We start from the raw sequence: 143,314 nt of genomic DNA on the forward strand, positions 1-143,314 counted from the left end.
TGGGACTGGTTTTGCAGCTGGCAATCATTTTATGTACCCAGTAATTTCTGTAGGGCAGCCCTTATAGTTGAGGGGCTGGTTGCACATGTTCTTTTTTCTGGGACCTGCATTATGGTGTATCTCAAAGTCTGTCATTTCCCTTCTTGGAGTGTCTCTATGGATTACAGAAATACTTGATATCCTAGCTGGAGAAGTAATCACTCACAAAAGAGAATTTTAATAAGACTAGCCTGCAATGCTGAGATGGGTGTAGTTCTTCTAAGATATTTTAACTATGCGGAAGGGGTATATTGCAGTGTGGCTATGCTGTCAAGGAGAGCAGAAATAGTGGGGCTTAGCACTGTTTCTTGAGCACTCCAACAGTCTAGGGAGAAAAAGGAACTGAAGAGTATTATCACCTCTCTCTGATTCGGATTTGAAAACAAGTGAACGTGCCTCTGTCTTCAAATGAAGAGTATCTTTTTGAAGTCCTTTATCAGTTATAGCCACAAACAGCTTTGATTCCCTGGTTGTAAACAAATAAGCAGTGTATGTCGGCCAGGAAGTTGTATGTGATGGGGTTCTGTACTAAGTTCTGGCCTATTTTGTGGGGGTGTAACATCATTAAACTGGCATCCACTCACAACTAGGTGTCCTACAAGGTGCAAGGCCACCTGAAACCTGCCGGTATCTGGTACAGCTTCATTTCCTGTAGGGACATGTTGCTTTTGTGAAATGTATGTTGACATCTCTTGTGCTGTTTGGCTATCTAGTGGTCAGATCAAATGTCAGCTGCTCAGAAACCTTTAATTCTCATTTTCATAGACATCATACACTGTTGCTGGGAAGGTTTCTTAGCAGTGACCTGGGCCTGGGCTGTTATTTTTACCCCTTGCTCATGAGTTTGTCTTTGTCATCCAGACTGTGAAACACTAATCCGGCGGATGTTGGTTGTGGACCCAACCAAGCGAATAACCATTTCCCAAATAAAGCAGCACAAGTGGATGCAAGCTGACCCGTCTCTTCAACAACAGCAGTCTTTGTCCTTCTCCATGCAAAACTACAACTCCAACCTGGGTGACTACAATGAGCAGGTCCTTGGGATCATGCAAACGCTTGGCATCGACAGGCAGAGAACTGTTGAGGTGAGAAGTGCTTGCCAATTAGATACATCTTCAGTGACTACCAGAACGCAATGGTGCAGTCTCATATATACATTGTTCAGTGACTAGCCTTGATCCGGTGTCATAGTGCAGTGAAATCTTCACTGCCCTGCTGGATTTTTACTTAAATTTTGAGTACACTACTGTGAGGCCTTAGCAATGAGTTTTGGCTGCTTATATCCTGAGTTACCTGTAACTCAAAGGTCCTTTCAATGTCTTCTAGTCTCTGCAAAACAGCAGCTACAACCATTTTGCTGCAATTTATTACCTGCTCTTGGAGCGCCTCAAGGAGTACCGAAGCAGCCAGCTATCGAGCCGTCCAGCAACTGGCCGTCAGCAAAGGCCGAGGAGCTCCGAGATCAGCAGCGTTGAGGTAAGGAAGGGTATTACTTAGTAACAGCTGTGTCCGTCGGCCCTCTTTTTTCTGCCCCTTGCTACGGGAAAATACAAGATGGTAACTCTCAGGCTGCTGAAAACCAGTTCTAATATTGGTGCCGTCTGATAGGATACAGCCTACCGTTCTTCAGCAGGAGGCTGACTGAATACCAGTGGCCTGTTTCCTAAGAAGCGACTGTGGGTCATCGTCTAAAGAATAGTCTGCCTCTACTGCGGCCAGAAGATTAGGCTTCTTATGGAAATTTGCCCTCTTAGGCATGGATCAGTTACACTTCTTTGTTACATACCCTGTAGGATCCTTAGAAGTACTCCATGAGTCAGTTTGTCTGTTTTTCTGACATTCTTTTTCGTTTCCTCACCCCCACCCCCTTTGAAGTGTGCTCTGGGTGCCTTTTCAGATTGTACTTCCAGTTAAATTGCCTAGTTTAGGAGAAGGAGTTTTGTGTTTGTGTTGGCATTGAAAGACTAGCTTTGTTAATTTTTATAGAAAGTACATGGAGAAAGCTTGCACGGAAGGTGGCTCTGAAATTCCTTGAGCCTCCAGTGTCTGAAAAGTCGTGCGGAACTGCGGTGTGTGTGATGGCTTCTGTGCATCGCTGTCTCTCTCCAGATGCCTCAGGACAGTCTCACTAGTGAAACCCTGCGATCATCTCTGCTTTACCAGCAACCTCAGAGCCTGATTCAGCCATCCTTGCAGGCAGAAATGGACTGTGACATGAGCAATCCATTACAGGTTGGTATTGTCAGCTAAATTGTGTGTTACTTTTTTTTTTTTTCCCCCCATTGTACTGCCAATCCAAAACAACAGGGGTTGTGACTCTGCTGTTCTCTCCCTCCAATCTTTTGTTTGGCATTTGGGCATGGCGTCATAGCAGCCTCTCACACAGGACACCTACTGAAGACATGCCACAGGGCTGCGAAGAATGTTAAAAGGTAGCGCAGAAATAAGCGAAACGCCCTTCAGTCTGTGATCTGACATGTTTTGCAGCCTGTATTCTTTCCTGTGGATCCCAATTTCAACGGGCTCTTCCGGAACCGCTCCATCTCCCCCAACAGCCTGCTGGAGACCACCATTAGCGAAGAAGTAAGGCAAGAGAAGGAGCTGGAAGATGAAATTAAGGCGTACGACCACGCCATCCGCATCCCTAGCAACACCAGCAGGAGGCACACACTGGCTGAAGTGACCACTCATTTCTATCAGCATGCCCCTCCATGTAAGTAAGTCTGGGAGAGACAAAGGGCGTCTGTAGTTAGAGGAAGAGGACAGAGAAGGAGTGCCATAGCAGACAAACAGCTGGTTTTACCTTGACTGGGATAGGAAGGCCCGGAAACGAGGTCTGTACTCTGCCCTCTGCAGTTCTGTCTTCCCATAAATAAGTGTGGCCCTGAAGGAAGAGATGGCTTTAGAGGCAGGCATTCTCACAAGCAGGACGTAACCCTTCTCTGCTTCCACTGTTCTACGGGGGGAAGGTGGGGGCACCTGAATTTAGAAGAAAGGTTATCACTAGCTGTATGTGGTACACATCCAGACCCCGGGAACTAAATAAACAAGCAAAACTGTTCAGAAAACGGTAATCCTGTATCAGAGGTGCTGTGCTAAAGGAGTGCTGGAGGCCTGACCCAGCATAGCCCGGTGGTGCCAGAGTTGCTGGCAGAGCCCTGCCAGCTGAACGGGAGCCCAAACATAGGTTATTCGTTGATGACCCCTTGCGGGAGTCCAGCCCTGTGATAACACGAGTTGCTGGACACCTCTGCATCTTGCAGCTGCTTATTAGTGCCAGTGTAGGTGGGCAGAAGGCTCTGATGTCATGTTTGTTCCTTCCTGTACTCATCTCGGGAATGCTCTTTCTCTCCTTCCTTCCCCTCCGTAGGTATAGTCATTTCCTCTTCTGCAAGCCCGACAGAGGGAACTAGTTCAGACAGCTGCCTTACTTCATCTTCAAATGACAGCTCAGTGGCCCTGAGCAGCTGTTTGGCAGGTCAAGTAATGACGGGGAGCCCAGCCACAGCTAGGATGACATCGCCCTTCCTAGCTTCCCAGTCTGACGCTCCGGTGTTACAAGCCCAGGGCTGCATGGGAGGTGCTTCTCTCCTGCCTGTCAGCTTCCAAGAAGGAAGGCGAGCATCTGATACCTCATTAACTCAAGGTAACGTCTTCCTTGCTGTATTGCTGGGGGATTGCCCCTTCCAACTGCCGCTAGAGAAGGGTAGCATGCAGGGATACTTGTGTGCCCATGTTAGTATTACACTGAGACCAGCCACCTGGTTATTATGCCTCTCGTATTCACAGTCCCTGAGGGAGGGTTGAATGCCCTAAGAAAGGTCCCTAGGTGAGAGGCTCACTCACACTGGTTCAGCCTGGCCGTGAAGATGTTTCTGCTGCTGCGAGTGGGATGGCAGGCTCCGCCTTCCTCCTAAAATACTCGGTGCACAACATCATGACTTCTGTTAGCTTGCTCCTTTGCTGCGCACGTGTCCGTCTACACATGGGTGCAGCTGTCCCAAACCCTGTTCCATGACGTAAATGTTGCTCTGACCATCAGGCGGAGAGGTGGACGTGAACTGAGGAGTCACGGTCTCTTTGAGTGTGGTTCTCATGCAAATGAAGGCAGCTGCCCAGAAGGGCTGATCTGTAAAGTAGGCTCCTAGGCAAACGCTGAGGATTAAAGTGCATTTCTTTTCCTCATGTCCCACAGGCTTGAAGGCTTTTAGGCAGCAGCTGCGGAAGAACGCTCGAGCCAAGGGGTTTCTCGGCTTGAATAAAATCAAAGGCTTTGCTCGGCAGGTGTGTCAGTCCTCCTCATCTCGGGCAGCGAGGAGTGCCATGAGCCCTTTCCAACACACGCAGCCAAACACCTGCATGTACAGCAGCAGTGGGAGCAGCAGAGAGGGAAGAAGCCTCCTGGAGGAGGTGCTACAGCAGCAGAGGTAAGAAGCTGGCTGGGAGGAATTTTGCTGTTTCATTGGGGTTACTTTGGTTAGGGACAAGCGAGGAGGAGTAAACACAGCGAAAGAGGTTGGGGAGTTTGGTCACTGGGGAATCCTGTCCTCTCTCTTTGCTGTGTGGGAGCAGATAAACTGCTTGGCTTCCTTTGTGGCTTCCTGCGCTGGCATACGTAACGCAGGACGTGCAGTTCTACTGAAAAATCTCAACATCCAAAGATTTGGAGGTTGCTGAATCGAGAAGCAGTTTGGTAATGTCGCGGAAAACATTACTTCTCCCCATTGCAAGCTGTGTTTTTCTTTGTTAGTTTTGGGAATGATTTCTCTCGTCCTCTGCCTCCTCCTGTAATTTTCCCATGGCAAGGAAGTGAGCCCTTGTAATTTGGAAAAGTTACAGCCCACAAAGGAGGCGCAGTTCCAGTGGCCTCAAATGTCATGTGTGGTGGCACCTCTTCATTCCCATAGAAGCAAGATGGAAAAATGAGTTTCCGGTTTATCTGCGCACGTTGTCTCTAGAACATCTATTATTAGCAGGCCAAATGGTGACTAGATAACTTTCTGGTGGTAGTTGCCCTCTCCAACATGAGGAAAAGCCAAGTGAAAACACGTTGACCTGGCATGATCAGCGTGCTTTAATTGTACTGGCTGGGTAATGAGAGGTTTGATAGAGAGAAGGAAACAAAGGGGAAATTAGGTTGGGGTAGGGACAAGAAAGGAGGCGTTCAAGTTAACCTCTTCCATCCTTGGGTTTTGTTCAGAATGCTCCAGCTCCAGCATCACCAGCTACTCCAGACAGCTTGTCCCCAGACTTCTCAGACATCTACAACAAATGGCGTCCCCTCCTCTGATAGCGTAGGTACCTGCAAAGCATCCAATTCTCTTCTGTTGTCAGAGCTACAAAGAGAGAACTCATTTGAGCTGGCCTTTGCTGGCAACAGCCAACTGCTCCAACCTCATTTCTTTGGTGTCAGCGTGTCACCGGTGTCCTCAGCAGCTCACCTTCTAGACACGCACCTGTACATCAGCAGCAACGTCTCTCCAGTTGGCACCACCTTCTCTCAGCAGCAGAGTTTCTCTGCACAGTCTCCAAGCTATGACGCTGTCACTCTGCAGCACGGGGACTGTGAGATGGAGGACCTGACTTCCAACCAGCTAGGGAAGTTCGTCCTAGTCAAGTGAGAGCCCCGGCTGCTGTAGCTCACGCTGCTCTTGTTGTGAAGAACTTTCATCGCCGTTCCATGGCGCGTGCGGGTCCGTGGCTGGCTGGTGTCGTGTGGACAAGTGACTCCCAGAAGCAATAAATTTTGAAGTATGTGAAGAGGCTGTCTGGCTCAGAAAGCTGGCAACTTTATAGAACTGAAACAAGCAATATGTATGTCTTTTTGCTTCTACTATTCTTGCACTGAACAAATATGAATAGAAACTGAATTTTTTAAAGGAAAAATAATGATGGGGAAGATGGGTGGGGCATTTGTGGGGACAGGGAGGGATGTGGTTGGGGAAGAACTCTTCGGTACTGTACTCAAGTCAGACCAATACAGCTCTGCTGTTATGCAAGATTAGCAGCTGTCAGTAGTGGTGACACAGCAGGGAGAGGCTTTTCAAAGAAGGGACCAGAGCCTCCCTTTTTCACAATATTCATTTATGGGTTTGTGAAGATGATTACCTCTTTTAAAGAAAATAAACAGAAAACCAGTGGCATGCAGCATTATGCATTCATAGCAGACAAAAATGGAAGCATTGCCATTCGTTGTTGGGTTTTTTCTCCGGTTAACACTCATTTTACTTAGGGGAACCAACATGCCCATTCCACACCTCCCAGATACGTATACTTTAAATGAAAACTGTGAACTTCTTGCTTGATACATCAGCTGGAAAAGCTTAAAAAAACCCCTTCTGATTAGTACAGAAGCAGATACTCTATTGAACGTGTATCCCGTGATACCAGGATCCAAAGTGCATAATGTCTGGTCTTTTGCAGGGGTGTTTGTTTGGGGGTGGTGTGCGTATACATACATACACACACCTGCAGACATACATACATTTTGTCGGTCTGAATAATCTTTAGGAATCTTTTTATAAATGCCGAGTTTTTTCATGTTCTTGCCGAGGCACTGAGGAGGGAAGCGTTAGTACCGGTGGGGTGATGGGAAGTGTTTTCGTTTTAAAAAGCCCTCCTGGAGGTTGCCTACAAAGTTGCCTGAGGGGTGTTTCTTAGTGCTGCACATTGTTGTTTCCGCTGCTAATTATGTTTTTATGCATTTCATTATCAGGGTCCAAACAGAACTGACTCTTGGGGAAATGTGCAATATCGAGCTTATAATTACATACTGACAAAGACAAAAGGAATAGGCTAGAACAGATTTCTACTCTAACGGAGTACAGCTATTTCTGGACAAAACTGTATTAAAAATGAGTAAAACAGCACAATCTTTGGGTGTTTGTTTTTGGTTGGTTTGTTTTTTGCATATTAGCAAGATGAGGTTTTGGATTAGATAGGTGTTTTTTCGTATGGTTTTTAATGCTGTATATGTATATAAATAGGAAGCAGAAACTATATAACACTAGTTATTTTTTATATTTTGTAATATGCTTATATTGTGTTTCTGGTATAAACCCCACTCCCCTTCCAAGGCAGAGCACAACTTCTGTTGGTAGCAGCAGAAGTTATGCTGAGGTGTAAAGGGGAGAACAGACTGTGCTCCTACAGAAGCGCATCGGGTAGGGTGAGCAAACTTTGGAAGCAGGTGAGCAAACAGTGAGCCAGCTTGGCTGGGAGCTGCCATCCGAGCGTCGGAAAAGAGCTGCGTTCTGTCTAAATGCTTAAAGGACCCCTCTCCCTAGCGTGACACAGGGTGCCTTCAAGTTACCTTGGCTTCATGCAACCTGCAGTATTACGCATTTGCAAATAACATAGATACCTGTTTTTTGTTTGTTTTGTTTTATTTTTTTAAAAAAAAGAAAAAAGCCAAAGATCGACCAGGATAATTGGTGGGAGTAGGAAGGGTTGAAGATGTCATGTGGCTCTGTCTGTGGCTCTCCATAAGCGACCTCTTTATCCATGTGTTGTATCTATGTGTCTGTGTTGGTAGCTTGCTACTGCTGCTACGTGGTCTGGAAGCTTCAAAGTGAGAGAAAATTGCCTGAGTTGGATTTCTGTTAATGAGCGGTGCCTTGCAGCAGAGAAAACACCAAAGTCTCATGCTCATTTGTAGTGGTTTAAAAAAAAAAACACAAAAAAAAACACAACAAAAAAACCCAGCCCAAAAAAACAGATTGCGTGGAGAGCGCTGGAGAGGAGGGCAGGAAGAAGCCAGCTCATCACAAAGCAGCAACTTTGCCTTCAGTTTTGTACGGGGTAGCACACAAAAGGCAGAATTTCCTCTTCAATATTTGTTTTGTTTAACGCCATGGATCAAAAAGGCCACAGATTCTTTTGTTTCCTGTCCTGAGCAATGACAAGCACTTTACTTTCATAGTATTTTTTTTTTCTTTTCCAATTGCTGTATAACCTCTTTGGAATTATTGCTGGAGCAGAAAGAGGTCGTTTTAAAAGTTTGAGTTTTTTTTGTAGATATCTTGACAGTGCTGTTCTGCAGACTGCAATGCAATAGGGTATTTAAAAACACTACGTGATTGGTTTAATTAAGATATGTAGTTTTATTTTTTATCATGACTGAACAATCATTTTATTTCTTATGTTAAAATGAGAGGTGTACACCAAAATGATTAGTCAATGTGTTTTATTTAATATTTAAATAAAAAATGTTTTAAAAGTGTTGTCCTGCAGCTGATTCTGTGGAGTTTCACATCTGTGTGTGACTTGCGTAGTTAAGGCTCGTTTTAAAGCTGGAGTCCATAGGATGTTACTGACACTTTCTGTTACGTACGAAATGAAGAGGGACGGCGGGCCCGCAAATCTGATAATGGGATATTGAGCCTTTTGCTGGTAGGCAGTCTGTCTGAATCTAACCCAAGTCTGTAGTAATCCGGTTATAAAATCTGACAGGGAGGGAGGTCTGCGGAGCGAGCGTGGTCGAGCGTGGTTTAGTGGTGACCAGATGAGCACTCCGTCTGTGTCACCTTGGCCTGAAAGAGGCCCCAGCCAGATTAAGGCAGTGATGGAAACGGAGCGAAGGGGAAGAGAGGGGGAAGGAGAGATTCCAGGGGCGATGGCTTTTCTCCTTTAAAATGTAATTTGAGAATTAAAAACACTGGAAAGGTGCAGGCTTGGCTGGGCTGGGAGTGCGTGTGTGGTGCAGGCCGCCCTGCGCGGCGGGGATGCCTCGGCCAGCTTCCAGCACACGGAGGTTCCTGCTGCGCCCACGCTGCCCTCGCCGCAGGCGGGTGACAGCTGGGGTGACAGCACCTGGTGCCGCGCTGAAGCTGGTGGAGATGTCACCTACCAAGCATGGGACGGAGTGGGGATGGAGCAAAAGGAGGTGGAGGGGGCCCGTGGCAGGAGGCTGGAAGGGGAAGGGGCCATGCCGGGGGGGAGAGCGGAGAAGGGGTGGCCAGCCCGACCGTGCCGCTGAGAGCATGGAACCAGGTCCTCGGTCTCTTCCCCAGTTCGACTTCGCTTGCTCTGTGCTCGCCGTGCACCTTTGAGCGACGTGCGTGGCCCTGGGCTGTGGTCTGCGCAGCGTGCACGCAGGGCGTGAGCGGTAGAAAGCTTCGTGTTCTGCGCGTGCGGTTAGGATGAGGGCGAGGAGGGGTTTCATCTGCAAAGGGACCCCTAAATGTTTGCAGCCTCTAGTTTAACCTGGCAAACACTCAGCAGGAAAAAAAAAAAAGATCTTTTCTTCCCAACGAACAACGGTGGGTTTTTTGAAAAAAGTTTAGATCCTCATTCTGAAGTTTTTGTTTTCAAATCCACCTATCACGTTTTGAAGGAAGGGGAGAGTGGTGGAAAGGTAAATCCAAAAAGTTAAACAAAAGCTTGAGGACATCAGAGATAGTATTTCCTTATTTTGCTTTCTAAAGGAGGCATTTGCTGAGCTGGAATTTGTAGAGCTCTGCATGTATTTGCCATGACTCTCGAACTGCTAGAAAAGCGTCGTGCACAGGTTTTTCTAGGGTTGTGTTTTCAAGGTGACCATCAAAAGTTAGGAATTTTGCAACTATTAAAAAACAATGGAGGCATTCTTAATTATTTTAATCTAGCTTGTAGTATGACCTGATTTAAGAATAATCTCAACTGCTATTTTCAGCTGCATTCTCAGGGCATTATTTTAAACCCCAGTAATTGTGGGAAACCTCAGAAAGTTGCTTCTTAATGGACACAAATCAGCGCAGCTCCACCGACTTTCACTGACATCACTGACCCTTGGGTATAGAAGGATCTTGACAGCATCATGGTTTCTGTGAAATGGTAGGAAAAACAAGAACAAAGAAACCCTGGGACTCCGGACTCAGTTTCCATGTGTACGCACTCTTGGTGCTTTAGTCACTGTCTTCCTGCCTTTCCTCAAATCTGTCTCTGCTCCTGTTTACCCCATTTGTTTTTGTCTTTAATGCCTCTCGAGATGCTGTTGTTCTTGGCTTCGTTTCTCACATTGCAACTTGGTACCTAGTTCCTTTCCCTTTCTTTCCCAGTCTGGGGTCAATGTTTTTTCCCCCCTTTCAGATGGAACAGATGCTGGCAAGTTTAGCTAGCCCCAAAAATGAATGATCAAACCTTGTTTTATTTTTATTCAAAAAAAGGAAGTGCTTAATGCTGGCAGGAGATGCTGGACTGGTAGCAATGAAAAACACAGGCTGTTTTTGTAGGGAGCAAGCAGAGCGCAGACACCAAGCCCGGCACTCTGGTGCCAGTGTGGTCCAGCCGTGGTAGCGAGGGACTCTCAGCTGGAGACACAGAGCTCGTCCCCAGACCCACAACCCACCTTCTCCCTCGCTATGTCCGGAGCAGCAGTCGCACCTCGGTGAGGAGAGGGCTTCCTCCTGGCGAAAGGCATCATCGTATAATCTTGGCCTGTGTCAGCTGGAAAGGAGATGCGGCAGAAGGGAGGGCAGTTGAGCATACAAAATTATGGTGCAGGAGATAGAAACTGATCAGCACTTCCGTTTTACTCAGCCCACAAAGTGAGAATAAGGCACGCTCCATGCAATGGAGGAGAATTAATTGAAGAACTAATAAAACGAACTATGTGCCTCGGGAGGACATTGCCTCAAATACGGTTGCTGGCTTTTTTCATCACTGCTAACTACTTTTAATGGTGACAGTTAAATCAATGATAAAGGTAATCCACTGTCATGGTTTATGGATTTAGCAGAGCATCTGTGGGAGATCAGGAAAGCGCTGGTTGTTAGTACAGACTGCCAGGGGGATGACAGATAGATTTTTAGGACAGAAACGCCTTTCTCCCAAAGCATCAGGTATGAGTGCCTGCCAAAGGCAAGACACTCGTGTGAGGTGAACAAACTTGATCAGCACCCACAATAAATTCTGGTTTCTTAATATACATCTTATATCATGCATAATATCTTATGCAGCGATGGCGGCTCAGACCAAAGGTCCCGCTAATCAGGTAGCTCATTTCAGAAGCAGATGCTTAGAGAAAGGGTGTAAGGACAGGGCAGGCATAGCACAACCCCCTGAGGTGTCACCAGCCCAGCAGTGAGCAGACTGCGGTTAAGGGAATTTTTGACTGGCATCTGGGTCATTGTGTTTAACAGCTGCAGATGGGTCAGGCCTCCAAGAATGTGGCTAACCCCTTTGTGAATTCTTTTATAATTCTGGCCTTCACAGCATCCTGTGACAAGGAGTGCCATAATTCAATTTTACACCATGTGAAAGAAGTTCTTCCTTTTCTTTTTCTTGGATCTCCAGCCCAATACATTGGATTGTGCTCCCTTTCCCTTGTGACAGGAGACATGACAGTAATGCTTCCGTGTTCACACCTCCACACTGCTCATGAGTTGACAGGACCTCTCTCACATCCCTCCCCTGTAGCGGTGACCAAGCAGAAGAACGCTACTGTAGTTAGCCTGCCTGCCCATGGAAACCATTGCACGTTTCTGTGACATCTCTTCTGTCCCTTCACCAATTCTTCTACATCTACCTTGGTGTATGCAGAGCTGCACCCTGTGTTTGAGGCAGGGGTGCCCTAGAAGTGGTCACTTGTTCATTCTCTCTTCATTCTGTAGTCTTTCCTAAAGCTTTTCTTTTGCCTCGTTGACAACTGTTGAGCAGTGAGCTGGAGCTTTCAGCAAACTCGGTGACTCTGAGGTTTCCTTCCTGAGTTCCTCTGAGGCTTCCTTCCTTAATTTGGAGCCTCTGATGGTCTTTGTATGGCTAGGGTTGGTGTTCCTCATGCTCCTTGCTTTGTATTTGCTGCTGGTGTGTTTCATATGTCATTTCATCAACCTGTCATTCAGTTTTCTGAGTTCACTCCCCATTTGATTGCAGTTAGATCTTCTATGACTGTGGAGAGTTGCCCAGTTCTTGACTCAAATGGATTTGCGATGCCTGAGCTCTCACTCTACAAACTTTGCTCTTTACCATTCTATCACATATCTAGCTATTCTGCTCTTGGTTATACTTTCTGTTAATTCGCCTTGCCCAGCTTTCCAGCCCACAGGTCTCTGGATGGCCTCTAAAAGCCCTTTTTAAAAATGAATGTAACATTTGCCACCTTCCATTCCTGTGGTGCCTCGCCATTTCAACAGCTGCTGTGGTATTGTACTGAATAGGTCAGCAGTTTCAAGTCTGAGTTCCCTCTGAGCTCTTGAGTGAAACCGTCTGGTCCCAGCAATCTGCTAATATTACTTTTATTGTTTTATCCTAACATGTCTTCTACTGACGCTGGAGTTTTCCAGAGTTTCTGAGGTTTGTTCCCTGTGCAGCCAGCTACTGGAGTGGGGCTGAAGTGGGGCATGGAATGGAGCAGACCTGCCGTGAGTGGACAGATGGGTCTGCATAGCCGGTAGCTGAGCCACACAGGGCAGCTTGTCCCTTTTGCACCTTGCAGGTGGGTGACAAAGCAGTGACAGAGGGTTGGGCATCGGGGAACCCAACTGGAATTCTTTCATAATTCTCTCCTTCACAGCATCCTGTGACAAGGAGTGCCATAATTCATTTTTACATAGTGTGAAAGCAGTACTTCCTTTTCTTTGTGTTGGACCTCCAGCCCAATACATTGGATTGTGTTCCCTTTCCCCTGTGATAAGCAGACACGAGTAATGCTTCCCTGCTCGCACCTCCAGACTGCTTGTGAGTTGATGGGACCTCTCTTACGTCCCTCCCCTGTAGCGGTGACCAAGCAGAAGAACACCCCAGTGGGCCCCTCATTATGTCCTCCACAGATGACCAAGCCTTTCTCTCTTCACTGGATTTACAGAGATGCAGAGTTGAATTTATGGATCGCTTCCTCAGCTGATGTAAACTGGCATAGCTAATCAAAGCTAATGCAGCGACGCGGCTCTGTGATGTACACGCTATTAACAGCACATTAAGGCTCGGACCTCCGGAGCCAGAAAATCTCGTCCTTTGTTTCTTCAGCCACCGAGGCAGTGAATTTAGATTCATTATTTCTGACGGAGCTTTTCCTGTATCATGCTGGGGTGTTTTTTTAGTTCTCCTCTGTCTTACGTCCCTTTCCGCTACCCTGGGAGACTGTTTTTTTACGAGTCCTAGGTTTCTGCTGTGACAACAAAGACGTCTTAGCTAAAGGGCTGGAAGGGATTTCAGAAATTCTAGTGAAATGCTTTTTGCCTGTCCTTGCTGAACATTTCTTTCCCATTTCCTGGTAAGGTAACATCGTTATAATCTGGTGAGCTCTTCTACACATGCAATAGGTAGATGGGTATTTAGGGCCTCTCACACCCATTATCCCCAGCCACCAGCTGGATTTCCAAACAGATCTCCTACTGCAAGAAATGTCTTGCAAAAATTGAGCTTTAAACCCTTCTGTTTGTGCCACACACACACGCACAAAATAGCAAATAATTTTATTTTAGCTGGTTTGTCCTGCTTACTTAACAATATTACTCTTATATTTGCTGGGATATTTTCACACTTTCTGTTCTTTGGACCAAGTGAAGGTGATTGTGCAGTGGTCAGCTAAATGTCTTATTGTTTTTTTCTGCTCAACCCTTGTATGGTAGCAGATGCTTTTACTGAAAACATAAAATTAGATTTCCAGGAACACTTATGCACATGCCTTTGAAATCCGTTTTCCATGAACAGTTTTACTTTCTGTTCATGGAAAGTGAACACAACAGGAACAAGGACACAGAGCCACCAAACTAACTGCAAAGCTGGACAGATCAGGCAGTTATTTATATGACCCATGTCTGAGAAAAACTGGGGCATTGGTCTTCATTTTGGGATAACTCTCTGCAGTTAATAACTACCTGCAGAAGGAGACCTGAACAGTTTGAATTCAATTAAAAATGGGAGTGAAAGGGTGGATCTCTGTCCTGGAAGGAGGAAAGGCTTCTCTGTGGATTAGTTGAGGTAAGATGGTTTTAAAAGGGTACAGCAATGTCTGCATGACAGCTTTGACACAGAAAAGTAGCTTTAATTCTTAATTACTCACTTACTTTACTATTATAAATCAGCAAACAACAGACCAAATGAGTCATAGGGATAGAAACGATGTGGCCCAGTGGGTTGTGTTCCCACAAGAGCAGTGAGAAGCGGAGAGGAACAGGAGATCTGACGGGACTAGGTGACTTCAGGCCACTCAGCCCACTTCTATACACTCACTGTTGCTTGGAAGGAAGTCCTGTTTAGCAGGAGTCCGATGTGTGGTGGGAGGTGTCCTCTCCAGAGGGGTGGGAGGAGAAGCTGCTTTTCAGCCTGGGAAGACGAACATCAGAGATGCAAGGGAAAATGGGAGTCCCGGTCTCCTTCTCGTGCCCCTTGTCGGTGGAAGCAGCTCTCTGGATAGCTTTGGTGCATTTAACACCGGTGCCTCTTCTACCACCAGCTACCCATCATGAATGGCACAAGGGGTGGGAGATGCTGGGACGGTCCCAGGCAGCAGGAGGAGGACCCGTGGGTCCTGAGATGGAGGTCTCGGTGCAATCAGGCTGTGAGGTTGTGTGTTCTTCTTGACCTTGGGAGCGAGGGGAAATTGCCTGGGACTGCCAGGCTTTTGCCATAGCCTTACTGTTCATCCTCAAAAAGGAAGCGAATAGTTTTGCTGCTCAGAGGCCCTCCTTGGCACATTTTGGTGTTGGTCACAGGCTGTGAAATCTGCTTTCTCCCAGCTCCAGCCCACTGTCAGGTAGCAGGCACAGGGGCTGCGGGGTGCAGCAGTGCCCAGTTGTTCTTCAGCACACAGTTCATTTTGCAAGACCATAGACACCCTCCTGGTCTCAGGGCGGATCCATTTCTCTGCGCAGGACCCCAGGATCCCACAACCAGCCAACGGTCACTCATTGGATTCAATAGCTGGCTTAACCCTGTAAATGCAATCAAGTCACTGGCTGCGTTCACCCCTTGAGGGAGCAGGATTAACCAGTTCCTCAGGGCAGGATGTGCCCTCAAACATCGATTCTCCGCACAGCAGAGCGAGCAGGAGCCAGGCACCCCAGAAACACCCTTCTGGCTTTGCTGGCTGGTGAACCTGAGGTGCCATGGACGCCTTCTCTCCGTACCACAGCCGCCTGGGCAGGCCAGGGATTTATCTTTTGCTTGTTGTGTGTTTGCATTCAGCTTTTTCCTGGTATCCAGCACCATGTGGCCGGGACGTAGGCTGCTTTGGAGCTCACCGCAGAGAGGCTGATGTGCCAGCACGTGGCCTCTAACACCACCACCAAGCCTTGCCTGTGAACTCAGCTGGCTTTCACCTGGGTTTATGATCTCTGAGACCATACTTTGAGGTGTGTATTGTTTGTTGGAGGAATAAAATCTCAGTAAAAGAATAAAAGCTTCCAGTGTTACCTGTTTCCCCCCCCCCCCGTCACACGAGTCGTTACCAAAGTTGATGAGGAAATCACAACAGCTCCTAATTGCACTCTGCAGAAGACCTTGCATGTCGAGACTGTCCTAGTCACTCCCCTGCCTGCTCAAACCCAGTTGCATCATCGAAACAGGACTTGGCTGGAGCGTTAAAGAGAAACCTTCCCTCTGCAGAGATGAGCCCTGTTCCTCCTGCTGTGTTGTCCTCATGTGCCAGCATCAGGACCTCTGCTGGAGAAGAAGCCAGGGAGAGCTCCCCATCCTTGTCTTCCCGCACCTCGCCCCTGGGGCCAAGCTGGTGGCCAGTCTAGAAGGGACCACCTTTTGAAAGAACTGGAGCTCTTAACATTGCAGACAGGTGGGTTAACCCAGGCAGGTGAGAGGTGCATTTCCAAAGGGCTCCAGGCATTGCTAAATGTCCACCTCTGGTTTTTAAAAACTTGAAGAAAATGTAGCTATTTCCTCAGGCCCAGTGGGAAGGGCTGAGTTTTGAGATGCCTGAGCAAACTGGTGTTTGTGTCCTGGTGGCAGGAGGTGGCTGCGGCTGGGGGAAACGAGAGCTGCCACTGCAGCGTGCGGATCAGCGCTGGCATCTGGCAGGGCAAGACGAGGGATCAAATATGATTATGGCTGTAGACGTGCCCAGTCAAACTGGAGCAGTACAGACTGGCTCACCTCCGTTCCCCTGGCTGATAGGCATCAGGAGAGGGAATGCACATGCACACCCGTGCCTCTGTGAGTGAATACACATGTACACCGTGTGCTTTGAACTCCCTGCGTTGCTTTCAGAGGCTGAATCAGTGCAATTTCTCAGTACCACACAAAATTATGTTCCCAGAATTAATAATGACACTCTCAGGAGCTCTTTCTTTGCCTAAAAGGCTTGTCAATTATTACCTGTTGTCAGTCCTGCCCGGTAATGAGGGGCTAATAAGGCTTTTCAGGACTCGCTAACAGCAAGGGAAACTTTTCCTGGTGGACTCCACTGCTGATCTCTCCCCTCTCTGCAGGGGTGAGTGACAGGAGGGGGAACCGCAGGCAGGCTGGCTGCCCTTTGCTGGGCACGGTGGGCAGCAGTTGGCACCCAGTGGTTCCTGATGCTTTTGGATGGAAGGAGGGTAGGAGGGGTGCTGAGCTTTGGTGACACAGCAGAGAAAGACTTGAAGTGGGACACTCCATCCCTTTTTCTTGGAGAGACGGAGGAGAGCAGGGATGGGAGCTCAGAGAAGTTATCAGTGGGTTTGAACCCTCTTTTTTGTTGAGAGGATTGATTTTTGGCTGAGCCGTCAGAAGTGGTGTGCAGCCATGTACACCTCTCTGTAAAAGAGAGCTTTATTTTTAAGGAGATAAGGAAGGGAATGTCTAATGCTAACTGTCCCCTGTGCTGGGGAACAGGTCCCTGCTTCCCCATGTTAATATTGTACTGATGTGAGGGGAAGAGGGTGGTTTCTTCGAGAATTCAAGTCCTTGAAGGGATGACATTGGTACTAAGGGTATTAAAATCTAGCAGGTGGTTTGTGTGTATTGTTGTAAACCGAGATGATAACTGTTTTTTAAATCATTTCATCTTTGTTGTTTGTTTATTTACTTCTGTTGTATGATTTTTTTCTTTGTGGTACAGGGAGAAAGGCCTACATTTTGTTGTTCCTGGATTAAGATCAACAGACTTGTGGGCACTTTCTTCCCACAAAAATTTCCATATGGAGTCCCCCAAAAGTCAAACACTGCAAGAAAAAAAGAGAGAAGCTGGAAGGCCCCAGAAGCCAGTGAGCTGGTTCTAGACCAAGTATTTCAACTATGAAAAACAACTAAGAGGCACAGATGTCCCAGCTCTCTTCCCTTGCCCTGTAAATATGACGTGTACTGGGTGGTGAGGTGCACACACAAGTCAGATCCAGAATCTGTGGGTGATGGAAAGCAGTTTTCGTACTAAAATGTTCCAAAAATTTGAGTTGTCATTCACGTAACATGTAGGTCACTGTGGTCACTCCAAGCTCCAACGTACACAGTATGGGTGTATCTGTTTGTGATGTTGCCACAGCCCTCTTCTGGCTAAGGTCGTCACAGAATCCCAGATTTATGGATGGAAACAACCTGTTAGGTCATCCGAGACATCCCTCTGCTAATGCAGATTTATTCCCTCCTGTATATTTTCCAGCGCTTGGTCCAGTCTATTGTTCGAATGACTCAAGCGTCCGCTGCTTCCCTTGAGGGACCATTTCGGAGCCTAACAGACCTTGCTGTCAGGATTTCGTTTCCCGTCATATTCCTCCTAAAGGTTCTTCTGCTTAATTTAGTTACTTACTCTTTCTGCAGAACAGTGATGAGGAACAGAACTGTAGAAATAGGACATTTATTTCTTACTTATTCAGCTAATTCCTGTTATCCCATTCTTGATGGCCCTGCCCTGTCCTGTTGTCCCTGGTGTTCATCACCTCACACTCTCTCAGGAGTGTGGTCCATCTTCAACTGGGACGGGCCGGTAGGTGCCTATGGACTTTGGAGGGGGCAGAACGGAGGCATTAGCTGCACAGATACATTTCCCCACCTCATTTTCATTGTGATAAAATCCCTGAAGTTTTAGCATGAATGTGTTGTGTCTGCAATGATATTTGAGAGTGTGACTGTTAAACTTACGTGGAAACTGGAAAACAACAACTGTTGGTAAGGAATTTCAATGCTCTATTGAAATTTTCTTTAACATTTACCCCCTCCCCCATTCATTAGTTACAAATAAGTGATGGGAAAGAGAGAAGAGCATGCAAAGTTCAGATTGGAAGATGAGCCACCAGGAAGTCAGGAAATTAAAAAGGAGCATAATAATAATGGGGTTTCCCAAACAACGTGAACTTGGCAACCACTTCATGTTATAGTGATTACTACTATCTGGTGCTTGTTTGTGCAGAACTAGATCCCTCTGCAGACAAGGCATTCAATTTAAAGGGAACAGAAATGTCACTTATTCCCTCGAGGACATTTTACATTGTCAAAGTGGTGGAAAAGGCCTCCCTGTAGAGGAGAGCCACATCCCTGATGTGTAGAGGTTTAGTTTTACTAAGTGACAGATGAATAGGAATTTACACTATGATCCTTTTGCTGGTACCTCTGTCCTGTGTGGTCCCTCTCTTCCCCAGCAGCTCACCACCACTCCTGCTCCCAAAGGTAACTCCTACAGCCCTTGGGGCGCCAGCCCAACACTTTTGGTGAGCACGCTTGCAACAAGAGCTTCAAGTTCTCTTAGCATGCAAAAAACAACACCAGAATATAGACTTTTTTTTTAAATGTTTGTAAACCAGGTCATTTTCCAGAGTTAGCTTAGAGCAGAGGTAGTCAAACACAGAGATGGGGAGCTGTACGTACAGCAGCATATAGGAGGGCAGCAGGGCACCTTTTAAGCTAAATCTGCTTCCCAAGGAACTGTAATATGGAAATATAGCCAGAGTTAAAGTTTCCAGGTTGGTTTTAGCTTTGGGGATTTGTGTGGCTTGTAGGTATTTGCTATAATATGGGCATATTAACATTAGTCATTTCAACATACGAAGCGAATTGATATAGTTCAGTATTCATCCTTCACTTATTTTCTAGGCTTCAGGGTTGGAGAATGAAGGATGCTATTGCAAAGGCTTCAGGGATCTTGGTGAGGAGTGGGGATGAGGTTATACCATGCTGGGTCTGTCACAACTGACTGAACAGCCACAGTGCTATGTTCTTGATTACGCCAGTGGTGCTAAATACAGTAATTAAGGAAGAAGCTTGTGTGAAAAGCTTTAGTTATTTTCTTCATACGTCACCAGCCTTTTTTTGTGTTTTCTTTTGTTTCTTTTCTCTGCATGCACTGCAACTTTCTGTGTTTCTCCACCTCTGCTCCCTAGGTCTCTGCCATCTTGTAACTAAAGGGCCTGAGAAAGGTGAATGGAAAAAGCAAGCTATTGGGGAGGGGGCTTGAGGGAGCAGGGGGAGTTTTCACCACAGATTTGGGCCATTTCAGACCTGCAATACCACAGGCTTGTGTCCAGCTGGTCCTGTTCTGTGGGACCGCTTGACCTAATTATTTCTGTTCCAACCTCATTTTTATGTGACTCTGCAGACCTGGGTTTGCATGCTTTCCTCCCTACAAATCTTAGCGAAGATTTGTTGTCCCTTTTTTTATCTTATTCTCTCTTTGTCTTTCTTCCCTTTTCCTTTCATTTAAGAAAAAACAATGTTTAGCAAGAAGGAAAAAAAACAGTCTGAAAAATGTTCCTTTGGATTTTTCTGCTAAATATATCCTAGCAGATTTCCCCCAGAAGGTTTCAACAAGAAAAACTTTCGTTTTGTACGTATGTGTGCACATGCCCACAAAGAAACTAATCCTTTCTAACACACCGCACCAAAGCCATCAGCTAAACAATTTCAGCAGCACAGCCTGGTAAACAGGACTTGTAACCACCGATCTCCAGCACAGACTTGGGCGAAAAGAAAAAGATTATGCATGACCTGTCTTGGATCAGGCTATGAAGAATGAAGCGGATCTGATTGATGCAACCTCCACATGAGCAGCGGTGAATATGTATGAGTTCAGCGCATTTCCCTGTTCATGGTTTTGAGCTTCCCTTTGTCATTTCTGCATGCTTGAAGGTGGTTCGAGATTAGAGCTTTCGTTAGGCTCCTTGGAGATATTTACTAAACTACACATGCAAATAGCTTTCTCTCCAACTTTTCAAGGTCACCGGCACAAGCCTTCGCCTCACCTTTCCTAATCTGTTGCTGTCAGCTTTGTGTGGCAGCACTGTGGGTGAAGGGGAGGTGGCCAAAACCAGGAGTAGCAAAGAAATCGTGGGTGGTGCTGCAGGCATCAACCCACGGTGCTCCCCTCCTCCTCTCACCCCCCACCAAAATAGCCCCTTTGCTTCAGCACGTCTGCGCCGGGGCTGCTGGCACGCGGCTGCGATGGAGCGGTGCCCCAGCCACCCCTGCCCGCTGGCTCGGCTCGTGGGTGGGCACAGAAGGACGGCGGGAAGGGGCTCGCTGGGCAGCCCAGAGCCAGACGGCAGCATGTCCCCCAACTCCCCGGGGGTCCCAGGGAAGGCGGCGGGGTGCCAGGCAGGGGGAGCCTTCCCCAGCAAATCAGGCTGCTGGGGGAGAGGGATCCAGCCTTGCTGCCCTCCCTGCAGGTGCCGCAGCTGACGGGGCCAGCACTGGAGGGACGTCCGAGAAACCCCCTCCATGCAAGAAAAAAGTGAAGCCTCCTCCATAACCAGAACAGCAGATCTGGTGTGAGGCTCCTCTCTGGGGGATGCTCTGTGCCCTTCAGAAAGCCTTCACTAGCGGGGATGAAACATGCAGGGCGGTGCAGAAGCCAGCTCCTTTGCGGGTCGGCAGCAGGCCTCGGCAGCCGAGAGCCAGCGCACTCCCCGGGGCGGGCAGGCACAAGCACTGCTCCCCAAGGGCGGCTCACTCTCCGGCAGCGAGGAGGAGAAGACGTAAGCACCGCCATTCCTATCTGGGAGCTCCTTCCTCGGGCAGAGTGCCCTCTGCGGTCAGAGGGTCATTAGTCAGGCTTAGCAGGAATAGTACCCTGTCGAAAGAATGAATTTCTTGTTTCATTTCATTTGTTGCTGCACCTGCGCTGACAAAAGTTGGTGTACGGAGCACCTCGAATAACACACGTTTCTCCAGAACACATTGTCACTTCTGGGAAAACAATGATAAAAATTACATAAAAAAACATAAAAATTACAGAGACCTAGGGTGGCACAAAGACCCCTCCGTGCTGATCTCCTGGCCAGGGTCAGTGCCCAGCATCGCAAGGAGGGGAACAAGGCGGTACGGAGACCCTCGTGCTGCCTCCAGGGCCACGTCTGCAGCAGAGGGACTGCGGCCGTGAAGCAGGAGGTTTCTTCCCTGTTTGAATTCGGATCCTGGTAGCAGTACCCCTACCAGCAGTGCTGGCTCCAGGGCTCTGAGACGAGGAGAGGAACAGCAAAGAATGCAGCCTGCTGGTGACTTACAGACTTCCACCATGCTCTCCCCTTTCCCATCCTTCTCAGGGGAAGGGTGTCTCTGCCTAGCACTGTTTCTCCAGGACATGATAAGTCCACCATTAACTCTGTTTCCGCTGCCCCTGATCCACCCGTGGCAATCTGAGGGAGCTGCACTGCTCCTACCCTGCCGGCAGACTTTGCCTCACGGGCTTATGCTACATTTTTTTGCCTGCAGTGTCCTCCGTGTTGCTTCTTATGCCTTCAGATATTTGGGTTGCTTGATCTGACTGAGGCACTGGAGAGAAATGAGATGTTCCTCGTGATCTCTAAAGGTCTCTCTCCCGAGTTCATACAGTTACTTCAAGGACTCTGCTATCAGTTTGGTCCAGCCAAAAACTCAGGAGGCTTCTCTGTTTATTTTCCTGGGCTTCACCATGGGACCACTGAACGTGTATTATCCGTCTCCTTTCCTCGGGTTGTTTTTATTACTGAGGAATTTGCACAAATATTTTGTGGTGCATTAGTGCCAGACTAGTGGTCGTCTCTGAGGAAAGTCAATTTGATCTTATGAACTGATTTAACTGGGCAGGTCAGCCAAGCAAGGTGAGCAGGCTCTTGGTGAGCGTGTTTTTCATATTGCTTTGGCTCAGCTAGGAGATCTGAATACAATGACCCACAGAAAAGGAGGAAACAAATCCAACTTTGCGACTAGCTACTCTTTCAGCTTGGGGACTGTTTGGAGCTCAGCTGAGGGCTAAGAACGCTCTTTATTTTAATCTGCACTCGTTCACTCCACCATCATAAAAGCAGGGTCAGAGCAAAAAACAGGTCTTTTTTTTTCTTCCATCACTGCTTATTTCCTTCCTGAAGCGATAATCCTTGGAGCCATCACAACTGGTTGCTATGGAAGTGACTGAAAGCACAAAGAGAGGATTATGGTTTCAGGTGAGAAAACAGCAACGGGCACAGACGAACTCCTAAAATCCAGTTCAGCTGTGAGCAACAACACTGCAGAGAGGCATTAGAGGACTCTCCTTGTTTTATTTGCCTTATTTATGTGTTGGCTTCAGCTCCACAACAGCAAAGTGGTAGATTAAAGCTAAAGAAGTCACATGTAAATAAATGGGGAAGGCTCTGTGGGGTTGCTCCCAGCAATGTAAAAGCATCCTGGAAATCTGAGCTCCTTTCTCCTGTACTCAGATCTCACCAAAACAGGATGAGTCAGAAACTCCTTCAATCCAGGGGCCGAAGCTGGATCCGGGTTGTTCTGCAGAATTCCTGCAGTGACGCAGTGACAGACATCCAGAGATGTGTCCTTTTGTTGCTGAAAGAAGGATCTAAAAAATCACGAGATAAATCAAAAGGGTGTAGCTTTATAGAAGGAGTACAATTTATTCCACCAAGGGATGTGCCTGCACAAAGATGCCTGAAGGGTGTTTGTGTGAGGGCAGGGGGATGTGCTTACTGAGCCCAGAAGCAGAGCAGCAGCCCTGAAGCTCAGGGCCATCGCAGCCGAGGTGTTAGGGACTGAGACCGCAGGCGGCAAAGGCAAGCATGGCCAGCTGGCTAAATACAGAGCTCCATTTCTTTCCTTATAGCACACCCCCATCAAGCCCCGCCAGGCCACCCCTGGGAGTTAGGGCAGCTTGATGGAGGGGGGGGGCAGGCTCGACAAGCGTTTGTGCGGAGCCCTGCTCAGCGCACATCTCTCCCCACTACAGCTTTTGCTCACATCGTGCCAATGCCTGAGGGCATTTGCACGAGGACGGGTGCAGGCGGCAAGCCTGAAATGGCTGGAGCCGTGTCTGTGCTGGTTAAGCCCAGGTCTGGAGGGTAACGCTCCAGAGATCACAGCAAAGGTGCTTTAGAAGAATTCGGGTCGTCCTTCCTCCTCCCCGGGGCTTCGGCCAGGGTCTGTAACACTACACTCGTGTCTAGGTGGAGAATATAGAATGCTTTGGCTAGATAAGGCCTGAAAATATATTGGGGGAAAAAAAAAAAGTCTCTCTGCTGGCACAGCTCGGGGAAACTGTGCTAGAAATAACTGTGCTTGTGCAGAGCTGTCAAAAACAGGCTGTCGCCAGTGCCGCTTGGACGGGAGCGCAGCCAGCACCTCACTGCCCAGCGGGAGGAACTGGCCACGTCGGAGGTTTGCCTTTGTCTCTGGACTGAGGATACGTAGATCAAAAGCTGGGGAGGTGTTTTTGCTGCCCGTGCAGGACTTTCCTTGCTCGGCGTGCCAGGGGGATCGCGTGTCCCCGCTGGCTCCAGCCTCAGCCACTTACAGCGCTGAGGTGGGAGAAGGTCACCAAACCCCCGCTGCCTTGAACCACAGCAAAAGAGGGAGCCCCAGATGAGCCCTGAGAGGGACATTTGGCAGCAAACTCCTAAGTGGATTTTTCCACGTAGACAAACTGCTCTTAATTAGACCAGACAATTTTAGGAACTCTTGGAGGTTGGCTGGCAGTTTTCTTTGGCCAGGAGCTGTGGGGCTATCTAGTGAAATACCTGGTCAGAAAAAGCAGCTACAGGGTCTTGTGCAATAAGTTGAAAGGGAAAAAAAACAAAGCATACAATCATAGAATACTTTGGCTTGGAAGGGATCTTTAGAGGTCATCTAGCCCAAGGCCCCGCAGTGAGCAGGGACATCTTCAACCAGACCAGGTTGCTCAGAGCCCCGTCCAACCTGACCTGGAATGTTTCCAGGGATGGAGTCTCCACTACCTCTCTGACCAACCTGTGCCAGTGTTTCACCACCCTCATTGTAAAAAATTTCTTCCTTATATCCAGTCTAAATCTACCTTCCTTTAGTTTAAAAGCATTACTCCTTGTCCTGTCACAGCAGGCCTTGCTAAAAAGATTGCCCCCCCTTTCCTGCAGGCCCTGTTTAAGTACTGAAAGGCTGCATTAAGGTCTACTTGCAGCCTTCTCTTCTCCAGGCTGAACAGCCCCAATTCTCTCAGCCTGTCCTCACAGCAGAGGTGCTCCAGCCCTCGGATCATTTTTATGGCCCTCCTCTGGACCCACTCCAACAGGTCCATGTCTTTCCTGTGCTGAAGACTCCAGAGGTGGACGCAAGACTTGAGGTGGGGTCTGACCAGAGCGGAGCAGAGGGGCAGAATCCCCTTCCTTGCCCTGCTGGTCATGCTTCTCTTGGTGCAGCCCAGGATATGGCTGGCCTTCTGGGCTGTGAGTGCTCACTGCCGGGTCATGTCCAGCTTTTAGGCCAACGGTACCCCCAAGTCCTTCTTGGCAGGGCTGCTCTCAATCCCTTCATCCCCCAGCCTGTACTGAATTCCGAGGGTTGCCCCGACCCATGTGCAGGACCTTGCACTTCACCTTGTTGAACCTCATGAGCTTCACACAGGCCCACTTCTCCAGCTTGCCTGGGTCTCTTTGGATGCCATCCCGTCCTTGTGGTATGTCAGCTGCACCACTCAGCTTGGTGTCATCTGCAAACTTGCTGAGGGTGCACTTGATCCCACTGTCTAGGTCACTGATTAAAATATTAAACAGCACTGGTCCCAGTACAGACCCCTGAGGGACACCACTTGTCACCAATCTCCATTTGGACATCAAGCTGTTGACAACTACCCTCTGGATGCGACCATCCAACCAATTCCTTATCCACTGAACAGTCCACCCATCAAATCCATATCTCCCCAATTTAGAAAGAAGGATGTTGTGAGGGGTTGTGTCAAAGGCTTTACAGAAGTCCAGACAGACAACATCCGTTGCTCTTCCCTTGTGCACTGATGCAATCACTTCATCACAGAAGGCCACTAGGTTGGTTAGGCAGGATTTGCCCTTGGTGAAGCCATGCTGGCTGTCCCAAACCACCTCCCTGTCCTCCACATGCCTTAGCATAGATTCTAGGAGGCTCTGTTCCATGATCTTCCCAGGCACAGAGGTGAGGCTGACAGGTCAGTAACTCCCAGGGTCCTCCTTTCTACCCTTTTTAAAAATGGGTGCAATGTTTCCCTTCTTCCATTCACCAGGGACTTCACCTGACTGCCATGACCTTTCAAATACTATGAAGAGTGTCTTGGCAATGACATCAGCCAGTTCCCTCAGGACTCTGGGATGCATCTCGTCAGGTCACAGAGATTTATGTATGTTCAGGTTCCTCAGGTGGTCATGAATCTGATCTTCCCTTACAGTGGGAGGGGCTTCACCCCTCTGGTCCCCATCTCGCAGTCCTTTGACTTGGGAGGGGTGAGGAGAGAGGTTGCCAGTAGAAGACTGAGGCAAAATTGTTGTTGAGTACCTCAGCCTTCTCCTCATCTGTTGGTACGAGGTCACCATTCTTCTTCAAGGGGGGGTACGGTTTCTTTAAGCTTCCTTTTCTGCTTGACATACCTGTAGAAGCCTTTCTTATTATTCTTAGCATCCCTTGCCAAGTTCAGCTCCAGTGACGCCTCGGCCCTCCTGACCCCATTCCTACACAACTGGGCAGCATCCCTATACTCTTTCCAAGATACCTGTCCCTGGTTCCACTGCCTGTGCAGTTCCTTCTTGCTCTGTAGTTTGACCAACAAGTCTCAACTCAGCCATGCTGGTCTCCTGCCTTCTTTGCCTGAATTCTTACACCTGGGGACTGAGACCTTCTGCGCTCTGTGGAGAGTGTCCTTAAAGATCTGCCAGCTCTGTTCTACCTTCCTGTCCCTGAGGACCATTTCTCAGGGTGTCCTTCTGACTAATTGCTTGAAGAGCTGGAAGTTTGCTTTTCTAAAATTTAGGGTCCTGACTATACTCCTCGCCTTTCTCGTATCCCTCAGGGGTGTGAACTCCACCAATGTATGATCACTGCAGCCCAGGCTGCCTCCAGTCTTGATGAGCTCAGTTGCATTGGTGATCGTCAGGTCCAGTATTGCATCCCCTCAGGTAGGGGTGTCAATTATATGGCTTAAGAAGTTTTCCTCAATGCACTGTAAGAATCTCCTGGATTGCATACAGCTCACCATGCTACTTTTCCAGCAGACGTCGGGGTGGTTGAAGTCCCCCAGTAGGACAAGAGCCTGCAAAGCCTCCTGGAGCTGGAGGAAGACAGCTTCGCCAGTAGGCTCCCCATGATGAGGTGGCCTGGAGTAGACACCAACCACAAGGTTCCCTTTGTTACCTTGGTCTCTAATTCTTACCCATAGGCTTTTGACCTGCTCGTGGCTGTTCTTCAGGGACAGCTCTTCACACTATATCGATTTCTCGATATAGAGGGCAATACCTCCACCTCTTTTTCCCTGCCTGTCCCTTCTGAAGAGCCTGTAGCCATTGATAACCACACTCCAGTCATGGGATTCGTCCCACCAAGTTTCAGTAATGGCGATCAGGTCACAGCTTTGTAGTAGCACAATAGCTTCCAACTCCTCCTGTTTATTGCCCATACAGTGTGCGTTCGTGTAGAGGCATTTCATCTGGGCTGTTGGCCATGTCACCATCACAGAGGAACACCCCTTATTTCCCTTGAGGTGTTTCACGGAAGTTTCTTTGTTGGCTCCTTCTACCTAAGGAGCCCCCAGCTCAGCTCCACAAGATTTTGACTGTGCTGCAGTGTCCTCAGCACACCTCTGGGCAACAGGCTGAGGGCCCGTACTAGCACCCCGTCTCTCCAACCATCGTGTGCCATCCCACAGCTTGTCACAGGCGAGCCTGATATGTTCCCCCTTGTAGATACATGAGTTGTGACATGGTTAATTACACAGACTCAATAAAATAGTTAATTAACACCACAATTGTGAAATACATAATAAAATCAATAAGAATTGCTGTAATTGAAGGAAAGTGAAGGCTGTTAGACGATACCTGTTCACACATAAAGTTTCAAACTAAAAGGGAGACCTTTTTCATCTTCTGGGCCTTGTATAAAAACCTGCACCTCCCCAGAGAGAGCAAAGATGGCTGTGACTGAATCCCAGTGTACTAGCTGTTCCTTGTTTCCCAGCGCTGACACACAGTCGTGACAAGGAATTACATATTGCATTCATCACGCCTGCTCTCCAGGCATGATCCCCAAATAATTAATCCTTTTAGCTTGCAGGAGCTGCCATCTGGCCAGTTTCCAATCAACCTGGCTGATTTTACTACAGAGTTGCCAGTTGCCCGCACTCATGCGGGCATGTATGGCAGCTGCTTGCCTCAGGTGCTTCAGATTTCTTTGTATTTTAAGAACGGTAAGATTCAGATATGCCACGTGCTGCCCAAACACAGAGAACATACCAGCCTTTGCCTCAGAGAGCTTACTGTCTGGAGGGAGAAGGAGAGGGAGCCACATGTAATACATAGAGCAAGAGTCAGGCAGACTTCTTTGTTAGTTTTGTGTTGAAAAACTTACTCTGAATAAAAGGCCCAGAATAAAATCCAGCTGTTTTTTTTTCAGTCTTCTTGGTCCTGCAGCACAAACATGGCAATGAGATTAAAAAAGGGGAGAAAATTGTTTTGACACTACAAGTCTGGAGAAGGACCGTGAAATAAAATTCAGTTTAAAAGAAGCAAAGTTGTCTTTGCTCCAATGTTTCTGACCTACCTTCGGTGTAGTGGGCAACACTGCAGAAGAGAACTGATGGTCTGGAATAGCTGTCCCACAACAGGGACATCTGGAGCTTCTTGGAAGATGATCTCTGGGATCATCTTCAGACCCCACATGGGACAGAAACCTCTCAGGGCTTTTGCAGTGACCCGTGATGAAGCCAGTATACCCATAAAGAATGAACGTCTGTATGTTTTTGAAAATAATCTGATTTATGGAAAGTACTGGGGAGAAATCTTCATCGTTACCCTAAGATCCATACCCTCCCTCTTTGCTATGCCACTGGTCCTAGGTCAAGTAGACCTGACCTTGGATCTCAGGCTGGTCTCTACTGTGATCAGTGTGGAGCCACTTCTGCTTGGCTTGTTAGGAGAACACCTGCCAGATGAGGTCTAACAGGTGGAAGAACACTGACTCAGTGAATCTTTCCAGGTCTGAGCTATCAAACTGCTTGGATCCAAGGAAATTCAGGTGGCTGTGCATATGAATAGCTGCACAATGATGGCATTTACTGGACTTTAGCAATAGGATACTGAGGGAATGTGAAAGACAAGGAACTATGGAGAACTGTTTCTGAAAATCTCAGAACTGGATTCAAAACCAAAAAAAGGCAGCTAAATGCTGTATGAACGTACTCCCAAGTGAGTGTCCTCAATCTGTGGAAGTGACTTGAAAGCATGCTGTTGTTCTCAATGGTGCAGTTCTTTTCTGTAAAGAGGCTTTTGATATGAAAATTATGGTACTATAGAGACCATTTGGGTGGCAAATGAAAACAGACTTGTATCTTTGTAGCTTCTTTTCTGGCTCAGCCTAAAATGAGAACCTTTCTTCCATAGGCCACCTGGCCAGTGTTAAGAACCAAGGTGCTGCTAGTTAAATTTGGCTCCTGGTGACACCTGAAGAAGCCATTATCATCATCAGGGACTCTGAGAAGAGCTAGGACAGGACTGCTCTGAGGAGATTTGGGAGCAATATGCACTCGCAGCCCAGAAGGCCAACAGCATCCTGGGCTGCATCAAAAGCAGGGTGGCCAGCAGGGTGAGGGAGGGGATTCTGCCCCTCTGCTCTGCTCTGCTCTGGTTAGACCTGACCTGGAGTCCTGCGTCAGCTGTGGAGCCCTCAGCACAGGAAAGACATGGACCTGTTAGAGAGGGTCCAGAGAGGGGCCACAAAAATGATCGGGGGCTGGAGAGCCTCTGCTGTGAGGACAGGCTGAGAGGGCTGGGGCTGTTCAGCCTGGAGAAGAGAAGGCTGCAGGGGTACCTTATTGCAGCCTTCTAGTACCTGAAATGGGCCTACAAGAAAGCAGGAGAGGGACTTTTTACAAGGGCAGGTAGTGTTAGGACAAGGGGTGATGGCTTTAGACTGAAGAAAGGTAGATTTAGATTAGATGTAAGAAAACAATTCTTTCGTATGAGGGTGGTGAGGCACTGGAACTGGTTGCCCATTGCAGCTGTGGCTGCCCCCTCCATGGAAGTGTTCAAGGCCAGGTTGGACAGGGCTTTGAGCAACCTTGTCCAGTGGATGGCTGGAACTAGATGATCTATAAGGTCCCTTCCAACCCAAACCGTTCTATGATTTTAGTAGACAGTTCTGCTGTGATGCAAGTTGAAAGAGGAATCTCAGCCTACTGTCTCTGGGGTACTTTGCCTCTGCACGGAAAACAAAAAGAAATACCCAAGGCTTTGTTCTCCATTTCAGTCTTATGATTACAGTCACCTGACAGCATCAGTTCCCATGGGGAGGACATCAGCAAGCATCTTTTGATTTGAGTGAGTGGGACAGAGGAGCTTTATCAGAATTCAGATTAATGACTGCTCTGCCAAGGTAAGCCCCTATCTGAAGTTTGTTTATATTTTGAATAGTTGGGGTAGTTGGATAGTGTCTCCAGGTACAGTAAGATGGATTTTTTTTCATGAAACTTTTGTCTTTCCAATGAAAACCCTGAAACTCTGAACATTTTAAACTTCTCAAAGGCCGGCAGTCTCCTCTCTGAATCTGCAGCAAAGCTGCTCTACCTATACTGTCTCAGAAAACAACTTCTGCTGCTCATGAGCTTTGAGAAGAAACAATGAAAAATTACTTCCCTCACACACACGCATGCGCATATGGAATTCCTGGTTGCTAAATCCCAAACTACGTAGCAGCACTTTATTGGTATCAGATGAATTGTTATATAGCTGAATAACAACATTTCTCAGCTCATAAAATCCGTTGGAGTTGGGTGGATGCTAGATATGCTTGGTATGAGTTGGCTGCAACAGTCTTCTGTGAAAGAGATCCTTTATTTTTAAGGTTACAAAGGAATAGGAACTAAAAACTAACTATGAGCATGCTAACACCAGAAGAACAACATCTTCTTCCAAATGAAGATGTGAACTGGTCAGATCGGTACTGCCACAAACTCTTTTCTCCTTGTAACTTTCAGATTCATGCTTAGTCAGTCCAGGTGTGCTGTTGAGGGAGCAGGGGACATTTTGGAAAGCCACCTCAGGAGCCGGGGCTGCAGATAGCAGCTCACGGGCAGGGCAGGGCTGTGGAGATGCCGCCCGGTCCCTGGGGACAGCCAGGCTGCATACCAGCCCTCCTCTCCAGCTACCCGCCTTGCTCATCCCGCATCATCTGCTTCTCCCCTGTGGAAAACTTTAGTTGGTTACTTAAATGAGCCTCAAGGTCTGGTTCTTCCTTGTTTCCATGATTCCTCTCCCAAATGTGGGTGTGTTACCTTGTTTTCCCCCTGCGCTGCCTCCTTTTTTTCCTCGAGCAGAATTTTGCTGGCATTTCAGTCCCCTCGTCACAATTCTCACAGCATATTTGTTCACCTAAAATAAGTTCTCTGTTAGTAGGAGAAATCCTTTGGCAAGGTAACAAAAGAATGAAGGATTATAGATTTACAGAAATGAAAGTAAATGATATTTACATAAAGGACCTCACAAAAATGTGCTTCTTTGACAGGCCAGTAAACTTGCTGCCCAAGGCTTTTTAATTTTTATTTATTTTTTTTAAATTCATTGGAAGCAAATTTATTTTCTTAAAGCTTTAGCAAGTACCTTCAAACTTCTGAATGGCTTATCAGCCCACTTTGGTGTGACAGATTTCCTCAAAACAACTGATTTTTCTGGTAGCAAAAAGCGCTGCGACGTGCAAACCCAGTGCAGCCGTAGGAAGAGGAGTGGCTGAAAATACAGCTTTGGCAACAGCAGGCTTCTGAACACCTTGCTGCACGGCGAGTTGACTAAGGCTGTGATCACTTCTTGGCGAGGAGGCAGGGAGTCTCGGGGCGTACCGCTGTGTGCAGTGAGATCTCCCTCTCTGCCTGAAGGTAAATGGGTCACTGCTGGACGAGGAGTTTGGCTGGGTTTTCCCACTGGTCTGACAATTGGGTAACTGCTGCGTGCCGGCCCCCTCGCTTTCCCAGGCCTGCTCTTTCTGTAAAAATACATATACTAGTGTGAGGAGGGGAGGCTTTGAAAGCCGGTCCTTCTCCTTTTTTGGGCATACCCACAATCTCTCGCCGTAATCTCGAGCATCAGTTTGCTTCTCACCCGAGGAGTCCCATGGAAAGCGAAGCTTGCATGTGGCGCGGTGAAGGGGAGCTGGAAACTCAGTGCCAGATGAGCTGCTTTACATTTTACATTAAGTAATGAAGAAGCATAAACAAATTAGCGCCGTGTCGGAGGGTTTCGTGTGTTTTAGCTGAGGCTGGATTCTCCCCGTGAGGACAAGCACAGGCAAAATACCCGTGTAGCAGCAGGAACAGACAGTCGTCGCCAAATCTGTCTGAGGGTGTGTCGAGCAACGAGGCGATGGGAGCAGCAGGAAAAAGCAATAAGGAAACACTGAGGCTAGCATGCACAGATGGGATTAACTGGCCGGTAGCTGAATATATGCGTCTATGGCTACAACTGGACGTGGGCTGGTTGCAACAGTTAGCTGAATGAGTACCGAGTGATTAATGGAGAATGGTCTGCGCAACAGCTCGGGAATATTTATGTAACTGACAATTCCTTATAAATAACTCTCATTATCCTCGAATACTAAGCTACCTTCCTTCCAGCCTCATTGAACGGACATTTAGGATGTTTAATTTAGTGTTTTCCGCATATAACCACAGGATATTTTCACCCTCTCATTCTCTAGTGGGGGGAAACTGAATCAGCATCTTCTGCTTCTGCAAAGCGGTTTCTCTAGTTTATATAGTGTCTGGAGGCCATGAGGAGTTTTCCTGGTAAAAATAAAAGAGCTGTTGCTACAACAAACAACTTGTTCACTTTGCCTACTTATTCAGGTCCTTGGATATGCTTTAAACATGAAGGCATGCGGTGCTGATGATGCAAGAGGTCACTAATAATGCTCATACCCATTAATTACAAATGTATAAATAACATGTAAGTAATACGTCCTTGATCTGGTAGCTGAACAGCAATAAAGAAAAAACAAGAACAAGAACAAAAGCCTGGTGTGAAATGTTTTTGGGGCTGGTTTTATTTTCCTCCAGTGTGAGCCCTCCACACACACTACTTTGTTCTGAGTCAGCAAAAGTCAAGCTCAGACCAAAGGCTGCATTTCATCTTCTGGGCAAGGTTTTTTCCTGCACTTTTCCTATTTTACATGTATACAGTTTGAAACAAGAGCTGTATTTTAAAATTAACACATCGAGTAATTTTTAAAATATCAGTGCCTTTCCTGAAACTTTTTTCCCTCAATCACTCTTTTAAATCTATTTTGTCAAAGAACTTTAAGTGTGTAAATAAAGATTCAAATATGTAAATAATACTTGTCTCTCCCATTGCCACTTTTATTATTTACCATGTTCAAATAATATTTTCCTCAGCCATGATCCCCAGTTGCTCAAGTCGTTGTAAGTAGCTGGGACCACAGCGGTGGTGGTCTGCTCCCAGTGCTGGACTGAACGTGTACAGAGTGCTGTGCCTCTCGGTAGGAGACAAAATAGGAGGCCTGGCCTCTCCTTACCTGCAGCAAATAATTTCACCCTGAGACCTGACTTTATTATTGTGTTGTGACACTACGTGGAGCTCATCTGATGAGCAAAGGCAAGAATGAAAAATGTTTGGGTTTTTTTAATACGAAAAACTTTTAAAAATAATTTTTTTTTGATGCTTTGGATGTTTTCAGTCAAACACAGAAAATCAGCCCCTGAATGCTGACCTTTCAGGAAAGCACTGAAAATAACAAGCCCTTTTTGCACAATTGTGATAATTTGGTCAAAAAAAGTGAGGGTTTTCCATCCAATTCTAAAAAGCGTGGAGATTTGCTGACCAGTTATAATTATCACTGCTTTTTTATTCTGTCAAGGCAACAGCAACCAGATTGACACTTTGCAAGTGACAAAGCCCATCGCTGCTCCGAACCTCTGACCTTGGGACAACAGCTGTAAGTGGGAGTCCCTGAGGAAGGTGCTGACTCTGTTGCAGGCAGGGTAGTGGGTCCCAGGCTCAGAGAGCAATCGAGCGGTGGGCTCGCCCTCGCCAGGCACTGGGTTGATTGCAGTGCCTTGAATTAAGGGGTTATGTAAAGAGATCGGGAGGTCTCTGAGGCTGGGGAAACAGAGGTCAGTGCAAAAGGCCGGCTCTTCAGCTTTGGAACTATGCAGGCATTGGGCTGCCTCCATCTTGCAGCTGAATTTCCCCATTTGCACGAGAGTAAGATTGTGAAAAGGAGTAGGAGAAACACATGTGGGCAGTAAAGATGAGGGGGTGGAAGCAAATATATTTTAGCCTGAAGAAGAGAAGGCTGAGAGGGGACCTTATAAATGCCTATAAGTATCTCAAGGGTGGGTGTCAAGAGGACGGGGCCAGACTCTGTTCAGTGGTGCCCAGCGACAGGACAAGGGGCAATGGGCACAAACTGAAGCCTAGGAAGTTCCATCTGAACATGAGGAAGAACTTCTTCCCTCTGAGGGTGATGGAGCACTGGAATAAGTTGCCCAAAGAGGATACGGATTCTGCTTCTCTGGAGATGTTCAAAACCCGCCTGCACGAGGTCCTGTGCAGCCTGCTCTAGGTGACCCTGCTTTGGCAGGAGGGGCTGGACCAGACGATCCACAGAGATCCCTTCCAACCCCGATCATTCTGTGATTTTGTGATCTGTGTTAGACTTGCAGGAGCAAGGCGAGACGTGGTAAGAAGCGAGTGGGTGCTTCGTAAATTCCCTGCACATATGTTTTGGGTGGTTTAATAGCTTGACTCAGCATAGAGGAAAGACAGATTTCCTTCTCAAGCACAGCTTATGAGCTCAGACCAAGCTTTTGATTCACACTTTGAGTGGGTTAGTTTCACAAGTCTTCTAGTGAATCTTTGAAATTGGATAAGAGCAAAACCACAGTAAAAAAGGCTTCTTGCATTTCTGAGCACATAACCACTGCAGTTTCGTTATGATCTAATGTTTCCTTGGCCAAACCTCAGCTTGGGAAACAGCAGAGAGACATGATAAAATACAATCCCTGAAAAACTGATATGTTGAAAAACAATAAGCTAGAACTGTGAAGCGAAAAATGGGTGGTCTGATAATTGCAGTGCGCCTTTTTTCCTTCAAATTTATTACCACTCTGAACCTGAAACTAGCAGACGTCCTCAAAAGGCAAGACTAAACAGTGTCAAGCATGATGCCTGCGTGTCCCAGAAATGGAAATGCAATACCGAATCCCGAACCTCTGGCTGACGTGGTCCAGGCTATAAATCACAGCCTTTTCATGGGTAGGGGCCACCCGCTAGCTGCCAGTGAGATGCTGGCCACCTCCCAGGCAGCCCTCGCAGATGCTGAGAACAGAGCGGATGTGCTGCGTGGACCATTCGGCCGTAACCCATCCACACAAAGGAGTGTCCAAAGTTCAGTGCAACTCCAAGTCTTTCTGCAATTGTTGGTGGTGGCCTGTTTCGCAATGGGGATTGGCATTAGCTGCTGCAGTATCAACAGCTTAAACTGAGTCCAGAAAGACTGTCAGCTGCAGCTCCAGCTTTTTAAACACCAGAAAGCTGAGACTTTCCGCAAAGGGATCCCTGTTCTGCAGAGAGATCCCTGTTCTGCAGGCAAATGAGGACAGTGGAGCTGGAACAGGGCTGTTTCTTGATGCCATCTTACTGCTAAATGCCCCTGCCTCTGCAAAACCAGTAGCTGCCTTCGTGAGTGAGGCATACATTCGACTAGATAAGACGAGAAAATGATCTTCCTGAGACCTGGCATCACTCCCAAATGTGTTACTACTACTACTTTAGTTGATCCTTTAAAAACTACCCGTGTTTTAAACTCTCATGCATCTCCTTCACAGGCCAGGAGCCACCTGCAGCTCTGCTGCCCGGCTGCTGAGATAACGAGAGGGGAACTGCAGGATTAAAACAAAAGCTAAAGAAGTTTCCAGCCCTTGTGACCATGATGGGGAAGCTCAGCAATTTGATAGCATGCACCTCAAGAGCTCAGAAACTGGAAGGCAAGGAGATGATCTGGTGTTTGCTGTCTTCTAATATTTCCTAGGCTTTAAACCGGCAAGGAGCCTTGCCTATAATTTTGCAGTATTATTCAGCTGTTCTGAAGTGTGTGAAGAGCTTTAGAAAGCGGCTTAATCAGCCAACAAACTGCATGCATATCTGAAGAAATAATAAAATAAATCAAGAGTGTGCCTCTAATGCCCATGTTGAGGCAAAATAACATTAAAAAAAGAAAGTCTGCAAGACTGAAGTAATACATACAGGAATTCTGTTGTTGTTTTTTTGTTCCTACGCACATGCCATTGGTGTGAGGTAGTGTTTGTACTTCACTCGCAGTGGCTGGGAACGTCACTGTCTGGCACAGTACAGGTAATACATTCAGGACAGCTTACAGGTGGTGGCACAAGGCTGCACATGTTTTTCTTTCCTTTTTGATTAAGCATGTTCATTTTGCATCAAGGTCATAGCGTGTGGGGGAGGACTGGGGGAGAGGAAGAAAAATTAAAGGGAAAAAGAATGTGCAATAAGAGATGGAAATTAGAAAGTCCTGGTATCTGCGTGCGGCACAGTACTTGTTGGAGGAGGTGATTCAGTGCCTGGTGAGCCTAGGAGCCCTCCTTGCTGCTCCTCCAGCCCCCCATGCCCCTGCAGTAAACCATTGGGGCACATGGAGGCTGCCAGAGGCTGATGGTCTGGGTCGGTTGGCCACGTGTGAGCCCTTTCCTGGCTAGGTGCCTGCCTTCCCTGGCTACCTCTGCCAAAAGCCAGGTGCTTGCAGACCTTGGAGGATGAAGGCTTTCAGGGTGGCGTGGGGAAGAGCTAGGAATGTAGGTACATGGTGTTGCCATGGGCTGGGCTCCCTTTGTGTTTCCCAGCTGCAATTTGCCTTCAAAATTGGTTTATCTGGTGAAGCTCGCCTGAGCTAACCCAGGTTGGGGGTGCAGAGCTGGGGTCAATGATGAAGCTATTGCCCCCACCCCATTTACAGCCCCCTCATTTGACTCCCTGTGATACAGGAGTCCATACCCTTACTATCTGAAACTTGTAAAGCTGTATTTGGGGGTTTTACCACCTTAGTAAATGGCTTGCTTCCTGCATGGGTTTTGCTGTTGTGACTTTGGTTATTTTGAAGAGTACAGACCGTGAAAGAAACACAGGAAGATGAGGACACTTGCCATTATAGAAATGTTGCCTAACTGAAAGGGAAGCCATTTTCAGTCAGACTCCAACCAGTACCAAAGGCAGTTGGGCAAAAAGACAAACTAACCTCAGCCCAGGTAGTAAGGATTCAGCTCCTTTGTCGCTGATATTGAAGCCCTTGGGAGCTGTATCAAGCCAAGTTCCTTGAGGGTTTGTTTTTGGGCTGACCACTAACGAGATGTAAAGAGGAAGCAGGGCCATTCCAGATAATGTTAAGGTAAAACAAACAAATGGTTTAATAAACAAAAAGAAAAAAACACCTTTCAGGACTACTTTATAAATCTTAAAAATATGACTCCCTTAGTCATGTCTCAACACATTCTGAATTTTTCTGCCATGTTTCCTTTTCCTTTTTGTGGCTAGGCCTCAAGGAGTCACCTGGAACGATTAGACATGATTTGTACATAAATGCATAAGAAGTTGTTGGCCATGGAGATCACTAAATAGTCAGTAAGCAGCCCTTCCCTCCTAGCATCTCTCCCATGCCCTAGCAGATAAAAGCACCTCAGCCCAGGAGCCAAAAATGCTCTGATCTACCAGAAAACTAGGAAAAAGAACAAGTCTTCAGTCCTCAGGAGTTCCTAGGAAGTGGATGATGCTCCATGCTACAGAAAAAGGAAGGACCAGAGGCTTGTCCTCTCCTCAGTCTGACTGAAAGGTGACAGGGAGACATCTTTTCCTTATTCTACATCTAATAACCAGTATAACCTTGAGCACAGAAGTAAGAGTCCTGAAAGGCTTTCAAAACCTTGAGGAGATGCAGGTCTTCCTGCCCATGTCCTGTCCTGAGCTGTACCCCCCAGTGTGAGGCAGTTCGGTGTGGAAGACGCCTGGGAGGAAAGGTGTTTTCCAGGCTGTCATAGCCAGTCATCGCAAACGTGTGATCATTTAAACTGCAAATAGAGGGTGCTCACAAATACAATCAGTGAATGGTAATTAAGTTTCTTCGGTTAAAACCTGGAGGTAGGCTAAGAACTTTTTATCTAAGAGGGATTTTATAAAGCACAGATCATTTGTGTAAAACACGCTGGAGATTTAGGGTCTTGACTTTTTATGAGATTTGCAACACATGCTGGTTTCAGTTGCTGAAACGAGATGAACCTGCTATGCTGTAGTCAGCATTTCTGCTTCGTCTTTGTTCAAAACTGGAAAGGTATGCGGAGGAGAAAAAAAGATTAGAAACAACTCTGAACAGGATGAGAGAGGATCATTTAAGTTTTGGGTGTAGTTTCAGGTTGTTTTTTATTTTATCTGAACCGGTTGTCCCACCCCTAATTACAACAGTATTTAGACATTCCTGGGTGTGGTCACTTCAAATTCTTAAGTGGGCAAAAATTTTCAGTTATATAATATACTTAAGGTGTGTATCAGCAAGCCACTTTAAATGGTCCAGCATGGCCTTGCCACCTTCTCCACCGGCTTCTGACCCTGTGTTTGCTGTAGCTTTAGCACAGAAAGTGTCACGTCGTTCCTTTTTACTGAACCTGAGTCTTAGTCAGCACCACAGAGGGCCGCGTTCTCCCAGCCATAACTCAGATGCTCAGATAAAGCTCCCTGGCTCTAACACAGTCCTACAGAAGGAGCAAAGGGAACATAGCAGCTCCCACCACATTTTCATTCAGCGTTTGCAGTGTTTTGTTTTTTTTTTTCTCTTCAGATTTATTCAGATTGCACTGCTGGCAATCTTTTCCATCTTCTTCTCAGTTTGTGGGTTTTTCTCAGGCCAGGTAAAAATTTCAGTTTGCAGAGCGGATGGTGCAGCGAGGCACTTGGCTTTGACTCACCAGTGGCTTTTATCTTGTTTCTTAGGATCTGTTGTAAATCACAGTGCATTCGAGACAGCAATTATGGTACAGTTGTGCACGAAGCCTACTCTGGGTAATTTGATACCTTGTCAGCAACCAGCAGACTAATTTGGCTTCAAAACACAGAGTTTCTGCCTCTTCTGACTCCGTGAAGACTAGCAACATTTGGAAAGCTCCTATTCGAAGTATACTTTGTTAGCAGCTACACGGATTTTTACAAACTCACTATAAAAATGCAAATATTCAGTGGAACTGGATGGAAAGCCAAGAACAGCTGATGCATCATCCAGCACTACAGGCTATGGTGCTAGGTTTCATTGGACATGCATAGGAAGCCTCAAATGTTAAGATTCTCAGTTTGTTCTGCTAAGCATCCCAAACTTAGATGCACACCTTTGATAAACTATTTCAGTCTAAAGTATTGGCTAGAGAATTCGGTAAGAGAGGGAAATGTGCCTTGGACTCTCACTGACTAGACTGGAAGGATAATGAAGTGGAAGTGGCAAGAACAACTGTGTCCTTCTGCACCATGACCTGGAAGCATAAAGGTGCTGCACAATCAGTTTTCTATTTTCACGTTAGTTGACCAGCCTTCTCATGGAAGCTCCTGAAAATTGGCTAGGTTTGGTCCTGTTCTTCACTCTTCTGAATTTACCTGCAAATGGGCTAATGTTAGCAACAAGGCATGAGAATTGCCTTTCCTTTTAGCCTTAGCTAGTAAGCAACTGTTGACATTTCAGAGTTCTCATTTACATCTGTAGGGAGCCAACTTTGCAGCAGCCAGGGGTATGCATACACTGTATATTGCAGTGCTGTGTGGGAAGTCTCTGGAGGAACCCTAGGTTTTAGGAGAGCTGTAGCTGTGTCAGCACGATGTGGTATTAGGGGAAAGTCTCTGTACTAAGCCATACATTTACGCTCTCAAAGTCAGGCCCAGCTGCATGGCTCAGGTCTGGGGCAAGCTCATGCAGTTTGAGTAGAAACCCACATAGTTTGGCAGCTCCTGCCTGCTGGCAGTCTGGTGGCTGAGCTGGGTGGAGAGCAGACTTGAACTGGGAGTCTCTCTTTGCATGGCTAACTTCCCTGTTCGGAGGGGCAGGGATGAAATCCTAACCTCGTGAAGGAGACACACGTGTGGTGGATGGGACGGGAGCGCTCATCTCTGATGAAGTGGAGGTTTTAAGTTGTCATGCAAAGTGAAATGTTGTCAGCGGGAGAAACTGAGCTCTGGCCTTCTTGCTCCCTTTGCTCCTGAGTGTCATTGCATATGTTCAGGACAGTCACCTAAAGAACACAAGGTTGGAGGTCAGACTCCTTTGCGTGGAGAAAGGGAAAATATCTGATCTCTTGCGTGCTGGACAAATGATCTGATCGCTGAACTATTAGCTAAGGGAGCACGCCTGCTCCTCAAGCATCCCAGGAAACCAGTTCTTCACTTCCTTTGCTTGTTTTACCAGTGTCCCAAAAGAAAAATGTTTTGTCTGGGACAGATGGAATATGGATGTTCAGCATCCAGCAATTCCTTTGGATTACAGCATTGCAGGAAAATTGAAAACACAATGTGAACTGAACCCTTTCCTCTAATTTTTTCACTTGGTAATGAGAATAGAGAAAAAATGTTTATTTACACATGTAAAGGTAAATAGGAAGTCTTACGCTTTAAGATCTGAATAAATAATCCTGCAGAAATACTGAAAATGATCAAAGAAGTGAAACTTTTAGCTTTCTTTATACACCCTTTTCCCACTTCTTTCATTTACAAATTGTTTGTGATAGTTAAGTTCTGCAAACTTACAATCTATTTTTCAAGGATACTCTTTGAATACTTGGTGCCAAACACCTGCTAATTTAGGCCTGTGATCCAGACTGGCGTCGTTGGCAGAGGTACTGCGCTCAAGGTTGGGCTGTGTGTGACATAGGCCTATAAGAAAACAGATCTGACAGGTGGGAGGGTTTGAGACTACCTAGAAGTGACACAATATGATTCTTCCAATATACTTGATGTTGATTCTTCTATTAAAAAAAAGAATTTGCAATAGTTGCTCCTATTGAAAGAGAGGCACAGCAACATCACAAAGGAGATGACAGAAACATTGACAACTAATTGTGGTAAACTCCTTGCTATTGAAATAAATAGAAACGTTTGAGGCTTGTGGGACTCACACTTCACAGGATTTTTCTGGCAAAAGGCTCATCAAGGACAGCACACATTAGAAGACCCAGAGTTCTTTTTTGTTATGGCAACAAGAACAACAGCAACACATAAACACAAGCCCCAGATAAACAAGAAAGGTTATCTTTCTTTTAAAAGCCATCCTTGCCATAGATCAAGGCTCATAAACAGTTTGTACACTTCCCAACGGCTGGAAATCTTGCCGTAGTGTGCCCATGAGTAGCTATGTCCATTTGCTATGTAACTGCTGACTTTGCATGCCTCAAAGTGAGCACCGCACTGATCTCACTTGGAGACAGCATATCTCTGAGCACTAAGTCAAAGATACAGCCACTTGTCCAAGTGTGCCTCCATGCTAAATGTATTTGAAGCTGGAAAATGTTGAGGATTCTCCTTAGCACAGACAAAGACACCTCAGGAGCCAGAGGCTTTCAGTAGAGCTCAAACTGTGTTTGGGTGTATAGAGGAGGGCCAGATTTTCATGGTATTGTGCCTGTGGCCAAAGAGGTAACTTCTGCAAACAGGCAAAGTGCTTTAGAAAACCCAGTTCCTATATTTTGGCACTGAGACAGGACGAGAGTTTCTGGAAATCCTGATACAACTGGGGCTTGGTCTCCCTTTGAGCATCTGGTCTCTTAGTTTTTGTCAGTCTCTCTGCAGTGAGTTGAAGTAAATCCCACCACCACTGGGGCTTTCAGACGGGTGTTTCCTGTAGTTTGCCCGTATATGAACATCTTGGTGTGCTCTCCGAGTGGCCACGTGCCTTGATATAACAGCTACCTGTTATGTTTCACTAGAAAAATCAAAGAAAGGAAATAGTGCTGCAATGCAGCCTGGAAATTGCCAAGGTTGAATGGTACGATGCTTGCCTGGGCAGCGAGAAGTCTGTTCCCGAAAGGTATTCAGCTAAGGTGTACAAATAACATTATCAAATGAACGAAGGCCAGGATACTGTAGATTATAGCAGGAGAAAAAGGTCCTGGGTAGTCCAGGTTCTGGGAAATGTTGAGTCCAGACAGCTGAAAGGCTCCCTGTGGAACCAACCAACACCTGACCAGGTGTGGAGCCAGGTCCAATCAGTTCAAAAAGATCTTCCTCCTTTGTGTCCTCCGAAGTGCACCACAGGGGCTTCCCGAGGCCCCAGGAGAGGGCTCTTTGGCTGGAACCCAGCCCCTCATCCACACATCCTGCCCTCTTAAGGAGCCAACATCCTAAGACGAGGGAAATGGCATGATGGCTGCTGTCTGAAGCGCACCATTGCATTTCCTTTCAAGCAGTACAGAGGTGTCAGCTGCTGCACCCTGCTTCCTGCCTTCTCGGTGCTGGCCCATGTTTTGATCCGGGGGAAGAAGCCCTTAGGGACAAGGAAAGGGCGAGGAAGACCCCAGGTGGTCCCGTTCAAAAGCATCAAGAAATGAAAGGTTCCTCCTCCTCTTTCTTACAGGCTGTTTTCTGCAGCTGGATCCCCTTCACTCCGACTTTGTCCTGCCCTCCCCCAGCTCTGTGAGAGGATGCAGTAAAAGGAGTTCTCTGAAGCGCCGGGGTTTCACTGCGCTCATGAATCACGCCGCTTGCTCTCAGTGACGTACTGGTGCATGTCAGAAAGCTCAGCCAGCCATTGCTTTCCGCTTTGAAGGTTATTCAGCAGCGCGGAGGGATTCCCTTAAATGACTGCTAGAAGTCTCGGTTAGCAAATTCTGAAGTGTGAAGGTTTTTTTCGTTCCTTTCTGAAGGAGGGGATTCGTGTTACTGTCGCCACTGAGTCGCCGTTCTTTCCGAGCTGAGCCTGTGGCAGCCTCCCAAAGCAAGGAGACATAGGTCTGTCAGCTACGTCACCAGATTTTTCCAAGGAAAGCCTGAATGCAGCAAAAGGTGACCCTGAAGACAATTCTCTCTGTCTGTATGATCTCTTTTTAATCAAACGAATGTGACTCGATCTCTTACAAAAGGTCTTCACCAGACATTTGTGGACACCACAGATGTATCTTGTCCAGCTGCAAGTGCCTGCAGACAGCTCTGTCTGTGCCAGTCGCTCTGGGTTGCCTTTATTGTCAGTGAGGAGCAGCAGGAGTTCCTATGGTGTTAGTCATCTGATCTCTTTTAGACATATACGTGAGGATGAAACAAATTTCTCCCCATTTTCCATAAGCAGGTAACTCAGGTGTAAATGTCTGCTTTAGGTGTTTGCTTCCTATTTGTTCCCAAACATAGATACTTTCAAAAGGAAATAGGAATTTCCTCCTCTGTCTCCTCTCTCCTTTTTTTAATAACTTCTCATCTACTATTGTTTTGGAAAAGCTCTGGGTTGCCAGATGAATTCTGCCCTATGATACTTACGGGACTAACTCTCCACCTTCCTCCCTTCCCTGGTCTGGTATAAAAACCAAAATCTGGGTGGCTGGTTTCCATTTGGTTACATGGCATTCTTTGAAGAAGCGTGTGATCGAGTCTTGATGCAATAGCTATGTTTCAACTGGAAAGAAAATCTTGCTTGCCTTAAAGAATTTCATCTCTGACACATTGAATACGTACTTGTATTCTGTTACAGATCAGGGCACCATAGGTACTGTATGAAAAAAAATCACGGATATCACTGTTTGCCAGTTGGTCTGCTCCTTCCTATCCCCATTTCTGTAGCAGACAGATGGATCCTTGTCTGGAAGCCTGGTGAGCTTTAGGACAGGGTTTCCATCTAGTATTTTCCCATTATTATGGCCATGATTCAGTGGGGCATTCGTATGCCTGGCCCTAACCAAAGGGGGCTACTCATGAGATGTAACCCTGAATCAAGGGCTACGCATGAACCTGAGATCGGGCACGTGCTTGGGAACTCTGTTGAATCAGGACCACCATGCGATTCCTCTTTTCCCTACTGCCTACTTATTGTCAGTGTTTCTACTCTCCACAGGTGCTGGGAAAGACATGTCCTTGCCTTCAGACAGAAATGATATCACCTGCCCTTAGCAATGTTATTCTCTTTCCTGCTGAGCTTGGGCAATGCCGTAACATGCCTGAACAGTGCATCCACAACAACGAATGGCATCATCTTGCTTTCAAAACAAACCTGTGGTGGGTGGAATTAGCTGTGCTGAATGATGCTGGCCTGATTGATAACGATCAGTGAAGAAACTTCTTCAGCTATTTAGTCATTCACCTCTGGTCACCCTCATTTAGGAGAGGATGGAAGCTAGTTGTACTCCCTGTCTTCATACCACCAAGACAAAGAACTGCTGATGTTTTTTAGTCAAATGTCCATTTAAATGGGTCGGTGTTAATGAACTGGGGGAAAAGAGGGGCATTTCCATGTCACCTGGTGTGGTTGTACCTAATCTGTCTGCTCAGTTTACCTTTATGTGTACACCTTATGCAAATCTACCTGTTCCTGTGAACAACAAAAACCACAAAACACCTGCCTGTAGCCTGTCCTGTGCACATGCAAACGTGGTATTTCCTTCCTGAGCTGAAAAGATATCCCAGTAAAGGGAAGAGCACTCAGTTTGTGGTAAACTGTCTGGGTGAGTTTTGCTGCCTTATCTTCTACATGTGTCCAGTTTTTCAGAAATGTGTGAAAATGATTTCAAAGACACTGTCAGCACATCACGTCACTGCCTGAGTGGTATGTAACACCACAGATCAGCATACGTCTGGGTTATGGGATGTGTTTTTCCCCTCTTCCTGCGGAAAACCCACTCAAATTATGAACCTTCTCATGAATTGCACATGAAGAGGAGGCCAGACAAGTGAAGAGGGGAAACTGGACATGGAGATGGTAAGTGAGAGCTGTAAAGAGGGCAGCGTGAGGCCTGGGATAAAGCAGGGGAGGTTAGGCGGGGGAACATGAGCAGGGGAGGAAACGATGTGGGGATTAGGAAGCAGAGTTCATGGAGGGAAGGCAGAAAGGTTGGTCTGACTCAGAGAAAGAATGGAGGAGGGGATGTTTAGGCAGGTAGATGGAGATGGGATCACTGGGAAAGAGCTGAGGTTTTCCCCAAGACTTTGAGAGGAAAAGCTGAGGAGAGGTGAGGACCAAGCCTGTAGAGTACAGAGAGACAGGTTATCCAAGGACGCAGTGATTTCAACTCTGGTATTGTAGGATCTTCAATGGCACATGGGTGGCAAGGCTCAGTGGTAACAGAAAAGAAGAGACAAGGCTAAACAGAAGCTGAAGGGTCAAAACGAGACAATAATCAAAGACTTGAACCAGGCGCCAGGCCGAAGCTGGATGGAGGCAGAGCTTGGGCATGGGGCAGCAGGCTGGTGCCTGGCAGAGCAGTTGAGGACACCTGGTGTGGATTGTGTTGTGCCTAGTGAACTGAGTGGCTAGTCCTCAGCTGTTTGAGCCTGTTACACCTTAAGTGCCAGAGAGACTGAGTGCAGCCAACTGCAAGGCTGATGGCTCTGGCTGGAGAAAGGCTGGCTGGAGTGATGAGAATCATTGAATCATAGGTTGTAAAAGACCTCTTATATCAAGTCCAACCGTCAAACCAACACCACGGTGCCTACTAAATCACATCCTGAAGTGCCACATCTACACATGTTTTGAACACCTCCAGGGATGGTGACTCCACCAGTTCCCTGGGCAGCCTATTCCAATGCCTGACCGAACTTCAGCTTGTTACAGGAGAGGACAGCCAGGGAACTAAGAGGGAGAAGAAGATGGGACTGGAACAAAGATGCTTGCTGACCCCTTACACTTCTTCCCAACTCCAGGATGTCAAACCTGCAGAGAGCATACAGAAAAGCATGTACTGCCTTGAGAAGGCATCACTCTTGAACACAGCCAACCCAACCTCCTGAAAAGTGCTGGCTTTTTTCATGTTTCTGGTTATGTATAAATTGGTAGCAGGGATGCATAAAATACATGTAAGTGTATCTTGCAGTGCATCTTAAAGTACATAGAAGTGCATTATTTCCATTGAAGGAGCCAGTCTGAATCTCAGACATCTTTTGTCTAAGATGATTTTTTAGTAACTGAACCCTGTTTCAGCCTATTCTGCAAAGCTCTTGTTATGATGGTAAAATAATGGCTGAAACCAAGCAGTAATCAGATATTCTTTCAGTTTGGCTACAAGTGGAAACATTGAGATTTGACTAGCAAACAAGCCACAGATTTTTTGGTTCAGCTGAACTTGGTGGTTTCTGTCCTTAAAAATACTGAGCACTGTATAATACTGAGTACTGGGAAGGCTCAGGCTCTGAGAATTGCACACTCCCAGTTTCAGTACCAGAAATGGTGTATTCATTCATTTTCTCTCTTGCCTCAGTTTTTTTCAACCTTTAAATGGATTTTGTGAAGCTGGATGAACCCCCATGCAAAATGCCCTGATACATTAGTGATGGGGAGTTTGGAAAAAGCTGTGAAATAATTGTTTTCCAAGCAGGGCTGGAGCAGCATGCAGCACACAAAGCCTGCAGCCGTATGTCAGCGGGTACAGAATAGGCTGGTGACTAAACAGCAGCTTGCTGCCCATCTTGTGCGCTAACTGAGGTAAGACTTTGTGGAGTAGGCAATTAGAGATTATTTCCCAATGCAGACACACACAAGGACGATGAAGTAAGGCTGCACAGTGGCCTTAATCACAGCATTTCTTAACTTTGGACTCTGCACCTCCATTAACATTGTTTTTAAGGGATGTATTATGTGCTGTAAAGAACTGATTCTGAGGAACATAGGTTGGCTGTACGAGCAAGATTTCTGTGGTATGAGGGCTGACTTTGTACAAAGGACCACCCTCCAGACGTGCCTCATGCAGGTAAGCCTGCAGGTACCAGTTGAGGAGCTGATATTTCCGTAGGAAGGACTCACATCAGATGCCCTTCAGGACGTAAGCTAAGGAGAGGGAAAGGATTTGTTCTTAAAGAAGATGGGCCCCTCTTCTCATTGCATTTTCATCTGTCAGAGCCCTGAAAGCACTAACAATCCTTAATGGCCCTGACCAGTCTCACCTGGGGCCTCCCCCACACCCGGGCCATGGGCCCAGGAGCCCCATCTCAGCTCAGCCTGGGGCTTCCAGTCCCCACCTGACCTATGATTTAGGTGTGGCTGTCTCCATCCCCATCTCTTGGATGGTCCTAAGGCCTCTGCTGTAGGTAGCTTGTCTCCAGCTCTGTCTTTGGCCTCATCTCCATCAGCTCATGACTGGACCCCCTGAATGAACCCTTGGCCTGGATCGCCTCCTCGCTCTGTTGGGGGCTGTCAACAGACCTCCGTAACCACCCAGTTCTGTCCTCCTCTGAGTTTTATTATGGGCTCTTTGAAACTCTGTCCTCAATGAGAGGTCTGCTTGTCCTGACACCCTCTGAGCAAACTTTTTCATGCAGGTTGGGGTAGCTGGGACATCCTCATCCTTGTCCTCTGTCAAGAAGACAGAGGAACCCTTCTCTGCTTCACTAGCTGGATGATGCTATGCTTTTTCTACGGTCCAGCCCCCTGCTTTGCTGTGCTCCCTGGAGGCTTTGCTGCTAGGAGGCAAAAGGCTTTGCAGAGTTCTCTGTGAGGGTTTGAGAGAGCTGCTTGACCACACTGAGAAGGTGTATCAGGCAAGCCATGCACAATGCCTGCCTGTTTGCCAGTTTTCCTGCTCACTGGGCATAACGCTGTGGTCAATATGTAACTTGGGGTAATGGTTTCAGATGACACTGAGAACACCAAAGAAACATCCCACACAAAACTCTGTGTGTGGGAGCAGAGTGGTTTTGGAAGGGAAGGAAGAGGTTTGGGCTGAAAATCCAATCTGCCCAGTTACAGCTATTTAGATCCTGCTGAGTCAAAATACATTCAGGTTCTTGGAGGTTTAGAAATACAGACTAACTAGTTTTTCTTTGTACAGTCTCTTCCCCTTTTCCACGTTAATCTGCAGGAGCAGAGAGAGTATAAGAAATTTTCCCTGGGATAGTCTCAAATTGCTCTGATCTAAAAAATAGTGTTTGAATCTCGTGAGAGACTACAGTCCCTTGTGATGTGAAGCCCCTGTGGGCACCAGAAAGAGGGTTTTGACCACTCTTGGAAAAGGACAGAACTTGGTGGAAGTGGGCTCAGAAATTTGTGATAAAATTAAGCCTTGGAGATTTCATTCTGACGGTTGCACACGTCAAAACGTGCTGCCACCTGACTGGCTCTGGCTCTGTCTCACACAGTCTCCCCTCCTCTCACCCCTTCCACCTGCCCTGCATCTGTGCACTCTCATTCATCAGTCGCTGCTTCTCATCTAATCGAAGCCACCAGCACAGCTGCAGGCCAGATGGCACCAATCCTTCTGCCGTAGCACCAGTAAAGCTGTGGAACTTGCCAGGTTGTGTTAGCTGCCTCCGTGCATTTAACTTTCTTTCACGTTTTTGTGATAGCTCATAATGTAGATTATTATTTTGTCTTTTTCTCTGCCTACTCTGCAGAAATAATTTAGGTCCACTCCTCATGGATCTTCTCGGCTCATTGCTTTAGTCCTGTCATTGTCTTTCACTGGACCCCATCAAACACTGGATTGTGAGCCTCTGAGGAAAAAACCTGTGCCTTTATAAAGCTCCTGTCAAGGTGACCCCCTCTGGTCCTGACTGAGGTGTAGCCAAATGCCAGCATAAGACAAACAAGAGAAAAATAAACTTGACTTCAAAAAGTCCTTGAAGCCAGTTCTTACAGCAATTCATTAATATATGCCAGAGTAAGGTGACACTGTCACTCTGTTTTGCTTTGTGTTAGTGGCAAGTTTGGTGTTGGTTCCTCATTCTTGTGATAAATCCTGAATCTTGTGATATTTGTTGCTTTCTAAATGCCTCGATGTTTGCAGTCACATGGGAATCTGAGCCATCAATTTTTATGCTGTTTCTAGATCTCATGGTCACAGGGAGATGGTTAAATCGCTCCTAGTGAACCTGAAAGTAAAGATATCAAAGACAAATAGACATCCAGGTAGGCTGAAGTTTCTTTGTTTGCCTGTTTTATTGTCCTTTTCAAAGCACAATGCTGAAGTCACTCTTTAATCCAGTGTCACAATTTTGGGAAGCCTGAACTTTCAAGAAAGTGAGATTAGTTCTGTTTTATTTAAATTGCAGCTCTATTTGCCTATATGTCCTCTTCAGGCTTGCTCTCTATCCTGACATTAGACCACAAGCATTTTTTCCTCAGGCGCAGTGAGAACAGATGTTGGATGGGAAACTGGCAAGCAGTCAGAGCATTCCTCATCTTTTCTCACCCAAGGTTTTCTAGGGAAAGAACTGCTCCACGCCAAGGTTTCAGACAGCTTTGGAAAGTACCATGTGAGGTTCTGCTAAGGTTTGCCCTCCTCTCAAGCAACGCTGGACTTCCCCACACTCCACTCCCTGCCCCAATTTTTAGCCCTCACAAGCATGGAAACTGGGAAACGATGGAAAAAATGAGCAGCCTGCCCTTTCAGAAGACATTTTATAATGTCACTGTGTTTCCCTGCTCACAGCCCGTAGGTGATGTTGATTGTGTTTGCAGGAAATGCCATGAGTAATTTGCAAAGCGAAAGCAGCTTACTATCGGGCCGGGGCTTGTCTGACTGGAAAGTGCCGTGCTGCGTGCGGCCGGGCTCACGGGCTGGGCTGGCTGCCTCCCCGGCAGCGTGCCGCGCCGGCGGCTCGGAGAAGCCAGGCTGGCCAGCAAGGCCTGGCAGAACGTTGTGTGATGCTTCTGCCAATATTGGTGTGGAAAAGCAAGGACAGCTTGTGGCCAGCACAACCCTGTCAGAAAGGCCCAGCTTAAGAGTTGCCGTCTTAGTAGAGGAAGTAATTTCTAGAACTTTCCTCACCTTATTCTCTTGTGTATTCACTCCAGGATGTAGCACAGCAGCAAAGCCTTTTTTCTCTCCCCATCTCAGCCCAACAGCATGCACCAGTTACCTCCTGTAGGACTTTTAAGTGCCTCCATCTGTCCCAACAAATTCCCTCCGTCAGTGTAAGACCTTGCATTTCTGCTGTCTCAGGCTCCGTACTGCCAGAAGCTGCTCTTGTTTAAAGCAGTCAAGCAACAGCCCCCCACTACACCGCACCGGGGAGGGGGGCTCTAGATGAAAGGAAGGTTGAAAATTCCTGCAAAGATGAGGAAGATCTGACTCTGTCCCCACTGAGCTCAACTGCAAAGCTCTGAGGGACATCCCTACACCGAGGGTCCTGTCTAGTGGCTAATGTTTGCCTCCGTGTGTCTTGGACAAGTCTGTGTGTATCGTGCTTTGCTGCAGACCTAGCTGGCTACCCGCACCAGGGATGCCTTCCCCACACAAGCTGCTTGTACATCACCTGCCTGCTCCTCTCTGCTCTAGGGGCTCCTGCCAGCTCCCCTCACCAAAGGTACTTCTGCTCCCTGTTTCTCCCATCCCACACCCAGTGCCTCTTTGTTTATCCTCATCTGGCAGCTTCATATGCTCATGTCCTTCCTCTCTCTTGTCCTTTCATTCTCATTCCTCTCAATATCAGGATGCTTTTTCTACCTCTCCATTGTTACACGAGGGTTGTTTAGGCTTCCCTCGTGTCTTCTCTGTCTTCTGCCTCCTTTCATTCTGCACTTCCCTGGGGATTAGGCAGGAGAGCTCAAATGCCTCAGCAGAAAACGGTGATGTAGAGGTGAAAAAATTCCCCAACATGATTAAAAGTATGTCTACACTGCAGTCAGCATAGTCTGGATAGTACATGTACCGACAGCGCAAAGGGTGGGGACGATACAAGCTTTTGGGCGGGGGGGCAGGTCTGCTGCCCAGCTGTGTGCCTGGGGTCCAGGGCTGGCTGGCGTAGGAGAATCCATCTTCCCTGCTGCAGCACTTCAGGTGTGGAGTTGATGGTAACATCTCAAGCCTTGCGATTAGGTCTGCAGTCTGAATGCAGTTGGCACAGGGGGCTGTAGGGGTGCAGGGAGAGGCCCTCTGCCACAGGAGTCACTTGAGCAGGCCCAGCTGAGCAGCGAAACACTGAAGGAGCAGGGTCCCTAGGAAGGAGCCCTGGGAGTCCTGTCCAGAGCCCAGACCCCTCACACTGCTGATGCTTGCCACGTCTTTCCAGGGCTTGGGTCTGGTTGTGAAGATGTGCAGGCAGAGGAGACCAGGCGAGGGGCAGCACTGGTTCTCCCAGTCTGAAATCAGAGCTGGGTTTGGTGTTTCCGTGGATTTACACCTGGGCTGAGAGGACTCCCGCAAACACTGTCTGCAAACTAGGAGAGCCACGGTGTTGAAAAGACTCATGTTTATCCGGCCCTTACGGGAGCGTACAGTGTGCAGGCATCTCTTGGAGAGCATGAGGGGCTGCTGAGCTCTCTAAGTAGTCTTATTCTTACTTTGGTGCTCCCAGAAACTGTGCACTTCTGATTTTCCAGTTCCTGAGCATCTTGGGAGCACTCTCTGCTCTGTTCCTCCCTGCGTTTCCTTAAGGTGCTTTGTTATTCAGAGTGCAAATCTAGGTTACACAACGTAATTTCTTCCCTGTAAGTGCTAGTACAAAAATGGAGGGGAACAAGGTAGGGGGTGGGAAGAGGGAGAGGGGTACGGTACAGTTATCTATTCAGCTCCTTGGTAGCTAACAGAAAGGCTCCTTCTTTCACAGTGTAGTATCAGCCTAGTCAAGAGCTCCTCCACCCTCTGTGAGCAGGGTGGATGATGATGAACCCAGCTGTGCCTTCAACACTACCTGAAGAGTCATAGCTGCGTTCCCACCTTGTGCACCAGCAGGAAGGCAGGGTATTGCTGTGCGTGCTCCCCAGCCTTCTGCAGCATCCTTCCACTGACAAACAGCATCTTCAGTCTGCAGCAAAAAAAATCCCACCCCTAAGAGGCCTCAAGGGAATTGCTCTGGATTTTAGAAATGTTGTGGATGCTTTCAGTTTCTCCATTTACTCTTCAAATTGCCTAATATCTGCTGTGATTCCCAGGCCCGCTGTGCCTTTTTCCCAGCCACTGCAGGGCTGGCAAAGCTGGTCAAATCGCACAAGTAAGGAACTGCAGCAGCGGCCGAGAGAAGGAAGCAGAAGCTCCAACGCGTGGTGCCTCGTAGCGGGGCTGAGCTGGGGGACTCCTTCTCCATGGAAGGTAGTCCTGTTAAGTTACACAGCACCTTTCCTTTCCCTTGCATACTTGATCCTCACTGTCCCTGCTGTAACTAGCTTTACTGGCTATCGGCAGAGAACAGCAGGACCTGCCTCTATGGACAACCATTTTCCAAGTGCTTCGTTTGCAGCCTGGAGGCTCAGCTCTTTCTGTGATGACTCCTGCACCCCTTTTCCACAGATTTTTTGCCTCCCTTTTTGGTTCGCTTCCAGTTTGTCCACTGCTTTAGGAAGACAGTCAGGAAGAGACTGATGAGTACTCGGATGACTACTTAACTGACCCCACATGAGATACACAGTGCAGTGCATTTCTTGTGTCTGGTTTCTCTCTTTGGACTCCAGACATCACGGTGAAGATGCACTGCCTAATCAGTCTGTCCTCACCGCACACTCATCTGTTTGGCTATCTCTTCCCAAATTAGTTCTTTTGCATCTGATTTTGACAGACCAAGCTGTGTCTCCTGTGAGCCGACACGCTGTAGTTTAAGCCTATTCTCTCCTGCGCTGTGTTTCCCAGCCTGCTATCACTTCACATCGGCGTGCTCTGCACTCCACCTTCCAGCTCCTTGTCATTACCGTAGCGCATGTACATGTACACAACATTATTACTACTTAGAGACCCAGAACAGGAACAGGTCTCAGTGCCAGGAAGGAATTCCTGTAAGGAATGAACCTGCCAGGGAGCCAGCATGGCTGAGCTCGAGCAGGAAGGGAGTGTACCTTGCCTTCAGGGCCAAGGGGGACAACCTGCTTGTGTGTGGCACCGGCCATTCCTGGCATTTCTCCTCAATCCTTGCAGAAAGGAAAAGATAAAAGAAACACATTTGCACCTGTCCCAGCAGAACAGTCGATTTAATGCTCCCTCCTTTTCCCAGGGTGTAGCAACCTAGGGACGTGGAGGAATGTAGAGGAACATGGAGGCACTTGGAGGGACGTGAAGGGACATGGAGGAATGTGGGGGAATATAGGGGAACATGGAGAGACATGGAGGGATATGGGGGATGGCAGGTCTGAGGCAGGTGGGGAGCGACATCCTGTGAGCACGTAGCAGGAGGTACCTGGCTGTGCTGGTTTTAGCGGCAATAGAGTTAAATTTCTTCATAGTAGCTAGTATGGGCTATGTTTTGGATTTGTGCTGAAAACAGTGTTGATAATACAGGGATGTTTTTATTATTGCTGAGCAGTGCTTACACAGCATCAAGGCCCTTTCTGCTTTTCACACCACCCCGCCAGTGAGTGGGCTGGTGGGGCACAAGATATTGGGAGGCGACACAGCTGGGACAGCTGACCCCAAATGACCAAAGGGATATTCCATAACATAGGACCCCACGCTCAGCAATAAAAACTGTGGGAAGAAGAAGGAAGAGGGGACATTCAGAGTTAATGCGTTTGTCTTCCCAAGTAACTGTTATATGTGATGGAGCCCTGCTTTCCTGGGGATGGCTGAACACCTACCTGCCGATGGGAAGTGGTGAAGGAGTTCCTCGTTTTGCTTTGCTTGCATCCATGGCTTTTGCTTTATCTATTAAACTGTCTTTATTTCAACCCACAAGTTTCCTCACTTTCATCCTTGTGATTCTCTCCCCCATCCCTGCTGTGAGGGGAGTGAGCGAGCAGTTGTGTGGTGCTCAGTTGCCAGCTGGAGTTAAACCATGACACTAGTGAAGAACCCCAGGCTGGATAGGCAAAAGGTGAGTTGGCCAAGACTAATGTTATGCTCTGCTTGGTGGGCTCAAGCAGGGAGAAGCCAGGTGGCACTGCCTGGGCCACAGGCTAAGCACGTTTTTACCTGGCCCATCGGCAGGAGGAAACCTGCTTAGCGAGCGTTGCACCCAGCTGGCAGCAAGCAGGGACAAAAAATGGCATGGGGGGAATGGCACATGGCCAACATGAAGTGTGACACCAGCTCTGCCGGGCTTCTGAGGCCCAGGGTGGAGGAGATGGTGACCATGCTGGGCCCCTGCGGCAGAGCTGGGCCTAGCAGCGGGGCTGATCACTGGGCCATCCACCTCCGCGGGGTCTGCGTGTCGCTCCTGCCCCAGCAAGCAGAGCACCAGGTGCTGGTGGGGAGCCTGAAGCTCCCTGTGGGTCTCCTGCACGGGGATTGGGGTGGAGGTGGGGGGGCACGGTGGTTGTGTTGAAGGTTCTGGGGGGGACCCATTCCTGGGTCTTTTCTATGATTTTAGGTGAGGATGAGTATCTGACACCATCACCCTTTCCAGCAAAAGCTTCCTTACCTGAACACTGTTTTCAACCAAAATTCTGAAATGCATAAAGTGAAGACAGCGGTGAAATGTCTGCAACCAAACCACTCGGCAGGCTGCATGCATTGGCATGCTTGCTTGAGAATAGCTCTGCCTGGCACACTACAGCTTCCAGAAGTAGGTCTGAGAGCCACCTGCTTAGCTGGGGCTGCTAGTAGGGCTGTCTTGGCAAAGTTAAAAAAATATCCAGGAAAAAATGCAGCTTTCTCATTAGAATGTGAGAAAATCTATGTTTGTTTTTTTTTTTTCCATTGGTTTAACCATAATCTTTCTTTGACTTGGTCTAATATCTGTGGCATGTGTGACAAGTCAAATGCCTCAAACTTGCTTGTTCCCACCTTGCTGTAGCACAAAGCGCACAAAAAAATGGGCTTTTTCTCCCCAGGTGTCTCTCTTTGGCTTAATTTTAAAAATTGTAGATTGTGTTAGGTTGTGCTTATACTTCCATGAAGGATTTAGGTGTGGGTTTTTTTCCCCAGTCAATAAATGCATTTGTACCAACCCTCAGTTTGGGTCATTTCTCAAATATTTTCTGTCAATCTCTCTTAGCCAGGAGTATAACTATCTTGGACATTTGGGTACTTCCAGGTTTGCTCAGTTGAGAGTTTCTTTGTAGCTGGAAATATGTCCTCCGGTTCTTCAGTTGCTCTGGCCACCTTCTCTCCACTGAGTACCTGCTCTGATGAGCGCAGATATTTGAAATGTCTGTCATCTCGTCCTACTTACATTTCTGCCTGGTTCCATTACAAACTCTGTCTTCTTCCAGATTCTCTTGTTATCTGTCTAATTCTTGTTCTCCTTCCGCAGTGGTGGAAGTGTGACTCATTCATAGAATCATAGAATCGTAGAATCATAGAATGGTTTGTGTTGGAAGGGACCTTTCAAGACCATCGAGTCCAACACCCCTGCCATGGTCAGGGACACCTTCCACTGGACCATGTTGCTCAAAGCCCTGTCCAACCTGTCCTTGAACACTTCCAGGGATGGGGCATCCATATATCTTTTGGTGTCTTTGGGTTTGTTATGACAGGGCTTCTTGGGCAGGTAAGAAGAGACCCAAACTTATTTCACTCATGCTGTGTCTCAGGTGCAAGGCATGTCCAGCCTAGAAGCAGCGTGACTCTGTAGGCAGTGCTGTGCCCTAGCAAGCATGCTCTGTCCAACTTGGTGGAAAACATGCCATATGGCTCCATACCCACCTGACAGTGGATGTAACCAAGCTGTGAGTCATACAATCATAGAATGGTTTGGGTTGGAAGGGACCTTAAAGATCATCTAGTTCCAGACCCCCTGCCATGGGCAGGGACACCTTCCACTAGACCAGGTTGCTCAGAGCTCCATTCAACCTGGCCTTGAACACTTTCAGGGAGGGGTCATCTACAGAATCACAGAATCACAGCATGGTAGGAAGAGACCTCTGTGGGTCATCTAGTCCAACACCCCTGCTGAAGCAGGGTCACCTACAGCAGGCTGCACAGGACCTTGTCCAGGCAGGTCTTGAATATCTCCAGAGAAGGAGACTCCACAACCTCCCTGGGCAGGCTGTTCCAGTGCTCCATCACCCTCAGAGTGAAGAAGTTCTTCCTCGTGTTCAGAAGGAACTTCCTCTGCTTCAGTTTGTGCCCGTTGCCCCTTGTCCTGTTGCTGGGTGCCACAGGAAAGAGTCTGGCCCCATCCTCCTAACACCCACCCTTGAGATATTTATAAACATTTATAAGGTCCCCTCTCAGCTTTCTCTTCTTCAGGCTGAACAAGCACAGCTCCCTCAGCCTCTCCTCGTAGGAGAGATGCTCCAGTCCCCTCACCATCCTCGTAGCCCTCCGATGGACTCTCTCCAGTAACTTCCAGTACAACTTCTCTGAGCAACCTGTTCCAGTGCCTCACCACCCTCATAGGCAAGAATTGCTTCCTTACATTTAATCTAAATCTACCCTCTTTCAACTTAAAGCCATCACCCCTCGTGCTATCACTACCTACCCTTGTAAAAAGTCCCTCTCCAGCTTTCCTGTAGGCCCCTTCAGGTACTGGAAGGCTGCTCTAAGGTCTCCCCGGAGCCTTCCCTCCTCCAGGCTGAACAGCCCCAGCTCTCTCAGCCTGTCCTCACAGGAGAGGTGTTCCACCCCTCAGATCATTGTTGTGGCCCTTCTCTGGACCCTCTCCAACAGGTCCACGTCTTTCCTGAGCTGGGTGCTCCAGAGCTGGACGCAGGACTTTAGGTGGGGTCTGACCAGAGCAGAGCAGAGCAGAGCAGAGCAGAGCAGAGAAGAGGGGCAGAATCACCTCCCTTGCCCTGCTGGCCACGCTTCTTCTGATGCAGCCCAGGATATGGTTGGCCTTTTGAGCTGTGAGCCCACATTACTTGGTCATGTCCAGCTTCTGGTCAACCAGCACTCCCAAGTCCTTCTCCTCACGTCTATTCTCAATCCATTCTCTGCCCAGCCTGTGTTTATGTTTGGGATTGTCCTGACCCATGTGCAGGACCTTGCACTTGGCCTAGTTGAACTTCATGAGGTTCACACTGGCCCACCTCTCAAGTCTGTCAAGGTCCCTCTGGATGGCATCCCTTCCCTCCAGCGTGTTGACCACACCACACAGCATGCTGTCGTTGGCAAACTTGCTGAGGATGCACTCAGTCCCACTGTCCATTACAACGGTCATGGACAGTCCTGTACAAATCCTGCATCTTGGGCTGCCTTTATCAGTTCTCTGCACTTAGTGCAGCTGGGCCCTCCACTGAACCAGAGAGCATGTGATTTGCCAGCTGTGTGATTTAACAAATGTGTGTGTGTGTGTTTGTGGAGGGGAGGGAAAACCCTGTCTTTTTTGGTTGAAAACCCAGTTCATCTGGGCATCTTATTAGGCATTTTAGGATCAAGAGGTTTGTGAAAGTCATGGGTCATTAGTGTCCTGGTGTTGAGACTTTTGCAGGCTACCTCCACGCTAACAGTTGCACAGGAGGAGACAGACAGTCTCTTCTCTCTTTGGCTAAGTCTGTCCGAACTGGAGGGCTTTTTCAAGTCTCTGAAGTAAGGAGCTTAATTCTTCCCCACAACCTGCTTCAAGCAAAGCCACAGCAACCAAATGGACCGTGCTGTGTGAAACGCAAAGTCACACTAGTGTGAGTCAAACGTCCCCCTCTGGTGCTGGAGACCTCAGATAAAGAGCAAAAAAAAGGCAAATACATCAGCAACTGAAAGCAAGTGTTCTTTTGCTTTCTTCATGGCAACAGTGCATCAGACTCTGACTGAGATCAAAAAGGAATATATCTCCTGGAGGTCCAAGGAGAAGCAAAGGATGTTGCATCCTCCCACCACTTCCATCATCAAATGCCAGTAGGTTTCTTTCCAAGTTTTTTTTCACAGCTAGCCTCAGTGAGAGCAACCGTTCAAAAGCGACATTAGGTGTATCTTCTGTTGGCTGAACCAATTAAAATTACCCTTCAATGTCACAAGGAGCACACACACACAAAAGGGAAATTCAAGGAGAAAAAGGGAAACAGAGTGCCACCTAGGGAACTGGCTAATTTACAGGGACTGGTAGTGGGGTTATACAGCTGCACTTCAAGATCACCAGTTTGACTTCAGATGAAGTTAGCAACAGCTAAAAATATTTAATGGTGACTGTTCAGTGGCCTGCGTGAAGTTAATGGATAGTCTTTTGTAGCTGTTTAATTTAACTAGATAACTGTTGTACATTTAGTAAAAAAATATCCCCAAATGAAACTATTAAAATTGTTTATGAGCTTATAAGTTTGGAAATGAATAACAAAGTTCACAGAGGTTATTTGTACTCATGTATTGAATGATGATGTATTCACAGGTCTTCGCTCCTGAGCTTTTGTCTTTTTTGTTGGAGTTGGATCGTAGAGTTTTAGAACAGAGATGTTGGTAAAGGATGCTTTGTATCTTTGCAACACATCAAAATAAAAGATTTTTTTTCCAGTAAAGCATGACTGCCATCACATACGACTAACTTTCAATATGCCAGAGGATAGCAGCAGCATTCAAATGCTGGTCATCTTCTCTAATACAACTTACTGAGAACACCTTGTCTGGAAAGATGCAGCTCCTTTATGTTCTGTACCTTTAGGTGGGGAGAAGCTGGATCTCCTGGTACAGGACTCCGTCAGAACTCAGATGAGTCCTATGGTGCTGAGCTCTGCTTTTGCTGAATTGACTTTATTAAAGGTGAAAGCCTCAGTAGCATTCAGTTTTCGGTTTACACCAATATTTTTACATGTTGTAAAATACTCCCCAAACTCCTGTACTGCAGTGAACTTCTTGTTTGTGTGTTTTTAGTCATCTTTGATTGACGGAAGTTACACATGCAAATATCAGCAAAAATGCAAAGACAGACCAAAACCAGACCTATCAAATCTTTCATTTCTGTAAAGCAGGGTGAAAGAAGAGGGTAAAAAGGTTGGTCTCTGGTTTCTTGTGATCATCTATTTTCATCAACAAGGTACCCAAAATCCATTGTGAACGAAAGCGATAATATCTGGCAACAAAGGTACCTCCTGGGTACCAGTGAGAGGCTTGTAGGATTAGTCAATTTTTGGCTCTTGGAAATGTTTCTATTATTTGCTCTTGGCAACACTGGAAGTAAAAACAAATGGCACTGTACTTTGTTGTTCTAGGTGCAGTCCTGACATCTTGTCCCATACACACATCAGGCTTTCTGTTTGAATCCGGGAGGAACTGCAGGCCAAAGCTGCTGCTAGTGAGCAGAAAACGCACTGGTAGGTGGCAAAGACAGAGTTCACTGGCTGTATTTTGGAAAATGCTGTAGTCTATTTTTGTTTCTTGCCTGGAAAGGTACAAGTGGATCAGAATTTAAGCTTGGGGACTCTCAGACATTTTGCTCATGAGATCTGCGTCTGCATAGGCAGAATGCTATAATATGCTTTCATCTCCTTAGGGAAGGGATAATATCCCCTTGGCAACATGAGTGATCACTTAAATGGAACAATAATATTAGGCAAGTGTTTGCACTTGTCTTTCAGGATTCGTTAGCATCTGGAAAAAAGAGAGAGAATGGTAAACATTATATGGGCAAGCAATTAGGAAGATAGGAAGGTGGCAGAGGGACAGCAGCATATCTCAAAGCTGTAGTTATTTCATAAAAGGACTGCGAAAGGTAGGGTCATTACTTGTTATCTATATGCAAATACCAGGAGCAGTCTTTGAAGTAATGCTGTAATTGCAATTTTCTCATTATCCTTGTTACCCTTGAAGAGGGAAAAGCGAGATGGGGGTATAAGCTTTTCATTTCAGGCCTGCAACTACAAAAAAATGGCCTTTTCCCTGTACTGTCCGGATAAATGCCTGCAATCCATATCACACCTTTCTCTGTGCTCATCTGTGAGCTACACAGAAAGTGCTACACAGTCATGCATAATTCATTACTCTTAATTAAAATGTAAATTTATTGTCACCCTTTTGGGGTAATTTAAGCACCATTGTAGGAGTAGGTTCACGTTCTGTATCTGGAGTTCCTCTTGCTAAAATAAACACATGGTGCTTTATGCTGTTTGAAGTGGTGCAATTGATTGCCGAAGGGGACAGAACTGAGCTTCCAGGGGAGGGCAGTCAGTCGGTGTGTGTCTAATATTCAACAGAGTGTGAATTCACTTTGCTATAAAGTGAGCTGGCTTACTCTCTGTGGTGTTAGATGCCTGCATTTCAGACTTGGTACAGACAGGAAGGATTATTTATAGGTATATTTCTCCACCCCCCAAAAAATCCAGACTATTTTATTGGCCTCAAGCTGTTCCCTTCAGGAGCATTCAGAAGGACGTTTGATGGATTGCTGTGCTTACTGTAAACATTCAACTTACCAGAGCGTCTTGCAGGTTAGGCTTCATTCTTTATAGACCTTGAAGCTTCACATGCAGTTGGCTATCCATTAAATAAATGATTAAGTACATGAAATAACCCAACATATTCCACAAGGATGGGGTAATGACAGAGTGCTCAGCGGGGGACTTAGTTGTAATTGTTAGCATTTCCCCCTCCTCCCTCAAAGCAATATAACACTTAAATTAAAGAAAGATGTATAAAAGGTGGTCTTGGGGTTGTGGGTGAAGTGCAAAGAGCTCTTTGTGAAAGAAAACTGTCATGCAGCTATGCACAGGTAGAGAGAAAGAGAGAATTCTCAGCCACAACATACGAAGAGTCGTAGAGCTTAGGAGTATTTCACCAACAGGCTTTTTATTATTTTATCCCTCTAACAAAACCAGGACCTCTTCTCTGGCTACATCCTGTCTCTGTCTCTCTCTCCTCTGGACAGGCAGACAGAAGGTCATTTCAAGTCTGGGGAGAGCTTGGTACTGAACAGAAGTCTCTCAGACATGGAAGCGAAATGCTTTGCTTTGCCATTCCCCGAAGTCACATTATTCTTCTGTTCACGCTACACACAGCTCTCTTGGAAGGTCTGGGATTCATTACCTGCCTTCTGCCCTAACCTTCTGGCTTCAGCAAAACGCAGAGAGTTTGAAGATTAGCTCACCCAGCCAAACCATGACACGAAACCACAGTTGGCCAGAGAGGCTCACAGGTTGTGTGCACGACTCCCGGTGCCCCCCGCACCGTCCCCGCCTGCACAGCCCCAGCAGCTCTGCTCCGGCGCCGGCAGTGCTTGGCCAAGCAGGGTGAGGAGAGCTGGGGCAGGAACGGGCCACCAGCTGCCTTCTGCACCTCCCCGGTTTGCACCCAAGCAGTTTTGCAGCACTGGAGACGTCCATAGCTGCCGGGGATCCACCTGCCTCCTCTCTCAGTCTCGCCTGGGTCTCAGGCTTTGGGCAGCCCGAGAAGGGGTCCAAGCAGACTTTTTGGGGCGCACATGTACGCAGGAGTGTAAGGGGTGGGGGGAGGAAAAGCGTGTCAGCAGTGGGGCCCTCCCTCAATGTCAGAGGCTGGTTTGAAAGCCAGTCGCTGAAGCAGTCTGACGTCAGCTCTGTCGCTGTAGGAAGTATCGAGTTAAACTGATAATTATCTACAGCACGTGTATGAATTACAAACCTTTTGATGTTCAGGCTCATATGTTTTGAGTTAGCCAGCACATCTTAATCAGATTTTCTTTCCTTTTTAAATGAAGATTTGAAGCTCTCTTATCTTCCATTCCCTTCCCCTCCTTTGAACTTATACTTCACTGAAATGGTCACAGATGCAGCCTTTCCTTAGCCAGGTCCCACCAGCTCCCATCCAGAAAGCCAGCTCAGCAAGGTAAAATGGCAGGTGCTGCTGGGTTTGCAGTAATAGGTTTGATACAGCATGAGAACAAGGAGCTCTTTGTCTGTCACCGCTTATCTTTCCGCAATATTGAAATGTATTTTATCAATGGCACTGGGTGGTGGAAGGGCAAGAAAGAGGAGAATAAATGACCCTCAGAAGAAACTCTGGTTAGTTCAGTAAAAGCCTGGCTATTCTGCCTTCCTTGAGCATGAGCAGTTTCCTCACTAGTGTAGGGAGTCTCCAGAAAGCAAACCCTAAAACTCATCGGCTCTGCTTGCAAAATTCTGTGTCTTTGTCCTAACCACAAACACTTCACCAGCACCCCACCCACCACAAAGCACAATAGCTCATTCCCTCTGTGGCTCTCCAAGTTTTTCACAGATATTAGTCAACATTTTCATATTATTATTACAGCTTTACTTTATTACTCTTCATTTTTTAATAAAAATAAAACACTCATGCTGCTTTGGCCAATTTTTTTTTATTTATAAACCAATCTGTTTTAATAGCTGCATTTATGACTGAATTGAGGAAAAAAATTGATGTATTTGACTCATTTCAGAATTGTTTCTAAAATGTTTCTTCATCACTTTTAAAGGCCTGCATCTCCCTAGGGGGTTCAGGTGTTGACCAACGTTAGCTGACCATGCTGTAGCTTGGTCCAGGACAGCAAGCTTTCCTGCTGCAGCATGCTGCATCTCCCCTGTGCTTGTCTCTCTCTACCACTTGTATCATGCCTGTAGCTATCTGTCCCCCTCCTTCCTTGCAGGAAACTTGGATGGGATCTCCACAGCCACCAAGCTCAGGTCTCTGCTACAGTCATGACCGTCTCCTACCACCTTTTCCATAAACTTTATGAGCTCCAAAGTTAGGGATTTGTTTCCTGCCCCTGCCAGGAGGCACCTGCCTGCCTTGGAGGCTGGTGTCTGTAATGGCCACCACCATTGATGTGATGGCACCTTCTCCTAGTTGCTGGCCTCATGCCAGCCTGTGCCTCGCTGCTCTCTGGGATGAGGAGCAGCTGCAGGTCAGGTCCTACCCAGTGACCGTCCTGAGGTCCCTGTGGCCATCACAAGCCGTTCACGTGGACTGGGAGAGGCCTGGGCAGAGCCCCAGCATATGGGGGACGGTGGCTGAGCACATGCAATGGCTTGGCAGGATTATCTTGCAGCCACGCCGGAGTAATCCCTTAGGTGGATTACTCCCAAAGCCACAGCAAGAGCGTGCCATTTCAAGAATCTCGGACAAAGCACTCACGGGGCTGTTTCTCTGTCTGTTTGCCCACCGATAGCTGAAGGGTTAGTTAAAAGCCATGTGCTGCTCAGCCTCCTGACGACCCTCAGCACACACCTGCCCTTTGCCCGGGGGGAAGGAGGGGATGATTTTTGGAGCTGAGAAGAGCTTTGAGAAGTTGGCTGCATTCCATAAAGCTCCTGAGCCGTCCGAACAGCACTATCAAGGGAGCAGGCAGTGAGCTGACCACTTTTGGGTCAGTCCCAGAACAGCTTGCCAGGGAAGCCTATCAAGCCCCAGTAATCGGGTTTGATTTAAATCTTTCTCCTTCTCATCACCCTTTCTGGATTAAGTCACCTCTACCAAACAAGAGAGAGGCTGATTTGGGAGAAGCACAGCCACACTCTTGTATGGGTGTCGGGAGAAGAAGGGAAAGGTAGGCAAGTCACCATCACTTTTGGATCTTATCATCTCCACCCCAATTTTGTTGCTCTGTTGCTGTCGCAAGATGACAATAACCTAGAAACCAGAAGCTTTTGATGCTACTTATTCTGCCCTGGTGAGCTGCGTGGTTAATGTATAGAGCTATTTCCTTGGGCGCTCAGGAGTGATGCTGGCTGCAGTGGGGCTTGTGACCCTGGAGCAAGAGGGTCTGTGAACACTGACACTTCGGGATTGCACGTGCCGAGGGAGGCCATTTCACAGGGTATTTTTTCTTCATTTCACCTGCTGTTTCTCACACTGAAAAAATGCAGCTCTTTACCTGAGGCTACAAGCTACCACAGGCTTCCCTTGTGAGTAAGCAGCTCCCTGGTCTGCAACACGACGCTTGCTGTGTGGTGCAAGGGCACGAGTACATGGGGGAGCTGGCAGGGAAACCTAGGCCTGGTCTGTTCTTTCAGCGTGTCCCACTGCTATGACAGAAGAGAAAACGTCAGTGGGGTGTTGCCTTGCTGACGGCCTCGGAGGAGCAGGAGGGTGGGTGGGAAAGGTTATCGCAGCAAAGAGAAAGGGGTCGCAGCGACAGGCAGCGAAAGCCAGCTGGTAAAGTGAGGAAGCACCACCTTTGCAGGTGGTACCGCTCAGGAAAGGGTGGTCCTGGGGCATCAAGGTGAGAGGAGGGGGATCCAAGCTGGGGGGCGTGGAGGGGGTGGGGAAAAAGGGAGGCTTTCTTTGCAACGTGTAGGAGAAGGGGAGGGTGTTTTGTCCCCAGCTCAGCACTCACCCTGTCAGTGTGAGAGGGAGGTTGCTGCATGCAACGCGTGTGATCTTGCGGAGTAAGACGGATCACTGGACGGGTGACGCAGGAAAAGGAGGATTACTCTGCATGTGATGGCAGAAGGAGGATGGAGGTGCGTTCTTGCAAGGAGTGTAAGGTTGGGGATTACTAAGGGATTTTCTCAGGCATCTAGGTATAACGAAGAAACTCCAACCTCTACTTTACACTTGCAGCCTCTGAAAGGGCAAGTGAAGCGTCATCAGAAGCCATCTCGTGTATATTAAAGTCCTGATGACTGTCTGTCACCCTATGAACCACCTGCTGCTTCCCCAGCTGACCTCAGTCACTGAATTTCACTGAATTTTGGGGAACCACTGCCATTTCCAAATCTCCAGTCAAAAAGAGGAAAACGGGGCCATCTTTGTGTGAGCTGAGTGGCTGTCTCCACTGGAACAACTTGAGCAGTTTGGCCACGTCCTCGTTCACAGTCAGAATGCAGCGTCCCGTCTACACAAGATTTCATAAACAAAAGCTTGAGCAGTACACAGAGGCTGAGACACCTCGGTGCAAGGGGCTCTAAAACCCGCTGGGTTAATGGGTAGATGCTTCCATTCGTTTCAGCGGGAGTCCTTCAAATGCATGGAACAGACCAGAAGCGACGCTGTTTTGTGCTCACGCACTTTGGGGCCACTGTTGCCGCTTTGTAACAAGCCAAAAAATTCACACATTCCCATATTCACAGAATAAGTGAATATGTTTTGGGGCCATAGCCAGCAGGATCACAGCTCTAGCAGGAGGAGAGGGTGAGGTGAGAAGTTCACTGTAACTGTGACAGTAATTTCTTTAAGAGTAGTAACAAATTTCTTTATCTGGGAGAGGAAGGCTAAAGTCTGGCTGCGAGTCATTAGAAGCAGCAGCCTCTGTGAACACTGCAGCAAAAATGGTGGAGTTTTGGCTGAGTTATGAAGTTTTGACAGTGAATAATTGCTGTTGTTTACATAACACCCACGCACAAACCATAAACGTTTGGCTCTTTGACCTTAGCCATGACCACAGAGGTCTGCAATAGATGCTCTTCACGTCCTCTCTGTTACACCGCTCCCTTCCAGCTGTCTCAGCAAGGCTGGTCTGGGCAAGGGAGAGGAGAGCTGCAAGCGATACCAATGACAGGAATAGGGATAGACTCAGCTCGAGGGGGAAGCCGAAGCTGGCAAGGGGCCAGACTGCAGGACACACAGGGGAAAATCAAGACCTGAGGAACAGCAGAGGACAAAGAGGAGAACTGAAAGGGTAAATGTGGACAGGGAGACTAAGCTGTTTGCCAGAGCAGAGGTAAGAGCCGCCTTTGTATTGTATTTACAAACAGTTTGCTATCTGTACATCATTTCATAGAGGATGTAGCACAACGTATGCGATGATGGTTGTGCTGGGAGAGCAAGAGGCAGAAAATTAGCAAACACTGAAGGGGAATTACCAATACAGGGTCAAATACCAAGTGGGAAATAATGGGCAAAGAAAGCTAGGAGAAAAAGAGAATAGCTGCTATTAAAATGAAAAAGCTTTAACAGAAAAAAACGTTACGTTCTTCATAAGGATAAGGTTTGTTTTTCCTGAGTGCTTTCCCTTGTCCCTGTTGCACATCTTCCTTCACCTTCTGCCCAGTCTTTGTGCTTCCCTGCACCCAACCCTCCCCGTCTCCAGGCCCCAGCCCTTCTCTGAAGCCCCTCACTGTGCCCTGCTTACCATTCCCACCCTGTCTCCTCATCCACCATCCCCTCCTTCCTTGTCCATCCTGCCTGTGCCCCCAGCCTCCTCCAGTCCAGCACCTCCACCTGCCCCAGGCCATGCCCCTGTCAGGAGCTACCCCTACCTGCTTTGTCTCATTTCCCAAGAGCCAAGCAATGTCCCTGTTTCTCTGTCCTTCCCTCCTCAGCCCCCCTCCAGCTCCTGCGGACCCTCCAAATCCCTTGTACCTTCAGGTTTCCAAGCTGAGGCTGCTGTGAACAGGGAGGATGTTTTCCCTGCTGCACAGAGCTGCAGAAACCCAGGTCTGCTGGTACAAGGTGTTCTGGCTGGCAGTTCAGCACCCTTATTCCCTCAGGTGTGCCTGTCACTGCAGTGATTGACACCTGCCAGTGTGACTGACTGGGAGAAAGATGGCCATCGTCAGCGCTGCCACCTCCACCACCTGCTGCAGCAGCACGTGGCTTTACCTTGGAGGCAGCCCCGACAAGCCTCAGCCAAGCTCGAACCCATGCGAAGTCTCTGTCTGCGTGTCTGCCTTTGGCCCGCTGGGCAGCAGCCGGCCACTGCCCCCATGGCCCCTGCGAGGAGCTGTGGAGCAGGGGTGCAGGGCTCAGCCCTGCGCAGAGGCAGCTGCGATCCAGCCATCCCGGCAGCCTAAGGTGGAGATGGCTGCCTCCAAATTCACAAGTTACCTTTTGTATGGAGCCCGGGGACCCTGCATCAGGCAGTGGTCCTGGCAAAGCACTGGCTCCCCTCTTCCCTCCCGGGTGCTGGTGGCAGGGGCACAGTGGCCCCGAGGACCTTCCTCACCGTGGTGCAGCAGCACGGGTTGTGCTGGGACAGGCAGGGAGCTCCGCGATAGCAGGGAGAGAGGTGCCCATGGCACCGATGACAGCAGGATTATCGCTCTGCCTGCCAGTGAGGGTGAAACTGGACAGCTGGGAAGCAAGTGGACCCTGACTGGTGGCCACCCCTGCAGCAGGCGAACACCATTGTTTTTAAAAGGAAGCAGATAAGTACTGTCCCCACGTCTCTTGCAGATAAGGTGCTGCCCAGGTCCAAGCTGTTTTTGCAGGAGAGGGAAGGTCAGGCCAGCCAGGTGCCTCTTTCCCAGAGACATCACCTGCAGCTGTGGCAGCCGGACGGGAACCAGGGGACAGGTTTCAAAATGCTGCCAGGAGAGAAATGGCCATTCTTCCCATCCTCATTGCTTGCGAGGAAAACCAAGGGCAGGTCCACAGCACGGCATGGTGGGAGCTGGGCAGCAGGAGGGACCACCTGAGCACTCCCTGGCTCTCTGGCGGGCTTGGCATTCAGCTCTCTGTTGCTGTGGCTCTGCTGCAGCTCGTACCCATGCCAGCTGGTTTAACGCCAGCCTGGGTATTATGTATTGGTGCTTTGGTTACAGCACAAACAATCAGGCTGAGCCGGCTAAGGTAAAGCAACTTTTGGTTGCAGCCAAAAAAAACAGTTTGCAAGAGGGCCTGCATGAGAGGGTACGGCTTTCCTTCACTTCTGCCGGTCGACTAGAAGCAGAAAATAGCGTCTTTAGGTGCTGGTACCGCGAACAGCAAAGAGATACAAGGAGAAGGACGCCTAAGCCCCCACTGGCCTCTCTTTGTTTACCCTGAAATAGAAACTCCTGCCCTTCAGGCTGTAAGTAGACTCTAATGTCAGAGGACCAAAACCCACAAGCGCTGCTCAAACACATCTCGGGTGACGGCTACAATAACAGTTCTGTGTGAGGATGTGCTCCAGCGTTTGGCCAAGGGTGTTAGATAAATAGGTAATTCTGTTAATAGTGAGAAGTGTAGGTAATTTGTTGTGGGAATTTGGGATTGTAGCCACAGTGGCTAGAACAGAGACTCTGAGCCATCCCTGCTTAATTAGAAACATAGCTGGGTTTTGTCCAGGCAGGTAGCTTCTCTGATGTCTGCTAAGGGACTAAATTGCATTTGTTTAGGCTGGATTTCTGGCCTCCTTGACTGCTGGGAATAAGAACTAGATCTGCCCCTGCCATAAGCAGCTATCTCTCCCAGTAACTCATTCAGTGACTGGAGTGTTGCAGCCTGCCAGCACGCTCTGGCTGCTGGGCATGTGTTTCCCATTACAGTTTCCTTGTTGGTCACACTCAGCCAGCACTTGATCTGATCCCGTGTCTTGATCCTACAGCCTGGGGATGGCCACACAGCTCTGGGAAAATCAAGGCTCACAGTCTGTTTGAAGATCTTTGCTCCAGCTGCCCAAGCAGAAACACTGGCACCTTCAGAAGAGCACCTGTGTCTTATTTAAAAGAGAAAATCACAAAGAAAATGGAAGATGCTGGAGCATTGCTCTGTACCGCATCCCGCTGAGGTGCGTCCCATGCTGTCACAAGCATTTCTGATGAAAAATTGAAGCAGCAACTGAAACAGAAGTGATGAAGTGAAAACACCTGCCTGCTGAGAAATGTTGAAGCACCCAGATTTACCTGTGAGCCTTTCGGAGCCAGGGCCATTTATTTTCCTGGCTGCCCACCAGGTTGTCCTTCTTCTGCAAGACCACTGCCTCTGAGGTGCTCGATGCCCGCTGGCTCTGCAGCTCTCCTGGATCCAGCTGGCCCAAGGGAAAAAGAAAGGAATGGGGAGATTTCAGAAACTCGCCTCCTCTGGTCTGAGAGGAGCTGATAAAATTCAGCTGTAGAGCCAGGAGCTGAACATTTCCCTTCAGCTCTCTTGCTTCCTTTAGCTACTGTGTTGAGTGATGTTATTAGACTTGTTGCTCCCAAAAGCATCACTTTTAGGATCAGTTCCAGAATGACTGTGAAATAAAGGCAGTTTACAATCCAGGCAGAATTCGTAAGGTTTCTAGCCCTATCAGAGCAGTTGAATAATGAGAGCAAAAGGCAGAAACCATCTGGAACAAATCCTTCAGCCTACGGCACACAGTGTTTTGATACTCCCCTGTGACCTGAAAGCCTGTCCAGAGCTACTTCACCTACCCAAAGCCCGGGCGTCCTGACAGGTGGGAAAGTGGTGCCTGCCTAGTGCAGCTGAGCAGCCCTGCTGCATGCAAAGAGATTTTAGAAGAGGTGTAGGCCCAGTGCATCGGCAAGCTTTTCAGTCCAAGGGCTTCATGGGATGTTCTCTTCACCTTCTGCTGGGGATTGTGCACAGAAAAGCAGAGAAATCTCCTGGCCTCCAGATACTGACCAGGAAAATTGGAAAGGCTCAGCCTAAACTGTGTCCAGGGGAAGCCCATGCTAACAACCACTAAACGAGGCTGAATGTCCTTGGCAGCTATTAATTATTATCAGTCCTTTACTTAAGCAAAGTGTGTGAGAGGCTTTCAGATGCAACATTCCACAATCCACGTGCAAGCTGTTTTTGATTTGGCACAAAAAAAATAAAAAGAGGGTGATAAGTTTGTGTTTGGAGTGGGCTGGAAGGACATGAATAAAACCCTACAGCCGGGAAAGTATGTGCTTGCTTTGAAGGACGTGTTACTTTTTGCTTGTTCGGTTTAACCATTCCTTCCCATCAAGGTCTGTTTCCTACTCTTGGGAGGTGATTGGTTGATGGAGAGGAAGCTTACTTTTGACGTATTTCATGGAGGAAACTAGAATTAGTGGTTACTGCATGCTGGCAAAGCATTTATGGATTTAGATTCAGTCCTTTTACCACCATTTTCTGAGAGTGCTTTACAAAGTTTGTCCCTGTATATTTTTCCATTGGTTCCCAGGATCCTTACTGGTGGGAAGGAAACACGCTGCAGCTGCACAACAGTGTGTGAGGCTGTTGGATCTCTAATAGGACAAAAAGCAGGGATCTTAATAGCTGTTATCCTGAAGATCCTTGGTCTTTGGCACTACGGTATGTCTCACTGTTTCCTGGCATGGCGAAAAATTGAGCCACCCCCATTTACACAATAGCCCAAACCAACCTTGTGATTTGCCTTTAATTTGCAGTTTGCCTCCCGCTCTCCCCTTGCTCTTTCCCTCCTCCTTTTGTATTCCGCTTTTGCACTGTAATCAGAGGTGGGTTAACATAATGCAACTGTGATTCAGGTTTCAGTAACTGCCACCATCTGTGATGAATCAGAGAAGATGCAGCAGAGAGCAATGGCTCAAAAGGAGGTGATTTTCTGTATAGAGATTTTAAGCATGAGGGATTCACACAGCCTAATTCAAGCAGTCAGCTGGGGTGCCTGTACATTTAGGGGGGCAAGCTCCCTTCATAGCTGATGGACAGATGCAAATACCTCCAGATGTGATTCAAAACAAGATAGCTAAGGCTGCAAGATATGAAAACTGCTCATCCTCCTCCTTCCTGGCACTGGCCTGATCCGTGACATGTACAGCACACAAAGACAGCATCAAGGCTGGAAAGCTGGGCAGAGAGGAACCTGATGAAATTCAACAAGGGCAAGTGCAGGGTCCTGCACCTGGGGAGGAACAACCCCATGCACCAGTACAGGCTTGGAGCGGACCTGCTGGAGAGCAGCTCTGTGGAGAGGGACCTGGAAGTGCTGGTGGACAACAGGTTGACCATGAGCCAGCAGTGTGCCCTGGCTGCCAAGAAAGCTAATGGGAACCTGGGATGCATTAGGAGGATTGTGGCCAGTAGGTCGAGGGAGGTTCTCCTTCCCCTCTACACTGCCCTAGTGAGGCCCCGTCTGGAGTACTCTGTCCAGTTCTGGGCTCCCCAGTTCAAGAAAGATGAGGAGCTACTGGAGAGAGTCCAGCAGAAGGCTACAAAGATGATGAGGGGACTGGAGCATCTGTCCTACAAGGAAAGGCTGAGGGAGCTGGGCTTGTTTAGCCTGAAGAAGAGAAGGCTGAGAGGGGACCTTATAAATGTTTATAAATATCTGAAGGGTGGGTGTCAGGAGGAGGGGGCCAGACTCTTTTCAGTGATGCTCAGCGACAGGACAAGGGGCAACAGGCACAAACTGAAGCAGAGGAAGTTCCTTCTGAACACGAGGAAGAATTTCTTCCCTCTGAGGGTGACGGAGCCCTGGAACAGGCTGCCCAGGGAGGTTGTGGAGTCTCCTTCTCTGGAGATATTCAAGACCCGCCTGGACAAGGTCCTGTGCAGCCTGCTGTAGGTGACCCTGCTTCAGCAGGGGGTTGGACTAGGTGACCCACAGAGGTCCCTTCCAACCCCTACCATTCTGTGATTCTGTGATTCTGTGATCTATGCTGACAAATTGATTAGTACCAGGGAATATCCCTAGGCACTGGCTGCTGGTGGTACATCCACACCATCAGGATGGTCAATGGCATGTTTCTGGCCTGGATCTGCTGGGATTCTCCCCGGAAATTCTCCAGGGCCATTTGGGAGTCAGTGGGAGCCAGTGGCCATTTCCACCGGGCACAGCACAGGGACCATGCTAAGTTGCAGGGTGAACCACCCTGGCCGTGGGCTGCTCCCTGCCAGCTGGCTGGGGAAGGGTCTCAGGGGAGTTTAATGTCGTAGCACAGACACTGCCTATTTTCCTGGCGTTTTTCTTCGCCGTCTTCCTCTCCTGTGCCAGAAGAGCCCTGGCAATGCCCAGCAGATGGCACTCCACCGTGGTTTTACACTGAAAAGCCCCTCATAAATAACCTGGCCCATCTCTGGGGGAGTAGGGTGGTGGACCAGGGCTGCCCCAGTCACTGGGACCCTGTAGGGACCTGGCTGTTGCTGTCATGCCCGGAGAAAGCCATGCTAATACTGGGCATGCATTTTGAGGAGTTTGGATAAAACTGCTTCATCCATTAACATATGCAAATATCTGTATGCATACCTACCTACCTACCTATATGTATGTATATATAGGTATGTACATATATCTCACAGGTGCGAATGCGAATACACCAGAAAGTGTCAGAACACCAGGTCGTGAAGGGCCAGGAAGGGCAGAGGGTGTTCAGCATTCCACAAGGTCTGAGGGTAGCTGTGTCCTTGCCATATGGTATCACTCACAGGCTCCAAGAGAGATCAAGGCTTTTTCATGCCAGGCCTTGTGCACAACCACCGCATGGGCCCAGATTTTGGTCCACACTGATGTGGGAGGACAGCACTGCTTGGTGCAACCTGCGGCTGCTGCCCAGGTCAGCCTGCCACACGAGCTCCATCTCAGCAGCCGCTGCTTTGGCTGCAGAGCCATCTCTTTCATTTTCTTTTCCCAACTTTATGAATCAGTGCTCCCTCAGCCAAGAAGTATGGCTCAGCATATCTCCTCATCAAGTTTTGAGTCAAGAAGTTAAGTTTTTTTCATCTGCTAGTCTTCCAGAGACCGCCTTTGCAGAGCATGACAGGATTATTTTTACGATTGCTAGAAAATGTTAAAAAACAAAGGCAGGCCTGCCAAATTTGCTCCAGTGAACAGTAAGCCTTGGCTTACTGCATGAGTTTAGTCAGTTTCTTCTGAGCTGATTCCCTTAGATAGCTCTTCTTTTTGGTTGCTTCTGCTGGCTTTTCACCCAACTCCAAGAAGCCACAGATGCTTGCAAGGACAAAATTGCTGCCTCCCCCAGTGCTAGATGAAGCCCAAAGCTCAGCTGTTCTCACCTCCTGTGGACGGTTGGGCTCTTTGGTGAGCTGGGGTATTACTTTTTTGCCATAAGCCAACTGACATCTTTGGGCTTGGAAAGCGGAAAGTTCCTGCTTGGCAGCAAACTGCTGCTCCTGGAGTCCGTGTCTGCATGCAGACTCCTGTGCGAGGCTCCTTGCCTGAAACAGGAGTGGGCTCAGGGAAGATAGTGTGGCATTACAGGACCGCTGAGCCAACAACCGCAGCTTCCTACCAAGCATTTTAACTTTCCCTAAGTGGCTTTGGATTTCGTCTGTCTCCTTTTTCCCTCCGACATTTCAAAAATTTTCAGACTGGTGAAAATTTCTGCTGCAGTTTTGAAACAGTTGCCTCTGTGGTCCTGATTTCTCTCTTAAGGACACAAGATATCCAGAAATAAGTAATTTCTTAATTTTGTTGCATGCAAGCGTCTGCTTTTCACTTTTAATTGCAATTTTGGATTGTTGCATGCACGTAAGGGTGATTACTGGGCTATTGGTATCTTTCATCTCCTAATGTGAATGACACTGCTTAGCACTGGTAAGATGGTACACACCAGCGCTTGATCCTTGAGCCTGTGTCAGAAGAGAAATCACAGAATCATGGAATCATAGAATCATAGGTTGGAAAAGACCTCTAAGATCATCAAGTCCAACCATCCACCCAACACCACCATGCCTACTAAACCATATCCCGAAGAGCCACATCTACAAGTATTTTGAACACCTCCACCACCTCCCTGGGCAGCCTGTTCCAATGTCTGACCACTCTTTTAGTAAAGAAATTTTTGCTAATATCCAGTCTAAACTTCCCCTGATGCAACTTGAGGCCATTGCCTCTTGTCCTATCGCCAGTTACCTGGGAGAAGAGACCAACACCTGCCTCACTACAAGCTCCTTTCAGGCAGTTGTAGAGAGCAAGAAGGTCTCCCCTCTGCCTCCTCCAGACTAAACAGCCCCAGCTGCCTCAGCCGCTCCTCATAAGACTTGTTCTCCAGACCCCTCACCAGCCTCTTTGCCCTTCTCTGGACATGCTCCAGCACCTCAATGTCCTTCTTGTAGTGAGGGGCCCAAAACTGAACACAGTACTCCAGATGCGGCCTCACCAGTGCCGAGTACAGGGGCACGATCACCTCCCTACTACAGTTGGGCATACTATTCCTGATACCAGCCAGGACGCCGTTGGCCTTCTTGGCCACCTGGGCACACTGCTGGTTCATGTTCAGCCGGCTGTCGACCAGCACCCCAAGGTCCTTTTCTGCCGGGCAGCTTTACAGCAACTCCTCCTCAAGCCTGTAGTGTTGCATGGGGTTGTTGTGATCGAAGAGCAGGACCTGGCATTTGGCCTTGCTGAGTCTCATACTCTTGGCCTTGGCCCATCAATCCAGCCTGACCAGGTCCCTCTGCAAAGACTTCATACCCTCCAGCAGATCAACACTCCCACCCAGCCAAGTGTCACCTGCAAACTTACTGAAGGAGCACTCAATCCCCTCATCCAGATCATTGATAAAGATGTTAACCAAGACCAGCAGAAGCAGGCCTTGGCTTCGTTAATAAGGAGTTTACGAGATCATTGCTGCTGCAGCGTAGGTCCAGGTCTGTGCAGGGAACTCTTCCTGGTGGCTAGGTTGGGAAGCTGGGAAGCAGAGTACCTCCCCGGGAGACATCACAGCGCTACCCCCGTCAGCATCGCTGCAGCTGTGAGCTTGCTGTCTCCTCTGCAAGCACCTCCGCAGGGATGTGTCTGCTAAGAGGGCTGTGCAACTGGCCTGAGATTCCCCCAGCCAGATCAATCTCCTAAGCTGAGTGGCGTGTGCCCTGCTTTTTGCTGGGTCATCCTTTTATTCCCCTTTGCCTGGGCTGAGGAGTACTGGGCAATCAGGAGTTTGCCATCTCTGGTCATAGGCAGCAAAACTGCTCCTTGCACAACCTGAACTGTCACCTGCAGGTGTCTGGTCTTGGAAGGGAAAAGGCAGCAGGGAAGAAGAAAGGCAGAAGGAGAGAGACAACCCTACCATACACTCCAAATTTATTTCTTCTCCCCTGGAAGGGCTGCCATGAGCACTGGGATCTTTTCTTTGCTTTCAGAAAGTTAGTGGATCATGCCTGTCACATTGTAAGGACCATAAGGAGCTCTGAAAGCATCTCAGGTGATGAAATCCCTTCCCTCTTCTCTCTCCCACTCTGGTGCTTGCTGGCTCTTTTCATCACAGACTTTGTTTCAGCTACATGTCAACTTCAGCAGAAGTGAACAGTTTGAACTAAAAATGCCCACACTGGGTATCCCTGCAGGATTTCAGTCAAAACATTTCCAGTGCTTCCACTGGAAACAAACAGGCATGTTGGGATGAGAAACGTTGAGAAACTGAGAGAATGGAGGTAGGGACTGGGCATGGAGGGAGAGGGGGCTGCAAGAAGCAGGGAAGTGGGTGTAGGTGCTATCGTCTTGACTGTCCTTCATGCTTCAGTTCCTCCCATGAGTGTGGAAAAGTGGAGAGTGGGAGTGAAGGACAAGGCAGAGAAACTTCAGCCCCAGCCCACCTGCCCTGAGCAGACATTTGACTGCCATGGCCCTGGAGGCGAAGTTATCAGTGCTGCACAGAGCTGGGGCAGGGGAGAAGCTACTGGGTGGTGCAACAGCCAGCATTACGGCTGCTTCCCTCCCTCCTTTGCAGCTGCATGTGGCAGGGCCACCCCCAGACACGATGGGAGGTTGGGACGTGGCTCCTTCTACCAGTAACCCTGGGTGGCACATAGCTATAGCTAATTATGTGGGGCTTGCCGAGTACAGAATTTGAGGTATTTTCTCCTCCCTGGGCCTGTTCCAGCCTGGATTTGCATGTACATAGGGCTGACCTCAGGGCTTTGATCAGTGAAGGCACTATCAAGTACGCAATTCCCCTTCCACAGGGTAAAGGATAGGCATGGTTCATGTATAGCCAAAAAAGTGTCTTCTCCAGGCTTCTTATCCTTCTGCTGGGTCTGTATTGCTTGCAAGAATCTCCTGGGACATCTGGCTGCTATGGGAGGGAGAAAGTAACTATTATTGTGCATGTGGTACCCTTGAAAGTTGTCACAGCAAATAAACGAGCAGATTAAAATGGCCCTTATTGCTGGGGGCAGAGTCTGCAAATCAGGTCAGCCTGGAGCAAGAGCAAATACTTCTTTGGTGGGTGCAGCTTTCCTCGTTACTTAACTGTTCTGTGGGTATACAACGACCTTCATCTGCAGGACTGTAATTTCAGCATCTTTCATTGGAAGTTACAGTTCTGCTTAAAGTTAGAAAAATGAGCCATTGCTCTTGGTTCAAAGAGTGGCAGAATACTGAAGCGTGCGTCTATGGGATTTTTTTCCCTATAGAGTATGAAGGAAAAGGGGCTTGTTCTGTAAGGGTCATCCAACTGACCCAAAGTGTCCAAAACCTGAGAGAGAGAAGAAGAGGGAAGTTGTGTACATACTAATTTTTTGTTCTTGCCATTTCCATGAGCTGACTTACAAACCTAATGAAAAAGCTGTACTTCCATCCCCGTCTGTGATGCCAGTACCGGGTATTGCTATGATAAGCGGTTCCCAATTTAACCGAAAGAGGGGACACAACAGCACAGACAAAGCGACGAAATGTGAAGTTTTTACTTAAGCATTTCATTTCTGCAGTTCTTCTTGCCTGTTTTTTTTTTTCCAACTCTCCGTTTTTAAATTTCACCTTGGAGCTGGAGGGCTGGCTCAGCTCAGCCGTAGATAGCTGCTGTATGCACACACGAGCTACAGCCCGATGAACCCAGCCTAGGTTTGAAACGCATTTGTGCTAAATCCCTGCAATTCCCAGGGCTCCCCCTCCCCGCCACCCTCCAATATCACCCCTCACTGTGCACCCACAGAAACCCTTTTTCTTTCCAGACCCCTCGGACTTGACCCAGCGGCGAAGGCTCCGGAGGCCGGTGTCGGGATCTCCAGGGCAGCCAGCTGCACCGGCCGCACTGCAGAACGCGATAAGCCCTTGGCCGGCACGGCGTGTTTATCTCCCCGGCAGCGGCGGCAGGCGAGAACAGCATGTCCTTGACCGGGGCAGGCGCTGGGCACGCCAGGCTGCCTGCAGCATAGCTGGGGACTGCTGTCGCAAATAGCGGATCCCATGGGAGCAGCACAAGCGCTTCCCTGGGGACCCGAGGGGCTTCAGACCCCAGCCGGCAGCTACCTGTCTGGGTCAGTGTTCGGGGCGATGCCACCTCACGTCCCCAGTGCCTGGATGTCTCCTGCGGAGCACGAGATGCCGAATCCAGGAGCTGACAGGCAACCCGGCAGTAAGCTGCGGTGCTGGGCCGCTGGAGCCAGGAGGAAAACTGAGGGAGTCACTGCGTGTGTGGCTTTTCATTTCTGTTTTATTTTCCTTTTTTTTTTTTTCCCTCCTTCTCTGTTTTCCTGAAAAAATAAAAGCATTTTAATTGTGCGAGTTACCATCTGGAGGTCAGGCCATTGTGAACAATAAGCTTAGGTTGTAATTATATTTATTCTGGGTAGGTTTCTTCATGAAACTCATTTAATGCCTTGGGCCTCCCTGGTACATTCAGCTAAAGGAGCAGAGTTAATTGGTGGCATCTGGTTCAAATACTAAAGGTTACTTGAAACCTGCCATTTCAGACAGATTAAAGAAATCTGTGAAAGCACTCACATGAACCAGAGAGATCCTAAAGCATGCTCATAGTACAACTTCCATTGGCTTGCAGTACACCACAGACCTGGAAAAATGCTTTCAATGAATATTGGTTGTAGAAAAAGCTAAACATTTGTGATTTACAAAACACCTGTGGCAATGAATTGTGTTGTCAGCCATGGCACAGGCTTGCATTCTTTACTAAAGCAACTGAGCTCTGGTTTATAGCATCTAGGGAAAGATTTTGCAGGATAAGGAATTATCTTTAACATCTTCAGGAGAATCTTAGCCATGAAACACCCTCTGCTCACTCTGTAACACCTCACGCCTCCTCTGTCCCAAGTCCATCTCTGGAGATCACTCCTTTGTGCACTCTCCTGGGTGCTATGATGAAGTAAAGAAGATGGCTGCATTAATTTTCAGGCATTAGTCAAGGAGCACATTTCTTTTCAACCACTTATGCTCGCATTGCCACCGAACCCTTCCGCGTTACACAGAGAGGCAGGAGTCTCCTGTTGCTTGTTCTCTGAAGTGAGCCACTAAGTCGCTGTGAGCTATGAGGAGGGAAGGACTGAGAGGCAGCTGAGCATGAACCTGGCTTGTGATATGGTGTCCGGACTCAGCCAGAAGTTTAGTGTGGGAAGGGCTTTCCCTGAGCAGCACAGACACAGCAAATGTCTCCCTCCATTCTGGCATGAGGCTACAAAGATGACAGGCATCTGTGAGGGGTGAGGGGGAAGGAGAAAGGGAACTTGCTTGAAACCAGTTGTCACGTTGGAAGGAACAACAAAGACAGAAGCTGGCAAGTCAATGTGTGATTAAGCTTGACCCAACAGTTGGTCCTGACCCCATGTGGGAATGATGTCCTTTCAGGGTGGAGATGCATGCCCAGGTTTTGTGGGCTAACAGGCCACAGCCTCAGAAGGAACTGTCTTCCTTTTGTCTCACGTCTCTCTGAAAGCATACACTGCTTTTTGTGGTTGGCGGTTAAAGAACAAAAGAGACCTTTTTAAACACAGGGTCTGTTTGACTTGTTCATCTCATGTTCTTGGGATGCTGAGTTGGCCAGACTGTGCCAAGGTCAAGAAGCGAAGCTAATTTTTGTAGTGCACAGGAATTTGTCAGTAAAATAAGGTTGAATATCCTGACAATGAATCACAATGGCACTGTCTAATGTGTTGTGCCCTGCAGTGTCCTCCCCACACTTTACCCATCTCCGTTTCACTGCTGAGAATGCTTTTCCTGGGACAGATTCTGCTTCTGGAGCCCAAACGGAAAGAACAAGCTCAGAAGAAGAAAGTGACCAGGCAGAGGACACCAGAGGTTCCTTTTAGTCTCTTGTCAGCAAATACTGTGTGCTTAGAGAAATGGTGTGAGGCACAGAAAAAATTCAGGGTGTCATCCATGAATCTGAAATTTCCTCTTTTGCATGCTCTGGTACCACCATGGTCACCGAGAAGGAAATTTTACCTTTGGGAAGGACTATTGCCATGTACCAGGGCGCAGAGGAGCAGAGGAAGGGAGTGCAAAGGGAGTAGATGGATGATTGAAATGCTTGTGAAACTAAAACTAATTACAAAAGATATGGGAAGGGAAGGAAGGAAGGAAGGAAGGAAGGAAGGAAGGAAGGAAGGAAGGAAGGAAGGAAGGAAGGAAGGAAGGAAGGAAGGAAGGAAGGAAGGAAGGAAGGAAGGAAGGAAGGAAGGAAGGAAGGAAGGAAGGAAGGAAGGAAGGAAGGAAGGAAGGAGGAAGGAAGGAGCAAGAAAAATAAAATATTTACTGTCATCCTTCTGTAAGAGCCTCTAAATTGTGATAGTTCTGATCAGAGTTTCTCTGAATTGGGGAAGAAAGTCTCCTTTTATTCTGATACTTTGTATCTATTGCCCTTTAGGAAATTTCAGTCAGCTGTGCCATTTTGCATTTTATCCCACAACTCTGCTGCTTTGACATTCAGGTTATGGACCAGGAACGCACACTGGCACCAGTGACAGCCATTGTTTTCCTTACAATGCTTGGGTTGTGAACCAGTAGGAGCAAATTGGCATTCAGTTCATGAGAACTGTTGCAAAATCCCAAATATTGCAAATCAATGCCCCATCTTTATTCTGGTTTCTTGTCTCCCAGGGACTGTGTGGTACTTTAAGCATTTTGCTGGGAGCCAACAAACTACCCCAAATTTATTTTATTTTACTTCTTTAGATGAATACTGGCTTTGTTTGGATGTTCAATGGCAACAGTGTCAATGTTAAGGTGAAAAGTACTGGAGGGGAAGGAGGCATGGGGAGGCAGTAAAGAAGAAAAGAAAATGGAGGGGAGTTGTGAGCAGATGAAAAGGCAGAAGTGGGTGACTAAAAAGAGGTGTTAAAGACAGCGGCAGAAGTGTGGCAGAGGCAAGCGCAACTCAAGAACCCCAGTCCAGAGTAGGAAGCGAAGTAACTTCTCCTTAACGTGTACACTGGGGTGAGGAGGGTGTGCAGCCACTTACACCATAGATGGCTGAATAAAAAATAAATCCAATAGCATATACTGTCCTTATTGTTAACACAGGCTTGAAATCCTCTGTTCTGAGGCCATCCAGCCCTGTGAGACCATCCAGCTAAAAACCTATTTATTTTTCTCTCAAGCACAGTTGTATTAATAGAAGCAGCTCAGGAAGCCCTCATCCCAGCACGGTTTCAACACTTTATACAGCAGGGGGTCTTAATGGGACCTCTTCCATCCAGGGTGCCATTAGCTTCCCTCCCTGTCTCTCCATTTCCCATTTTCTAATAAGATACTAGTCTAAACACACACTGGGGTGTTAAGAGAAGAGATTTCTGCACTGGATGTGTGTGTGTGCATGCATGAAGTAGCTTTGATTTGATCAAGACTTTAAATGTCTGCTCCCATGCAACAAAAAGGAAAAAAATAAAACCCCTGCTAAGTGAGTCTGAGTGACCCAGGTGCTGGCTTTCATATCGCTGCATCACCACTTCTGGTTTTCTGACCCCTTTTCTCTTGCTCTCAGCCTGCTGTCTCATGTCAGGGACACTTGGTGCCTGTTGACGGTTTCCGTCACACCCTCTTGCTGGGTCTGAGCTGCCAGTTGCCACTGGGCATGGCTCTGGGGTGTGCGAGAAGCATTTCAGATGGCCTCAGTTGGAGGAGTTGTGTTGCTTGTTCCTTAAGCCACAGTTGTCAGATGGGAAACATCTGTGTCCATTATACATTAAAAAATTGTTCCTCAGCAGCCCTGTACAGGACTGGACAGCTGGGGATCTGAGCCAGACTGCAGACACCATTGTCTTTTGGGGTGGCCTTAGCAAAGAAATAGTCACTGAAAGCGGCACCAGTTTGGTGGTATCACTTTATACCAAGTCAGCATAGACAGCCAGGACTACAGAAGGGCCAGGTCCACCGTGACTGCTTGCTGTGCTGCAAAGGTCCCTACCCTATGGCACCCTGCTCTGGGAAGGGCTCACACCTCTCGAATAACCTGCCCAGGGTCTGACACTGCCCAGACACCCTTTCTGCACTGCAGCATCCGAGCCAGGCTGAAAGGAGGGTAGATTTAGACTGGATAAAAGGAAGACATTTTTTAGCATGAGGGTGGTGAAACACTGGAACGGGTTGCCTAGAGAGTCAGTGGAGGCCCCATCCCTAGAAACATTCAAGGTCAGGGTGGACAGGGCTCTGAGCAACTTGGTCTGGTTGGAGATGTCCCTGCTCACTGCAGGGGGGTTGGGCTGTATGGGATCTGAAGGTCCCTTCCAACCCAAAGCATTCCATGATTCTATGGAAGATGGGGCTAAGTGGCTTAGCCACTGTATGGGGTGCAATCAGCTACTTCAGTTCCAGAAACAACGTTGTTAATCTCATGACAGCCGACATGGGTACCTCTGTACCCCGTGATCATGCGTGTCCTCCCCTCAGCTTTCCATCCAGTAACGTGGGAGGTATTATTCCCATCAGTAAGACGTTGATGTTTGTGAAGCCCTTAGAGATGCTTTTCTGAACGGGTCTATAGTGCAAAGCATGAATACTTTGTAAAAAGATTTTTGTCTGTGATGGTGATTTTTTTCTTCCTTGGACTGCTTGTTGACTGGCTCCATATTCCAGCTGTCCTGTCTCACCATTTACAAACTAACCTGGCACATAGACCTTTCGGACTTTGCATTGCCTTTCTCCTCTTCCTCCCCAGAAATAACAGACAACTTTCTACCCAAGCACAGACAAGCAGCACACAGGTTCTGCTCAGGAGACCTTGCTTGCTTGACAAAACTTGCTACCGATGACGTTTTTGCGTAACTTGGGTGTCACAATAATGTCCTGTTCTTGTGCGTCCCAACATTAAGCTGTGATAGAAGCTGCAAATTCGAAGAACAACTCACGTAGTCTTCTTTCCCCACTGCCGCTGGTTTTCCACTTTTTTTGAACCATTTGGAGCCAGAGTTTAGGGAAAGACTGAAGACAGTTTCCAAACTGGAGTGCTTGGAAACAGCTTGTTTCCACATACTGCCAGTCTGTGGGAACAGTGAACTGCGTTGTGTCCCACTTCATCTGCCGTGTTTCAATATGCTTCTGGACTGTTCTGTTCAGTATCGCTCCCCATCTCCTTCAGCGGGGGAGAGAATAAGATAAATTAGATGTATTAAAGCAAATACTTCACATCCCCTCAGGTCTTTGCAGTTCCAGCTGTCTGAAATTACACTTTCTTGTCCAGCCAGAGTGTTGCCACAAATGAGGAGAGTCCCTCAGCAACAGTGGTTGCTGTCAGCAGAGACTATGAAAGGAGAGTCTGTTTCTGGGAAGTGAAGGCTGCTTCAGGCAGAACAAATATAAATGCTGCCATCTTACCAACCTCTTTCCTTTGTCTCTCTTTTCTTTCTCTTAATTTGTATTTTTGTGGGCAAACCAAGCAATGCATAACTCGTTCGCTACTGTCACACACTTGGGTCACCCCAGGGAGTCACGATGCAGATTTTCCATTAGCGTCAAATGTACATGGATTTATGAACTCCCATAACCTGGAGCTGATGAGAGCAGATTAGGGAGCAACTGTTTTTAGATAACTTGCATACCTAAGAAATCAGCTAATATAAAGCTGTCTGCTGAAAGGTCACTCATTTCCCAAAGAGCGTGAGAGAATATTATGGTGACCCCTTCTTGTTATATTGTCACTTTCTTAAACACACACACATGCACATACACATCGAGGGTTTGGTATTCATTTCCCTCCCTCCTCACACTGAGCTAGTTCCCCATGCTTTACACACTGCATCCCGTACGAGGACTTCTTGTTGGGTACGGGACCTTCGGGTTGTGTCTGTGCTTCACTGAGGCAGAAGGCTAAAGATGCATTTGTCTAGTTTTGATGTAGCAGGCTGTGCCAGGGGTCACAAGCCTCAGCACATCCCACGAAGATTGGCCATCTCCTCCGGGTGGATTCAGGCTGCAGGTACCCTGTGTGAGTCTCCATTGCTATAGGTCACCAAGCTAAAGATTCTGTACCCTCTTGTTGCAACACAGCCCTTTTGCAAAGATCTGACCACACAAAAACAAGAACCACGAGTAAGAAACTGCATCTCCCCAGTGTCCATCAGTAGCAGGGCTCTGGTCTTCTTCAAGGTATCGATGTGTCCTGCCCTGTGACACCCCTGCCAGACGAAAAGGACCATCCCATGTTTATATGTCCCATAGTAAACTGTGTCCCATGTCGCAGGGTCAGAGGCTTTAAGATGAGTGTCTTTTGCCTGGTCACACAAGAACTCCCCTAACAGAATGAAAACTCCTAAATCCTGTGCCTTTAATAGAAGACAATCACTCTGTTCATAGCAATAAAGTTCTGGGTTTTTTTATTTTGTTTTTGTTCTAAAAGTTTCATTTAAAGCTATGTGTTCCTTCTAGGACTGTGTTTGTGATGAAGTTCAGGTTACAAGCGCAGCGAGACAATTAATCTGGCACTGGAGTTCCGCCTTTATATGGAGGCATGACAGGGAACATACCACAGCAAAATGAGATGGAAATTTTCAAGTTTGGAAATATCCAAACTATCATAATTCTCAACTTTCAGTTACTGAAAGATTCCATATTACCCCTCCTCTCCTATTAGACTTCCTTTGTAACACTTTATTACTGGATTAAGGTCAAGTGCTGCATTTGTTCCTGGAGGACAGGAGGCTTGAAAGCAGCATTTCTCTAATGAATGTGTGGAAATTGCATCAGGTAACTTGGGTTTTGAATAGTCCTGAAGTGGAGAGATCAGAAATGGTCATCGCTGGGTGCCAGACCTCCCTCATCCTGCAAGCACCTTAGCAGCCTTGCTCAGCGTGGGGAGAGCTATGCTGGGGGAGTAGAGCGCTGCCCCTGAGCTCCCCAACACGCATTACAGCAAGCCGATGGAAGTGGCAAGAGATTTCCTCCGATCGGGTGCTTTACCTGACAGAGGGTTTGTAAGCAGTGATGCTTTTCTCCTGTGTGGTGGAGGGGGTGATGTGGCCAGATGGGGAGAGGAAGAAGAAAGGTTGACTTCCCTGGTGGCAGTACAGAGACTGAGAGTGCATCCTATTCCCATCTTCTGTTTTGCTCATGAGATGACTGACTCGGGTGAGGGAAATTAGGATTCTTCACCCAGCCCTCTCTGCTGCAAGAAAAACATGTGGGACTGGGGGGGAAAGGAAGTTGCATTTTTCCTCAGCTTCAGCACACCCCTGCCTTCCCCAAGGCAGACGGGGGCCATACACAGACCTGGGGTCCCTGGTGCCCCAAGATACTGGCCAGGTCCCAGCCTTGGTGAAGGTGGCCACATTTGCGTTAGAGCTGCCAGGAACCAGACGCATGGGTTTCTCTGTTAGGAAAATCACTGTAAGATTTTTCTGCCGCTGGTAAGCAGCATTCACAGCCTTGCTAGCACTCCTCTGTGCCACTTGAAGGATCCCAGCAGGGCAAAGGCACGTGCAGCTGCTCATCGCTGAGGTCAGCACCACACGGGCTGGGAGCAAATCTTCCCGAAATATCCACGATAGCCTTGTCCATCTCAGATGCCCCTGCATACTTTGCATTTCTCAGTCAGGGTGACAACCCTTGGTCAAGTATTTTCTTGAGGACCAGGCATTCAAGCAAAAACCACTGATGGCAGCATCAAGAATTCAGAACATTTGGAGAGCCGATGGGTGGACAAAGCCGAAATGTTGATGCAGCTCAGCATACCCTCAAGCAAAACCAAAGTAGATTGGGTGAATGGAGCTTAAAAAATGTACATTTCACTCCACCTTCTTGTAAGGAATGACTAGCATAGACGTAGGGGTGTGAACTGTAGGTATTCACAGGTCAGAGATAAACCCCAGTCCTCTGCAGGCCTAACCCAGGAAGAAGACACAACTTCCTCCTCTCAGGAAACTGAAGAAACAAGGACACTCAGATTAATTTCTCAATCCTAAGAACAGCTTTTTGGTGGTATCTAAACAGCATCAGCTATAAATGTCATTTTTACCCAGCTGACAGAGAGTGGCAAGGAGACTGCCACACAGCCCCGCAGTGGGGCTTGTTCTTCTCTGCTGCCTATCTGAGAATGATCAAAAGTAACTTGGAAAAGGAAAACGAGTGTGGAGGTGTCTGCTGTCTGGTCCAGCATGGCCCAGGTGTCATGGCTTTTCTCATCAACCCCGGTCTGAAGCAGACACTCTTGTTGACCGAAGCCGAGTGAAACGATGAAGGCAGAGGGAAGCCTGTCTCCCCCCTGAGTAGAAGGAATGGGACACAGGCATGATGATTCCCCAGCAGATGGCTTGTCCACGGAAACCAGTGCTAGCTTAATGAGTTGTGCTCTGCACGCCTCCCAAAGGGAAACAGCATCAGGATAAAGATTTCAAAACTTACCACTTCAGGTCAGGATCTGAGCTTCTTAAAAACCAAACAGGGCCTGTGAGGGCTGACACAGGCCGAAAAAGCAGTGCAGAGTCCTGAGTGTCTTTATATTCTCTGCTTACGGCGTTTTACTCCGTCTTGGAGGGAGCAGAGATGGGGAGAAGAGGCAGTGCTGTGTTGCAGCTTATTTAGCACTGTGAAGTTCCCCCAGGCTGCAACCAAACAACGCCTCCTGATGTACGAAGTGCCTGCTGTGTTTTTCAAGAACGCTCTACTGCTTTCAGACCCACCAGCGGGGCTGTGCTTTGGTTAACTGTTCTGCATGCTTGTGTCTCCTGGCATCAACCCTGTGACTCCAGTCACTTTCGGCATCCACAAAGGAGAAACATCTACTGCTGGAGGTCTCCATCTTCCAGCCTCCCCCTTGCTGGCAGTCCACGTCTCCTTCTGCTTCTGCCTTGCCTCATACCTAATTTTTCTTCCCTGGGAGCGTAGCACTTGCCTCTGTACATCTCTGTGAAGACCACGTTCATCTTTTTTGTTATCTCCAGTGTGGCAAGGATGGCTCACTTCTTCCTCCCACTCCTGGCACTGCAGTGTCTATTAGAAGAAGTGCTGGCGTGTCTTGGCTGGTGGTTCTGCATCCCTAGATCAGCTGCCAAGAGCTAGGTTAGTGTGGCATCTACATAGCCAGACACACTGGTACTTTCTGGGGGTCAGTGTTCTGCCAAAGTGAAGATTACAGCTCCCACCTTATCAGGGGAGCAGCACGGTCCAGTGGGGTGAAATGAGGCTGGAAAGCAGGAGATGGTGGTGCTCCTCTCCCTCAGATGGCCAAGCACTCTTGTCCCTCCAGCAGCCCTGGGTCCTTTTAGCACCTCTAATTCATGCTAAGGGACAGCTGAGCTGGAGAGAATGGGTTAAATCTGAGAAAACCCTGGTCATATTAACCTGGTTTTCTCTCCTTGGTCTAGACCTTTTTTCCTGAACCCTGAAGTCTGGGAAAGGCAGTTGCTGTTGCGGCTTGAACAACTCAACTGGATAAACCATTAGTCCTTTCCTGGTCTAGTTAATGTCTTTGCAATCCTACTCTGGATGAATGGGGTTGGGGTTTCTTTTTTTGGGTTTGGGGTTTTTTTTGAGGTTTTAGCTGTTTTAACTTGGTTTGGGGGTTATTTTGAGGTTTTTGTTGTTTAACTTGTCTTTTGTGTGTGTGAAAAGTAGTGGAATGCATTACGGATGTGTGCAAAAATCTGTAAATAGCTGTTTCTTGCTTACAGCTGTGACTGTATACTGTTTATCATGCTAAATGCACTCATTATTTCCTCCAGAATCAGCTATTGTCAGATATTTTAAAGCAGATGATTTTATACAGTAAGAAAAAAAAATCAAGTAAGGTAGTGAGTTGTCATTTTCTTTTTAAGACTTGTGACTAAATATTTGGGCATAAGCCAAGGCCTGTGGACAGTCTTCCAGCCTTTAAAAATAATACCCCTGATTAAAATAACTATGCAAAGAACCTACTTTTAAGAGCGTGCTTTTCTACCATTTTACACTACCACAGCTTTTCTACCTTACATATACGCCCTCTGTAAGGAATACAAGGAAATCCTAGGAAATTGTTTCCACTCAGAAAAAATGCTAATAAGCCACCAATCAAGATGGGTTACTGCTGGGAAGAGCAAACATTCAAAGGAAACATAGAGTTAAGTTGATTAAACAAGTGATTCTCCTTTAAGAAAAAGAAAAATTCATGATATTTTAGGGCAGTTGCTAGTAATGAATGCATATGTTTGACTTCAGTCATTTGTTTTAAACTTTGACCGTTTCTGTAAGATATTAATGACAGGAGTTTGGACTCACTTGTCCTGGTATGTCATGCCTGCTTAGTCACTGTAGAAGAAACAACATTTTAAAATGACCTAAAATGAAATAAAATTTTTAAGTGACAATTTAAAAAATGACTTGTTATATTGCACCCTTCAAATGTAGTATGTATGTTTTCCAAATATTCTGCATGGGCTACCTCCCTTTGGGTCTGTATTCTTGAGAACTACTGGGTGTTTGGGGAGCCTGGCATCACATCCCTCCAGGGGCGGTGCTGTACCTCTTCTGCATGCTTCTAAAAGATGACTTTCCTCCCACAGCCCCTCCCCGGGCAGTCACATCCCCAGGGACCAGAGAGATCGGGGCTTTTGCGCAGCCCGTCTCAGAGCCCGTCTGCTGGCCTCAGCCCAGCGCCCATCGCTCCCAGGGAGACAGGTCTTGCTCGGCCCCAGTGCCATGCAGCTTCGGGTTTCTTCTCTGATAGGGACTTTAGCTGAGTGAGACAGGACTGCCTGCTTTTTGGGATGAGGGCCCGCAGCTTCCCAACGACTCCTGCTGGCCGTGTTCCGGTGCTGAAGATGTGCATTAATTAGTTTCCTCATTAAGAACTCCTTTATCTCGCCCATCTAGGCAGGAATACAATTGCTAACAAACTCGTAAAGATACAAATCACACGTACCGAGCTCATACAACACTCTGTGAATATACCATGAGTCCACAGCGTCTATTGCATCAGGTTTGACCTGGGCTACACTGACAGAGCCTTGCGAAGAGGCTGGCAGCTTTATCCCTGTCCAGCCGAGCCTGGCGACCCTTTATTTGCACAAGCCTTATCTAGTCTGCCTCAATTGCATGCCAATAGTTTCACTCATCTGGCCCGATCATTGCTATCTGCCACGCAGAGCATGGAAACCGCCTTGGCCTCGTGTACCTTGTCGTAGAGAAAGTACCGTACGGAGCAGATAAAGCGGAGCGTGTCGCAAAGGCTTGGCAAATGTTTTGAGGCGTCGCTGCCTCTGCTAGGCTGGAGAGTATCCACAGTCACAGAGTGTGCCTAAGGACTGCACCCGCATTGCAAAGAGCCGAGTGGCAAAGTAGTTATGTGTCAGAAGGGCATTTTCTAGAGGTTGATGGTTACCCAGCTTTTGCCTTGGAAACACTTAAATCCATCTGCTTTGTCTGTCAGGGTCAGTAAAGCACACAGCATCGTTTGTCTTAGTGCCAGATGTGGGACCCCTGTACAAAAGCCCCCCTGAGCGACCCCGGTGTCAGGAAATTAAGGCCACATGCTCCAGGAGCAGCCCATGCTCCAGACCTTCAGCTCACCACCATGTCTGTGCAACAGGGCACGCGTGGCTGAACCGCAGATGGGACTGAAACTGAACCCAAATCCTACATCTAAACATTCCCAAACTTGGTCTGGACGTAAGCAACAGGGTCATCTGCGGGGGACGGGCCCAGGCACCCTGCAGCTTGTGCTCTGAGCCCCCGCTGAACAGAGAGTCCTGCTCCTCAGGGCCCCTCACAGATCCTCTCACCCTGGAAAACCCCCTCCCACTCCACTTGCAATGAGATAGACGTTTTCCATGTCAGAAGCCTCCTGATAATTTAACCCTTTCTTTGACCCAGCTGGCCACGCAGGAATAGGGTGGAGATGAACTGAGTTACCGAGGAGGGTTTGGCTTGGCAAGTTGCTCTGACTAAAGCCGTGACAGCACTGTGGTTTGCACAGGAGGAGTTCAAACCCAGGTTAAAACCCCCCACGCGTGCCCTCGATGTCCTGCCCCCGTGCTGGGGGGGTGGGGGGCGGGGAGCATGTTATGCAGGGCAGATGCTGCTTCTTAGAGAGGCAGGAAAAATCCACCTACCTCTCCCTCCCCACCAGCACTGCTTGATGGTCACCAGCACACACACAAGACCCCTCTCCCCACACCATCTGGGCTTCTACTGCTTTTGTAGCCTGCTGCGCTCCACAGCTGCCTCCTTTGTTTTTCCTAAACCCAGCCTCAGTTTTGCATGCAGATGAATACGCTTTACATCTAGCGCTGGACGTAAGCAGTACCCAGCGGAAGCGACGGTGATGTGGAGCCAGATACCCATCACGTTTGTCCCTACCGCATTCACAGCAAGCTTTGGGGGTGTCATGTGCTTTGGTTGTGTTGACTCCACTCACCACCACCGATTATCCTTTCCATATGTGCACCTTCTGCCATCACTATGCAAAGCTGCTCTGCTGCAGCCCCTCGCCAGCGCGGGAGCATCGCTGTTATCTTTTGGCACCTGTGAAAAAGTAGTGATAATGGAGGGACAGCTTATCACCACCAAAATAGGCCAGGAGTAGCTGTGGGGCAGCCAGCACGGCAGTCAGCTCCTAGCAGGCACCCGGCACAGTCGCACGCAGGTGTGCTCGGGTGCAGCCTTCCGCAGGTATTTTATAAACAGAGCACACCAGCGCGTTTGCAGTAAACATGCATTACAAAGCAGATAATTGTGAGTACCAAACAGAGCTCTGCAGGGTGCAGCTGGCCAGGGAAGGATTTTCTCGGCACATCTAACAGAAACCCTTTTCTTTTTCCTGTTAGGGAGGGGAAACTCATATTCTGAAACTCTGCTGAACGGCCACTGGCGTCAGATACATCTCAACCACACCAGCTGCGGCAACAGGGTTTTGCAGTGTGTTAACAGACCTTGCGAGGCCACGGCCCCTTGAGATCTGGTCTGTTGCTGCTGCTGAAACACAGAGCTCCTCCAATTGTGTGTGATGAACAAGGGCCTCAAAAGACACCCCGCAAGATTTGCGGGGTTAAACACACGTGGCTTTCCACCCAAGCACTAGACCAGACCCTCAGCTTGGGTAGCAAGGGCCTGCTCACTTAAATGTTCATGTGGTGGCTGTGTTTAGTTCTGCTTTCTGGAGCTGTCTGCTTGGGCTGGTGCAGAGCTGCACATGTGTTTCGGAGGTGCTGGAGGTGCCCCCACTTCTGCTTCCTTTTACCTGCCCAGTGTGGGCGCCCCATGGAGAGCACAGCCCCTTGGAAGGTGCTCTGAGCTTGTGGCCCCAAGCTGGACCAGGACTGAAAGCTACAAGCCAAGACCACCGGGTTCTGCCAAAAAGGAAAGGGACCACTTGGACCTTAGTGCCAAGCTAAGCTTTGCTGGCTGGACACCGGCAGACCTTGCAGCAGCTTCACTTCACAAGCAGGGGAGCTCGACACACCCGCATGGCAAGAAGCCGTGTCTCCTGGGTCTCCTGGGAGACAGCACATGGAGACTGAAGAGATCCGGGCTGCTGGTCAGGAGAAACCTGTGCTGGCCGGTCCCTGGGGGCTGCCCTGTGCTGAGCCCAGCTTTCCTCCATGACAGCTGGGTGTTTGTGTGCGAGGTGCCCTGTACATTCTTCAGCACAGCGGGAGCCGTCAGCAGCAATGGAGACTCACAGTCTTTGAAAAATACCTTCCACATACAGATAACAGGATAGCATTCCTGAACAGAAGCCTTGATTATTTACAAAGGGCCTAATGTTCATTGTACCAGGCTTGGTGTGGGCTTTTTGCTGGTGACACAGCTTTTTGCTGTGTTGTGTATCTGGACAATCCATACGATAACAAATAGAAAAGAAAAGGTATGAGTGTGTCTGGTGGAAATGGAGATGGCAGGTATCAAAAATACATGAGAAAAGAAAAATGCAGTCTATTTAACAAGTGTCTGCCTTCCTGCAGTTGTGGTTTTCAAAGAACTTAATTAGCTGAAGGTTGAGCCCAATATTGTCTTAACTCACAGCCACCCAATGACTATGCTGTGGTTTCTGCTGTGCGATAAAATCACTGTGAAAGTAGGTCTTCATGCTGCCAATGAACACTCCTGCTTTTCTTTCTGTACCTCTTCTTCCTCCTTCTTCTGTTTTTCTCTGGAGTTATGAGTAGGGTAGTCTGAGAATCTGAAACTGGGTGGCTCTTGGCATCAGTTTTTTCTGTGTTACCCAGACACGTTCACACAGGCATCTCTAATGCATGTGCAGCACTTAGTGCCTCCATCAGGTTTCAGTCAGACGGACCTGAAACAACTTCACGGAGATCGTGAACCAAGATTTATTGTTGAGGGGCCAGCTCCTCAACAGAGTGGTTATGTTGCCACGTTTGACATGTCATTGTGCCAAAGACAAACCTGTATGCAGCATGTGCTCTCTCCCAGCACAGGCGTAAGTCACGGGAGATCCTTCAGTCTTGTCTAGGCACACAGGCTGTATATCAGTTTAGGACACGAAGTTGTGGAGTCACCACAACCTTTTTCCACTTGAGAACCTCTAGATTAATGTCTTTGACACGGACCCAAGATAACTGATTCAAGAGTGCGTAGGAAGGTAGTCGCACTGAATTGCCCACATCTGCTTCTGATGGTTTGTTTGTCCCAAATTGCACTGCAAATCTCTCATTGTGGAAGAAGTGGTTGATTTTAAGATTATTGAAGGGTGCCTGGTATCAATTGCAGTTGTTCTGCAACAGGGAACTCTTGCTGTGAACACTCTGAGGTCTGGCTTCAGCCGGCCTCTCTTCAGGCCCTCCACTGAAGTGCCAGAGGTTGTGCTGGAGGTGACTTGGTCTGCCCTAACACCGGTGGGGAAAACAGGCGTTCACAGGAGGGAGCAGAGGGCTGAAATTCCCTCTGGGGTGTCTGTGTCCTCCTGTGCTGCTGACACTATAGCAAGGGCGGGTGATGCAGTCCAGCCGATCCACCAGCTGGGTGCAGCTGCAGCTGCATAGGGGCAGCACCTCGCCAGCACCATCCCCGGCCCACAGCTGCCCTCTCCTGACTCTTGCATCAGATCTGGCACTGGCTGGACCCCTTGGAGAGTCAGTTCAGCTCACGAAACCAGCAGCAAATGGGACTTCTTTTCTCCTCTGGGTTCATTTGAAACCACTGGCATGACCTGGGAAGAGATGGATGAGGGCAGTGGGGCAGGACACAGATGGGAGCTGGCCCAGCATTCCCATTTCAGCGAGTCGTACCAGAAGCCTTCACCCTTTAGACTTGTAAACTGGGCATCTCTGCCCACTGGCTAAACTTCACCAGCATGAGTCAGGTCCTGACTATATGAAAAGGATTCGTGCAAATTTAAGAACTTGTCTTTTGCCTCCATTTACAGATGAGGACAGAGCTTATGTATGACTCATATATGAGAACTACAGGCAACATTTAATAACTGGCCATTCTCTGCTCTTTTGAATACACTTAGTGATATATTTTCCTTTGTTTCCCATATTTCCTTGTTTAAATTTTTTGAATTATCTGGGTTTCTTATCCTCCTTTCTATCCCCTTTCTTCCCCTGGCAAGCTACCTAACATTTTTGTGTCTGACTGATTGTGAAATCAGAGTAACAATAGTGCGTACGTAAAAGCAACACTGGACATCTTAACCTTTGGAGGGACATGAACTCATTGTCCTGACTCCCACTGAAACGTACTGAACTGGAAGAACTTTCAACAGGGAAAGAGGAGAATAAGACCACAGCCGTGGATATTGAACTCTCCAGCTGTGTGAAAGATTAAGATAATAGTTGTAATTGCTGCTGTAGTCACTTGTTTCTTATCTTAAAAAATGGCGTAAAACCTCCCAAGTATGTCTGTGAGCACAGTGAGATTTCTACCAACATTAATAATCACAAATTTGGTTTGTTCTTGCAACTAATAAAATAATTAACACCAGCCACATAAAAGAAGAGAGAAATATGCTAATTCATTCTGGCTTACAAATGAAAACCAGGAAAAATACTAAACCACAAAGCTAGATCATGCAGGCTTCTCAGCTCCCTCCCAGCCCAATTTGGTAGGGGGCAGCGGAAGAGCATCCAAACCTCTCGCTGATGACCCTCCCTCCTTTAGCAGCCAACATGTGGCCATCCTGCCCATAGGATTATTATCTGGAAGTGAAAAACCTAACAAAACAGAACATTAAAAAAAAATCCAGACAGCATTTGCACACAGATCAGGCGCCTATGGAGAACTGGAAAAAGCAGTGCTGGAGCTTTCTTCTTGGCAGCACAGCCGGGCCTCATGGTCCCCATTAGCAGGCTGCAGCTAGGGGACAGAACATTTAAATGCTCATCGGTGGGGAAGGATATAGCATTTTGTTGATTACGTAGCTGGAACAAAAGAGCCTCCAGATATTAATTAATTAATTCATTTATTCATTTCTGATTAATTAGCTGGGAACTTGGAGAAGTCAGGAGAGAAGGCACAAAGGCTGCTTTTCCCCCTGACCTGCACTTCTCTCCTCGGGAAAGGGGAGCAATGGTCTTTTGTTCGGCTTCTCTGCCTGTGATTACAACTAGCCATTGAGGCCGACTGGCAAACCCTGCAGCATCGCTTCCCTGCTGCTGGATAAAGGAGCAGCTCTGTCCACCTTCCCAGCCACGCGCTCCTTTCCTCTCCCTTATGCCAGCAGAAGTGCTCACCCAGCATTTGGAGAGCCTGGGCAGACAACCAGTCCAGCAACCTGTTTTGGAAAACCAGTCTTCACCTCCCCAGAAAACATTGGTTTTCAATGAGATCAGGTGCCTGAAGGCAAGGCCACCTTTTTCAGCAGCATTTCAGACTTAAATCAGCTCAAACTTGTCTTGAAACTACATCTTTTAGCTTTTATCCTGCATGCTTTAGAGATGTTGAAACTCCTCTTTTTCACAGACCTCTTGTTAAGGCCATAAACATAAGATGTGATAGCACAAATACAGGCACCAGGCTGTATCTGCATGGTCTGTCCCAGCCCTAAGAGACAGCAGTATGGTCAAGTGATGCATTATTTGGGCATACAGCCTTCAACACTCTTAAAGGGCTTTTAAGCACCAATCTGAACCCCAGAATCATGAGAGTCACTTGCAAGTCACTTGCAAGAGCTTGCATGTCTTTAGGGATGTATTCCACAGAGCGCAAGAGCTCTCGATCCCCAAGTGTAAGAAGTCGGGCAGAGAAGGGAAGAGACCGGCATGGCTGACGCCAAGAGATGCTGGTCAAACTAAGGAAGAAGAGGGAACTGCACAGGCAGTGGAAGCAGGGACTGGCTTCCTGGGAAGAGTATAGGGAAGCTGCCCGGTTGTGTAGGGATGGGATCAGGAAGGCCAAGGCACAGCTGGAGCTGAACTTGGCAAGGGATGCGAAACATAACAGGAAGGGCTTCTACAGGTATGTCAGCCGGAAAAAGATAGTCAAAGAAAGCGTACCCCCGCTCATGAGTGAGACAGGCAAACTGGTAACAGCAGATGAGGAGAAAGCTGAGGTACTCAACAACTTTTTTGCCTCAGTCTTCACTGGCAACCTCTCTCCTCACCCCTCCCGAGTCGATGGATGGCATGAAGACCAGGAGGGTAAAATCCCTCCAGCTGTAAGTGAAGACCATGTTCGAGACCTCCTGAGGAACCTAAACGTACAGAAGTCCATGGGACCTGATGAGATGCATCCCAGAGTCCTGAGGGAACTGGCTGATGTAGTTGCCAAGCCACTCTCCATGATATTTGAAAAGTCATGGCAGTCAGGGGAAGTCCCCTGTAACTGGAAAAAGGGAAACATTGTGCCCCTTTTCAAAAAAGGTAGAAAGGAGGACCCTGGGAACTACTGACCTGTCAGCCTCAGCTCTGTGCCTGGGAAGATCATGGAACAGATCCTCCTAGAAGATATGCTAAGGCACATGGAGGCCAGGGAGGTGATTCGAGACAGCCAGCATGGCTTCACCAAGGGCAAGTCCTGCCTCACCAACCTAGTGGCTTTCTGTGATGGTGTAACAACAAGGGTGGACAAGGGAAAACCAATGGACGTCATCTATCTGGATTTTTGTAAAGCCTTTGACACGGTCCCCCACAACATCCTTCTCTTTAAATTGGAGAGCCGTGGATTTGATGGGTGGACCGTTTGGTGGATAAGGAATTGGTTGGATGGTCACAGCCAAAGGGTAGTGGTCAACGGCTCAATGTCCGGATGGAGACCAGTGACAAGTGGAGTCCCTCAGGGGTCCGTACTGGGACCGGTGCTGTTCAATATATTTATCAATGACATGGACAGCGACATCGAGTGTACCCTCAGCAAGTTTGCAGATGACACCAAGCTGAGTGGTACGGATGATACACCAGAAGGACGGGATGCCATCCAGAGGGACCTGGACAAGCTGGAGATGTGGGCCTGTGTGAACCTCACGAGGTTCAACAAGGCCAAGTGCAAGGTCCTACACCTGAGTCGGGGTAATCCCCGCTATCAATACAGTCTGGGGGATGAAAGGATCGAGAGCAGCCCTGCTGAGAGGGACTTGGAGGTACTGATAGACGAAAGGCTGTACATGAGCCAGCAATGTGCGCTGGCAGCCCAGAGGGCCACCCGTGTCCTGGGCTGCATCAAGAGAAGCATGACCAGCAGGTCGAGAGAGGTGATTCTGCCCCTCTACTCTGCTCTGGTGAGACCTCACCTGGAGTACTGCATTCAGCTCTGGAGCCCTCAGCACAAGAAGGACGTGGAACTGTTGGAGCAGGTCCAAAGGAGGGCTACAAAAATGATTCGAGGGCTGGAGCACCTCTCCTATGAGGACAGGCTGAGAGAGTTGGCCTTGTTCAGCCTGGAGAAGAGAAGGCTGCGGGGAGACTTGATTGCAGCCTTTCAGTGCTTAAAGGGAGCCTATAGGAAAGATGGGGACAATATTTTTAGCAGAGACACCAGTGACAGGACGAGGGGTAATGGTTTTAAACTAAAACAGGGTAGGTTTAGGCTGGATATAAGGAAGAAATTTTTTACAATGAGGGTGGTGAAACACTGGAAAGGGTTGCCCACAGAGGTAGTGGAGGCCCCATCCCTGGAAACATTCAAGACCAGGTTGGACAGGGCTCTGAGCAACCTGATCTAGTTAGCAGTGTCCCTGCTTGCTGCGGGGAGGTTGGACTAGATGATCTCTAGGGGTCCCTTCCGACCCAAAACTTTCTATGATTCTATGATTCTAAGTTATGAACTTTTATAAGTACGTATTTATGAGTTGATTTGCCTTCAGATGTTACAGCGTCTGTATTTTCAAGCTTTTCTCTGCCATCAGAAAATCCTTCTCTTCCAACCCTTGTTTTTAACTAGCAGAAGTTGAGATCCAGAGTTTAAAAAACCAGCGAGTGGAGTTTGGAGAAAGCCACCAGCTGCAAGGAGCCCCGTGCTTGCATTGCTGAGTTGGCAGCATTGCTCCAGGTCCACGTGGGGTGGCAGGGCAGGTGCTGGTAGGACGGAACTGGTCACATAGCTCACAGCCTTTTTTCGCAAGCACGCGAAAGATCACATGCTGCTTGTATAACTGGCGAGGAAGGGTGCTTAAAACTTGCGAGCTGGAGTGTTTGTGCCAGAAGTATTCGGTTTTATGGGAGATTAGACGCCGCTTGACACAGCAGGTCTTCTTGCCAGATCCCTGGTGCAAAGACAATTAAATGAGCCAAATAACCACATCCATCTCAGCATGTCCATGCATGCGCAAACAATTACTCTGTGGGACTGTTATTAAAGAAAATTAAATTTTAATTCTGCACCCAGACAGGAAATCTTAAGGGAGACTAATTTTCTAGGAATCATCTAGTGGGCACAGCCTGGGTAGCCCTGCAAAGGTTTATAAATCTGCCCTTAAAGTCCCTAATCCTGTTTATTTGCTACTGTACTTCTCTTAAAAACCCAGGACTTCTGAGAAACTGAGGAATTCAAAGCTCTAGGGACTCCTGCATGTCTTTTGGACTTGCAAGAACTTAGATGCTTGTTTCTGGTCAAGGCCATTTTTGGTAGCTTTGGACTTCATCAGTAGTTTACTTGTCAGCTGATATAAGACTGCTTTCTTGCTCTCCCTCAGCAGCAATCTCAGATTTTACCATTCTGCGTGAAAACTGCTCATCTGTTTTAAAGGAGATGAACACTGGCAAAACCTTACAAATAGAACACCCTTTTGCCTCCAAAACAGACCGATATTGGGCTTTGCCTGGGTGTTGCCTGGAATTTTGATGGTGAGACTGCGTGAGCCCTTGAGGTGGTCTGGTGCGTGGTAGCACTGGAGGTAGCCTTAGAGTATCTGGGCGAGCAAAGCCTGCAGTAGCTCCAGTGGTGGAGGTGGTGCACGCTTGGACATCTCACTGTGGGTGGATGCACAAAAAGAAAGGCCAGGGAGGGAGAGCTGAGGATGCAGGAGATGTCTTCACAGCTCTGGCAGTCCAACAAACTCATCAAAAGGACATTTACTGGCAGCCTTCAGAATCACCACCCAAAAATTCTTGAAAAAAAGTAACTGTGGAAGAGGGACAAATAAGTGCAAGTGTGCTCCTGTCTTTAGTTAGGTACTGTGGCTCCACAGGGAATGGGCAGGAGGAAAATGGAGAGGCTCAAGGAGGAGGATGATGATGATGATGAAACAGGACTAGCACCAAACTGAAATTTGAGGGCATTAGCTCCTAGCTCTGCCGCTCAGACCACAGGGCGACTTTCAGCAAGCCCTTCTGGGCTGGGGGGATCTCCACTTCTCTGTGACTAACAATAAAACTGACCTCCTCTCTGCAGACCTTTTGAGATGTGCTGCTGCAAAGAGCCATGAGAGTGCAAGGTACCTTTCTTTCCTTATATGATAAATGTTTCTTTAAAGTCTCCTCAGGCTGCTTGGATGATTCCCACTCGTAATGGGGACAGCTGGCTCATTGATGTAAGAGGCCATCCATCAGGCTGACCCACTGAAAGGTTTCTACTGTGGCTCCAGTTGTAGCTGCCAAAAGAAGCACTCCAGAATTGCTTTTGAAATATTGTATTTTTAAGTGGATAAGGAGGGATTGGAATGTCTTCATCCAGTCTTTGTTATCTGGCTGCTTTTGAATGATCCTTTTCAAAAAGAGGTTGGGGAAAGAAAAAAAAAACGAGAGAATAACAGGGCTTAATGCTCCTTTATATATTTTATAGATTTAATATAGAAATAGTTATAACAAAAACACAGATCCCACGGTCTGCCTTCCTATTTGCACAGGCTGTAATGAGTTGACATTTGAATGAGTCTGGAAAATGGTATTTAATAACTCCTCAGAGGCCCCAGAGTGGGAAAACCTATTATTTCTGCCTGATTTGGAAGTTATTGTTTTAAGGGCATTTCCAGAGTTGCACACCTCGTTCATGCTGCAGTTCTACATCTTCTGAACAAGCAAGGCTTGAGGTCCCCACCCATGATGCCTGTGTGGCTCTGTGCACTGTCCCATATTTTGAAGCTCCTGTAGACTGATAAGGACAGGGAGCCGCTTCACAAAGCTCTGCTGCAGATTTGTTTCCAGAGGTGAAAAAATGAGGTGAAATCCACTGATCTCTGATTTCTGCTTGCATCACTAACTGCCCCACAAGGGAGAGGGGATGGACCAGGGGAAACACACACCAGACTAAATGGCATGAAACCTTCAGGAGAGAACAAACTCCATGTTGGTGAAGAAGCGGAGGTTTCTGCAGTTTGCCTGGGCTTACTGCTCACCTCGTTTCAGCAGGGAGTTTGCTAGAAGAACTTCTGCCATCGTTAACGGTGTGTTCACAGGTGCCTGCTTGGATGTCAATTTTTAAAAACAAGCCTGTAACCTTCTTGGGCTACCAAGGGGACTAGGTGACATCTCCTGTCCTATTCCAGCTAATGGACGACAGCTGGCTCCAGCATTTGTGCTCTTGCACGACTGTAGTCGAGCCCAGCTTATATCAACAACTGCCAGTTTTTTTGACTAGTTTCCAATGAAAAAAAGTATTGTACTGACCAGGCTGTCTCCATCCCCTCTTAAAATCATCAACCAAGTTCAATCAAACCTGGCAGAAGTGCAGGGTATCTCAATGGAATGAAGCTCCTACATGCTTTAGGAGCGCCTGGAGCTGTGTGGACTAGAGAGATTCTCAAACTGGGGCCACTGGCAACGTTAAGCAAAGGTGGTAATGCTGGTGTATGTGCTGTTTGGCACCCAAATCTCTCTGACCAGTCCATGCATAGAAAAAACACACCTGCCTTTCACGAGGTACGCTGTGGTAAGGATGGAGATTTAGATGGGGGATGGGGCGAAGGAAGAACTACAATTATTTGGGCAGGAGGTGTGAGACTGTACAAAAAAATTCATATGAAGCCAGCCTTCATTAGCTCCATTGCCTAATAAATGACCCGAATTTTGGAGATACATCTGACAGCTTCAACAGAATTTTCCCAGGACTGAGGTATTATGAAAATCAGATTACTTATTTTAAGATACTAAACGTAGTTTTAAAGCCTGAGTTTTAGGCATCCACACATGAAAAAAGATTCAAGGTCCTGTGTTGAGGAAGAAGGAACCAACTTGTACCGAACAGAACCTGCATGAAGAAAAATTTACTAGTTTAAACTTAGCTATGGAATTTTCCACTTGCTTGTCTGCAGGGAAGGTGTTGAAATGGCAGCTATAGGGCTGGTCCCTCTGAGAGAGAGAGAGGAACAGCATATGGATTTTGATGGGAATATTAGCACTGCATTACGAAGCACCAGTTACTGACGGCACATGAGGCTGCAGGATGAAGCACTGACTCTCAATTAACGAGTGTCTCCACTAACGAGTCACACGACTCAGATCTGGAGTACAGACATCCTACAATGGCCCAAAGCAATAAGTCATAGCACTGACTAACATGTATGCGTGCGTACAGGAGGTGAGTATTGCTGCTTTCTGGTGACAAAGAGTCGCATGTATGTGCAAACATTCGTTGTGTACATATACACTGAGTACTGGAGGATTAAAATTTCATTAGCTATCGCAGAGCTCCTGGATGGTAATTCCAGGATGGCAAGCACAAAGTTCTGCAAATGAGGATACACAAAGGGCTTTATTTCTTTAAAGTGGAGAACAGTTTTTGTGATTTAAAAAAATAAAGCAAGCTGCTAACAAGCTCATTTTAGCATTTGTAGTTAATGTCAGAATGTGGAAGAGTTCCTAAAATGCATTTTACAGCAAATGTCTCCACTGGCTATCTCTTCTTTGTGCATTTGCAGAAGTCCTGAAGGAAGTCCAGTTTAACACCCAAATATCCAGCTCTTCCTATTCATGGGGTGCATTTTAGCCCTCTTTTTCCCTGTGTTTACATGTGAAATTAGACTATGATGACTACTCCTCCCCTGCTTTTTGGGGGAAAACATCCCTTAAAAGGCCAAGCCATGACCTCTCCCCACTTGCCTCCCGTGCCAGCTTCCCCACCTCCCAAAGCGGAGCCAGGAGCTGGCAGGGTGGCAGATGGCTCTTGCTCCCTGCGGGGCTGCTCCCTCCCTCCCTCCGGACCCCCTTGCCCAGGCAGGCACTGCAGGCACTGAGCTTTGCCCATCGGTGCCCGCCACAGCCAGGGGTGGGTTTGGTTTCCCTGGACGGGTACCGGACAGTCACCGAGCCACTCTGTGGGGTCACTGCCAGGGGCTGCTCTTCACTTGCCCGGGAGCCCAGCGGGAAGTGAGAGCCCCCAGTTGGTAAGCTCAGCTCCAGTAAATGGGTAAACACTTTTGGGGAAGGGTTGGGTCGGCACCCTCAGCCCTTCTGGCACAGTGCCGAGAATGAGGAAGGGATGGTGAAACTGCCCTACGGAGGAGGAAAGGAAGATGCTCTGAAGCCCACGGTGGCTTCATGCTGCTTTGTGGAGCCCCAGACCTGGGGGAAAGGCATCCTCTTTTAAGGGGCTTCATCTGGAGGCAGTTTTGCCCCATGATAGAAACACATTTGTAGATGCCAGAGTTATGAAACTGAAATGACCTGTTCTTCCCCTCCTCCCTGAGATTTCCTAACCGTCTCTCTTCGCAGGGGTTGTCTGTTTGTATATAATTATTTCTTTTTCTGTATGTTGATCCTTTTCTCCTTCCCGTGAATGCACCGTAATTATATTTTCTTTCGACGAGCGTAAGGAGCAGGTTGTCACCGGTACACAATGGCTCGACTTTATCAAACCGGAAAAGAAAAAGCCCCTGTTTTGGGGGAGGTTGCAGGCAGCAGGCTGACAATTGTGGGTTCTGATTCATACCTGTGCAACCGCTACTCTGTAATCAGGCAGCGATTAGTCACCGACAACCAATTACCGTGCCCGGCTTCCTAAAGCGATTTGTCTATTGGGAACTTTATAAATCCTGGTTAACTCTGGAGGGAAAAGTCAGCTGGCCTGGGAGCGGAGCAGAGAGCAAGTGCATTCCCCTCCGTGCCGTCCTGGGACTGGTAGGGAGGTGCGAGAGTGGCCTTCCTCGATGGAGAGGTGGCAGCTCCGCAGGCACCATCACTTTTTTGCACCATCCCGTATGGGACAAGAGCATTTTCTTGGCTCGTAGTGACAAACAGAAGAGGTGAGGCCTCTCTGCATGGTGGGATCTTCCCCCAGAGGCTTAGCATGCTGGAGTTTCTGGAGACAGTGGCACAGGTTTGCACGCTGGTACCCCGCTGCTGTGACAGCTACTGATCCTCTGCAGCAGGACCACCCTCTGCTTTCCCGTGGAGCTGCTCCCCACCTTTCTCAATCCACTTCTTGCCTGCACCTACCCACAACCCAAGTTTAATCAAAGGCTTCATCACTTTGCTCAGCCAGGGCAATGCTCAGAGGCTGCCCGCAGCCCTCTCACCCCCCAGCTCTGTGAGAGGGGGCACAGAGTGCCGCTGTCACCACAGAAGGGCGAGTGAGCCACAGCTAGCTTCAGGCGCTGCCCCATCTGTGAATCACCGGCAGACTTTCCTTAACAAGCTCACCGTTCCACTCACCAGAGCTATCATTAGCCTTTGAAGCCTCTGAGCTAGAAAGGTTTCAGAGGTCAATGGAGCCTCTGCTTTTATCTCCTGCTGGTGTTAGGAACTGCCCTGCGCTGCCCTCAGGTTCAGGTGCGCTTTCTGCAGGGGTCACCATCTCAGTGAAAACCTAAATACCGCAGGCATAAAGAAAGTTGCTTATCTGCTGGTGGGTTATTCTTTCCCCAGAAGAAATGAGCAGTGTTTGCTGGACGGTCTTTTACACTGGTGTAACTCTGAATGAGTGGAAGCCGCTGTTTTAACCATAACAGCAAGTGTGGGGTGCCAGGATATTTCTGGATAGATTGACCACTAGTGTCTTCATTCCTGCCAAGGTGTCCTGGTTTCAGTTGAAACAGAGTTAATTGACCTCCGAGCAGCTGCTGTGTTTTGGATTTAGTATAAGAATACTGTCAATGTTTTCAGTTGTTGCTATGACATCAAGGACTTTTTCCAGTCTCCCATGTTCAGCTGATAAGGAGGTGTGCAGGAGATGGGAGGGAGCAGAGCCAGGCAGCCAGCCCAAGCTGGCCAGTGGAAATGTTCCATACCATAGGTGCCATGCTCAGTTTAGGAATAGGGTTTGGCTTGAGGGCAGGAATCTTTCCTTCTCATTTCTATGAGTTCGAAACCTCTCCGGTCCAGGAGTTCAAACTCTTTCAGGAGTGTGAGGTGTGAGTTTTTTTCAAGAATTCTGTGAAATTCGCATTTTCTAGGTTCCACAATCACTGCTCAGGGACTGGCTTTGAATCAGTCATTGGTTGGTGAGAGAAATTGTATTGTATACAGTTTGTTTCACGTATTTGCTATCATATACTATCATTATTATTGGTGGTAGTATCAGTATTTCCTTTGTTATTTTATTACACTGTCTTTATCTCAACCCACAAGTCTTACCTTTTATCCATTCTCCTCCCCATCCCGCTGAGGGGGAAGGGGAGGGGTGAGCGAGCGGCTGTCTGGTGCTTAGTTGGTGGCTGCTGGGTGAAACCACAACACAAAGCTGCACTGGTTTGAACAGCAATGGAAAAGCAGCTTCTGGAGTCAGTGTTTACAAAACAGCATGGCCAGAAGCAGGCAAGGACCCTGGATGGGGCACGGCGTGTTCCAGGATCTCCCTGTGTTCTTGGGAGGGCCGGAGGAGGAAAGTCCCAGGTGAATCTCAGCCCCTGTGTGGTTGGGGCTGGGGCTGCACGGAGGGGCATATGCAAAGGGAAGCCAAGACCCTGCTGTAAGGAATGGCCCCTCTCCGAATGGGCAGAGTGCAAGCACCTGGAGCTGGCTGGCCATGCATGCCGCCTGGCAGCCCACACCCTGCCAGAACATGATTTGGGGTAAAATGGTGGTCTCTGGCCTAAATGCTTATTTGTTTTCCTTCACAGGTCCTTCTCTTATCACTATGATTAAAGAGCCTGACATCTTGGGGCAGGTTCCCTGCATCCTCTTGGTTTCCACCTCTGACTGCTGCCAGCTGAGTCCAATGGTCATGCTGAAGCACACCAAGAAAACACGAATGATGTTGGAAGACCTAATCCAAGCTCATCAGGCCAAAGAGCTGGGAAAAAAGAGGGAGCCCTAATGAAACTAGAATGGCTGTGCCTGGCTCCAGGGATCCCATCACTTTTCTGCTCCTTGGAGGGAAAGAGCAGGGAGTCCTGGCATTTCCGTTAACATGCCCACCTCACAAATGAGCGGCTATCAATGCACAGAAGCATTTGAAGCAAACATGCCTGCAGGCACTGCTAAATCACTTCTTCAGCATCACACTGCAGGGTGGTTTCAAAGACTTCAAGGGACTCCTGGATTTGATTTGTCCCGATAAAGCTATTTTTCAGGGTTTTCATTCTGTCTCCATTTTTGCTAATGTGTTTTCATTTTTCTTTATTTGTTGCTGTAAGGTCCATTATGATCTGGAAACTAAAACAAAGGAGACCATTATGTTATGGTGGATAGTAGCCAACGCTGAGATGGAAATGCAAATTCTAGATATGTCCTACCCCAGAACAGCAGTTATACGATTGCCAATGCCTTTTCTCTTCAGAGGCTGGTGACATAATCCTCTCACAGGCCTTGCACACTCCTCCTCAACCCCTCGTGGGTAATCCCATAACCCCGGAGAGCATGGCTTTAGAGTCAGCCTCTCACTAGAGGAAGATCACAGGGGCTACAGCTGGCCACTAAGCAGAGGGAGGTGCAGAGGGATGGTGAAGATGCTGGAGGAGGGTTTGGTGCCAGGAGGTCTCTCGCGCTGTGGTAGGTTGGGGACACCTTCTGTCTGTCCCTCTTTGACAACATTCCCCTATAGTTTCTCTCCTTTTTCAGTTCCCCCCCCCATCTGTTACTGACCAGTTTTTAGCAACTGCAACATTTATCCAACTACAGTAAATAAAATACAACTCAGAGAAAGCAGTACACAGAGTAGTACACATGGCCTATAGCCTCTGGGGGAGGAGGGGAAGGGTTATAACACCATTACAGGCATCCCTTCCAGACTCCCCACTGGTCACAGACAGGGTACTCTCCTGTAACAGCATCTCCAGAGGCACTGGTGCAGGAGATGGGCCTGAAGACAAGCACACACAAATCCCCCTCTCCCTCTTTTCCCATCCGTCCACCTATCTTCCTCCTGGGACAGACTGATTGCCCAAGCACCAGCAACATGGCTGGTTCCCTGTTGTGAATCTGGTCAACATATCAATGATATCCACAATTTCTACCTGCTATTTTTTTCCCCTTTGCAATAGAAAATGAGAATAAAAGTAGCTTATTTTCTCGTGCCTTACGTACTTTATCCACCTCTGTCCCTGAGGCTCCCAGCCCCAAGGTATTTGCTGTTTCACTGCATTATTTGTTGCTGCATACTAAGCCAATAAACCTCAACTCCCATAAACTACCATACCACATAGGGAAGGTTAAATTTAGCTCTTGCATTTTCAGACATCTGTCAGCATAAAACTCGGACTGGATGGAGTCTCTGGCATGCTCATCCACACTGCAAGCAGGCAGTGACAGAGACATTTCCTCTCCTTACTCTGCCTCTGACTAAATCACTTCAGTACTGTGAAGTTCACACAGAGTTTCTTGGCGCATGCTCCAGGGGTCTGCTAGAGCACAGTGCATGCCTGGAAACGAGCATGGCTCTGAACGATGACCTGCTGCATTCTCTCTTCCTTCAGCAGCTTGGGTTTTGGCCACTCCACACAGGGTGTTCAAAACTGATTGTGACAAATATCCACAAAATAATGTCTTCTCCTCCTTTCCCAGGCCTTTGCTGAGTAGAGCTGAGAACTGATTTTTGAAAAGAATATAATAAACATTCTGGAAAAGAGGGTCTGAAGAATTTTCTGCACATATATTTTTGCTTAAAAATACACAGGCCACCATAGGGTTAAGAAGGATGACATAATTCAACAAATGAAATGTCCTGTTTTGGATGCAGTGAAGTGTTTTGCGACAATTTCAAATGAAATTTTGCATTTTTGTATGTGACTGGAAAAGCAAATCTAGTTTGACCTCAACTTCTTCCCTTTCCCTCATCTTTATTGTAGTAACCAGACTTCAGAAAAAATTATTCGCTTCCTACTCCTCCCATAGCCATTCATGGTAATCTTTCACCTTTCTTTATGTGGACTGTTTCTTCTTTAGGTTGCTTAACGACCTTTGGCAGCTTGAAATCTCTGCAAATACCAGCTGTTCCATCTCCCGCTTCATCTTACAGTTTTTCTAAATCTGTCATTGCACAATATTAATGAACACAGTCCATTTAAAGAACGAGCATATGCAGCAAATAATAAAAGAGAAAAATCTCTGCTAACCACCATGGGAGAGTTTTCTCTGACCTTTCCTCTGTGTTCATGGCCACTCATGCTGCCCTTTACCACTCTGCGAGGAGGAGGGCAATCCCAACTGGTCCAGGCAATGCCTGGGAGCTGAGGGTCAAACTCCCTTCCCAGCTTTGTCAGGTCTTTCCTTGTCTCATGAATATTTTTTGAGAAGCTCTATATTTCCCACCTTCCTCTTTTTTTTAAAAAATTAAAACTATAATGTCTACCTGAGTGAGGAAGAGAGATTGTCCTGATTGATTGATTAATATTTCAAAAGGACCTCATAAATCTGTAATGTCCACAGTAGTACAGTTCACTGCTACTGTTCTGTTCCCGTGGTTAGCCTTTGAATCCTCTCACAGGCAGTTACTGCTCTCAATTTGCAACAGAGATGTATTGAAATGTACAGTAAAGGAAACAGAAAAAGAGTATTAAATGACAGGGATGTGGAGCTGGAAAAGTTTAGTATCCATTTCCTACTCCACCTATAAGCATTTCTTTTTTTCAGATAGATCAAGCTAAGTACCACGTGTCTGCATACATTTGATACAACTTCAGTCTTGAAGTTTTCAGTCTTGGCGATACCTTTAAAACCTCTTTGGAGGCACAGAATTAATTTTCTGTCTTTGGGAGTGTTTCAGCCTGGAGAACTAGGTGGGAAATCACTTGAAGCTTTCATCCCCAGATCATTTTCGCTGTAACGCTCGTAACAGGCACTGAAATCTTTGCAGTGCAAGAGAACTGCAAACTGGACCCTACTTATGGCTCGGTTTGGTGAGCACTGTGCGGCCCTGGCTGGAGAGCTACCCAGGAGGAGAGATGCTCTGTAGACCCCAACACAAGCCCGGGAAGGGCTGTGGCTGGCACAGCCAGTGCCAGGAGGGCCTTGATGCCCTCCAGGTGTCATGTCTTCCTGGGAATAAGCTAGAGACTGGGGTCAATACGGAGCCAGTACTGGTCCTTGTCCTCCTCGCCCACCTGGGTGGTGAGGCAGGAGGCACCTGGGTGGGTGTGGAACCGACACGCAACTGGAGGGCAGTGGGGACGCTGAGGAACAGGGCTGCTCCTCAGAGCCAACTGGGAAGGCTGCGGACATGGGCTGCCAAGACCATTGTAAGGCTCCCTGAAGCCAAGTACAAAGTCCTGCAGGCAGGATGGATGACCCCCACACAGCAGGGTAGGCTGGGGCCGATGGGGAGGAAAACAGGTTTGCATGAGAGGATTTGGGGGGCCTGGTGGGAAAGAGCCTGGTGTGGGCTCGTGCAGAAGATAGAGCCGGGCCCTTTCGGAGCGTCCACAGCAGCAGGGGACAACAGGCACAAAGTGCAAGAGAGAAAACTCCAGTTTGCTTTATGTGAGACTGCTTTGGCACTGGAAGAGACTGTCCAAAAAGTCTGGGAGATCTCTATCCTTGAAGTCAGTCACAAAAGAAGAGCATAAGGCCCTGAGCAACCCGATCTAACCAAGAAGCTGCTCTGAGCTGGGGGTGGGACCAGGTGACCTCCAGAGGTCCTATCCAATTTAAATTATTCTTTGAGACTTAGCTCAAAATAAACAATTTTCAACACTAGTTATTCCACCTTGGCTTTTCCCTATAAGCCAGTCTCAGAAGTAATGCATTGCTCCACGGGCTGTACGGCAGCTTGGAAGATCTCTCACTTCTGGAGAAGAATAAGGAGAGAAAGCCAAGGGAGACTTGGCAGGGTACTTGAGTCTTTCATGATCTAATTGAAAGGAAGGTGAATTTTATCTGTCTTGACCCTTATTTAAATCTTCCACTCTCACACTCTGAAGTTTACAGCCTCTGCTTTTACTCCTGGCATGCAGTTACACCTCTTTCAGAGCCAGAGCTGGCGTGACTCATCCTGGAGGGTACTGCTGTGCACGGTTGTTTGCCTGAGCTGCTGCATTGCTGTGAGAAACCCACAGTAAGAGAAAACTGGAAACAAACTTCACCTCATTCTAGATTGTCCGCTGCCATCTAGGAGGAGAATCAGGAATATGTTTTTATTTATTTACTTTAAAGTGAATTGTACTGCCTGCCCATGGAAGCATAGGGCACAACTGAGGAAGATGCTGTTTTTGTGCAAGAAATGCTATGAGATTCAAAGTGGACCTAGGTACAATTCACGTGGATGAGTCAGGAGATCCTGGCTTCAAATGTGAGCTCTTCAAAGCAGCACCTGCCTTTTTTGGTGTGCCTCACACAGACCTCTCGTTTAAAGAGTGCAGAACTATAATGAAATACTGAACAGGTCTGATGCGTGAACTGAGGCCACCATCCACTGCAAAGCAGGACTCCCCAAGTGTTTCTTTCTGCCCCAAGTAGATAAAATATTGCTGCCCATCTTTCTGTTCTCTGTGGAGATGGTGCACGTGGCTGCCCATACTGGACATCTGCTGCTCCCGCCAGCCAGGCGTACTGCCAGCTCTGCCCCAGAGCTGCCTGTCGCAGCAGAGGTTTCCTGCTCATTAAAAAGAGACAAGGGACAATTAGGTTGCAAATAAAACGTGTTATCTCCGCTTGGAAGGCCTGTCAATGCACCAGGCCCTCGCTTTCTCTGGGGTTAGAGAAGGCACCGTGCCAAGCTCTCAGATCCGTGTTTGTTGCTCCATCACCGCTTGCAGCAAGCCTGATCATCGCCTGGATGGGAAGAAGATCTACCCCTGAATCTGAGGTCTGCCCCTCAGAGTCTGCTCCCCAACACACGGGCTTGGATCCTGGCCTGAAGCCCTCAGACATTGCATTTGTAATTAGTCTTGGTAATTAACTCAGCATCTCCACACCTTGCATTACGCTATCCTCCTTCTGGCTCATCAGGTTGGCACTATCTTTGTTAGTATTACTTCACTAAACACAGCCCTATCCGCGGCTTAAACCCTGGCCTCTTTAATTAACTGACAACTTTAATCCACGTGTTACACTCTGCTTATCTGGAAACTGACTTTTGCTACTGATAAGCCATGATCTAATTGCCCTCCATCCTCGGCAGAAGCTCAGAGCCCATGCACTGCTTCAGCCAGCCAGGTACCCAGTGCACAGAAGCATTCCCACTCGTCATGGCCCCGTGTTAATCCCCAGCGTTAAAACACGGTGCTGGACGTTGCAGAGATGGTGAGGAGACCCTTGCAGCCCCTCTGCTCTCTTCGTCCCTCGCTCCTGCTGGGCATCACGAACTGGACGATGCCGGGCCGGCAGAAGCTGAGGTGGGGTCACAGGCTGCTGGCATTTCACCATCCCACCTGCGTACGGGCACCCATTCTGAGGCCTAACATCAGAAAACAGTTTTACAGTGAGAGGTAAAAGTCTCGATCCCACTATAGTCAATGGACAGGAAACTGATGTGAGTTTGGCTAGTGTAGTCTGGATTTATTTGACGTATGTTTTTTTAACTTATAGGACACTTTCAGACCCCAGAATGCAAATCAGCATTTGCATTCAACAAATATTTCTCAGGCGTTTGCTGCTTTCCAGAAATTAGGGTTTTCCAAAAAATGCCAAATGCATTTCAGCTGTTTTTCTAGCATTTCTAAAAGGGTTTTTATGCTGAAGTCCAATGTATGTTTTATGTGTCATGAGGTCCTGCTGGTTTCAGACTGTCCAGCCAGCTCTCTGCTGCTGCACTGTTACTAAGATCTGGCAAACCATTTCATTTTGAAGCCATGTTTCCACTCACAGATACGTTCCCTTTCACCTCTGCCTTGTGGAGAGACAAATGAGAGGAAGGCTTTGCAGGGAGATACAGAAAACATGCGGGCTCAAAGCAGGACGAGCTCATGTCCTTCTCTAGCACTGGTTGGGATGGGGAAGTGAAAGGGTGAGGAATGGGAGAACTGCAGAAACAACTGATCATCGCATTTTAGGAAGGAGAGGTGGGAAGGGGCCTTGTCAAGGAGGAGTTCCACAGCCAGCAGCAAGGAGAGGACACAGAATTCACTTCCTTGTGCAGGAAGCACCATGATGTGACTGGTATGGCAGCCCATGACTGGAAGTGGGCTGCTGCTTTGCCTTTCCAGTAGAGCCGCACCTTCCCAGTCTGCTGCCTATACTGGTATCACCTTTCTTCTTCCCCTGTTGCTTTGCCACCTTCTTCACGGTCCAGGCTCCAGCCTCTTTGCAGCACGTCAGTAAGGTGTTTCCGAATGCTTCACGCAGAGCAGGCGGCAGAGCCACAAACCACGGGGCTCGCTCGCCCCTGGCCCCTTTCCCTTCGCAGGCAGGGGTTCATCCCCTTCAGCTCTGCACCAGCCTGAACTGCGCAATCCCACAAGGAAAATATGGGAGCTGGGAGGATACTTGGTGCTACCCACTGCGTTTTTGGAGGCTGGACTTTCAATATTTCTGCGTGTTGTGAGTCCAGCTCTCAGGAGGATTGTGGGAGCTATGCAGCTCTTCTCTGGTGCCTAAGTGATTCTCTCCATCCCATGGGGCTCCCTTCCCTCAGAAGTGCAGGGACTTGGCTACTTCATGTCATAAATTGCATGGGCGAAACTCTTAGTGACACTCTGAGCCATTTGTAACACTTAAAGATGACAACATATGTAATTGCTGCAGTGTGCCAGACACGGAGATTGGGTTCTGCAGCACTCGCTCCATGCAAAACAGGTTTCCATTAGCCATTCCTCAGGTGGCATTAGAAGTGATGGCTGCCAATTTTCCACCGGCTGCCCTCAGGGAGGGACAGGGACGCATGAGGGGCTGGGATGGAGTGGAGGGGAGCTGTGAGGGACTCCTCACACCAGGAGCTGCTTCAAAGGACAAGTGGTTTTCAGGGAGTACAAACTGCTTAGTAATGAGGACAGCGTGGTGAAAAATATCCTGCACACCCTGGTGATTTCTGCAGCTGAAACCTTGGATACTTTCTCTCTCTCCTTATTTCCTCATCATCCATCAATCCTGGTGCCCTTTCGGTCCCTCAGTCTTGCAACATCAGCAGTGTAGGGATCCTGAAACCCTCCAAAGTCATTTCCATCTTGCTGTCCCTGACACAGAGACCTCATTATCCCAGACTGCCTGAGTCCATCTGCCCTTTCCTAGGGGATTTTATTCTTGTGAGGTACAGATATTTTTACGAATGACAGAGGCAGAGCTGTGGGAACTGGGGGAAGACGCACATTCTTCCTGCCTCAGCGGAGATGTCCATATGGACAGCATAGGCAGGAGCTAGTCGCCATCGGAGAGCTGTGGTAATTTTAGTACAGCGCCTAGGTCCCAAGCAGAGGAAGGAAAGCTCTGGATGCTGGCAGGGTGAGCCTGTCTGTGCTTAGACACCCCAAAAAGCAGAGATGATCTCTTTGGCTCTCACCTGAAGTCAGCAGGAATATGTATGTGCAGATGTGACAGGGATTGAGCTGTCTTCTTCCACTTTCTTTGGCCAAGAAAGAGACTTTGTTTGGAGAAGCTAGTTTATGTTTTTTATTTATGTCTTTGTAACCTTTAAGTCGTGGTTTAATCACATTCAATCAACAAAACATGACTGGAAAATGAGAAGTCAGATGTTTAATTCTGAAAGTATCCAACAATGCCTTGAGGTTTTTTAGTTCTGATTTTTTTCTCCTCTGGATTGTTTTAGCAGAGAAACTCTGCACTTCTTTGGTTTAAATTTGAAAAGGGTTTCATTTGACCTAAAACACCCTTTTTTCAGTGAGTAATCCATTCACCCTGAAAACAAAATACATGGCAGCTTCCAGGCAGAACACTGTCCTCACTCTAGGGCAGCGCTGTGCCCAAACTTGTCTCCAGCCCCTCCAGATCTCGCGAAACGATGCATCGCTAGGTCACCCTACACGGGAACATACCTTTGTCCTCCTTCTCGCCCCCAGCTTGATAAATAAGCAGTCCCTGCCATACGCTCTGGTGAGATCAATAGCAACCCCCCCCCCCAGACAGCAGCTGTCACACCCCCCATTTGTGGCTCTTCAGGCTGCTTTGTGGTCCTTGGAAGATGCTTCTGGTCACGGTGACTACTCCTGGGGGACAGTTCTGCCCCAAGGGACTGAGACAGCCCAGGACACAGCAGGGCAGAAAAGAGAGGCACAGTTGTGCGCAGACACCAGGCTTGGAGACTATCAAGGAAATATTTCCACCCCTTTTGCTGGCTGGCCTTGGCCTTTTGCTGCCTGGCACTCACAGTTTTCCTCCAGGTCTGTATGGCACTGACTATCTGACGAAATTCGGTGGAATTGCGTTTACTGACTTATACGTGCACCAAAGGAAAGGGGAAGCTGTTCTATTATAAGCTTCAAAGCCATCTTTTAGTTGCATACATAAAATATCCATAAATGGAAGCAATAGCAGACTAGGATGCCCCTGGCTCAGTACCCTGGCTCTTGCAAACTCTTTACTGGAGCCCCAGCCTGCCGGCCAACACCACCCCCAGCCAGGCAGCTCCACCTCAAGACTGGTGAGGAGGCAGGGAAACTTGTACCCTGCAGGCATCCCTGGTGGACTCCAGCCTTCCCTGCCTTCCCCGGACACACACGGGCACCAGCCCACTAATGGGCTGTGTCCTGGGCTGCACGGCCGCGAGGGTATTTCTGGTAGGTCATGCTCTCACCTCAGCTATCAGATATCTTTTTATCTGGTCGGTCGAACCTCGGCTGTTAGAGGCTTCAAGGATATTGCCGGGTTTGCTGGTTACCTGGGTACAGCTGCGTTCATACACAGCAGCTTCTGTAGTGCAGGTAAATCCACCGGATCCCAGGAGCTAAGGAAAGGGGAGAAGGACCTCTTCTATCCATCACCTCCATCTGTTTTCCCGTGTTTCTCCATCTCTTTAACTCCTTTTCAAGGGTAGTCTATTTTTTTTTTCATTTTTGATCTTATTTTAAACCAACAAGCTGAGTAAATAACAGGAAGTATTTTAAAGTGGGAAGATAGGACATTAATTACTGTAAAAGTCTTAAGAATCACTCCCCCCCAAGGTATCTGAGATGATGTTAGGCACGCAAATAAAAAGATGAGATCAACTGATAGATCGGGTTGTTTAATCTCACAGATAACTGTTTTACTGGGCCAAAAAGGAAAACGTGAAAAATTGAGAGGAAGCCTGAACAGTTTGGTAACGCAGAAAGAGGCAGCCAAGACATACAAACGTGGAAGAAAACACATCTCCTTTTCTGAAAAGGACATCTTAAAAAAATCAGTTTTGAGGCATTTCTGTATGAGACAGCCGTTTGGCTCCTAGAGCTAGAATATGGGCCAGAAGTAATCAGGAGCGGCGGGCAGAGGCAGCATGCATAACGAGGGAGCCTGCATGTGGGCCCTTATCATTTGGAAGCTAATAGATGATGAAGGCAGCTTAATCCATGCAAATATAGAATAATGACAACCCTGACTTCCTGCGTCATAGGAATAGGGGGAATCGGTAAAAAAAAAAAAAAGAGAGAGAGAAAGGGAGAGAAGGAAAAAGCAACAGCATTTGAATCGACCTGCGTCATTAATGGATGAGGCCGGAGAGAGAGGAATAATCAATCCCAAGGCAGAGCGGAGCAGTGGCTGCTGTTCGCGTGCGCAGGGAAACCTGCGGGAGGGGAAGGGGAGAGGAGAGGGCGGCAGAGGAGACGCCCGGCCGGACATGGAGAGATGTTGACCCGCTTGTGCCAACCCAATTTCTGGGTGCCCGCTTCATCCCGGTGTCCTCCTGCCAAGCCCAGCTGGCTGCCAGCCCCCGGCAAGCCCTTCTCCCTGCGATGTGGGGCAAGACCCCCAGTGCTGGCGGCACGGCGTGGGTTTGCCGGGCGGTTAGAAGCTCACCTTTCCCCTCGGTGGCAGAGCAAAGGCTGCTCTTTGCGGGCATCTGATAGAAAGGCAGCGACCCAAGCCCCACTGTGGTAACGGTGAGATTAATTAATAACCATTGAAACAACTTAAGAGGGGTTGTTGTGGATTTAGTCATCGCTAGGAAATTTTAATTAGCCATCGGATGTTTTATTTCCCAGCGATAACGTGCTGTCTGTGAAGCGGTACATTCGGCAGCGGGCCGAAGGCTGCGGGAGGTCGGACCGGGTGGCTGCAGAGGTCCCCGACGCTGCAGGCAGGGTCATGACAAGCTACGGGTCCACAAGAGATGGGCAGACGCAGCCAGATGCAGAGCTGTACATCTGATTGCCCCCAGGATCAGCACCCGCACAGGGGTGTCTGGGCCTCCCTTCGAGTGTAAACGCTGCTGTTGCTAACGGAGAGGGCTTTCAGCGCAGGCTGTAGGCATCTCATCCTTGGACTGCTCCTGACCTTTTAATTCTTACTAACCCACTCCTTCACTAATTACTGGAGAGGGAGCCAGAGAGATGAGATCCATGGCATTTTCTTGTCCAGAACCTCAGCTATTTTTGTCAGAAAATACATGGAGTTAGTTAGGTCAGACCTATTTTTAGTAACCTCCCCATTGCATTTTATACCATTTTCTATTAAATTCCAAATCTTTCCCTGTTCCTCCCTTCAAAATCAGTCAAATGCCTGCCATACTTCAGAGGTTAAGCTAACAGATCAATCATTGCCTGGATTAACTTCCCTCCCCCTGCACCATCTTTGAAAAGTGCAGCCTCAGCTGTTCTCCAGCCTCGTGGTCCCCGCTTGCTTGCACAGACTCGTCCGAAAGCCTGGCTGCCAAGCAGGTAACAGCAAGCGCCTGCTTTCCTAATAGTCTGGGATGGAGTTTACCGGCTGGCCGAATCCATGGATTTCCTCTGCCTCCTTCTCAGAAGACAGTGCCCTTCCATACTGACGAACCCATGAAATTCCGTGCCTCCGCCACATGTCCCATCACATCGCTCCCATTCTGGTCCATGTTATTGCCACACTTCTCACCTCACGAATATCTTGGTGTACCAAAGTCTTCTCCCTGGGATCTTAGTCAGAGGACTTTTAAAATTCAGCTTGGCATTGTCATGTACTTTTCTTTAGCTACTCGTGGTTCATCTGGTGAAAGAATTCAGATGTACTGAAGCTCTGCCAGTTTATGTTGAATTAGTATAGGCTGCTAATAGCTATATTTTCAATTACCATTTCATCCAGTTTTCTTGAGCCTACACTAGGCTATGTAGTCACATAGGCATCCTTTTTACAGATGAGTGCAAGATTATTATTTTTCCTTTTTGATTTTCTGTTAAAATAACACATTTTAAAGAGAGATTGCATATTTTGTTATCAGTTTAGCTATCACATTTGTTTTATTCCTTTGCAAAACTTAACCATGTATCATTTTTTCATAGGTCCAATTTATAGGTGTAACATGGTATCCAGTTCCCAAAAGTTTGGGTCCTTGCAACTTGTTATTCAATATCTTGGGTTGGGCCAGTTCCCTTCTTTTTGTACCTCAATTCCTGACGAAGCCTCAGCCTTTTTAAACCGTTCTGTTATATGTATGTGTTTTTGTTATAATATCTTATATCTTTTTATATCTGACATGCAATACCTCTGCAAACATCCTCTGCAACAACCCAAAGAGATCCTTTTCTCTGCAGCATCCTTAGCCTTTTAAATTGCCCTGTCAGCACATTTACAGACCTGTAGTTCAGCAGCCCTCTGGCAAGCTTCATGCTTCCCTCGCGCCTGGAATGTTCTTGTTCACTTTAACATCTTAAGCACTTGCCTGTTCTGGACCTTTCTCAGCAGTCATAATTTTTGTGACACATTTCACTTGATGTCGCCTGCACGTCTCTCCATTGGCATTCATTATTCACTGTAGGTCACGCCTTCTTGAAAGAAGGAGTTTCAGGGTCAGCCTTCCTTTTAACCATCCCAGAGTTTCAGGAGGTGTTGGTTGTCATGGGTGGCACATACTGAAAACTGAGCTGAGGCCTGGCAGTCCCAGAGTGCATCAGGTGCCCCTGCCTGCCCTGCGGCATGCAGCAAAACACCCGAGCCCTTGGTCTGCCTGGCACGGGGCCTGCTACTCTAGAGCAGGTAAGGAGCTAGGAGCAGCTGTTGCTTTAATGCCTTTCAGGTCTTTCTTCCAAATCTCAGTAATCAGATAGGTGGGGAGGAAACACAAAACCAGAGTGTTACCTGGAGACTTTAACTCTGGTCATTCCCCCTGGATTTTGCTAATATGAGAGACTGCATGACCTGTCCCATTACGCCGCCGTGACTTCAAAGGCGTTGCATAACGATGAAATCTGCTATACAAACAGGCTGGCTTCACTACTCAGGATGTGCACTGCAACATCGTTTTCCTGCACTACGCTCTGACGCCGTTTCTGGACCCTCAGCATCAGCTGAGCTGCCTGCTCTGTCCACTGAAAGCGAGGAGGGTTGCTGCAGAGACTCGGACCTCACGCTGGTCTCCATGCCGTGCTGCTCCTGTCCTGCCGTCCCTGTTGGGGAGCTGTCTCTTGGGATTCTATCACATTGCAGGGCACTGAGAGGTGTTCTAGAGAGGAAGGTGCTTCAGGAAGGCAGACAGCCTGCCTGCCTTCTCCCTGACTGCTGCATGCACTTTTAAAATGGGGAGTCACGTTTGCTGTACCTATTCCCTTTGGGAAAAACATGGTCAGGGCAATACTAAAAATCTTAGATTATTTCTGCTGCCCAGTTCTGGGCAGGCAAATAACACTGTAGAAAGACACTATCAAGACTCTGCAGAATTCAGTTTGAACTCTAAATGCTGTCATCTCACAAAATCCGGTCCTGAGCTCATTTCTCTGAAAAGGGCTTGCTTTGCTTCGATACGGTGCTGAAGCAGGGATAATATTACCCTGTCACTTTCCCTGTTTCTCCTACCCTGCTGCCCTCCTCTTACAGAGGGGATCGCCAGAGGCATGGGGAGGCTGCTCTATGGGGTGGTGGCAGGCCAAGCCCAGCTGCTGGCAGCGGGGTGCAGGCAGCCTGGCAGAGCAACAAGCATCTCACCAGAGCGTGTCTTTTTCCAGTACTTCAGGGCTGGGGGTGCAGGGCTGAGTTTCTCCGCTCCTTTCCCTGCCCTCATCACATCAGGTTTCTCCTTGGAAAGGCCACAAGGCCAGGAGGCAGGTGCTGAGGGCTGGGCATGCAAGACGGGGACCCGCACCCTAACAAGGCTCTGCCCCAGGCTAGCTGCGCCGCCATCAGCAATCTGCTGCTCTCTTCCCTCCCTCCACCGCCTACCAAGCAGGAATAACCGTTCTCAGCCACTCACCTTTGTGAACGGCTTAAGTTATTGCTGCCCCATGCTGCAAAATTCCACCCGCCACGAACAAGCTAAGGGACGGCGAGGGTCTGCTCAGGCCGTGGCCACCTCGCTCGCTGCACAGGAGCAGCGGCACCATCACCATCACCAGCCCTGCCCCAGGGGGAAGGCACTGCTGCCTCTTGCCCCTCTGCTCTGGCCAGCGAGGGCAGAGCCCAGAGCCCAGAGCTGCCCCACGTCTCTCCGGCTGTGAAGGGGAGGGAGGGGGCTCCTTTTCACCTTTCTGCAGCATGCCAGCTGCCCCCTTTTCTCTGCCATTTCACCTCGGGGTGATGAGGTCACTCCGTCTCTTGATAAGGAAAGATCGGTTTCACTTCTACGCTCCTCACGCACCTCTGCAAGTGGAACGCAGTCCTCGCGGCACTGGTGACTAATGGTGAGACGAGAAGCTTCGGATGGCATAAGGTGAGCCATGAAGGCAGGCTGCGGGTGTCCCTTCCACCAGGTAGGGTCTTGCTGACATTTGGCTTCACCCCTCTAGTGCAGAAAGTGGCTTTACATGACGGCTGCAATCGGCAGAGTTTTGGGGCATTCAGGTTTCCTAGAAGAAAAATGTGGTTTCCTTTTGTAGGACAAAGTGCTGCTCTGGGGCACAGACTGGTGCTGCTGGAGGGGTGGGCAACAGGGTGGCTCTGCTTGCACCCAGAGAAGCCTCGGCACTGAGGTCAGGCTGATTTTGGTCTAGAACAACTCTTTATTTTTTCATTATGAAATAAATTTAACAGCCGGAGATGACTGAAATGCAGTCCCGAGATGGTCCCACACAGGAACGTCACTCCTCCAACCTCCTGACTTTGTTGTGCGAAGTGGGCTTCAAGCTCCGGGGCTCCCCTGCTGCCCCCAGCCCCTGCGCTCCCCCCCAGCCCGTGGCCAGGGATGGGGTGCTGGGTGCCTGCAGCCAGCTGAACACAGTGCAGGGGGCCACCAGCCTCTGCTCGGCAAGGGCATGGGCTCTGCTTCCCTGACACAGCAATAGCCCCAGAAACTGGGAGCAGCAGCTCTTCTGCAGCCGTGCTTGCTGGGCAGCTTCCAGTCACAAGAAGGAGAGGCGAGGCGAGCAGGCAGTCATGCTCGGGGTGGGGGGAACAAATCACTCCTCTGTTCCCGGCCGGGGCTTTGGCTCTCAGAAACGCTGTCTCTCAATAACCCGTCCAAGTTTTCACTTACGTCGCGGGTCGCACTCAACCAGAGCATTTGGAAATGGTTATTCACTTCACTAGGCACATTCAGCAGGCTGCAGTGCTCAGAACAGCTGCCTGCTCTTTACCTTAGTGCTCAGGCCTCAGTGCCTTAATTTTCAAGCCTGTTGGTGGGCTTAGCTGGGTCTCCTGCTTGTTTGCTCTTTACAGCCGAAGCAGTAACCCACTGTGAGAGATTTTTGATTCCAAGTCTCATGTGCACTTCTCCAGTGTTTGGACATTAGGCTGAGTACGCTGTCTGTCCCCTGTCAAGGGAAAAGCTAAAGCCCGAGAGAAAGAGAGACAGAGAGAGAAATCCTATTATAATTTCACAGGTCTAATCTGCCAAAGCAGAGCAGGAACAATTTTTAATTTTATAAGCACCCACTTTTAACCTTATTCAGTAATATTACCCTTTTCCACAATCAAATATTAGTTTAAACTATCTCGAGCTTAACATCTTATTACACAAAGCTTCTTAGAAATAGAAATAAAATAAATAATCTCACACAAAAGAGTGTCAGACCGAAAGGGCCTGTGAATGCACGGCTAATTCAAAGCCAACGAGATTTCAGATGTAAGGTACATACATTTATGAAGCTATTATTCTCCTTCTTTGGAAAATGTTCTTGGTTACAATTTTAATCCAGCTGAGTTGTCTGTTGGAGGGAGGTCTTTCCCTGCAAGGTGAGATAGAGAATTTTCCTCTGATTTCAGCCAGTGTAAGACTAGAGTCCTCCTATTGCAAACAGTGGCATGACAGGATTTTACTCTAATTTTACACCACTTCCACTGAGTATTTACCCCCTCTTTTTTTCCAGACTTCTGACACGGATTTTCTTTTCAGAAAGGTAATTAATCAGAAACAGAGAGCTGAATCCTTCTGTAAGCTCTACAAGGGATCAGACCACTTCTGTGTATTGCTCCAGAGATAATAAGAGCTCTGGGAGCTTTTCAGGGAGTAACTTCTTGAAATCAAAGAGACTCTTACTGGGGCACCTGCCACCAGTGCTACTTAAGAGTGTCTGGTCCCAAATATCTCTTGAATTTTAACTGTGATTTCTTTTTTCTCGCAGCCAACTGATGACTTTATCCTTCAGAGACATCACTGGAAATGGCTTTCTCTTAGAGTCCCACGTGATGCTTCGGTCCATGGCAGGCAGTGATCTTTGATTGTGTGTCTATGAAACTCGAATGGTTCAGGCTTGGCATAAAGGGTGCTGTCCCCCTTAGCTCTACTGCAATGATGCCACTGGAAGCAGGCATCAGAGGCCCTGCTGTGTGTCATCAAACAGGGTGCACAGAAATCAGTGAAAAGGACCAGCTTCAGCCCCGAGGTTTGGGCTACGCCATCACTGATGAGCGCACAGGGCTTGTGCGTGAGTGCTGTGAAAAGGGGAATGGTGTGCCCATGCAGCTGGAGACAGGCAAAGGAGGTGAAGCAGACCCAGAGCACTTACAAAGAGCAGAAAAAAACTGCTGTTAGGTAGTCTACAGGGGAAGAGTGCAGGGAAGAAAACACTGGGTGAGTCATCACTCTCCCCTTCATAAAGGCACCTATTTCATTTGCTTTTCAGATGGAATTTCAGGGCTCACACAAAACTGCATGCATCTTCTAGGCTTCCTGAGCAGCATTTCCCTAGCTCCAGAAAATGCTTGTGTATATGCACAGCATGGCAGAAATCACTAGGCAGCTCTGTTACAGATGGGTTACACCTACATCGACTCCAGCAGCTCACTGGCATAAATGAGCTGGTGCAAAGCTATGTGGGTGAGGGCTGTCTAGGCAGGTAGGTGCAGCAGCAGAGCCTTCGCAGTCACCTGGGACAGCCTAGGGGAGGACTCTGTGATCACACACTGACCGATGTCTGCGAAGACATAGCTGTGACTTTGCAGTATTTTGCACGCTGTGTCCTGTGTGGCGAGGACAGGTATCATGGTGGTGCAGGTTCTGGTGTGAGCTTCCTCTGATGAAATTCTCTCCTGGAGAGGATATGCTTCCTCCCTGGAGCGAGACTCGGTCTTTGGGTTGATGTCAGGCTGCAGCCAGCATTGCCTCCAGCCCTCCTCCTCTTCATCCCTTTCCCATTAACATCAGTGCTGTCCGTTGCAAGTGATGCTGCCCATGCATCCTTGTGCAGAGCTGTGAATTCTCTCAGTACCCTCGAGACCTGCACATCTGGCCTGCCTCTTGTTCCCCCAAAACCAGGGCTGCTTTATTTGTACCTCAGTGAATGGCCTCTCTCACACTTTCTGACCCCAGACATTACCCTTGATGCCTCTGCACAACTGAGCCCAGCTGCTCAGGGTGTGGAGATGGAGAACAGCCACTGCATGGTGTTGCAATGGAGACCAGGCTGCTCGCAGGGCCACCGCACTTTGACCAGACACTGAAGACATCAGACCTCCCTCTACCATGAGGACAACCAAGTGGTACAGCTCTCACAAGACCTGGTGTGCCTAACACTTCCCACCGCACTTCACTGGCCATAGCACCATCTCTGTTTCAACCCAGAAAAATAACAAACACCCTTCTGGTCCACTAAACAGGTTGACCCATTTTTGTATTTGGTGACTTTGTCAAGCAAGTTGCTCAGAAGAGGTGGAGTTTCCTTGGATGTTTAAAGGCTCCAGTAACCATGGCTGAGTTGACCTCATGTTGGCTACAGCCCTGCTTTCGGGGAGGGGAGTGGACTAGATGATCTCCACGGTTCCCATTCCGTGGCTCTTTATTGTTATACAGTTTATTTTATCCTCTCCTGTATTCTTTACAGACAGAAATGTTGTAGCCCAAAGGAAAGATTCAGCAGGGGAAATGATTGCTTTTGACAATATTCAGTGCGGTCTGTCACTGAAAAGAAGACGGCGGGAGGGAGGGCAGTAGTTCTGTCTTTTTCAGATGACAGATGGGGATACTAACATCAGTGTCTTCAGTTTGCTTCATTTTGCGGAGAAGTCATTTGAAACTGCTAGCACCTCTCGCACAGCCCTGAAATATGGCAACCATAAATCCAGATACTGCCTTCTGGGATGCTCCTTGAACAGTGCACCTCTCCACAATGGCATCTGAGCAGAGGGAGGGCTTGCATGGAGTGAGCTCAGCTGACTGCCCTGAGATAGTCAACAGCCAGAGCACACACGGACTCTGCAAGAATTAAATTTCATTATGGAAACTTTTTAGTTGTTGTTGCTGCTTTTAAATAATCCCCAACTGGGCCTGTCCTCCCTTTCTCCCTATCTGTTTTGAATCTGTAGTGAAGAAGCAAAAAAGGAGGGGGAAAAGGCTCACTCACTAGCTCAGCATATTAAAAACCCCTGGCTTTGTGTTCACTTCACCTTCACCATTGGATAGGGTTTTTTTCCAAACTTCTCGTGTAAACTCATTAACGTCACTTTCCCATCTGACCCACTTAGAGATCTGCGTCACTGGTGATGTTTCAGCACTGAGCAACCTCCCTCCACTTTTCTGCTCATATCCTGGGGGAGGGGGGGGCTGTGCATGGGGGTCTCTGCTGAACGGCCCTGCCTTCGTGTGAATCTATATTTATACATTTAATGTCTGAGCGGGCTCAGCCTTGCAAGAGTTGCCTAGAGCCAACCGCACCGCGTTCGTGTCAGCAGCTAATGGGGCCCCTTCTACCTCTGGAGCCTGATGTGGCGAGGCTGCGCCGCTGCTGCAACGCCTGCTCTGCAGAGTCAAACAATGCTGCTTTTTTTAGACTGACAACCTATAATACTGCTGGTGCTGTGGAGAAGTGATAAAGGTAACATTTCACGTCGCCAGTCAGAAACTGCCTCTCTTAGGATAACTTGGCAGAGAAAAAAAAAAAAGGAGGGGAAAAAGTACAAAGCAGAGTGCGCAATTGTGAGCGGCGATGACGTCTGTTGTCACATAATCTCTCCTCAGCCATGTTTTGAGCAGGATTTGGTGACACTGTTGGAGGGAAAGTAAGAACCAGACACCAAAGGGGTGCTGGGGTCCTGTTAATGCAGTCCATCATCCTCCAAGTCAGTATGCAAATCTGCAAGTCGTACATGAAAAGAAAAACATTTCTAAAGCACTAGCTGGCTGGTAAAGATGACCAGCGAACACGCAGTTTTCTGTGGCAAAAATGGTGCTGCCAGTGAAGGGACCACGGCAGGAGAGGGCCCCCTGAGCAGTGGTGTTTCCCTGGCTCCCAAACCTGCCCAGCTTGCACCAAGGCAGCAGGCAGGAGGGGAGGCTCAGCTCTCGCTGCCAGCTTGGCAAACCTGCCCTGGGCTCTGACAGGCAATCTGGGATCGTTCCATCTCCTGCATTATCACCTATAATGGGGGAGCAGCTGGCCAAATTAGACCGTCTGGCTGTGGTTTTGCAAGGCAAAGCGCTCAGCAGCGACACGTGCCAGGGGCACGCTCGCTGCTCCGGCCCCGAGCTGAGGTGCTCTCTCCTGCTCTGCGAGGGGTCACCTTGCTGGCACCCGCCAGGCTGCACCACGAGCTGGCTCAGAGAACTGACAGCACTTTCAGTTGCAAGTTTTGATTTGTTTTTTTTTTTTACTTGGATTGTCTTCCTGGAGCTCCATAGCATGGCTCTATAGAGCATGGCCTTGGAATGAGTTTGGGATGGTGTGTTACAGCGTGGGGACGAAGGTGTGTCTTGGAGAGGGTTTGCATGAGGACTAACGGGCTTTTTTTGTTGAATGCATCATGTGGTAAAACCGCCGTGGTGGTCAGACCACTGCCAGTGGCAGGGCCTCTCAGCTACACCTTCTCTTGCCTCTGTTCCACGCCAAGCTATGGGGCCTTGGCAAGCCTTCCTCAATGCCCAGCTCCCCTGGTGCTGACTGCTGTACCAGGACTGTGTCCAGGAGGGACCCTTGGATACTTGGATCCCACACGAACCTGTTGATGTGCCCCCATGGAGGGCTGGAGCCGAAATTTATAGATAGCTTTGTGCTTGGAAAGTCTCTTAATGTGTCTGAGCTCACAGCGAGCTCTTCCCCAGCCGCCCGTCCTGCAGGTTCCAGGGATGTCCTTCAGCCCTGCACCTCCTCCTGGAGGCCTGGAGCAGCTCCGCTCTTGGCTTCTGGGAATCCCATGTGCAAAGGCTTCACTTGCTCTTAGAGGAACTCTACTGGGTATCAAAAAAGTTGGGGTTCACTTGGCATGCTGGCTTCAGGGCACATTGTGATTTTCCCCATAGCTTCCCCCAGCGAGCCACCTTACTCCAACCCCATCAGTTGTGCCTCTCCCTGGGTACCTGGGCTCACCTCACTTGCTGGACCATGCCAGGTTCAACAACTCCTTTCCAAACCTGTATCATTTCACTTAGAGGGAAAAATAGTTTTCCCCCAGCCAGCAAGCACAGGAACACCATTTACACAAACTTGCTTTTGCTGGTAGTCCTCTATCTCTCTCTCCACTCAGTCAGCTTTATTCCCACAAGTAATCTGCTTGCAGAAGAAAGAGCAACAGAAAAAGGTCTTAAGCTCAGACTCCTCGACATTATAAAATCACCTGGGAGATTTTTTGCTGCTGTAACAAGAGCTGTGCTGTATCTGTGCTGCACCCTGCTAGAGAAACTACCTGCCGGGGAAGTCTGAAGGATCTGAGAGTTCATTGCTCAGGGATGAGGAGAAAGGGTTGTTTGCTTGATTTTTGCTTGGTGTTTTGGGTTTGTTTATTTGTTGTGGTTTTTTTTTTTTTTAATAGGGCATTTTAACAAATGGATTTTCATCCCTGGATGCTGGACGTCCTCTTGCCTCCTAGCTGTTATGCCCTTACTTTGATCTTCCTTCAGGAACCTTCAGTGCTTCAGGTCACAGCAGAAGGACTGATCAGCTGGTTTTGGACTCAGGTCTAGGAGTTAAGTTGCAGAGGGAGGCTGTAGGCTATTGATCCTGTAAGATCTGAATGAACATGAGATTTGATTGGTAATTATATAGCCGAAGATGCTCTGCAGGGCAGGCAGAATCAGCATTTTGAATCGGATATAATGTGCTTTTTTCCTGTTACTGTAAATAAGCTGCAAGCACACCTTACATCTCGTCTTACAGTGCTCCCTATCAGACATCTCTGACTTCAGCCAATGGGCAGAAGAGCAGCATCAAGCACAGAGAAATGAAAAAAGGGGACAAATCTTGCTGCATCTCCTTCGGTGCCCTTTTCAAGTGCCGTGCTAAAATGCATTTGGTTTGCTTTCTGTCTAGGTTTCACCAGGCTGTAAGAGTTAGCTGTGTGCTGCAGTGGTACTTTATGAGGTTACAATTCAATTTAGAAGCTAATTTATGCAAGTTATGCACCTCTCCTTCTCTTCCATTAAAATGCAGCTGTTGAGTTCACCCTGTGTGGATGGTTACGCAGTGGAGCAATGGCTATGGATAATTGATTAACTGGGAACTCACCACTGGCCTCCAACGTGAAAAGGCAGTAAGAGGAGGTGTGAGCAAGGTTGGGCGATGAAGCAGGGATTTAGAAATGCCTGGGCATGCAGGACAGTGCTAGGAAAGACACAGTTCATCTTGAGTTGACACTTGTAAGAGGTGTCAAGGGCAACAGGAAGACTCTTCACCCCTACATCAGTAGTGAAAGGCTGAGTAAGAAAAATGGGGGACCACTGCTGAATGGAGTGGGTGATTTAGTGACAGCAGAGACAAGTAAGGCTGAAGCACTCATTGCTTTCTTTGCCTCAGTTTCACCAAGAAGGTCTTCCAGGCCTCTGTGCTTAGAGAAAAGGTTGAAGGGAGAGGAGAACAACCAGCAGTGGTGAGGATCAAGTCAGGGTTTGCTTGAGAGAATGTCCCACACATGGGATCCACCAGGCTCCACCCAAAGGTGCCAAGGGAGATGGCTGTTGTCCTTGCAAGACTGCTCTTTATCATGTTTGAAAGGTTGTGGAGATCAGGGGAGACCTCTGGCACCTGGAGAAATGCAAACATTGCACTCATCTTCAGAAAAGTCCAGAAGGACAACCCAGGAGACTGCAGCCCAGCCAGCCTCATGTCAGTCCCTAGGAAAATCATGGAGTGAGTCCTCTTGGAACATTTTTCTAGACACAGGAAGGAGAAGTAGGAGGTTGGGAACAGCCAGCATGGATTGACCAAGGATAAACCATGCCAGACCAACCTGACGGCCCCCTGGGTTGAAATTCCAGAGGGAGCTGTGAAAGAGGAGTCAGCTCCTCCATTGCCTGGAGATTGAGCAGACAAAGATGACACTGGGGCTCATCCCAGTTAATCTGGGGTATTAGTAAGAGTTTGTTCCCTGCTAGGAGGCCACATGTACCTGGGGGTGCTGAACTGCCAAAGTGTCAGGTCCAGGAGGTGTTCTGGTATTCTACACTTTACAGTGGTAACCAAAAATATCACTGCAAATGCTTTGCTTTCTTGTTTGGTGTCAAAGAGGAGAAGAGAAACAAACTTGGCAGAAATCGCTGTGATCACATGTCCTGGTATTGATGAACACCAGACCTTAGGAAATTTTTTACCTCCTAGAGAAAATGACGCTTTCCAACCACTGTTGCTCTCCTTTCCTTCCTCTTTGGTGGTCGTGGTGAATGCAGTGGTCTGGCAGTGCAGTGTCAGTGGGCAATTTTATGACGACTGTCCATACCTCAGTCCCACAAATGTACATTTCCAAGGGATTTGAGTTTCACAGCATCTAGGGAGCAGTGACACTGTCTGATTTGGCCAGGAGGCTTAAGAGGCAGTGAGTTTGTCAACGAGAAATAACAAGTCTGCCAGAAAATCTAGGGCAGCTTCTCACCTTGCTGGGGATGAGTGCTCATCTGGTTGTGGACACGTGAGACCGCAGCTCTCAGACACTCTAGAAAGCCTCAGGGCTGGGATTTCAGAGGAGATACAGCCGTATTGGCTTTCAGGCCAAATTTTCCATGAAAAAACGGTTCATCTAAAAATAAAAACTTCAGACATGCAAAACAAAAAGTAATAATAATAAGGTGGTTTCCCCAGATAATTACATATTTCAAGATCAGAAGTTCTGTACTTGCACACAAAATACGCTCCCCACAGGTTTTTCAAAGCTCAGTTTTCTCTCAGGAAACAGCACTTTTTGTGGGATTGTTACTGCTGGTTTCCTACGAAGGGAAATGTTTGTTTTGTATACAGCTGCAGCCCTTTTTACTGGCCATTAATAACTATATGCTAATAGCCTAAAGAAGGTCTTAATTTTCAGAGTATGAATATTGATGTAGTAAATTCAAGCGGGGCATTTGCATTTATTACTATACATTATTTGCATAGTGTCTGCGGAGGGTTCTGTACCCTTGTGGTGAATATGTATGTGAATAAATCAGTGAGCATTAATTGCTGAGGCTTAGCCTGTGGGCACTGCATTCAACTGGAGCATTACTGACAAATTTATGAAGGCAGGGTCCAGTCCAAGAAGACTACTGAGATTAGGTGGCAGTGAAAAATTCGTGAAACTACCATAGTTTGTCACTGAATTGTAGCATAAACCGGGGTTTTACAAGCAGTTTTGACAGACTTCAAGGGTCTTCCTGGTTTAAAAGCTTCCCTGCGTGCCTCTAGGAGCAGGATCAGGGCAAAAAGCTGAAAGCATATTACAGAAAAGCCAATCTTTTCTTTTTTGTTAAGGTGCCGTATATATCTAACATTTTGGCTAGTGCTATTGCTATCTTCGATATATTTGCAGGAAGGAAGCTGTTAGGATTTTTTTTCTCTTGGCTCTGAACTATCTCAGTAGAATTTCCTAATACTCCAAATGAATCTTGAAAGGAAACGGGGATTTCTACCTTACGTTGTATCGTCCATGGATGTGGGAAGTTTGTTTCCTTGAGCAGTCCGCTGAAACTGCTTTCCCCACAGATTTACCAAAACACGTAGCCGTGGCAAAGACGTCTCTCACCAAGCAGTGAGGAGAATCCCAGGCTATCAGCGGCACAGGATGAGCGACGGGTCAGTGGCTCTGTACCATCTTCCACAGCTCGCAGCCTGAGGAAGGACGGGCACAGTGCTAGAGGATGACCATGCCTCGTGCCCTGTGAGCCCGACCAGGACGGCTGCACTGGGGACACTCACATTGGTACCCAGCACATAGGAGACAGCTGGAATCATTACAATTTGCATTATCATCCCTAACCACTCTCCTGAGATGTCCCATCCTGTGTGCGTTCGAAACAAGCCCTGCTTTTAAAGCAGGTGTGTATGTGGAGGGAGGGGGGGGCTCGGAAACCCAAGCCCTGCCTCTGCCAACCTCCCTGCTGTCCCCGGATGACATGCTGCATGCCCGGCGTGAAGAAGCAGAGCCCTGACTGCAGGCTCGGGGCTGGGAGCAAAGCAAACGAAATGCTGGTGTCCTGGTGTACAAACCAATGAGCAATTTGCATAATTAGGGCAATGCTGACGTCATGCTGAGTATCTCCTTTGGGTGTGTGGCAAGCTCAAAAGGATCCTGCTAGAGCTTCATGGTTTTTTGATAGGCTCTTTTTCTGTCTTGCCTGTGATTATTCTTTCACAGAGATATTTCTTTGTGTTACCTCTCACCTCTTGATTGAAAATGATTTTACCTCACCTCATTGCACACAGAAGTAAAGTTGCTTCTGAGATACGACATACAAAAGCTGTGGTCTGCTCCTTTCCTTCGTTCAGGGGAGTTACAGGAGATGAGGAAGGCATCTCTAGCCCTCCAACAAACCCCGGGGTTCCACACAAAAAGGCAAGGCTATCTCTGGAAACACGTCCCCTTTCTGGAGCAGCATGTCACCTCTGCCTCTGGTGGTAGCACTGTAGAAGGGCTGAAGAGTGAACTCATGGGTGAGGGCAACATGTGTTCTCTTTCCCCGGCTTTGAGGAGGTTACCCCCAACTTATTTGCTTTATCAATTGCTCCAGCCCAACTGTTTTCTTATGTTATCTAAATTTTTTAGATCGTTTATAATGCCGGTAGCCTTTGCGCCGTCTGTCACAAGGACCATGGAGCTTTGTGAAGATCTTAGCCTGTCCATGGCTTTAAGTAATGACTCATCTGTTCTCCGGGCTGACCGGTAGCCTGCTGCTGTCCTGAAGCACAGTCCAGCGAGGGACGCTTGAGAGTCTGCTTTTTGTATGCACTTGGTACACTGTGGAAGGCTCCTGGCTCCTGTCACACTGCATTGCCCTGTCACTTGGCCGCTTCTGACTGCTGACAGAAAAAGCAGTTTGTAGAAGACGAGTCTTGACATGGGTGATGATGACATCGCATGCAGAGACGAGCCAGTGGTATGGCTGGGTTCAGCTGCAAGTAATGTGAACCCTAAGAGAGGGAAGGAGGAGATGGATGGGGGGGGGGTTACATTCGGGTTTTGCCACCAAAGCTGGGAATATGAGTCCAAGAGCACTGAAGTCACGACTGAAAACTCATTCGCCTACTGCCACATGAAACCCCAGACCTCTGGGGCCTGAAGATGCGCAGCACTGGATCTGGAGTCATGTGCCACACGTAAGAGGAGAAAGGTTACACGTTTCCAGGTGCACACCTTTGGCATTTTGTGTCTGAGTGAACAAATTAATTAATCAGCTAACTTATTTATTAATTAATTAACACGGCTAGGCTAATGCTCCTGTCCTGCTCCAGGACTTGTGGGTCCCCGGACCTCCCTTGCGCAGGCAGCGGCGGGCAGGGTGAGAGGAGGAGGAGGCAGATGGCGAGCCGCAGAGCCAGAGCAGGGCTCAGGTGGCCCTGGGCAGCACCGGCCGCACACTGAGCCCTGGCAGCAGCGCAAGCAAGGCGAAAGCTGAGGTTCGAGAGCACTGGGCTGTGTCCTTGGGCCTCCCGGTGCTTCCTTTGCTCTTGAGTATGGTCAAAACCAGGCTGCAGAGGGTTTACTGTTCCCCTCCACGTCTGTCTAGCTCCCTGCGGGAGCTCCGACAAGGCAGGAGGAGGGCAGGGAGAGAGGAGAAAGGATGCCCACCACCTCCACCGCAGCCGCTGGGGTCTGGTTTACCCTGGCATCAGCAACTGCTGGATCAGGCCTCTGGCCAGCTCAGCGGTGATGGCTGAAATGGGGGTGATTGATTAGCCAGGTTCATTGAGGTGTGCTGCCCAGGACCAGGACTGAGACAGCCAAGCAGGGCCCCCTCTGGCTGTGCTGCTTGTTGTTCATCCCCTTCCAGGAGGATTAGAGCACATGGCAAAAGTTTTTTGGTACGTGTTAAGATTTTCTTCCTGAATTTCATGCCAAGTTCGAGCTCACTAATCTCCCGCTTGGAGCACGACAGATGACTCTTCACCGTGCTGACACAAAGTTTTAATCCCACGCTGGGATCCGTTCATGTGGTACCCACTCGTAATGCCCCTCTCGTCATTTGGGAGGCTCCTGGGGAGCCCACGCACCCCAACTGGGGGTGAAGGTGGCCCTCCAGCCCCCCCTCGGCAGCAGGTCCCTCTCCTCCCCATGCCACGGCCACTGACATCAGCAGACGTCGGCGCAAAGCGGCTCAGGAGGCAGCATGAAAGGATCAAGGAGCAAAGCCGAAAATTGAATTAGCACTTATTAGAAGGGCAGCTGGCAGCTCTGTGGAGCAGCCACGTGCGAAGTCCCAGGTCCGGCGTGTCGCACACGAGCGGCTGTGGCACACGTGGGACAGCCAGGAAGTGCCCCTACGACTCCCACGGTCTGCCTGAATCCAGCATGGTGTGAGAGATGGATCCAGCCCTCCTCCTCCTCCTCCGTGAAGGACACACGTCAGGGCCAAGACGGTGGCGTCTGCATCGGAAACGCTCCGCGTCAGAGAGGCAAGGGAGGCGATGGCATTAGTGAGCTGAAATATCCTGAGCAGGGGGGACCTTGGCATCACAGAGGTGGTGGCCATGCGTGTCCCCCCATTCCCTGCTTGAGAGCAGTCGCTCATGACTCTGTAGCAGGTGTATTAACCGCCGAGCGTTTGTGCTAATTGCATTACTAAGCATGGGCAAAGTCCTCCTTAGAAAGGAGAGCAAATGGGAGTACTGAGTTAGCATCAAGCCTGTATTTGGGGAAAATTTACGTTGACACTCATATTTAATGCTCCAGCTGTGGCACACTGCAGACCCTGGGGTGAGCAGGATTGATCTCTACATAGATTGAAGTAATCATCATGGGAGACATCAGAATGATGTAGCAAGTCCCCAACAGCACATTTTTGTCTGCAGCCAAGCCGGGCTGCCATGTCCCAGGCATCGGGCGCCAGAGCTAAGGAAGGTCCATGCAGGGGCTGGGTGGGCTTGTCTTATACTGTCAGCTTTTATTTCTGTTGCCATCAGCCCCAGATGGATTGACACATCCTCTGTAACGAGAGCTGTGCCACGGGAGTGGTTTGCAGCTCCACACTTAATGAAAAGTGCCTGGTTACTGTTAATCCTCCTAATAACACCGGGTCTGCTTCTGGATGTAAGTGCTAGTTATTAATTCAAGGAATTTCTTCTTCATTCAAAGGACGTAAAGATCTCTTCCATTGCTTTGTACCTGCCCATCCTCCTTGCAGGCAGTTTGTTTGGTGAGCCAAAAGAATGCTGTTTCACTGCGTCCTATTTGTTAAAAATGCTGCCTGTCCCAAATACAGCATCCTAATATTAAATATTTCACAGTGCCGTGTGGGAACATGCTACCTCAAAAGCAATTTAGTGCTTGATGCTTTTGACACTGAATAGTTGAGAGGCCTCAAAACAAGGGCTCATGTGGCAAAGGAGGAAAACTGATTGGGGCCACTGTGGGGCATGGACATAGGCAGCCTTCCTGAGGGTGCTGCTCCCTGGAACAGGCACTGTGCATGTGAGAGGAGAATCTCAGAAGCAAACTGGAGCCCCAGACACACTCCTCTGGTCTCACTCCTGCAGCTGGGTCCTGCAGTGGTGCTGGCAGGATCTCAGGTAGGAGCGAGCTCTCCTGGAGCCTCCTCTCCCACCAAGACCCGTATGGGGTAGACTGGCATTCGATGGAGCTGGTGCAATACCAACCAGCTCATCCAGCAGAGCCTGTGGCACGTTAGCCCCAGCCTGGTTGCTCCCGCAAGGCCTGTTGGCTTCTTGTTGGCTTGCAGAGCAAGCTGTCCTCATCCCCCTTGTAAACATCAGCACACCACTTGCTAATCGCTGTCTTCGCATGAGCAGCTTAAGCTTCCAGTCTTACCTACCACCCTGCTGTTTGGGAGGGAGGTTGCAGGCTGGTGGGGGGACAGGGGTGGGACCACAGGCAGGCACATGTACATGTGGGGAGGAGGAGGAGAGGTCTTTGACCTACACGGCTTCTCAAGGCCCCTCAGGGGCACAGGGCAGCCTCCAGCCCTCTGACCAGCAGCCAGCATTTACCTTGGTTTGACCATGCACATGTAATTCTCAGACTTCCTAGCACGCCTCACCCTTTCCCTGCATCGTTTTTTTTCCCCATGCACTGAGCACTGGTTCAGATAACGTATTCAAAATCTTGCAGTTTCAAGATTTCCCAGCATATATTGGCAGAGTGCTGCTATTTCCAGGTTCTCCCCTCAGGCACACAGTCCCAGGCTGTGTCGCTGATGGACTTTTTGCTGGCCGAGTCAAAGAAAGGGAAGAGAGTGTCACTGAGGATGGATGCAAAGGACTTCCTTTCTTCTCTGGCAAATGAGAAACCCTGACAACTTCGAGTCACTTAAAATAGTCAATTCAATCTATAACAAATGTTTTGCAATGCTTTGTTTCTATCTTTCTCTTTCTCATCTTTCTCCTTTTCAGTGATGTCGGGGAAGTTTTGTAATGTCCCAATAGTAAGCAGTTTTCTTTAAAATGTCAAAAAAAAATTACTTGGATTTTTCTTTGGGCAGAAATATTTGCCCAATAAAGCACAAATCTACTGCCAGTTTCTTTCAACCCAGGACTGCAGGATTTCAAGACCTATGAAATATTTGTTTGAAAAATGTGGAACAGTTTTATTTGTCAGACTCAGCTCCCCAACACTCCAGCAAGAACACCATAGCTCACAGGAACCTCCCGAGCTCAGTTACACAGATATTAACATTTACTCTGCTGTGATGCTCACAGCTACAGACAATAAGTGATTTTTTCCTTTTTCCAGCACTACCTGAGCTATCCTGGTATCCACGGGGAAACACTAGCATTTTGTACTGAGCACCTATTGAAAACTTTGCTGCATTGACTGACATGATCTGGCTCCAACCAGCCAAACACAGCTCTGCAACACCTTTGTCTGTCAGGCAGTGAGTTGCTGTAGTTATTTACTGCCGCAAGAAAGCCCAACCAGTCAGTCAAATATTTCTCTTTATAGCCAGATTTAGTGCCCAGTCCAGAACCAAACAGACAGCAGAATCTAACTGTATGATCTGATTCGTTTTGAACTGGACTTGTCATGGGGCTACATGGCAAAACACCTTCCACCACACGGGTTTTGAAGGTGTCAGTCCCCTGCTTCATGCCCACCCTTTGGCTTGCTGGGGCAAGGAGAAAAGAGGAGAGGGCATCACAACGCCTCCTCCACTTTAGTGCTGCAGATATAGGAGAGATGTCCGACATTAGCATTGGGACAGGGAGGGATGCAGACCCCACCACCAGTAGCAATCTGTAGGAGGATCCCTGCAGTGAGACTGTCAGGCACAAGACTTCTCCCAGAGCTTGCCAGGGACCAGTGGGGACAGGAGGTAGGACTAGGCAGCCAGCAAGCCACGAAGGTCAAAGGGGGAATTCTTTGACTGGAGACCCAGGAAAGCGACTTTAGCCCAGTCCCCTGCTTTTCTATCATCTGGGTGCAGAGAGGATGAAGAACAGGCTTGGACAACTAAAGAGATGTTGGAGCAAGTGACTAAAAACATTTCCAGATGCTCCAAATGAAGAAAATTGCTCACATCTTTCCCCTTCCAATGCCCTTTTATGAATATAAAATGAACCTAGCCATCAAAAAACAAGGGTGGGGAGGGGATTAAAAAAAATTAGTAGAAGGCTCCTGTCTTGTAATTCAGGAGTTCCTGCACCATCTATGAGCAAGCTCTAGGGTGCCTCACAGGGAGGAGAGAGGTAGCTCAGTCTTGCAAAACCCATGACTGCAAAGCATTTGGCTAGTAAACTGAAAGCCCAGACAAAATCTTTGTCCCTGCTTTTGCCTGGATGAGCTAGACAAGTGTGTCTTTCTTTTCAAGAGATGGTACTGCTACAGATCCTGCTGTGCATATAGGCTGCAGTTGGCTTCTTTGCTTCTCCCTTTAATTTTCCACAAATATAATCTATCACCAATGCCATGCTTTTCTTTTGTCAGTATGTTACAGGGCTTTACCAGCAAAGCTTTTATTGCAGCTCTCCCTGCAATAAGCTGGTGAATAAAGGTTAAAAAGACCAACCCCAAGCGTATCTGCAAACGGTGCTTGCATAATCGGGGAGCGCTGCTGGTGCAGGGCTTCACTGACGTAACCGGCTGGGGAAAATTGCTGAGGCGCCTGCTGAGGGACAGAAGTGACTAACTCTCATCAGCAGAGTCCCGGCTTCTGAAGGAGCTGCTGCTAAGGCAGTGGGCTAAAAGAGACCCGGAGGGAAGCTGATTTTGAACAGCGAGGGTCTTTTTATTTATTTTTATAAAGAGCACTCTGTGCAGATTGCGTGTGGACTCTTTGTTTGCCTCTGTAGAAATCAGAGGAATAAACAAACCTGGAAGCAACTGCTTGCGCTTGACATTCTTTTGTTGGCATTTATCAGCTGCCAGCAGGATCCCCATGAGTTCCCAAGAGCAGCTGAGACCTGGCCAGACTGCAGGCTATCCCGCTCCAATCCTGCCTCAGATAAGCAGAGCTGTCCTCCAGAGCATCACCCCTATCTTAAAAGGAGCCAAGTATTGCAGCCGAGAGCTTGCTTAAGGAGCCGGAGGCATCAGCTGCAGGTAGCTCGCCTACAGCCAGCCGCATGCTGCCAGGGATGCTGAGCGATACCTGAGGCTGTGCAACACCTGTCTGGAAGCCACAAGGTCTCAAGGGTGAGGAGAGCTGGAGCAAAGACCCAGTGAAAGCCCCAGGGCCAGGGGTTCAGGGTTTGACCCTTGATCTAATCCAGGAACGATTCCACTCATCTTACATGGGGCGGCCTGCACCTGCTCAGGGCTGGAGGAGGGAAATGTTAGTTTTCCAGCCTTGGCCCATGACCTTCATGCTTGATGGTAGGCCAGGAGAGCCTTCCAATGCTTCCCACAGGGCAGGCAGGCAGAAGGAGCCAAGGAGAGGGGGAGTCCTTGGCCATGAGCTCCAAAGCAGGGGTGTCCCTACTCTGTGCCAACCCCACAGTCAGAGGTAAGGCACACCTCGTCCCCTGGTCCTCACAGGGGGCCAGGCTGGCAAGGTCCACATTCATGCCGTGACTCCCAGCCCCACGCCTGACCCTTTCACTGTGTGACTTCTGGGCTACAGATGTACAACAATGCTTTCCTGTCCAACACCATGCAACGGTGAAAACCCACCTGGGCTCGGACAAATAGTAAACCAGACTGTGTCTCATCCTCTGCCAAGGTGGAAGGTGGTTACAGATACAGAGCAGAAGCCTCCTGCCCCAGTTTCATCAGGAAAGGCACAAGCTGGACATAAGGAAAGTATCAAATTTGTGCCGCCGGAGCTGGCCACGTCAGGAGAAGGATGTTGGCTTGTCCTGGCTGCAAGAGGTAGCATGGACCATTCTTGCTGTCGCTGGTGGGGACAGAGTAACTGCCCTGGTCCACCCAACGACTGGGTGCCAGAACCAAGCAGCATGGAGACTTCTGAGGTGGTACATGCTTGTTCTGAAAGGGACACTGCTGACACAGCTGGAGCATCACCTCTGCCAGGTGTGAACTGCACAAGCAAGTGTGATTTAGTGGCTGGGTATCTCCGGCAAGATGGACAAAGTGAGATCTGAGGCTGGACAGGCCAGGGGAGCCTGGAAACTTTTCCAAGGCTTCACAATCTTCCTCCAGCTACTTAGGAGGCACAAAGCTTTTGCACAAACATTATCTGCAGTACGGGCCAGCATTATGAATAACCACTTTCTAACAAATCCTGTGCACAAACTACGTTACTACCACCATGTGTACGGAAGATGTAGCTGTATATACAGAGTATTTGCCGTTGTAAATGTACTTACTTAGGCTTTAAATGAGGTTGTTAACCCATGCCTGGTTTTCTGATGATTGATTTAACCAGTGCTAATTGGCTGAAAATGAATGAAGCTTCTCATCAAATATTTCTCCCAGTGAAATGTGCTTGCTTCCCTAGGGCAGAGCAGGAGGTGCCCTGGGAGGGAGAGAAAAGCCCTGGGAAGCAAGGATAGCTCAAGCCACAGCTGGGAGTCTGTGGGGAGCCCTAAGGATGCCAGAGGTGCCCATCACAAGCCCAAGGGCTGCACAGCCCCTGGGAAGCCCTGGGCCCTCCATGTCCTGAGCGGTACCAGTTGTCAAGGCACCAAGAAGAGAGATATGGAGCTCTCCAGGTGAACCAGATCAAAAGTGAGTTGTCCCCACCAGATCTGTGACTGCAGAGAAACAAAGGCTCCTTCTACGCATCTCTGTTTTGCATCCATGTAAATCCAATCTCCACAGGGGAACTGGGAGCATTCCCTGAATGCATCATCAGCCCTTGTCCACCAGCAGGTAAAGCTGTAGGGAGATGTGGTCCTGGGGTCATGGCCCTGCCCTCGATCCTACCATATCTGTGCCAGTCCAGAGAGATGTTTTGCCTATTCAGAGAGCACACAGACATGTACCAAACCACCAGGCTGGTTGGCATCCCGTTTAAGGCCAACACAAGGCCTGTTGCTGTCTGCCCATACACAGTAGCTTGCTCCTGTTAATATACATGAAGCAAACATCTCTAAGGTAGATGCATATCATATCACAGAAAAATTGTGATTAAAAATCAACTCTGCTGGTGTTTCTTGGTAGCAAACAACACCAGCTTGTGCTGTGTTTTGTAAGAGGTGCTGAAAGGTGTATTCACTTGAAGGCAGTGGGGGAAGTATGCATCATGGAGCCATGCAGTGGCTGAGTTAAGGCTTAATTGCTGAGATAACTCCCTCAAGCAAAAGTAAAGTAGACACGACAGAAAACTGGAAGCCAAAGAAACCATCTTTCCCCTTTTTATAGCTGAATGATCTTTTCTACTCATTTTTAACCTGGGTGCTGCCAGGAGTGTGCAGAACTGCAAAGAGGTGGAGAACTGGTACTTTGAGAGAGTGTCAGCCCATCCCGAGGGTATCAAAAACTGCCCAGGGTTAAATGCTTAGGCAGTGGCGGACTGCATTTTGTTACATTGGCTAGATGAAGGCTCTGAATTAGTGCGTGAAGGAAGCACTGCTCTGCTACATTCCTTCTGCATGACCTCGTGCTGGTCACGTAACTCAATGTGTCTCATTTTCTGGAACAGCATCACCCATCACCCAGATCTGCTGCACACTCAGCTGGTGATTACTGGTGAGGTGGTTTAAGAAGCTGTGCTAGCATTCTCAAAAGAAACCACTACTGAAATTATTTCAAAGCTCAACACCTCAGACTGTCTGGAAATGGTTCAGGACAAGAAAAATGGACTTTTGTGATGTGGGGGCCCTTTAGGGCACAGGATTTGAGCTGGCTCAACAGTGAAGAAAGGATTTGTTTGGTGAGTGAGCGCAGGTGTACTTCCCCCTGCACTGAAAAAGATCTGTGATTGCTTCCTACAAAACAGGTAGAAAGAGACTGCCATATTTTTAGAGTATCTAATGCCACTCCTTGCATACCTCCGGTGCGTTTCCATGCAGCCTGCAAATTCTCATCTGTTCTTGCGGCCTCATGCGTCCAAATGACTGATGTATCATCTACTTTGCAAAGGAAATACACATTAGGAGATATGATCGATAACAGCAAAAAATGTCACCACTCTTACTTTTTTTTTTTTTTTAATCAAACTGATCTTGGGGCCAGTGTAATGAGAAACAAAAAGATGAGGTTGTTAAAGAGGTCACACTCCACCGTTTTCTCAAGCAAGTGGCCTGGGTGCCTGCTCCACCATAGCAGATCTGTTTCTCCACCTAGCTGCATCTCTGGGGAATGTTTTATGGGGGCAGATGGAGCTTGAAGCACAACCTTTAGGACCTCCATCCACCCATCCCTGCCAGCACGCACCTCTTTTGCTGAAGAGTCTGTGCACCGTACTTTGCATGGCTGAGTTTTCCCAGGCTGCAAGTGGTGGTCACCTTAGTGTCTGTGTGAGGTGCCCAGCTTGGAGCTTGAAAAGCTGGTGTCTCTCAGCTTCCCACAGCATAACAAGAGCGAGGAACCGGCTCTAAGTAACTCCAAAACAAGTTCAGGAGGGCCAGAACAGGCCAAGTCAATGGCACAGAGTTCACTTTCCAGCAATATTAGTCATCTATCACTTTTCTTCTGTTTCCCCACTTTCTTTCCACTCAGATTCACAAGCACGCTCTGTCACAAAAAAGTTTCAAAGCTCCAAAATGGGGAGGAGAAAAAAGACAGGTTTTTCCCTCAGTTAAAGCTTGAAAGCCACCTCCATTGTGCCATCTGAAGGAACTCTGAGTGTAGGAAAAAAATAAAGATTATATTGCAGAAAAATTCTGAACTATAAGAATATTGCACCCATAAAAAAGCCAGCCCAAGATTATAAAACTTTAACAGCATTAGTGTTAAAAATGCAGAGGGGACCAACAGAGAGCAGAAGGGAGAGTAGTAAAGAAAACAAGAACCTGGCAGGCGGAAATACACAAAAATAATGTGGCTCAGCTCAGGCACTCTAGACACCAGCCCAACATGAACTAAATACTTTGTCACCCCAGCGTGAACCTTTTGTCAGCAACAGCTATTGGGGACAGCATGGGTCAAAGGGAAATGGGTGCAAAGGCATGGGATTCATGAGCAGAAAGAGAATCGGAGGTAAAGAAAGAGCACATGACATCAAGGGGACAAGGATATCTCCAACCCAGAAAGGACCACTATTTGCAATTGCAAGACTGACAGCTACGGCTTTTCATGAAGCCATCAAGCCAGGGACTGTGGGAGGGGATGGGAGAAGAGCCGAAATCATAACTGGGCTTGGGGAAAGAGAAGTGGCTCGGGAGGGCAGCAGGGGTAGCCATGCACCAGTCCTTCCAGCCTCCACAGGATAAAGGTTTTGGGACAAGCTCTGCAGGAAGGATGGAGAAATACAAGACGGTGCACAATAAATCAAGCAAAGGAGGGGATAGGTTTCCCAGCTGTAGTCTGTGCCTGACTTGCTTGAGTCAGGACACGGGGGAGACCAGGTCTGCCTGATTTCTTGTTGCCAAGCAGGAATGTGCTCATTAAGATGAGGTGTAGTGAAAGAGATTTAGTCTGGGTCAAGAACCAGCCAATGGGTAGAAAACAGGCTGTGCTGAAAGAGGAATTAAAATTTGGCAGCAAGTTCCTGGTGGAGTTCATCGAGGAGCTGTTTTGGATGCTATCTTAATCCGTATTTTCTTTAAATGACCCTAGCAGGGAGAGCAGGAATGACGTGAAGTTAGGAGTCACTGCTAGTGCTGATAAGAGTTGGAATATTATGTAGGAGGAGCTGGGTGCCCTTAAGGATGAGACTGAGACAAATGGGATGTAATTTAGCAGTAAAAAATGCGCCGCCATGTACTTGGACATGAGAAACAAGAATTTCTGCTATATGCTGGCAGCTTATCCACAAAGCAGCAGAGATAGATTGCTCGGGCATGAGATGGCTCTGAGCCACGAGCATCTCAGGGCTAAGAAAAGGCAAATGGAAACGGAGGCAGTATCAGCTAGAATATTTTCAGAAGGGCCTGGAGAGAGCAATGCCAGGGGACGAGGACCCGCTGAGACCTCAGCAGTGCTTGGGACCATGCCTGAGCTGCTGGGGACATCTCCTTGTGCCAGCTCAGCTCCTTGTGCCTCTGCCCTGCACCCTGACAGGCCCTGGCATCTCTGCATGGGGATGTGCCCACCCTCCATAATCCCTTTTTTCCCTGACATGTCCACTAAGCAGAGAGAGGAGTTATTTAAGCTTGAAGATAATGTTGGCCATTGAGCAAATGCCTCTAAACTATCCCTGACTACGTTTAGACAAGAAATGACAGAATTAATGACTGCTAGAGGAATGAAATTCTGTGAAGGCATTCCTGCAGGAATCCTAGGAGCAAAGTGCTGCCTAGTTTTAAGCTGGAGCTTTGCAAGCCTATGAAGGGGATTGCATAACATGACTATGTGTGACAGAAGAAGATGTGACACAACAACCCAGGAGATCCTGTCCAGTCCCATGATTTTAAACTCGTTTTCTGTAAGAAGAGCTATAGAAATCGATAGAACAGGGGCATCCAGCTAAGCGCTGGTATTAAATCTGCAGATGAATCATGGCCTGTACTTTGGGACAAATAAACAAGGTATGGTTTTTTCAGACTTGTCTTTGGAAAGCCCCACTCACGACCTGAGAATTTAGAGTTTCCAGGGAAAGGCAAGAAAAGGAAGTCAAGATAGACAAAGCCACTGCATTGAAATGCCTCCTTTGAAGGGCAGTGCAGATCTCTGCTGTGCTTCTAACATGGCAGCATCAGGACAGACACAGCTCTTACCTGTGCCAACTGTCCCACAGGCTTGAAGGGACCTCTGTTCTGCCTGCCCAGACTAGAAAGCCCAAAATCAGCCCGTTCTCTTAATCCAGCTCCGAAGTTGTATGTGTGGGCAACAAACAAAGCCATAACTAGAATCTACCTGAATGTTACCTTCTTCTAGGGTCTGGCCTCAACACAAAGAGAATTTTTATGGTGCTCACCTGGAGTAAATTGAAAAACCATAAATGTTCCCATCACACCCTTTTTAATTAAAGTGACAAAAAGTCACGACCAAAAGGACAGTGACCAGCTTTACCAATCACTGCATGTCCTGTGAATGGGTTGGGAGGGCCAATGCGTGTCAAGGCGAGCAGGGTGGTCACCTCACACAGTCATTGGTGGCTGGAGCGTCCAAGCAAGTCCATAGCAAGGGGAGCATCTCAAGGGCTACGGCGCATCTCTGCTGTCCCCAGGGTTGGGGTTTTGGGGCATGCTGGGCTCATGATAAGCTAGACAGCAACAAGGGCCATTTCCGAGGCTGTGTGGGATGCCATCAGCATCTTGAGCAAGGCAGACCCATCTTACTGTCATGTGTACAGAAAAGGGAAATGGTCATATGAAAAAAGGGTTGGTACACCAAAAGTATCAGAAGAAGGTTCACATAAAGGTAGAGGGTGTCCAGCCCACAGTGTAGGGAGTGACGTCCCTAGACAATGTTGGTGATACCTCTAGTAACAGAGCAGGTGTCTTCACCAAGAGGGGACACAGCGTCCTTCAGGCTCATGTCTGACAGTATATTTAGAGGGTGGCTTAGGCCAATAAGGACACTGCCCTTCACCTTCACTGCACTGTTAGGGCTGGGACATGTTACCTCTTCTGTTCATTTATTTTATTCTAAAAAACTCCTCCTGTCCCTGTTGCCCACTTCCTCCAAGGCACTACCATCTCTTGCGAGAGGTTTTCATTATCGTATCTGCTGTCAAAGTGTAGTTTGAGAGAGGACCTTCTACCATCAGTTCCCTCCTGCATCTCACCTTCCTCAAGGGTGTTCTGATGGTCAAGCTGATCTGTACAGTAGACCAGGAGGACAAACATGAGGGGATGTTGGGGACCTGCAAAGGAGAATTTCTGGGACTTGTGATTGCACTGAAAATAGCAGTTGACTTCTCCTGTGCTGCAGACTGGCTTTCAGAAAGCTTTATCTGTCTTATTACAAACATGTGATTCATTCTTTTATTCTGACAGTGACAACAGCACCATCAGAAGGAGAAGTAAATGGAGAGTAATTGCAGGAAATAACATGCAAAAGATGACCACCTTTTGCCCGGGGACTGTATTTTTCTCCCGTCTCTTACATAGTCGCTGGAGTTCATAGCAGATAGAGCTTGTGGCATGGGAGCACATCATGGGTTCATGGATGCCTTTGGGTCTCGATGGTCTAGGGCACTACGGCCCCTACAGAGAATGACTCTCCACCCACACCAAGGGCTACATTTCGTTTCATCTGCAGAGCTGTGGAAATCTCCTCTTGACAGAAAGAGTGCCGGGGTGCCCCTCCAAGCGCTCTGTATGCACACACCAGCTTTGCTCTGAGTACATCAGCTGTAGAGCAATGAGTTTGGCACAAGACCAAACGTAATGCCAAATAATCCTCGCACCTGACTCCCATACTCCATGCCATCAAGTCAGACCACCCAGCCCTGCTGCAGCTGTTCTCTGTACCCTGCCTCATGACAACTTGACAGCAAAGATGTGTGTGCAGACTCTCTAGCACCCCTGCACTGGAGACCCAGGCTGCAGTGACACCTTCTCTGCAGTGACCTGCCAGCCCCACGCACATATTCACTGCACAGGCTGACAAAGCCACCAGCCCGTCTCTTCAGGCACCAAGTGGCGCTGGGGGACTTGCCTGAGCAGACCTCCAGCTCTCCCAAGCCTTTCTCCTCCAGGGGAGAAAGACCAGGCATCTGGTTAAATATCTCACTGATCGTTCCCCTTTCCTACCGTGTCTCGTGCCTTGAGGGGTGCTTGCTGACCTGACAGCCCACCACTGTAAGATGGAAATCATTTTGCCTCCTTGGCTCACTGCAGGGGGCAGGGCAGGCTGGAGTACAGGAACAAGAAGCAGGAGAACTTCTTAGACCTTCTGTCTAGCTTTAAACCTGAAATGCAGGCGATGAAGGGTCAGCTGCTGAACATCGAAGTACCCACAGCACTCCATCCTGTGGCAGCTGGGAAGACGCAATGACCTCCAGTGAAAAGACGCAGACTAATTCCACTGTCTTTGACCCTTTTAGAAGAATTTGTTTTTTTCCCTCAAGAGTGGAAGGATTGATTTAAAATCTAGCGGTCAATTCACTCTGGCCTCTAGCTTGCTTTTAAAGCATTGGTCCTATGAGAATTCCCCACTTAACTTCACCTCTTTCCCTCCCCAGTGCAAGGCAGACTTCTCCATCTCCTAGCAGCCCAGCCTGGCATCCTGAAGTAACACTCCCTTCAGCAGTTTATCTTCTGCCAAACAAAAGAAAATCAAACCCCTTGATCCTCGCTCAGGAAACCAGAGCACTTCTGCATAAACTCTACATGTTAACAGGCTCTGGCCCCACTAAACCTGACTGGAGGAAGCAATAACTTCATCGGTAGCCAGCTCCTCTCTTCCCATGGCAGAAGGACTTGCACAGCATGGGGTGGGCTGGCCTGGGGAATAGGTCAGGGTCACCCCCGGCTGAGCTGGAGAGGGGCAAAGCAATGTACTCTGCTTTCCTAGAGGCAGCTGGGTGGCGGATCTCGGAACCAGCCTCCTGCGAGCACCAGGGGAAGCTGGAAACTGTAAGATGGCATGCAGCGAATGCCACCTAGCCAGATCTGCAGCCTTCTGCTGAAGGGTATTTACTGATTTTGACTGTACTGGATTTCTTAGTCAAGACAGGCTTTGGCCATCTCTGGGAAAGGCTGATGGTCCCTTGCTGAGAGCTTTTGCCTGGCATGTGGGACACCAAGATCTGGGACTGCATCTGAGCAGCGACGCAAACCTTGTTCTCCCACATCCTGAGCAAGGGAAAGCTGTCAAGGGGTACAGTCTGTCGCGGGGCCTGGCTCTTCCCAGCCCGGCACACCCCGTTTTGTTCATCGTGACGCACACCCCCCCCCGTCAGCCAAAACGCAGACTACGCAGACGCTCCTGCAAAGCCGTCCTGCGTCAGTGCGTGGAACAGCTCCCCGGGATGACGGGCTGATGTGCCTGAGTCCATCCAGACTTGCCAGGACAGGGGAGCGTGCTGTGCCCGCTGTGCCCCAGCCTGTGTTGCCTGGGGGAGGCCTTGGGTTTCACTGTCAACTGGCACGGAGCAGGGGTCAGACCCTCCCCGGGCCACGAGCCCCTACCTCCATGGCAAGAGTCCCATCCCTCCAACCAGGATAGGGGTCACTTCTTAGCTCACGCAGCTATCGGAGAGGCTTTAACCTCTTTCATGTGGGTTTTTTGGGGAAAAGACTGGCCTGCCAGAGGGTCTCTTTTCCTTTGTGAGTCCACTCCCTGCCCTCCCAGCTGTGATTTTCAGAAACACTGCTCTCTGCTCTTCCTTCTTGGGCCGGAAAGTTCACCAGAGGGGATGTGTCTCTCCCATCTGTGGGGAGAGCCCTCAACCTGCAGGTAATCACAAACGGTCTTGGGTGCCCACCTGAGAGCATGGGTGCTGGCATGGGGTGGCCGGCAAAGCTCCCCGTCCCTCTTGCACCTTACATTTGTCTTGGACCCGTGCGACATCCTGATGCAAGAGACACGCTGCATGGAAGAAACTCCATGTAGCTGCATTACGCCTCTCAGAAGTGAGCTGATCAATCAGTCTAAAGAAATTCTATTTGTTCGGCTTGTCAGAGGGAAAGCCGGGAGGTGACTTGACCACGGCTGACAACCCCCCAGGGAAGACCAGCATGCCTGGTGGATCCACCGCCCCGGTGAGAAGAGGCATGACATGATGTGTGCCTGAGCACCCAGGTGGGCCAGCTCGGGTCAGGAATAAAGGCGTGCCTTCACGCACGAGGGTAATTAACCACTTCAACAGCTTACCCAGGGACATGACACAATGGCTTGCAGCCTTTAAATCAGGACTGACTCCTTTTCCCAAAGATTTATTAGATCTCCAAAGAAAGTCCTGGGCTTGACGCACAAATCATGCTCTGTGTTCTATCAGGGGTCATGCTAGCCAACCATAATGGCTCCTTCTGGCCTTGAAATTTATGGTTGGTGTCAGAGGGACAAATAACTCCTCCATCAGGCACTGGTGGAGGAGAGAGAGCTCCCAGGGCATGGCCACCTTCAAGGAGAGTGTGGCAGAAACGCTGCCGAGGTGGCCCCATCCTTCCAGTGCTGTGCCATGTAGCCGCGCGGGGACACAGCCCTTGTCCTCCTCTGGGCTGACCACGGAGGGGCAGAGCCCTGCACGGCCCAAAGCCCTCACTGAAAAGGGGAGAGTGAGCTGCCAGAAGGAAAGGGATGATAAATGTTCTGCTTATCTTTTAGGCAGATTTTGTTAGGCAGACGACTTCTAAAAAAAAAAAATTTCTGTCAATCCTGTTTTAATCTGTTTGCAGCACAAGGATCTGCAACGTCTCAGCAAATGTCGTCTGCCTTGGGATGGCACAGTGAGACCGGAGGGGGAAATTCAGGCTCCTCCTTCCCCACACCGCCTGTCCCTCCGTAACACTCGCCTGACACAAATTGCCATTTCCTAAGCGAGCCACTGGTTCCACTTGTACAGAGACTTCTAATTTTCTCTCCACACAA

General features: G+C 48.3%; 1 protein-coding gene across 1 annotated transcript in view; it reads left to right on the top strand.

Moving 5' to 3' along the window:
- Positions 1-8,270, top strand: part of SIK1 (salt inducible kinase 1) — a 13,007-nt gene extending 4,737 nt beyond the window's left edge. Inside the window, exons 7-13 of the mRNA XM_075431262.1 lie at positions 901-1,124; positions 1,366-1,515; positions 2,149-2,271; positions 2,527-2,752; positions 3,410-3,685; positions 4,235-4,466; positions 5,240-8,270. Coding sequence (XP_075287377.1) covers positions 901-1,124; positions 1,366-1,515; positions 2,149-2,271; positions 2,527-2,752; positions 3,410-3,685; positions 4,235-4,466; positions 5,240-5,660 — 1,652 coding nt within the window. The 3' untranslated portion in view covers positions 5,661-8,270. The remainder of the gene's footprint in view (positions 1-900; positions 1,125-1,365; positions 1,516-2,148; positions 2,272-2,526; positions 2,753-3,409; positions 3,686-4,234; positions 4,467-5,239) is intronic.
- The last annotated feature ends 135,044 nt before the right edge of the window (positions 8,271-143,314 follow it).

The sequence above is a fragment of the Opisthocomus hoazin genome, chromosome 1 (assembly GCF_030867145.1).
Source record: "Opisthocomus hoazin isolate bOpiHoa1 chromosome 1, bOpiHoa1.hap1, whole genome shotgun sequence".
Taxonomy (NCBI): Eukaryota; Metazoa; Chordata; class Aves; order Opisthocomiformes; family Opisthocomidae; genus Opisthocomus; species Opisthocomus hoazin.